Source organism: Rhinopithecus roxellana, chromosome 5 (genome assembly GCF_007565055.1).
Source record: "Rhinopithecus roxellana isolate Shanxi Qingling chromosome 5, ASM756505v1, whole genome shotgun sequence".
Classification (NCBI taxonomy): Eukaryota; Metazoa; Chordata; class Mammalia; order Primates; family Cercopithecidae; genus Rhinopithecus; species Rhinopithecus roxellana.
The window spans coordinates 18,537,942-18,655,787 of NC_044553.1; the positions used below are offsets into that span (position 1 = coordinate 18,537,942).

Consider the following 117,846-nt stretch of genomic DNA (forward strand, 5'->3'; position numbering starts at 1 on the left):
CATGTGTGGCGCCTTAACACTGCCGAGATCACAGTCCCCTTGGACATGGTGACAACGCCACAGACCTGCTTCCTGGGAAAGGTCACGTGTTTCCCCTCAGAGGGGCTTCCCAGCCCTGAATTCGGAGCCCTGAGGAACACACACATACACACAGCAGGACAGTGGGACACGTGTCACAAAACAGGCCTGTGGGTACCCAGGAGGGTGAGCTACACCAGCTCAGGAGCCTGGGGAAACCATCCCAGTGAGAGGCCCTGCGGAAGTGGGCAGAGAAGGGAAGACACCCCTCCACCTCTTCACCTGTGGAAATGACTGGAATACCCACTGTGGGGCGGGGTGGGGGGCGGTGGTGAGGGCGCATGGGAAGGGCTGTAGATTAGGAGTGGGTACACGAACAAATCACTGATTCCTTTCCAGTTCTCTCACCTGGTACCAGGGTTACGACCAGAGGCCTGCCTGTTTCCTCACTCACCCAACATCTGCCAGCCAGGGACCACACACAGCGCCGTTCTCTTTGCCGGGCCGCAAGCCTAAGGCCAGATCCCTGCCTTCCCAGGGCTTCCGACGTGGCAGACAAACCAGTTTCCCCATTACAAAGAGGAATTGTGGGGCAACCCTTCCAACCTGGAGTTTCCCAAGGACACAGACAGACCCAAGGGCAAGGAAGGTGGAGGGAAAGGGCAGGAACTGGAACAGGAATGCCCAAAGAAGCTGGTCTTAGAGGCTGCTGCTGTCCTGGGTACAGATTGGGTGTGCAGCAGGATGGAAATCAGTCCTTTGCTCGCCCCAGCCCACCGACTAGTAGACCACACTTCTGCATAGGCACCAGCCTCTCTGCCATCTCTGGTGGGATGAAAGGGATGGAAAGTCTAGAAAATTTGAGCGTAGGTTACTCTAAATTCACAGGCCATGAACAATGAAACCCACCTTGGCCTGCACAATTGTAGCTGACCTCTCTGAAGAGGAGCTATAGGCCCAGCCTTCCCTCCATGGATGTGGATGAGACAGAGGTATAGTTTCCTCCCCAGCACGGTTTTTGTTTTGTTTTTTTTGTTTTGTTTTTGAGACAGAGTCTTGCTCTGTTGCCCAGGCTGGAGTGCAGTGGCACCATCTCCACTCACTGCAACCTCCACCTTCTGGGTTTAAGCGATTCTTGCAGCCTCAGCCTCCCTAGTAGCTGGGATTACAGGCACGAGCCACCACCCCCGGCTACTTTTTATATTTTTAGTAGAGATGGGGTTTCACCATGTTGGTCAGGCTGGTCTCAAACTCCTGACCTCAAGCGATCTGCCCGCCTCAGCCTCCCAAAATGCTGGGATTACAGGTGTGAGCCACCGCGCCCGGCACCAGCATGCCTTGTATCAGAACCTCATCCCCGTTCATCTAAGGCTTTAATGTAAACGCACACACCCCTTGGAGTGGGTGGTAAACTTACGTCATTTTCACATTAGAGGACAAATGTGTCCTGAGAACAGACTTAATACGAAGCAGGACTAAAGGTGAGTGTTCTGAACAGGCTGTAGCAAAGCAGCAGTTGCCTTCTAGGCCCCCAGTGCAGGCAGGGAACGGTGGCAGAGCTCTCCTGGCCCCAGACAAGATGTTATGCCCTAGTCTTTGAGGGGCTCCTAGGTAAGGATGCTACTGCTGTCAGTGCTGCCTGTCTCCATCCCAGGCACCAGGTCTACCTTAGAAATTGTCATTAGGCTGCCGCTGTGTGTCCTGCTCCATGCCTCTCAGGGAAGGCTCTCCTGACAAGAAGAGGTAGGAGGCAAGGGCCTTCATCTCTGCTCTACTGGTAGAGTAGAGTGAAGGGCTGAGCCATTACACTTCATGTCCTAAAAACACCTGCCAGGGATGGGGCTGGGAGGCTGGAGTGGTAGGGGTGATGACTTTCAAATCTACCTGGTATTAGGTTTGACAGGAAGTTGCAAGAGACACGATCACCTTGTCATTGACATGTGCACTGTGATTTTAAACACAGAACCTCAAGATGCTCCATAGATAGTATATTTGAGTTCACAGTTCTGGGATAAAGCATCACTATCTTAGTCTCAAAGGCTGATAAATTAGGACAAACTCTAATGGTATGACAGTCTTGAAATCAGCACACTGAAACAGGCAATGTTACTTTTTACTTGCCTAATGGTCTAACAAACTAATAGATTAATTTATCAACTTCTTATAGAAACTTCAGGAGAAGACTCCACGTAAGTAAATGTCAACGTAAAATATATACAATCACCCAACAAGTGCTATCGGATACAAGGATATTTATTTCAACTTTATTTCTAAGACAAAATATCCACGTTCTTCTCCCTACTCCTCCCCAAGTCTCTCTTAACAAGTCTCTTTTTCTCTTTTCAGTGGAAGTGTATGTTATAAATGTGAGGGATCATAAAAAATGATGAAAGGATGGCAGTATACCAATCTCTTAGCTGCCTGCAATGAAAGCTAAAAGAAAAAGCAAGCCAAGTATGCATGCCACTGGCCTCTGTGTGCAGGCTCATATGTTCAGTTATCCTGCTCATCTTGTAAACAGTGGACAGGCAGAGCTGAGAGCGGTAGCATCCTTGCCTAGGAAGTAATTCTTACTGCCACACTCCCGAGGCCAGCAAAGGGCACACGGAGTTCCTAAGGGAGTCCTAGAACCCAAGCTGTTTCCTTTTCGTCAAGATTATCTGAAAGGCAGTCAGGTGCGGTGGCTCACGCCTGTAATCCCAGCACTTTGCAGGGGCTCAGGCAGGCAGATCACCTGAGGTCGGGAGTTCGAGACCAGCCTGGCCAACATGGCTAAACCCTGTCTCTACTAAAATTACAAAAAATTTAGCCAGGCATGGTGGTGTGCACCTGCGGTCCCAGCTACTCAGGAAGCTGAGGCACAAGAATCGCTCGAACGCGGGCGGCAGAGGTTGCAGTGAGTCAAGATCACACCACTGCACTCCAGCCTGGGTGACAGAGACTCCGTCTCAATTAAAAAAAAAAAAAAAAAAAAAAAAAGGCAGGCATGGTGGAGGCTAAGGCTGAACTCTTGGGCCACATTTAATAGGAAATTACAGGCATTTTATAGATGTGTGGGCTTTAAATCCAGGAAGTATAACATGTGAAATCTTAAGCCTTGCCAACTTTTGGCAAGATGGGTCTCACTCTATTATTGCTGTCCTCATAATGGGGTGATTTCCATTCCGTGGAAAACAACTGATGCCAGCAGGAGAGGAGTGACACCAATTCAGGGATGGTGAGGACCAGCTAAGAGCATAAGAAGGCCTGGCTTTCCCACCTGCCCAAGGAAGGGTTTGGACTAGATTCACTTGAAATCTGTGGGAGCATCCATAGTGTGAAGTGTGAAAGGCACTGTGTCAGCCAGGCACTAAAGAGGGCAGAAATGGTCAAACAAGGACCGAGTCGGCCAGGGCTTTCCTATGTAAGAATACCACCCATGCGGTGTATGAAACACTGGAGAAAAAGGAACACGGCGTAGAGATGGGGCGGGGGATCCACCTCAGTCTCCATCCAGCTTCACCCACAGCTGCAGCCTGCATACATACTCCAGCGAGGCAGGTGCCTGGGGGCAGCTCTGAGTCAGCCATCTAGACTGTGCCTTGCCCTGCCTCCTTCGGGGCCTCACAGCACTGTGGGGGCTCGGAGGGAGAATCCTGAGACTGATACAATTCCTGGCAACCAAAATCCAGTGGTCTCTGCTGAAGGTCTCAGTGCCCACACGAGACCAGTAGCTAGGCTCCACTGCCAGGTGACGCTGGCAGCAGGGAGGCTGAAGGGAGGAGGCGGAGGGAAGAAGGAAGAGCCAAAGGCAATACTGGTGGGAATTAGGAGGGCCATACTTACCTGAGACTTAAAGCTATGAACGACCTGGCCCTCTTTTCCTTGGAGCCCTGAAGGAACAAAGTTAACATGCTAGGGACCAAATGCCACATGCCACTAAGGCCCTGGAAAATGGATTCTGTTGGCAAATACTGTTTGAGGGTCAGGCAAATAAGACCCAGTGTTTGTCTTCAAGGAACTCTCTGCCCAGTGGACTCATAGCAAATGAATTCTTAAGAGCACCAGTGGTAAACCAGCAGGAAATGCAATTTGTGCTCTGGTGCTACCCAAGATGGAAAATGGCTGTAGCCAACTAATGAGGCATTCTTCCAAAAGGATAAGCTATATTTCTACTCAGGTAAGGTGGAGAAAATAAGCCATTTGGGAACTCTAAAATCAGCACACTAAAACAACCTGATGAGGCTGAGTCTACACCTTGTACACAGGCGTGTACCTCACTAAAGGGTTAAGTGACCAGAATGAAGAGGGAAAATCTAGAAACTCTCTAGAGAAATCTAAAATGGTCATGTACTGTAAGTCCATGCCCCACAACTGTTCTTTTTTCTGGTAAAGAAAAAGAAAACTAAGAAGTGACCTGACCTGAAACTATTAGAGGAAGAAAAGCAACATTAGCTCAAAACTGAGCAGCAAGAAAAATATGACTACATTTGCCAGATAAAATAGGAAATCTCTGCAGCTGGAGTACTTCTGTGTCAGTCTACTCATCACATAACCAAATTTCTCAACTTAAACTGAATGTCATTGTCCAAATTCAGCCATCTCTGTTCTGATTCATAAACTACTGTTTCACAAAAAAGTGAATCACTTCATTACTTCTTAATGTAACGTAACATTACACTTTTAATTTAAAACAGTGTTCTAATAAAAAGGAAACATAAATGTTCCAAGTGAGATTTTCAAGATACTGGAATCAAGATTGAAAATATATTTACAGGCCGGGCGTGGTGGCTCACGCCTGTAATGCCAACACTTTGGGAGGCTAAGGCAGGTCAATCACTTGAAGTCAGGAATTCAAGACCAGCCTGGCCAACATGGCGAAACCCCGTCTCTACTAAAAATACAAAAACTAGCCAGGTTTAGTGGAGCACACCTATAATCCCAGTTACTTGGGAGGCTGAGGCAGGAGAATCACTTGAACCCGGGAGGCAGAGGTTGCAGTGAGCCAAGGCTGTGCCAACTGCACTCCAGCCTGTGCGACAGAGTGAGACTCTGTCTCTAAAATAAAATAAAATAAACTTATAATAACTACCAATGATGACATGTTTTTAAAAGGTCACATCTGTGAAAGAGAAATACTGTGCTTGAATGTGATCCTTCACTTCCAACGGTTTAAGGGTCAGAATGAATCAAACCCTTGCCTTGCAGATACACAACTGAGGTGCTCTAGGCATAGCCGGATGAATGAGACTTAAAGATCACATCTAATCATTTAGTGTAAGATACTCGCTCAGGACAGTGAGACCAAGCACTGGGGCAACAGGGCTAGTTCAGGGTTTTACTCCCACACTGATGATCTTTTATAGTCCATACACAAATCACCTCAGTCTTTTCAAATGTGATTCAGAATGTTGACTGTCACTCAGGAATCACAGAGTTCTTCTGGAAGATAAGGAAATATCCATCAAATGAGCCATGGTCTTCAGGAAATATATTACAAAGAGTGGAACCCTATTTGTCAGGGGCATACAAGAGAAGTTATGAGATCCAGTTGGCCATATGCTGTCTGAACCTTTGTTTCATTTAGTAGGTAATAACAAAATAACTAAAGATAGAATAAAGAAAAATTATCTTTGTATCTTAGTATGTTGAGTTCTATCATCAAAACTTGTAAAACTTCACTCTTACTCCTTCAGTTAAGCACACACAGTTACATTAAGTTACATAAATACAGGCAGAGGATACAAATCCATGTTCTTTCATCTCAGATATCCAAATATGTGAGATTTGGAACTATTTTTTTTATCAAGTAGATAATGTTTTATCAATAGCTGTAAACTATTTTTGTAAACTGTCTTTCAGCTGAGAAAACAATACACTACTTCTATCATATTGGAAAAGGAATGATCTCAAGGTTTCCAAGCAACACAGCAATTTTTCAAAGCTGAACTCCCCTGCTGATCATTAGAAATAGTTTCAAATGTCCTATTCTTGGCCTTCATTCGTGCCAAACCCTGGACAAGGCTGCAACAAGATTATAATTCCAAAACATCCCACTCCTGCATGGGGTGCTACGCAGTCCCTCTTCCCTTTCTCTCAGCACACCATCATTCATATTCACTTTGGGTCTCTCCTGAATCAAGCTGTGCTTATGTTTTATAGAGGAAATATGAAATCAAAGTTGTTTTGCTTCATCTCCTGCAGGGTAACTCCGTCAGATTCATTGCTTTGACTGCATACTGTCCTACGTTTAGAAACGCTGTGGTCTAAATCCTGTCCTCAGTCAAGGTGTGACACGCGTGAGGTAGGTGGCGATTACAGCCCAAGAAAGCCCGGTGCTGGATCGATACACTCAACACTGTGATAATCTTTAGTTGGCTGGTATTTGCAGAATGCATTAAACAAATTAAAGGAGGGTAAGAAATGGCTTATCTGGTGACAATGTAGATTGGTATTGTTTTCCGCATCATCATATTCTTAAACAATTCCCAGTGATCTAAAATGCTGATGAAGTAAGGACAGAGTTTTATTTATTTTCAGCAAATAGCTGGACTTATTAAAAAGTTAAGGTAGACTGGAAATAAAATACAACTCCAACATGTTTTAAATCAGATTTGATTTTTTTTTAATTCAAATTGACCCAAAGCAAAACTTACATTAAAAAGGAAGAACAAAATACATTATGATATAACACACTAGGAGTTACATGAAAGCTAAATTTGTGGGCAAATGGCCTTACCCCAATCACATTCTGGGCTAATGAGCACTTCTGCAGGAAAGTTAGAATCTCGATTTCATATGGTCCACGCTGGTCATTAAACTACACATTCTTGTCTCTTAGGGTGTGCATCTGACAAATCATGCTCGACTCCCTCATGCTCCAGATGTGCACTCTTGCTACTGCCAGAACACTGAATTCTCTAGTGGAAATGTTGTTCCAAGCATGACTGATAATGAATTAAAAAACGAAACAGTCAAGTCTTCCAAACTAACAGGCATGGATTACTGTGTAGTAAATAGTTTAGAAATATGGGAATTAAATAATCTAAAAAAAACTCTTACTCTGCTGTACATTTATAAACACAAATATTTACAAAAAAAAAAAAAACACAAAACCTTGTTTTCGAAAGATGAGGTTTACAGTTCATTAATGATCATAATCTTTTATGAGCTGGTTTCTTTGGTGTATTTGCCAAATATATTTTTATAAAGGTTTAGTAATAGGCTTAAATAATAAATTTCAAAGGAAACATAAAAGAATCTGACAAATTTGAAAATATTCTGAACATTTTCTGTCTTCTGGAAAAAACAATCAGTTGATTTTTCTGAAAATATCTGTTCTCCCTATTCATTATGTGACCACGGAATGCTTCTCTGTCAATCCAATTCAAATGCAGACCTGCAGGTTTCACCACTATAATCTACCAGTAACCCACTTGGAGACATTTTAGTTATTGTGAAATGTGATTGGGATTTTATTAACAACAAAAATAAAACATTCTTTTTAAGCTTCCAGATAAATCAAACCTCAAATAATAAATAATGGAATTATACACTTCTTCATTAAATAGAAATTTCAAAATTCCAGGAAGAGCTCTCATAATTTTTTTCTGAAGTCACAGCAGCAATACAGAACAAAGAATTTACCTTAATCTGATCTTTTTTTACTTGGAATTCCCTGACTCAAACTCAGTGGCTTAGTTTGGAAACCTCTGAATGGCTGGGGAGAGAAAATCATTTTAAACTAGGTGAATAAATTAACACACACATACGTGGAAATAAGCCCTGTGCAAGTGTAACATTAACATCACTGCTCAGAGTGCAGAAACTCCAGGCACCCCTCTGCCTCCTCACATCCCTGGGCCTGGGGTTTTAGGGAGAAGTCACACTCAATTCATTTCTAGCCACACCATGTCCCTAAGACTGCTAGTGTGTCCTAGCCCTGACCTGGGTATTGGTTTAAAGAATGAGAATATAGCTTGGCAACTGTCTTCACAGGGGACTCTCTCTGGAGATAACTTTCTGGAATATTTTTATGGCGAAAAGGACAGACTACTCGTTCCTATCCATCAGGCTCCAGCTAGTTTGGGGATGGTTATAGAACTGGCCACACTCAGACTGGCTGCCTGCGAAAGAGTCTATGCCAAAGAGTCTATGGGTCACCCCAGTAATCTCCCGAATAATCCTTTTTTCTGAAGCTGCCTGTCTTTGGAAACCTGTGCAATGCCTAGGCACAAGCAGATCAGAGTGTAAGATGCCACAACTACTCTGCACCCAAGAGAACAAACACTGTGCTTGAGAAAATAGCACTGCTGGCTCTGAAAAAGGTAAACCAGAGACAACCCCTAATTCTGCTTAGTTACACTTCTGGGTGAAACAGTTTACGCTTCATGACTTAAATCTAGAAATTCAGATGAGAGAAGCCCTTCATCTTGTAAACTTCTGATAACAAATTTATTAACAGTGTGTGAATATTTTTTCCCAAAGCACTAAAAACAATACTGGGACATCTGAAAAGATTCTTCTGAAGCTAATAACACAAATCAAGCACAGAATACATTTCTGAGGGCATCATCTTAGATGCCTAATGCCTCTGGGACTTTTTCCATTGTTACTGACACTTATCAGATCCGTGTTTACACAGCAAACATATGCCCAATCAACCCAGAAAAGAATTGTCCTGAAGAGCCTCACTGTATATAACCTTAAAATAGGAAATGTTTAATTAGCATATTAGAAATTAGCCAGACTTATAAATGTGTACCCCTTAAAGATTTTACCCTTAAAAAGTTTTTTTTTTTAACTGGGAGAAAAAGAAACACCATGAAGCCACCCCAAATTATTGAACCATTAAAGCCAAATGATTTAACAATTTTTAAGGGAAGACTCTACCACCAGGATACAAAATTTTCTGCTTAAAGTGAAGTAAAATACATAGCTTAAAATGGAAATTGCAACTGACATAGTATGGTTCTGCAATGAAAATTAAAGTGGCGGCTCCTGTTCTCACGGGCATGTCAAAGCTGGCTGTGAAATGATGACCAGCAAGTGAAATAATGGATAAAATACACCAGAAAGAGTATTGCACTGCAGGCACAGTTTTAAAAACAGAATACACTGGTTTCAATAAAGTTAGTTTCTTTCTCGTTAATTTTTTTAAAAGCACAACTCTAACTAGAGATAGAAATCGAGACACAATGTCTCAGGGTAGTGTACTACAGTTGTTAAAAAAAAAAAAAAGTTAAAAACAAGAGCACACCAAAAGAAAAGCAGAGGTACTGAATTTATGTCATCCGAAAGCTACATCAATTAGGAAAAAGAACAGTTTGAAACGGCCAATTTGTACTCATTAAAAATGAATGAGGTGACAGCATTACTTTAAACATTTCTTAGGGCATTTTCCAGAAGAACCCAGGGACCCCCTGGGTGAAACTGTGCCTCCAAACGTTAACAAGTGCTCTGCTGGTTTAGAATACCACGCTTACCAAGGAAACCATAAATTTGGAAAGGGTAAATTCTCCACTCCAAACCTGCTTGTGTCATTTAAGAAAAGACAATTTTTCTAAATGCAGTATTGTATACAAACAAAGCTTGGACCTCTTAAACTTGGACCAAGAAACCAAATTAAGACCTTCAAGCATGTGGTGTGTGTTTTTATATATATATAAAAAATCCCTCCCCTACAATGAAAACCAACCAAACAAACAGAAAACCCAAAAGTGTATACCTGCTTTCTGATTTCACAGCAAATCAGAAATTGCATAGGATATACTTTGTGCAAGGCAAAAAGCCTTTTAAGTATCTGGAATATAACTCCTAATCCTGCTCACAGTTCTGTATATCAGATATCATCAAATTTGTGTTTTAAGTAGTCTTTCATGACCTTGGCAATTGGTAGTTCATCAAGTAGCTTTAGGTTTTGAAGGCCTATACATTGTCGAATTTTAATTCGGCACAGGTCCTGCAAGTTTCTGGGCTGTCCTAAAAAGACAGAAAAAAGAGAATGTTACAAAGCCACAAAGCACAATATTTAAGGCACTTTTGAAAAGAACTGTTCATTTCACTGAGAAGTTCTCTCTACGGACTTTACATGCAAAGGCCCGGAAAAATACCAACTCAAACAAGTGTCCTAGGACCTTCATGCAATGCCTTATTTGATCTTTTTCACAATCCTGGGATGGTGGATATTTTCACCTCCATTTTACAAATAAGAATATTGAGTATCAGATGTAAACAAGCTGCTTAATATCAGACAACCAATTAAGGCTTTAGACTGAGACTAAAAACAGTTCTGATTCTAAGCCTCATATCCTTTCTGTTACAAATCAGGAAAACTCTGGTTCTCGTTCTGATTAGGTCTCTCTCAGGCTGGTGAGCCACTGTGAGCCAATCATTGCTCTGAGTCTTGGGTTCTCAATCTGAAAAGTGTGGGGACTGAATGAGATGTCCCCTATTGTGAGCCTCCCTTTCGGCTCTGGGTCTAGGACACTGGAGCCCCGAAGCCCACCACCGTCTCTGTGGAAATTTCCAAATGAGCTTTCCAGATCTGCCCACCTGTTTTCCGTGATTCTGAACATAGCAGAACCTTGGTTGTAAGGCTGAGAGTTGAGGAGTGCAGCAGGAATGGGGTGTGAAAAAGCACCTCAAGGTATTCTGAATCTACATCGCTTCAAGCTTCCACACCCTGATCATTTGCCAATAAAAACTCCTGTTATATCTCAATTCAAAAGAAAAATCACAAAATCCTATTTCTTTCCCTTTGGAATATTTTGTTTTACAAAAACAATACAGATGGCTCCAAAAACAAGCAAGAATTCTTCAACTGTGCTTCAGTAGTGTTTGGAGTCAAGGGAGTTTTGCTTTCATATTAAACATGATAATAAAGCTAATATGTATTGAATACTTACTCTGTGCCTGTATTGTTAAGAGCTCATGACATATATTAACTCCTTTCATCCTTTTATGAGGGAAGTACTTTGATCATCACCCCCATTTTATAGAGTCTCAGAGAGATTAAGTAACATGCTTAAAGTCAAGTTGAATGCCATATTTGTCATTCTCAAACTTTTTGGTTTCAAAACTCCTTTACATTTAAAAAAAATTATTCCAAACCCCCAAAAAACTTTTATGTGGGCTATCCCTATAGATAAACGCCATATTTTAAGTTAAAACAGAAATTTTAGAAATACTTTTAAATTCATTCTAATAAACCCTTTACATGTTAACATAAATAACACATCATTATGAAAATTAACTATATTTTCCAAAACCAAAAAAAAATTTAACAAGAAGAATGTTATTCTTTCACATTTTTGCAAAGCTTTTAATGTCTGGCTTAATAGATGATAGCTGAATTTTCATATATGCTTCTGAATTCAATCTGTTGAAATAAATCACATCAATCACACCACCTAGTCTCTGGAAAACAATGACACTCGTGTCAAAAGGAATGAGAAAAAGGCAAATCATATCTCAGTGTTATTATGAAAATCAGGAGCAGACCTATGGAGAGAAAGCAAAGTCCGGGATTAGACTGCAGCTTCTCGCTTACCTGTGCAGTGTAATTTTGAGCTGTCTCTTTGTAGTCCTAAGATACAGGGGCTCCCGTTCTCAGCCTACTAGCCCATATGTTTCTGTGGCCAAGTCTTGTGTGCACTCCCTGCCATTGCCCAGCTGCAAACACACTTCTACACTGATCACAAGAAATAGGCCATTGATGATGTTCCCTTCTCAATCACTGCTGTCTCTGAAAGTGATGACCTCACTAACACCATCAATAAATTACTAAAGGACAGAAATGAGTTCCACAAATATATGGAGTTGATTTCCTTTTTAAGGATCAGTTTCTGCGAATGCTCTTGGTCAAACACATGGAACGGGAGAACATCTCATTAGAAGAAGTTGTGGAAATAGAATATGCGGAGAAGTATACTGCACCCCAACCAGAATGATGTGTCCATGATGACTGGACCAGTTCAATTTAAGGGACAGAGGTATGGATCTTGACTGGTTCGGATCTGGTCCTTGGAAGGAAAGTCAACATTGATAATTGTGGGACATATGGATGTTGTAAAAGATATGGCCTGGGTGATAAAACACAGTTTGTGTCATTACTGAGTGCCTCTATGGATCAGACTATTCTCTCATGGGAGTGGAATGTTGAGAGAAACAAAGTGAAAACGCTACACTGCGGCACAAGTATAGATTCTACAGCTATTGATAGCTCAGCAACTAAATTTTGCAGTGGCTCCTGGGATAAGATGCTAAGGATCTGGTCTACAGTCCCTACAGAAGAAGATGAAATGGAGGAATCCACAAATTGACCAAGAAAGAAACAGAAAACAGAGCAGTTGGGACTAACAAGGACTCCCACAGTGACCTTCTCTGGCCACAAGGAAGCAATTTCCTCAGTGGTGTGGTCAGATGCTGAGGAAATCTGCAGTGTACCTTGGGAGCATACAATTAGTGTGTGGGATGTCATGTTTGGCAATCTTAAGTCAACTTTACAGGAAATAAAGTGTTTAATTGTATTTCCTATTCTCCACTTTGTAAATGTTTAGCATCTAGAAGCACAGATAGGTATATCAGACTGTGGGATCCCCAAACTAAAGACGGTTCTTTCGTGTTGCGTCCCTAACCTCACATGCAGGTTGGGAGACATCAGTACAATGGTCTCCTACCCATAAACCACAGCTGATTTCACGATCCTTATATAACACTGTCAAGCTGTGGGATTCAAGAAGTTGTAAGGCTTCTCTCTATGATGTGGCTGCTCATGAAGACAAAGTTCTGAGAGTAGACTAGACAGACACAGGGCTCCTTCAAGTGGAGGAGCAGACAATAAACTGTATTCCTACAGATATGGGGGACACGAACACGAATAATAATTTGATTACAAAGATTCTTTCTATAAATGCAACTGGTAGAGAATCATGAAATTCCATTGATGCAGATGCAGAAAGCAGCCTTTTGAAGTTTATATAAAGTTTTCACCCTTCCTAACAGCTAACATATCAACTATCTTTTCTTATTTTGTATTTGTAATACAAAAGTTTGTGTTTATAAAACAGAAACTGTGGCTTGCATTCCCTAGTAAAAAAAAAAAAAAGGAAAGAAATCATTTTGACCTCACAGATACCCCAAAAGGGTCTTGGGACTCCAGGGTCCACCAGACCATACTTGGAAAACTATTCTTGTATTTTATCCCTTATATCCATTGTACTTGCTTACCGTGATCACCATTATTCAAAATGAAGTACTTCTTCATAAATGACAAAGGCTGACTTAGACCTCTGCTCTGTAAGGCCTGTATGAACATATGCTTTTCGAGAGGTTACCTGCTATGTGGTCTCTTAACAGAATGGCAGAAGTGACTGCTTTCTTAGGAATGTCTGTAAACTAGGAGTATGTGTATCCACAGATGTCTGTACATGGATCTGTGCAGGGATGTGACACACACTCTCATGTGTCTCTTGGGAGGATTATGTCTCCTCCACCTTTCAGATCTCTGCCAAAATAGCACTTCATCACAGGAGACTATGTCAGGATTCACCATCAGATACTCCCAGAGTTCCTTTCCTTTATAACATTTAATAAGGTTGTGAGTTCGCATTTATTTGGTGATTACGTGTTAATTAATGCCCATCTTCCTCAGTATATGACATGTTCCATGAGGGGAGGGCCATGTCTGGCTCCATTTGCCAATGTAAACCTGACAGCTGACACAGTATTCAGCGAATGTTAGTTGAATGAATGCTTAATAGGGTTGTCCTTAAAGTATAAAACAGTCAACGCAAAATACACCCAGGTCAACAGCAAATCATTTCCAAGCCTGTTTTGAATTATTTTTCAACACTATTCATGGGCTACTTTAGGAAAAGAATAAATTATCATTGTCATTTTTCAGGAAATGCTTACAGTATTTGATCTGCAAATGCAAACTGGAATGTGAATTAGATGTGAATCTTCTTTCTTTAAAGAATCTGATTTTCCTAATAGATGATGGGTTCTTTTTAAGTATTATTTATTTATTTATTGCGAAGCAGTCTCACTCTGTTGCTCAGGCTGGAGTGCAGTGGTGCAATCTCACCGCACTGCAACCTCCATCTCCCAAGTTCAAGCTATTCTCATGCCTCAGCCTCCTGAGTAGCTGGGATTACAGGCATGTGCCACCATGCCCAGCTAATTTTTGTATTTTTAGTAGAGATGGGGTCTCATCATGTTGGCCAGGCTGGTCTCGAACTCCTGGCCTCAAGTGATCCAGCTGCCTCAGCCTCCCAAAGTGCTCGGATTACAAGGCATGAGCTGCCATGCCAGGCCCTTTTTAATATTAATAAAAAGAACCACCACAACATATTCAGGCAAAAAACCGATGAGGAACGAGTTTACATATGTGTATACAGGCATACTTCAATGAAAACATCATTCAAAAAAATGGTAAAAACTAAATTACTAGAATTTGCTTAGCTAAGGTAAAAAAGAAGGGGCTGGCCGGGCGCGGTGGCTCACGCCTGTAATCCCAGCACTTTGGGAGGCTGAAGTGGGCAGATCACAAGGTCAGGAGATTGAGACCATTCTGGCCAACATGGTGAAACTCCGTCTCTACTAAACAAATACAAAAAAAAAAAAAAAATTAGCCAAGCATGGTGGTGGCACCTGTAGTCCCAGCTATTCAGAAGGCTGAGGCAGGAGAATCACTTAAACCCGGGAGGCAGAGGTTGCAGTGAGCCAAGATCATGCCACTGCACTCCAGCCTGGGCAAAAGAGTGAGACTCTGTATCAAGAAATAAAAAAAAGAAGGGACTGAGACAAAAGGTTACGGAATGGGGGATCTGTTGACATGGCTTTGTTTTGTGACAGACTTCTCTCCAAAGATGACCACATTACCTCCTATCTCTCATGCCTTTCCACAATGAGGCTGGACACTGCTATCATTAAGAGATGAGGTCTATGTTCCCTCTTCTTGGAACTGGGTGGGTCTGTGATAATGGTGATAGTGTTGTTAAGTAACTTCCAAGGCTAAGTCACAAAAGGTGATGCAGCTTTTGCCAGACTCTTGGGACATTTACTACTGCAGCACACCCACCATTCCACGAAGATGCCCTGGCAGCCTACACAAGGGAACTGAGGTCACTGACCAATAATCCTGGCTGAGCTCCCAGTCAACTGCCAGCACCAACTAGCCAGCCACCTGAGCCAGCCTTTTGTGTGTTTGTTTTTTAGCCAGTCTTACTCCTTCACCCAGCCTGGAGTGCAGTGGCAAAATCTCTGCTCACTGCAACCTCCATCTCCAGGATTTAAGCAATTCTCCTGCCTCAGCCTCCCGGGCAGCTGGGACTACAGGCACGCATCACCACGCCTGGCTAATTTTTGTATTTTTAATAGAGACAGGGTTTCACCATGTTGGTCAGGCTGGTCTCAAACTCCTGCCTGACCTCAGGTGATCTGCCTGCCTCGGCCTCCCAAGGTGCTGGGATTACAGACGTCGCCTGGCCGCAAGAGTGAGCCATTTTCAAAAGAGAGATGCCCCAGTCAAATTGCTCCAGAAAATAATGTGTGGAGCAGGGAAGTAAAACAAATGACTCTTGTTGTTTTAAGCCACTAAAGTTCTACAGCATTAGATGAGACTCTGGCACCTGAAAGTGGGGCTTTGCCCTTGGCACCAGGCAGTGGGAGGGCTTTGAGGTGAGTGTTACAAGGAAGCCAGAAGGGCTTTAAGAAGCCGGTTGGTTGGGGCTGTATAAAAAAGTTTTTTGAATGTTACTAGAAGCTGGAAGACAGGGAAGCCTTGTATGTATGTAATGGTGCAAAGTCTGGCAACACTGTCACCTGGGGTAATGGGGTAAACAGGAAATGTCCTAATGACCTAATGGTCTATTTAAGTAGATTCCTCAGGCAGAATACTGTAAGTATCACTGGCTTTTCTTCATTATCTATGATAAGATGCAAGAGGGCAAAAATGAGACAACTTTAATTCAAGGGAAGCACTGACAGAAATGCTACCATCTTCACAAGTTATTTATCTCTGCGTAAGCCTTTTCCAGGGAAAAATGCACATTCTTAGGCCTAAATATGTTGAAATGCTCTAGTCAATATGTTGAAATGCTCTAGACTAATTTTTCTTCTCCTTAAAACGTGTGTTGTTGGAAGAATCTGACCTTTTAAAGGTTTCTTGACCATGTGTAACTCCTGTCTGCAGAATTTCCTTTAATGATAGAGGCATATCATAGTGGTTAAAAGCATCAACTTTGGAGCCAGGCTGCCTGGATTTGGCTCCTGGCCCCACCACCACTTGCAATCTGTGTGATCTTGGGCTCCTTAGCTTCCTGCTTGTTTTCTCATAATCATCACACTCACCTCAAAGGTTTTACAAGCATTAAAAAAGTTAATTTTGGTAAAGTGCTTACAAAGTGCCAAGCACACAGTAAGTACCAAGTAAATACATTTTTAAATATTTGTAAGGATGTCTGCTTCTGGTTACCAAAAACGTAGAGGGCCCTCTTTGGAAGCTGCAGTCTCCATCTTCCTGGTGTCAGGACAGTAAGAAAACTAGGTGACAGTTTAACAGTAAAGGAGCAACTGGAAACCCATTTGTGGGAAACAGTCCTGGGCAAATTGATATAAATCATATTCTAGAAATCCCTGCCTGACTTGAATCAGGCAGAGATGTGAGGGCTTTTACCTGTATAAAAAGATGTGCAGAGACGAAGTGAGGGATATCATTACACTGTTTCTCTACGAGTGTACAGGTATGAACTCATCTTGCCATGTACCAGTATTGCTGAGTGAAAAGTGAGCTAAATTTTAGGCATAATAAGGACTGCTCATGGTAAGTACTGTCATTTCTAAGACTGTCTAAGGAGTTATTTTTTTCAGAAATGGCATTTTAGGAATAGAAGATTATGACTGAAAGAGAAGTACTTATTTTTTTGTCAACTGATCGCTTAAAAGTATTTACTGAGCATCTATTAATGCTATATGTATTCAACAATGCACTATCCCAGAGATTAAAGGGCCAAGGGAAGAGAAGGGCAGTGGCAGAAGAAGAGAAGGCAGAGAAAGAGAATAAAGAGAATGAAAGAAGAAAAACCAACACAAATGTGCACACCATTTACTAGGCATCTTAGAAAATTAATTCCTCCCGTTAAAGAACAACTTCCCTGTCCATGGGATGATAACAGGGGAAAACTGGAAGACATCTCACAAAAGAGCATAATTTAAAGAACTAGAAACCCTTTAGGGGATGCAGAAAAAACTACCAGGTATTCATACTAATGAACTACAATGGAATTACATAATAGTTCAAAGAGTTATTAGTCTTTCCATTTTATAAAGAAGCCCATCATTAGTAATAATTGGGCTGGTATAAAATAGGAAATCAGCTTTTGAAGGGTCTAGTATAAATTACAAAACCAGGGCCAGCGGCATAATTTAGAAAATTAAATATCCTAAATCATCTCCCTGTGACATCGCCATTACCGTTTTTATGATAGGATCAACTTATTTGTTTAAAAATATCTAGATTCATAAAGGTAGAGAGGAAAAATATTTTTAAATACCCAAACTAAGCAAAACGAAGGCAAAACAAAGTTCCAAAGTTGTTCTTTCGGGTGGAGAGGGGTAGAAATTGGAGGTGGAGGGGAGGCACAAAGGAATAAGTGAAAGATTTGCGTCCTCTGGATTGCTCTACACACCTGACCTGGTCCTTCCGGACTCTCTCCATCTTAGGTCAACATCTGGGATGGTCGTCCAGTATCTCTTTGTTTTATTTCAGCTTCCCATTTTAAACTCCTACCATAGGCTGGGCATGGTGGCTCACGCTACCTGTAATCACAGCACTTTGAGAGGCTAAGGCGGGCAGATCACCTGAGGTCAGGAGTTTGAGATCAGCCTGACGAACATGGCGAAACTCCATCTCTACTAAAAATGCAAAAATTAGCTGGGTATGGTGGCACGTGCCTGTAGTCCCAACTACTCAGGAGGCTGAGGCAGGAGAATTGCATGAGCCTTGTAGGTGGAGGGTGCAGTCAGTTGAGATCACACCATTGTACTCCAGCATGGGCGACAAGTGAGACTCTGTCTCAAAAAAAAAAAAAAAAAAAAAGAAAAAGAAAAAGAGAAAAAAAATCCTACCATAAATACATTTTATTCCTTTGCTCTTGCATCTGAATTCCCTTCACAGGGACCTAGTATGAAATGTGCTAAACAAATCTTACTTTATAGGACAAAGGCAGTTTCCAGCTCTCCTTAAAATAACAATTATGGTATTCTCTTCGATAGAATCCTAATGTATACAACATCAGGCTTATGATATTTTTCTATTGGTAGATTTTTTCCATAGGTAAATGAGCTCTGAATTATATTTTCCATTTGGACTAAGTCAAATGACAAGAAATCTCTAGATGTCTATATTAAAAATATAAAGTAATACAAATACTATAAAGAGCAGGATATTTTCTGTATCAAAGAACCTTAAAATGTGATGCAATTTGACTAAAAATTGTGTTACTATTTATTTCTAAAAGTGATTCTTAATAACTGGGACTGAAAAACCTGGTAAGACTATGATATAATTATAAATCAATAATCAAAAATGCCCCTGGTTAAAATGTATTACACAAATTACTTCTCCAAAGAGTTGTACTACACAACACTGCTTTGGATAAACCATCCTACAAAAATATCAAAGTAGCATTCAAAAGGAACACAGGAGGGGAAGGCCCTTGTTTTAGAGGCATTTTGTGTGATCAGCTGCTCATATACTTATTGCTGTACGGGGTTTAACCTGAGAAAGCCCAAGCTTAAATTTTGCTTTCTTAAAATTAAAAAAAAAGGAGGAGTTGTGATTTTTATTATGCCTTATGTAGGTTATTTTAAAGTTGGAAATGCTGTCTTTAAAGTTTTACTTCTACAGCTAGAACACAGTACTTGACTATTGCTAAAATTTAAACAAAAATATTTCAGGTTACCGTGATATTTATAAAATAGTATTTTCAAGTATCTGTGTTTAATGTTCCAAAAAGCAACTAGTTTAAGTACCCGACAGACTGTCTTCTGCAAAACCGTTTATACAACTCAATTCCCATCTACCTGATCTTTTTCTTGTAGAAATACATACCAGTTAACTCCTTAAAACGTACAAATCAAACTACAGCCCAGCCTTACCTGTTATACACCACCCAAAGCATACTGGTGGTGGCTTCCAGTCTGTGAACAGTGTCTACTACAAACAGCTCACTTACTCAGCTCAGCCTCCTATGGATAGTAAATACCAAACTAGCATATTCTCTGACTTAAGAATCACCTAGACCAGAGCCTGCCACAGGAATAGAAGATGCTCTGTTCTCACTCATACGTGAGAGTTTAACAACGAGACCATATGGACACAGGGAGGGAACATCATACACCAGGGCCTGTCGGAGGGTGAGGGGCAAGGGGAGGGAGAGCATTAGGACAAACACCTAACGCATGCGGGTCTTAAAACCTAGATGACGGGTTGATAGGTGCAGTAAACCACCATGGCACATGTATACCCATGTAACAAACCTGCACGTTCTACACGTGTATCCCAGAACTTAAAACAATAATAATTAAAAAGATGCTACAGTGTAAAAGTAAGATGTGAAAGTAAGTTGTTCACACGAGTGAACCAATAAATGCTTTATTTATTCAAGGACTTCCTGGCCCCTTTGATATGTTACTGTGCACGGTGAACCTCTGAAACCTGGACCTAGGATCCAAGGTACTTGTCTTCCAAACTGATTTGAATCATGAATCCACTTGACTCCACAGTATCTGGTAGACAATTTTTCTTTTTCTTTAAGACTAGTCAAGTGCAGTCTTGAGAAGGGAGGAAAGAGTAGAACGAGGGATCTGACCCGTAACTGACTGTGGACACTACCTTTGAACTAGCCAGCCAGTTTTATAAACAAATTTCAGGAAATCACTGATCTCTGCAGAGCCTACATAGTAAATATGATAGTAAACGGCAAGCAATAATGTACTACATCTCGTATTATCCACAGATTTTAACTTTAAATAGAAATATATCAGAGATTCATCAAATTCTGAAACACTAGGCTAACAGGACATCCTAAAAATCTGATTGTAGGGAATGTGTATCACTAGGTCTCAGTCTTTTAGTTTTAGGACCCCCTTGCACTTTTAAAATTGGAGAAGTGCAAGGAATCTTTATGTCAGTTATACTTATCTACATTTACCATTTTAGAAATTGAGAAATTTTTTAAATATCTAATTCACTTAAAAATCCATTATCAATTGAAATACACTTTTATGTAAAAAAAAGAGTTGCTTTCCAAAACAAAAGGGATTTTTGTGAGAACAGCACTTCTTACAATTTTCTACAAATCTCTTTTAATGTCTGGCTTCACAGAAGGCAGCCACAGTCAGAGATCTGCTTCTGCATTTCATCTGCTACAACATGCTGTCTTGACTGGAGCACCTGAAGAAAATCCAGCCTCACTCAGACACGTAGTTGGAAAAGGAAGGAATTTTTAAATAATTTTTTTCAAGTAACTGTGGATCTTCTCTGATACTCCATCAAAACTAGACAAGTGGGCGTTTCTTAATGGTTAGTTACAATATGAAATCCACTGGTTCAACTTGCATTTGAAATGGATCGTTTATCCACGTGTGATTGTTGTGACATTATGCATTAGTCATTTGGAAAACAAGGTTCATTGGGTTATGTGGATCTTCCAAATGTTAACCTGTTCCATTATAGAAGATCAAAAAATCACTTTGTTAATATCTTCACTGATTGAAGAAGTCTCTAGATACTAGGAATCTCACAGCAGCAAATAAAAGTTTTCTAAAATCCTCATTTGCAAAGTTCAAATTTTATGACTGGTCATAAGTCCTGTCAGTTGTTTTCCTTAAAGTGACAAGTGAATTTTACTCATTTTCAAGAAAATGTCTGCCAAATACCCAAGACTAACTGGCTAGAGTTTAGCCGTTACTCTTTCAAGTAAAAATGGTGTTCCATGAAAAAGCTGCCAGTTCAGCTCAAACAAATTGAAGTTGCTTTTCCTCAATCAAATCACTGCACTTTGGTATGCAGTAAGAATACTTGTCACTTCCATCCCACAGAAAGTTTAAAAAGTATTCGCAGGGACAAGATTTAATAAAATTAATTTTACCGCTTCATCACAGACCTTAAGTGGAATTGGAATCTTTTTTCCTGAGAGTGTCTAGCAGTGAACAATGACCAGTACTGGCTGGGGCCACTGTCTCGATTCATGCTAACATGCCAGCAGTTTCACCTACCACTGCTTGTACACCATCAACACAAATGTCATCACAGTGAAAAAGGCAAATCACATCTTAGTACTGTTAGGAAATTAGTTTTGATCTCATAGGCTACCTAAAACAATCTTGAGGAGCCCCGGCTATAAAGTCCACACTGAAAAACATTCTAACATAAATTTAAAAAAGAAAAACCATTTTTGTTTTGTTTTCAATCATAAGCAGCAGAAAATCATAGCATTTAAGAGTAGTTAGTGGCAAGAAATTTTAAAAGGGAGGGACTCGGGGACTATGTTCCAATTCCTCTGTTTTTCAGAGAAGGAAACTGATGCCAGTGGGGTGGGGGGAGTATTAAACATCTTGTCCAAGTTTCCAAGGCAAGTCAGACGCTAGATCAGAAGCCCATTAGCTGCTCTACCATCCCATCCTACTGATTCAACAGTGCCTCTGGCACAGGCACGGCGGGGAGATCTTTGGGATGATGTACGGGAGACACCTGATCCCAGTGGGCAAAACATTAACCAGCTCAAAGGACAATGGACAGAGTATGTTTTTCCTATTTTAAATAAAAACGATAAAACTAAATAGACTTCCAGTTTTAGTTCCAACATGTAAAGAGCTTGGAAATCATCATGCCCATCCTTACAAGACAAAAAACTTGAATAAACTCGAAGTCAATGACTTTTCATGGATCTATCAGAAAACTGAAGCTGTGGGGCAAACCTCCACCACAAAATCTGGAGAGGAAACAAATTCAGAGCCATGGCTGAGATCTGTGCACCTGCAGCCGAAGTCACTGAAGCCATAAACTGGTAGGAACACTGAAATGGTAATTTTGACGAATGGCCAGACTGTGAATTGACTAGTCTGAGAGTGGCAGCCGGTCTTATGAAGCCTCCCACTTGGTTGTGAGTTCTAATCCCAGGAACTCCACCAAGTCCTCAAGGTAAAGAGCCAGTAAAGACCCTCTCATGGCTCCAGCATGAGGAGGTGAAGAGTAACCCTTGTGAAATGCACCCAGAACCTTCTCCATGATAAAGGCCCGCACCCCGGAGGTGGGAAAGACTTTCTCAGAGCCTTGTCTCAGAGCCAAGAGGAAAGGGCATTCCTGAGTCCAGTCCCCTCTGGCCTCCTGTCTCACTTATGGGGCTGGAAAAGCTACACAAGAAGAAACATGTGTGAAGACGCAGCCTAGAGACACAGGTCCACTGAAAGACTGAGAGTGAATCAGAAGACTGCAGACCACTGGCCCTTCCCACACCTTACAAACTGCACCAATGGGGCTCCAATGTGTGACATAGGATGAAAGCCAAGAAAGCTGCAGGATGTACCCTCTCTCCAATGAGGGTGCTTAGGGAAGCCCAAAGCCAAGACACAGGACAAAAACAAGGGCACTGCAGGGACCGGAACCCTCTGGCACCCACAGCTGCAATAAACATGACGCACAGCCCAATTCACAGTCAGATTAACAAAAAGCCTCACATCAAAGGACTGTTTACCTCAGTTTCTGTTACCCACCATGTCTAGCTTCAGTAAAAAAATCATAAAACATGCTAAGAGGCACGAAAAAAAAACACAGTCTGGAGAGACAAAATAAGCATCAGAACCAGACTTAAATATGACACAGGTGTTGGAATTACCAGTCAGGGAATTTAAAATAACCATAATTATTAAGATTAATGAAATTATTAAATGGTCATTGTCAAATCTTGACTGTCTTCATGCCTTAATAAGCAGTAGCTCTGAGGAGGTGAAATTCTCAACACAGTAGAGATGTGGATGTCACCGGCAGAGGGGAAAAGGAGTGACAAGGTGACCCCTCCAACAGCACTGTACCTTGTCTGCTGGGGCAAACAAACCTTTGACTCCGCTTTGCCTTTCGAACCTTTCTCCCGTATATAAAGGGTAAAAAGCCTCACAGTGAAAGGAATTCCTAGGTAGAAAGCACAGTATGGCATCTTTTCTGCAAATAATCTAGCCAATCAGACACCGCCTCCTTTCCAGTGGCCTTCTCCAGGAGGGAGCCATCCTGTTTACTGCTGTCTCAACTTTCACTGGACTGTGTTACTGAAAAGTTTCCTCCAATTTCCATACCATTTGCACAAGGAACTGCAGCTACTACTATTTCTTTTCTTTTCTTTTTTTTTTTTTTGAGATGGAGTCTCACTCTGTCACCCAGGCTGGAGTGCAATGGCATGACTGCAGCTCACTGCAACTGCAGCCTCCCGGGTTCAGATTCTCCTGCCTCAGCCTCATGAGTAGCTGGGACAATAGGTGCATGCCACCACACCCAGCCAATTTTTGTGTTTTTAGTGGAGATGGGGTTTCACCATGTTGGACAGGCTGGTCTCTAACTCCTGGCCTCAAGTGATCCACCTGCTTTGGCCTCCCAAAGTGCTGGGATTACAGGTGTCAGCCACTGCACCTGGTCCTTTCTCTTTTCTTTTGAATCCTTTCCTTTCATCTAAAGAAGTGGCTTTAGAGTGAGAACAGTACTTACCTTGCCAGGTCTATAATTTGTGCTTAAGCATTCTGAGGTGGGGTTTTCCCCAAAAACATACGTTCTCTCCTACTTCTCTTTGAACAAAATTCCAGTTGTGCCAATCATTAAAGCCTCGTTTTTATATGCATGTATATGTGAATATGTATATGATTAAATGTTCTTGCTAGTCACTGCCTCAGGTTCAGCTTTCTCATGGAATCTCTTTCTAAAAGATTTCATATTCTGAAAAACTCCTTGGTCCATACATTGACTACGGGAGTTTACATTGTGAGCAAGAAGAAAAAAATCACTAACTCACTATCTGATTCTTCAGGGTGGGTGGTATTATTATTTACTCCTCAAGCTTTACTGAGGAACGATCTTTTCACGAGGTTATAGTACTGTACCTGTTTAACAACATTTTCTCGTGTCACCCTTTTCTTGTGCATAACCACTAAGTTTCTCTTTTGAATGAGGCAAACATTCCCACAACCTTCTGCTCTTCACCTGAGGCTGGAGAACTGTAACCAATGCCCATACGCCAGAGCCTCCAGGATCGTCTTAGTTCTGGAGTGGTGTGTGTGCAAACATTATGTACACATTATTCCACTTTGTGTGCACGAGCCTGAGAATGAGGGCCTCCTAAGTTTTGTGCCCCGGCCACCTCACTTGCCTCAACCTAGTCCTGGCCCAGGCACAAGGGGCTATTTACCTCCAGAACGGCCACTGCTGTCTGTCCTCACCACCATTTATTTCTCTTTCTTTTCTTTTTTTTCTTCCTTTCTTTCTTCTTCCTTTCCTTTTCCTTTTCCCTCCCTCCCTCCCTCCCACTTTCCTTCCTTCCTTCCTTCCTCTCTCTGTCTCTCTGTCTCTTTCTCTTTTTTTTTTCTTGAGAGAGTTTCGCTCTTGTTACCCAGGCTGGAATGCAGTAACACAATCTCGGCTCACTGCAACCTCCACCTCCTGGGTTCAAGTGATTCTCCTGCGTCAGCCTCCCAAGTAGCTGGGATTACAGGTATGTGCCACCATGCCCAGCTAATTTTTGTATTTTTAGTAGAGATGGGGTTTCACCATGTTGGCCAGGCTGGTCTCAAACTCCTGACCTCAGGTGCCCCGCCTGCTTTGGCCTCCCAAAGTGCTAGGATTACTGCGCCTGGCTGTCACTACCATTTCTACTTGACACTGGTCACACCTTCACTGTTCTCTCTTTAATTTATTCATTTCTTTTTTTCTTTTTTTTTGACTACAAGTAAAAAACTAAAAACTGGCTTCTTATAAACACTGCCAACTAAGCAGGACACAACTTTCCTTCCATAAGTGATGTTCATTATTCAGGCAGGTGCTTTGGCTCCTCTTAACTGTGTTTATCGTTCCTGGGCACACAGAAGTGGCTCCTCCAAGGATGGGCCCTGCTGTGCTCCTGCCATCCTGGAAGGGGGAGGTTCTGAGGTCTGAATGCTAGACAGCGGGCTGGCTGAAGGGAACAGCAACAGCAGCTCTTCCTGGCCTGTCCCCCTACTCAGTGTCAACAAGTCACCAGCAGATGCTACTTTATTACCAAGCCACGAGTGCACTCTGTTTTGTTTTTGTTTGCACTACATATTAGAGTTTTTATAGCAATTTTTCCAAAAGGCCAGAGTAGTTTTTAAATTCTGGTATCATAATTTTTTTGGTCTCTTCCAATGTAAAAAATCTGTTTTTAGTCAAAACAGTGTGATGAAGAGTAAAATGTCCCTGAATGAAGACCACCATGTGGCCCCTCTGCTGTCCTTATGCCTTGGCAGTCTGCGATCTCCAATCATAAGCCAACAGCATGATGCCTGGAGCTGCAGTGCTTAGAGCACACAGGCTAGAAGAAGCTCTCAGCTTTGATTTAGTGCTCCCTGAACTAACCAACCTTCTTTCGAGCTGCTTTTCATAAGAAAGCTCAGTCCAGAGCATCAGCCACAGTTGCTCCTTCTTGGCCCATATTGTTCACCAGGAAAAGAAAACCTGTTTAGAGCCAAAGAACACACAGGTGAAGCAGAAACACCAATTTGCTTTTGGCAGGAAACACCACTGGAGAGTCAAGAAATATTAAATTATGTTGAGGCACCTGAAGACAAAGGACAACTGCAGCCTTAACAGACAGAGGGCCCTGCACTCAGGAAAGCAGTCTGTGCTTCCTCAGTCCCCACCCCTCGTTGTACAGAGTCAGCCAGACTGCCTGGACTTACTGAGGACCTCCTAGGCGCATAGCTCTGCTCCTCGTGCAGTGGAGAACCTAAGCACAGACAGAGGCAGTCCCCACTGATGTTTCTATCTGCTCAAATTTTAAAGTGCATGTGAGCCTTTAACTCAACATTCCTGCTGTGCAACAGCACTGCTGGGGGCAGCTCTAAGGGCTCAGGGACACAGGGCGGCTGCCCACATGCTTTTCCTGCCCAGCGGCTCCTCTCAGCCACCTGGCTGCGTGCCTCCATGTACAGACTCTAAACAGTCGTATATAGGGTTGAAACTGGGAGGCTTGAGTTGAATATTAATCTAAAGATTTGCTCTGTTGGTAGTAAGCCAGTTCTTGCTGTTAATCCACCCTCACTTTATTAGTTACACACTTTATCTTGAAAAACAATTACAAAGAACAGCGCCTGGAACATGTTAAGTGTTAAGTGCATTATAAATATTAACTCATTTAATTCTCATAACAAGCCTATATTATCTTAATTTGAAGGTGAGGACACTAAGGCACAGAGAGATTAGGTGATCTGCTCAAGGTCACAGCTAACACATGATAGAGTTAGGGCTCAAACTCTTGCAGTCTAGCTCTAGTCTATGCCATTAACCGCTGAACAAAGTATTTTAAAAAAAAGGAGGCTGAGGCATTTAGGTGAGTATATAACATGCCTTCCTAAGGGCAGCCACACTCATGATAACTAAGTCTCTAATGTAGAAGTTAAAAGAACAACAACAACAAGGCAACCAGGAACTGCAGCACTGCAGATATCGTATCTCCCATCTTTGGCTACTTGTGTGTGTCTCAGAAGCTTTCTGCAATGGAACGCCCACCAGCCAGCCCCAAATACCTCTCCCAAGGCAGGCAGATCTGTGTGGATCAACAAAGGAGTCACCAGGCACTTGTGGCCATTTAAACTTAAATCGCAATTAAATAAAATTTCAATTCCTCAGTGGCAATGGTCATATTAATAGGTGCTCAACAGCCACATGGGACCAGTGGCTACTATACTGGACAGCAATGAGAGACCATTTCCAACATTACAGAAACTGGTACTAGCCAGCACTGAGTAGACAAAGTAGTGTGATTTCTTCTTATGCTTTAGTCTGAATACATTAGTGATAACAATTTCATCTTTTCTTCCATGAATCTGTAAAATTCAAGTTACATTTTGTTTCTTCATAAAGCAAGTTTGTACTCCAAAGGTCAGTTCTAAGGGGTAGAGTAGGTTATTTACAAGCAACTCAAGTAAAGCCTTTGTCCTCTAGTAGCTGGTACCCAGGATATTAATATGTCTTCTTCTATCATAATGATCAAAAGTTCAAAACCAGTGAGGAAAAAGGAATTCATTAAAAAGTTCAGCAGACAGCAAAATCAATTTTGTTTACAGATTTTAGCTTCATGTTGGACATTAAGCATGAGACACACAATCAACTGGTCACATGGAAGCTTGACAAGAGAGGATGGCTAAGTCCACACAAACTGATACCCCATCACAGAAACAACTAGGACGCATGTATTACTACAGAAAGTGGGTCAGACACTTCAAGGCTTTAAAAAAAAGCATCCACATAAAAATTGTTCAAATACAATGGAAGCCATGTGGTCCAGGGACAGTGGTGCCAAACTTCCCACTGCTAGCAAATATTTTCTTACAACAATTTCTAGCATCCTTAACTTCCACTAGCAGTATCCCTAAATAAACAGTACCACTGTTCCATTTCATGTGGGTTCTCATGAAGCAGAAAAGCCACAACTAAAACGTGAACAACTTAGCAATAAAGCACAAATTCTAGGATATTTTCACAGCTAAGGAATCTAAAATCCAAAATTCTCCCTCTAACTCCTCAACTTGAAGTCCATGGAAGCCAGGTAAGATTATCCTTATGACCAACAGGAATTGCCTTGTTCTAACACAGATCTTTATTTAAAGAAATTCTCCTCTGTGTCCTTCTCTCTATTCCTTCCCTCACTCTTACTGTCTACCCCTATTACATTTAGAAACACAATTGAATTTTTATGAAATCTTGTGATTCAAAGTTTTTTTTTATTTCAGAAGAATGAGGCATCGCTTACCAAGCAGTGGTTATAGGAATGATTAATATCTAATCATCTTAGGTTGCAAAAACACATTAAGCTCCTCAGAAGATGCAAATTTTTAAAAAATGCAATAAAGTAATAATTATATTACATACTTGTGACTTCTTGTAAGAAATCCAAACATGGTCGACTACTTCCAGAAATACTTATTGAAACAGCCAGTGGGGTCTGTCCTTCATAGTTCCGTGTGTTCGTGTCTGCTCCATAATTATATAACATCCGTGCACAGAGCACATCATCCCTAAGGGCAGATAAGTGTAAAGGAGTCTGTCCATCTTCTAAGCGACCCAAGTTTGTGTCTGCCCCTCTCTGAAGGAACATTCGGCAATAAGAGTGATTGCTTTTGATCACGGCGTATCGCAACAGGAAACCATTCTGAATGTCGATGTTGGCATTGTGGTCCAGGAGGATTTTCACACAGCTTGACCTCTCTCGGATAATGGCGAGCTGAAGCGGTGTGGTACCTTTATCACTAAGTGGGTCAACCTCAGCCTTGAACTCCAGGAGAAGCCGGACAAATGAGTCCCTGCCATAGTGGGCAGCCACATGGAGGGGAGTCCAGCCGTCATTGCTTTTTGCATTAATGATGTCGCTCCTGTATTCAGATTCTAACATCAAGCGTGCAATACGGGCCCGGCCATGCATGGCTGCATAATGAAGAGCCGTGAAGCCTCCGATTAAGTCTTTAACTGTGGGATCAGCTGGAGTTAAAACCAAAATGAAAGTATTAGCAGACTCTAAGACAAAATAACAAACATTACCATGGCACAGCAAACTGTGGCCAATTCTTATATAAAATGTGAAGCAACCAACCACTGTAATGAATATCAAGTACTTTTTTCCTCAGTTTAATTCAAGTCTAGTTTTAATGGAAAATAAATTTTGTAGAATGTTATCACGTCTGGGTTAATGAAAGGAGAAAGACAAAGTGTTTAAAATGATACACACAAAAAACATGGAGTACAGGTCACCACATCCCCTGTCTTTGCTAATTTAACCAACTGCCTTTGGCTACTCAACTCCTTCATCTCTGCACTGTTTCATGTTGCTCTTCTGTTTTGAACTTTTTGTTTTATTTTCTCTTGTGCTTCTTCTTGGTCTTAAAGAGAAGCATGTGTAGCAACATCTGCTGCTCTAAATTACGGAGGTACTATGGTCTGGCACACTGTGTTGTTCTAGGGTATATTAAGTAATAAGAAAAAAGTTTTTCTGTGGTCTATAAAAATTCCAAAGCATTTCAGATATATGTCAAGTAATCTTGATAAATTGTTTTTTCAAAAGATAGAAGTCTATTCTGAATTCCCAGTTTTACATAACTTTAGAGTTTATAAGAATTAAGCAGGCCGGGCGCGGTGGCTCAAGCCTGTAATCCCAGCACTCTGGGAGGCCGAGATGGGCGGATCACGAGGTCAGGAGATCGAGACCATCCTGGCTAACACGGTGAAACCCCGTCTCTACTAAAAAAATACAAAAAAATTAGCTGGGCGAGGTGGCGGGCGCCTGTAGTCCCAGCTACTCGGGAGGCTGAGGCAGGAGAATGGCGTGAACCCGGGAGGCGGAGCTTGCAGTGAGCTGAGATCTGGCCACAGCACTCCAGCCTGGGCGGCAGAGCGAGACTCCGTCTCAAAAAAAAAAAAAAAAAAAAAAGAATTAAGCAATGCATTATGTGAATAACCTCAGCATTGTGTAAATATTATTTTCTAAAACAGTTCCAAAAACCTCTCCTAACTGATCTCTGGGGAAGAAAAAACAACTATAATAATTTATCTGCTATGTGACTCAAGTCACAGACTTCTGTCACTGGCCTCAGATATTTCATTAAGCCAAAGGCTGGTTCTTGACGGTGTTCACCCCATGGCATCTCTGGCTGGGGGCAGAAGACGGACAAGGACTGGTTATGCAGGGCACTTCCTGGAAGCCAGCAATTCCGTGCAAAAGACAAATTGATCAGACCTAACTACCCAGGATGAAAATGCTCTCTTCTTGTAAAAGTCACCTTTAATTTTTGGCTTGTTAACAAAAGAAAAAAAAATCATTAATGTTTCACACACACACATACATACACACACACAACACACACAGCCTCCACAGGTGAGTAAAAACTCATGTATTATTTAATAAATGTTATTTAGGTCTAGAACATATTATGACAAACGGTTCTCTTAGAAAAATCTATGAGGCAGAAAACTGTATGTAAAATAACACTGTGGAGAGTACTTCAGTGAAGGAGTTGCTAACAAAACCTGTACAAAATAAGATTTTTTTAGGTAAGCCATATCATGTAGATTTCTAAAAATATTTATTGTAAAGTGACAGTACACAATGGTAGTATTAGTTGTATCTATTTAGAGGAAATAAGGGCATCATATCTACCTTGGTCTTAACTGAAAGAAAAATATACAGCACCTGTTTACTATGTGACTTAAGTAAATAGGGCAAGAACATTTTAACACAGCATTTTGCTGCCATCTGCTGGTAAGGCATGAGCATGAGCTACTAATGTTTCCGTTGGGCAGATACTGCTGAGCCCTCAAGTCACTCAAGCCTGTTTCAGGTGCATCGCTCACCAAAAGTTTGAAATCAGGCGTGAAATCTACAAGATGCTCTCCCGTTCAAATGAAACAAAAAATCCTGCCAAAGGTCATTTCTAATCTGTACTTGGCCACTCAACTGCTTGCAGACATTCCCTCTTAATCTGCAAGTGAAATTTAAGAATACCTTCTTTAACTTCTCCCACCTTTCAGCCCCCAGGGGTGCTTTTAAAGGAGCCAGCCAACATCCTTATTTGCATCCTATACTCGTTCTATTTGATGGTAAAATTAAAATTATGTTACAAAACACTGCACTTGCATCTCTGCTTTCCATTTCAGGTCTCTTTTTAGGTTCTATGTACGTTTTGATGCTACACTGAGCTAAGGAAAAACAGAGATTAACACACACAACAATGACCTGCTTAGTCTCTGTTAAAACCAAATGGGAGATTAGAAAGCAAATGAAAATGCAAACAAAATGTAATTTAAAGATTATTAGCCATGAAATAAGGTAAGAAAAATATGTCATTTGTAATAGCAACAAAAACTACAAAACACCTAGACAGAAATTCAGTAAGAAATGTATAAGACGTGAAAAGAAAACGTTAATTCAACTCATATCATCTGTATCCATTCAAATGTCCTTTTATCAAAAAAAGAAAAGCCTCCCCTAAACATTTCATCTAAAGCAGCAACCCCACCAAACTAATTACTTTGTCCCCTCATCGAACATTTTCTCCCCAGGTAGAACTTATTCTAAATAAGCTGTAGCAAAATCTCAACAGGTTCATTTAAATTTACTGGGAAAAAAATTTAATGTATATAAACAGAAGCAAAGAAACATTCCCTATGAATATGAGGGGATTTTTTTTTTTCTAACAGCTTTATTGAGGTAAAATGCATTCACTTTAAGTGTACAGACTGATGAGCTCTGATAATTGTATACAGGTATATAACCCACCACCCCATTTAAAATATAGAACATTCCATCATCTCAAAAAGTTCCTTCATCTCTCTTTAGCCCTTCCCAGACTCTGGGTCCCATGCAAATCACTGGTCAACAAAAAGTTTTCTCTTTTCTGGAAATTCATATTAATAGAATCATATGTAGACTTTTGTGTTTAACTTACTTCACTTTGCATTATGTTTCCAAAATATTTCCATGTTGTATCAACAGTTCATTCTTTTGTATTGCTGGATAGTACTGTATACTATATAGTTTTCTAAATCCATTTATGAGAAGATGGACATTTGAGTTATTACCAATTTGAGGCTATTTGAATAATGCTACCATGAATTAATATATGAGAGAGAAGGAGAAAGGGACAGAGTGTGTGTTTTCATTTCACTTGGGTTTCATATCTACGAGAGACTTGCTGGGTCATATGTCAAATGCACATTAAACTTTTATAAGTGGCTTTTTAAATGGCTATACCATTTTACATTCTCACCAGCAATGGATGAGTTCAAATTGTTCTACATCTTGGTATCATTAGTAGACAGGTAAAATCGTGGCTTTTCCATTTCCCAAATAACTAGCTATACTGAACTTATTCATATACTTTGTTTTGTGAATTGTCTGTTCACATCCTTTATCCACTTTTATTGGTTGTCTCCTCATTAATGAGTTGTACAAATTCCGTGTATATTCTGGATACAAGCCTTTTGTCAGGTGTGTTTTGTAAATATTTTCTCCTAGTTTGTTGCTTGCCTTTTCATTTTCTGTATTATGTTTTGAAGAGCAAGACTCTTGATTTTGATGAAGCCCATTATTTATTTTACAGTTTGTGGTTTTGTATCTTATTTTAAAAATCTTTGCCCAATGCAATGTCACAAAGATTTTCTTTTTTCTTCTAGGAATTTTGCACTTTTAACTCTCACATTTAGATCAATGGCCCATAATTAATTTGTGTGTGTGGTATATCGTAAGTTTGAGGTTGAGTACTTTCCACAAAGATATCTACTTGTTCCAGCACAATTTGTTAAAACGACTCTTCTCTTAATGATTTACCCTAGTGTCACTGCTGAAAATCAATTTACCATAAAAGTGTAGGTCTATTTCTGAACTGTTTTGTTCCATTGGTCTAAAAGTCTCTCCATACACCAAACCTACACTGTCTTGACTACTGTAGCTTACAGTAAGTTTTAATAGCAGGTAGCTTAAGTTCTCTAGCCTTCTTTAAAATTATTAATATTTGGGATAATAAATTTTAGAATCAGTTTGTCAATTCTTCAAACAAGTCTGCTGGAATTTTGATTAGAACTCCACTGACTCTAAGGACAGCAACCTCTCTAAAATGATCTAAACAATATTGATTCTTCCAAACCATAAACATGGGATAATTCTCTATTTAGGTCTTAATTCTCTTCAGCAATGTTTTATAGCTTATATACATCATACATACATTTTGTTAAATTCTTAAATATTTTAAACTTTGTTGCTATTATAATGAACTAAAATTCCATTTTCCAAATGATGACTGTTGATAGAAATAAAATTGATTTTTGTACACTGACTTGTGTATTCTATAATCTACCCAAAATCACTTTTAGTTCTAGTACACATTTGTAGGTTTCTTTTTTTTTTGAGACAGAGTCTTGCTCTGCTACCCAGGCTGGAGTGCAGTGGCACGATCTCAGCTCACTGTAAGCTCCACCTCCCAGGTTCACACCATTCTCCTGCCTCAGCCTCTCGAGTAGCTAGGACTCCAGGCGCCTGCCACCACGCCCGGCCTTTTTTTTTTTTTTTTTTGTAGTTTTAGTAGAGACAGGGTTTCACTGTGTTAGCCAGGATGGTCTTGATCTCCTGACATCTTGATCCGCCCACCTCGGCCTCCCAAAGTGCTGTGATTACAGATGTGAGCTACCGCGCCCGGCCTGTAGTTTTCTTGCCAGTGTCTACATGTACAATTATTTTCTCTGCAAATAAAGACAGTTTGACTTCTTTCTTTCCAATTCATGACCCTTGATTACTGGTCTGCTCTCATTCCACTGGTTAGAACCTACAGTAGAGTGCTGAATAAAGTGGCAAAAGCAGAGACCCTTCCCTTGGTTCCTGATCTTAAAAGGAAAGAAATCAGTAGTTCACCACCCGGGAAGCTGTAGCTTTTCATTGCTTTGGAAATCACCTTCTTGCTTCTGGTTACCTGTCTTTCTCATGAAGGTATTTAAGACTGTCCCATTTTCTGAATCTACTGAAATGACTGTTTGGTATTTATGTTTTATTCTAATGTGACAAATTACTTAGCCTATTGATTTTCAGATGTCAAACAAATATTGCATTCCTGGAATAAATACTACTTGGGCAGAATATCCTTTTTTTATACACCAACAGACTGAATTTGCCAATATTTTGTTAAGAATTTTTGTATCTATTGTCATGAAAAATACTGGCCTATAGTTTTCTTCCAAGGTCTTTGTTTGGCCTGTATCAGGGCTACACAAGTCTCATACAACAAGCTTGGAGGTGTTCCCTCCTCTGTCAAAACTATTGTGTAGAATTCTTATTTATGTCCTTTAATATTTGAAATAATTCAATGAGAAGCCAGGTGGGCCTAAAGTGTTCTCAGTGAAAAGTTTCAGTGATTAGCTAGATTTCTTAAATTGGTATAAGGCTATTAATCTATTTTTTCCTTGGGTCAGTTTTAGCAACGTGCATCAGGAAATCTGTCCATTTTTCCTAATGGCACACAGGTGCCCATTATACTCCTTATTATCTTTTTGATGTCTAGAGGATCTGTACAAACATACCCCTTTCCATTCTTTTTAAATTTTTTTTATTGGTATGTAATATTTTACATGTTTATTGGGTATTTATTTATTACATGAACAGAATGTATAATGATCAAGTCAGGGTATTTGTATTATTCATCATCACCTTAAGCATTTATCATTTCTATGAGCTGGGAACATTTCAAGTCTTCTCTTGCAGCTACTCTGAGATACATAATACATTGTTGCTAACTATAGTCACCCTATTCTGCTATTGAAAGTCAGAGCTTATTTCTTCTAACAAATAGTACCCATTAACCAACCTGTCTTCATCTCCTCCTACCACCAACATACCCTTCCCAGCCTCTTGTTATCTATCATTCTATTCTTTGCTCCCGAGAGGCCAACTTTTTTAGCTTCCACATGAGTGAGAACGTAATGTGCTTATTTCACCTCGCATAATGACCTCCAGTCATCTATGTGGCTGCAAATGATCTCATTTTTTATGGCCCAATTTTATTCTGTTGTGTGTATATATAACACGATGGACACTTAGGTTGATTCCAAATCTTTGCTATTGTGAATAGTGCTGTAATAAACACACAAGTGCAGGTATTCCTTTGACATACTGATTTCTTTTCGTTTGGATACTCAGTAGTGGGACTGCTGGATTATATGGTATTTCTATTTTTAGTTTCTTTGAGAAATGTCCAGTTTTCCACAGTGGATGTACTAATTTACAGTCCCACCAACATCATATTAAGAGTTTTCTTTTCTCTGCCTCTTCGCCGTCATCTGTTATTTTTTGTCTTTTTAATAGTAGCCATTATAACTGGGATAAGACATCTCATTGTGGTTTTGATTTGCATTTCCCTAATGATTAATGATGTTGAGCAATTTTTCACACACCCGCTGGACACGTGCATGCCTTCTTTCGAGAAATGACTATTTGTGTCCTTTGCTAACTTTTTTGTTTTTTTGAGATGGAATTTCGCTCGTCACCCAGGCTGCAGTGCAGTGGCGCCATTTCCGCTCACTGCAACCTCTGCCTCCCGGGTTCAAGCAATTCTCCTGCCCCAGCCTCCCGAGTAGCTGGGATTACAGGCACCCACCACCACGTGAGCCCAGCTAATTTTCATATTTTTAGTAGAGATGGGGTTTCACCATGTTGGCCAGGCTGGTCTTGAACTCCTGGCCTCAGGTGACCCACCCGCCTCAGCCTCCCAAAGTGCTGGGATTACAGGTGTGGGCCACCACGCCTGACCTGCCCACTTTTTAATCGGATTATTTGTTGTTTTTACTGTTGACTTCCTTGCATATTCTGGATATTACAATTTCCCTTGTCAGATGAATAGTTTGCAAATATTTTCTCCCATTCAACAGGTTGTCTCTTCATTCTATCAATTGTTCCTTTTGCTGTATAGAGGTTTTTCAGTTTCTAAAATATAGTCCCGTTTGCCTATGTTTTAGGTGTCTGTGTTTCTGAGGTCTTAGCCATAAAATCTCTGCCTAAACCAATGTCCTGAAGCATTTTCTGTTTTCTCCCAGTAGATTTGTGGTTCCAGGTCTTATGCTTATGTTTTTCATCCATTTTGTGTTGTTTTGCATATGGTGAGAGACAGGAGTCTGGTTTTATTCTTCCGCATATGGATATCCAGTTTTCCCAGCAACATTTACCTGAAAAGGGTGTCCTTCCCCCAATGTACGTTCTTGTTATCTTTGTTGAAAATCAGTTTGCTATAAATACACAGATTTCTGGATTCTCTGTTCCATTGGTCTGTGCCTGTTTTTAGGTCAATACCATGCTGTTTTGGTTACTAGAGCCTTGTAGTATATTCTGAAGTCAGATAGTGTGATGTCTCCAGCTTTGTCCCTTTTGCTCAGGATTGCTTCAGCTATTTGGGATCTTTTTTGGTTCCTTATGAATTTTAGGATTGTTGTTTCTAATTTCACAAAAAGTGATGCTGGTATTTTGATAGAAATTGCCTTGGACAGAAGAGTCATTTTAACAATATTAATTCTTCCAATCCCTGAGCATGGGATGTCTTTCCATTTGTTTGTGTCCTCTTCAATTTGTTTCATCATCAGTGCTTTGTACTTTTCCTTGTAGAGATCTCTCATCTTCTTGGTTAAATTTATGCCTAGGTTTTTTTTGTTTTTGTTTTTTTTGGTTTTTTTTTTTTTTTTTTTTGGTAGCTATTATAAGTGAGAATACCTTCATGATTTCTTTTTTTGCCTGTTTCATTACTGGTATACAGAAATGCTACTGACTTTTGTATGTTGATTTTGTATCCTACAACTTTACTGATTTATCAGATCTAAGAGTTTTTTAGGTAAAGTCTTTAGGTTTTTCTAGACATAGATCATATCATCAGCAAAGAGGGACAATTTAACTTCCTCTTTTCCAATTTGAATGCCTTTTATTCCTTTCTCTTGCTTGACTGCTCTGGCTAGGATTTCCAGTACTACAGGGAATCTCTCTTCCACTCTTGATATTGGTTATGTATCTTTTCTCTTGTTTTTTTTCCCCCACCATTCTAGACAAAGATTCATCAATAAAATTGATCTTTTCAAAGAATCCTTTTTTGCTTTTCAGTTCCATCTATCTTCTCTGTCATTTACCCATTTTCAATTCCACTGATTTCAATTATTCTCTTTTATTACTTCATTCCTGTTTTTACTTTGGGATTAACTGGATTCTAGAAGTATACAGAAACTGTTTCAATATAGCTCCTTTCTTTGTGCAATTACTGTCATATATTTCATCTTTATATGTTATAAGCCCAACAATAATTTAATTTCATAATTATTGTCTATTTTCGTTTAAAAGATGAAATGATGACAAAAATATACTGTCTGTGGCAAAACTCCTCAAAGGTAAAAGAACAGCATTTCCTAAAAACTACTGTCAACTTTGATGATAGACTTTCAGCTTTTCTTCTACACATTTTTAAAAAGTTATACGTAGCTGTAACCATACTCTAATTACTTAATTGCTTCTCTATATGCATTGAGAATGCCTACATTTGAAAAATTATATACAATGAAAGGTAGGCTTTTTTTCAATACATCATGACATTTGGTAAGGTGAAACTTTTATATAGAATATATTTCCTGCTTTTAAGACTGATTCCTCTGGCCACGTTAAAAGAATTTATTTAATCTAATTATTAAATAAACTTAATTTAAATGAATAGAGTTAATATAAATTCTATACTGGCAAGAGAAGCTACTGTTTTTAAGACTTCAATACATACTACTAAACTGCTATCCAAATGTACTCTTGTAAATTCCCATCAATGTGCCTGTTTCACCACATTTGGAATTATCATTTGCAAAATCTTTCATTTTTGAAACGCTAAAAGTATTTTTCACCATTCTTCTGTGGATTTCTTTGATTACCCCCTTATCTCTCACTTTTTTCCCTGTTTCACCAAAAGGATTTTATCTACTTTATCGAGAGGTTTTCTCAGGTTCCTCTGGGGATCTGCTTTACAGACTTAACTTCTAGATCTTTAGCCAACTTCCCTCAGGCCAATTTGTATAAACACTGAATCTGAAGATGAATAAATGCACTAAGACATTGTCTCTTCAACGTTATTTTCTTGAAACGTCCAGCATGGTCTTGGAGTTTTTAGAAGACTCAAAATTGGGAAATGAAGACAATCAGGAGTTTGTTACAATTTCCACCGTTAAAATAGAGACTCTTCCATTATGATTCTAACAGTACACTAACCTGGTCAGAAAGACTACCAGGATTTGTACAGATGTGCTATTATATGCATCCCATTTGTGTTTAAAAACTCAAATATTTTTGGACCATTGTAAAACCCTAAGTTTTCATCATTTTGAAGCAGGATGCTTGAAAGTAAAGCAGGAAAATATCACTTATATGCACAGGCCAATGTTCCACTGTCAGTCCTTCATATCCATGTGTTCCCTAGCACAGCATCAACAAACCACAGATGAAAAATAATTTGATTAAAAAATTAGAAATAACAACAATAAAAATACATTTTTAAAAAACAATACAGTAGAACAACTACTTACACAGCATTTACGGTGTGTTAGGTATTATAAGTAGTTTAAAGATGATTTTAAAGTATACAGGAAGATACATGTAGGTTATATGCAAATACTATGCCATTTTCTCCCAGGGATTCGAGTATCTGTGGTTTTGTTACACTGAGGGGGTAGTTCTGGAACCAATCCTCTGTAGATACCAAAGGACAACTGTGCTCTCCAATATGGCAGCCACTTGTCACATATAACATTTAAAACATGGCTAGCGTGCCTGAGGAACTGAACTTTTTAATTAACTTGGCTGAAATTTAAATAACCACACCTGCTATGGACAGCACAGGCTTACATTAAACTAGAAAGAGAGCCACACTGTCTTTTCCTTTTGGAATATAGGTAGTGTCAGTTACCCTACTCAAACTTGCTCATGTTCTCAACAAAACTGGATTTCCCCAGAAGCATCAGCAAGTGTGGCTTCATGTGGTCGCTCCCCACCAGACTGTCTGTGGTCACAATGCTCTCCCCAAACTATGGTCACAGGCAACCTCTTTCTCTGATTTTGGCTAGCTCTGTGTGATCACTGGTCGATGGTTTCACCAGGCAGGTATCTGAATTTAATACAAGTAAAATCTGACCCATCAATATATTTGAGTAATTTCTAGTTGGGTGAGTGACTGGTATTAGATACCTATGTCCCATTTATTAAACTGCATCTGGCTAGCTTCACTCCTGTTCCTTTGCTAACCTTCATTTCAATTAACGACAATCTTCCTAATCCTCAGGCCAAAACCTCAGTCATTCTTGATTTATTTCACTCTCACCTCACATCCCAGCTAATTTTCTTGCCTTAGGGCTTACGCCCTTCTGATATGTCCACATACTATAACCAGCTAGATTACTAAAGCACGAATCTGTTCTCCCATTCCTCTGTCAAATGTTTTGACACCTCACCAATGTCCCTACAATTACTGGATATGCTCCAATCCTACTGAACATTTTTCAGCTCCTAAAACCAAAAGTGTTCCTTCTTTCCTTCAGCCCGTCACATGTAGTGTACCCTGAGTTGTAATAATTCCACACCTCCATCCTTCCAGTCTCCATCCTTGCCTCACCTTTCCAAATTTCCACTCCAACCCTGCTTTATCTAGGAAGCCTTCCTTGCACTCATCCACCCACCCCAGCAGACAGTGAGGACCTTATTACACAGGGCACTTAAATTCACTCTTTTGGAACTGCCTTGTTTTCTTAGGGGCAATACAGAATTATAGGTAAGACAACGGTTTGAATCCCAGCTCCACTGCTTATGAAGTAATGACCTTGGGTGAATTACTTACTCCTCTGCAGCTTAGAATTTTTAATGTAAAAACTGATAATACTTACTATCCTAAAAGAGCTGTGAGGAATTTGGCATATACTAAACCCTCAATAAATATTGGCTATAACTCTATCCCCCAGCAGATGATGAAGTACTAGAAGGAGAGCCCTGTATTTGCTCATTTCTGCAACTTGGGGCCCAGCCCTGGGCCTGGCATCTATTAGGTGCTCAATTAATATTTGCTGAATACATAGTTTATAAGGGATCAACTGGCCACCTTGTCTATCTATATATATGAATTCTTGTTCTTTCTTTCTGTCTCTACACACACACACACACACACACACACACACACACACACACACAGCAGGGTGAGAAAGTGAGGGAGAGTGAAAAGTCAAGTCTTGTTTCTTATGAGCTTTTCCACTCACTGTTGCCTATTGAGATCTTTGACTTCCTGTTGGTTTACTATCCACCACAAAATAAGCTACTAACAGGAAGAGCCAATCTGACTGGAGTTCACAAAGTTTTAAAGAAATTACATTGTTTTGAGGCTGGGTGCGGTAGCTCATGCCTGTAATTCCAGCACTTTGGGGGGCTGAGGTGGGCGGATCACCTGGGATCAGGAGTTCGGGACTAGCCTAGCCAACATGGTGAAACCCCATCTCTACTAAAAAAAAAAAAAAAAAAATTAGCCAGGTGTGGTGGCACACGCCCGTAGTCCCAGCTACTCAGAAGGCTAAGGCAGGAGAATCACTTGAACTTGGGAGGTGGAGGTTGCAGTGAGCCAAGATCACGCCACTGCACTCCAGCCTGGGTGACAGACGGAGACTCCATCTCAAAAGGAAAGGAAAGGGAAAGGGAAAGGAAAGATAAACTACCTTGTTTTGCAAGTAACAGGTATAGCTGAGGTGGGAGGACTGCTTGAGCCCAGGAGGTAGAGGCTGCGGTGAGCTATGATTATGCCACTGCACTCCTGGGTGTGCCACTGCACAGCCTGGGTGACACAGGGAGAGCCTGTGGGAGGTGGGGGATGTATGATGTATTCAAGCGACTTCCTAATCCCACCAAAAGGCAGCCCATTTCCAATCTTTTTTGATAAAAGCAAAGATTAGTCTTGTCTCTGTAAAACTGAGGAATAATAATAAAACTTTAGATAATTGGTGTTAGTTTTCGCTCTCTTTCTTGATGGAAGCAAAACAGATATGGGTTCTACCCTCAAGAAGCTTTAGACTAATTGGAGATACAGACAGTAAATAAAGATCTATAAAACAATTCATTGTGCTCATGACAGCTGTAATAATAAAAAGTACAGGGAACAATAATATCACATAACAGAAGGATAACGTTACACAGGGAACAATAGTATCACATAGCAAGGATATATATAAGGATTCTAGGTGACCTGGTCTGGCTGGTGAGAGAAGGTTTTCCTGAGAAAATGATCAGCGAGAGCTGAGAGAGAAGCAGGCAGAGCAACATGATGGGGCAGGGGTGGAGAGTGAGCAGAAGAGTGATCCAAGAGGGTCTCAGGCCAAAACCTTTGCACTCAGTGACTCTGAAAGAACGCAGAGGGACTGTGGCTCAAAGCTGCAGCTGGAAAGGTAAGAGGAGCCAGGCACTGCAGGACCATGTGGATCACATTATAAACTTTCAATATCATCGTAAGAGAAATGGGAAACCAATTGTGGAATTTTTTTTTTTTTTTGAGACGGAGTCTCGCTCGGTCGCCCAGGCTGGAGTGCAGTGGCCGGATCTCAGCTCACTGCAAGCTCCGCCTCCTGGGTTTACGCCATTCTCCTGCCTCAGCCTCCCGAGTAGCTGGGACTACAGGCACCCGCCACCTCGCCCGACTATTTTTTTGTATTTTTTAGTAGAGATGGGGTTTCACGGTGTTAGCCAGGATGGTCTCGATCTCCTGACCTCGTGATCCGCCTGTCTTGGCCTCCCAAAGTGCTGGGACTACAGGCTTGAGCCACCGCGCCTGGCCCAATTATGGATTTTTAAAAGAAAATATTTTTATTTCCATTTTAACAGGTCACATTATTTGGAGACAGATTGGGAGGGGGCAAGACTGGAAGCAGGGATGGAAGAGACCACTGTAACAGTCCTGGTGAGGAATGTTTCCTGGCCCAAGAATGGGTAGCATCTCCAGGGAAAGGAAGTGAAAAGATCTGACAACTTTTTAGGAGGCAGAATCAATAACACTTAGCCATCAGTCATATTGGAGGTAAAGAAAAGGTACCAAGGATGGTTTCTAGATTTCTGGCATGGCAATCAGAGGCTGTGGTGTCGTTTGCTAGAATGAACACCGTAGTGAGAATATGAACACAGCTTGTGCTATGCTGATGATGTCTATGAGCCATGGGAGTGCAGAGGTTAAACACACTTGGCTACACTGGTCTAGAGGTCACAAGCCAGGACTAGACTAAATACAGAGCACACCTAAGCACCACAAGTGGCCATAAGCAAGTGGGGCAGTAGGTGTTTTCTTCTACTAATTTTTCTAAGTCAGTTCATAATACACTAGGTGAAACACTCTCTAAATCTCTTATTCTACTAGGAAAAGGGTATCAGGTAAGAGGTGCTATATAAAAACAAATATAGGGCTTATCCAAAATATTTGTTGTTTTAAATAAAAACTCAGAAATGGAACCACACATATATGAAACTCTTATATCTGACCTAGCAGTGCACGGTAATGAAGAAAGAAGGCATGATTTAGGCTATCTTTATGGGAAAAAAGTGAAACTTTACCAGGCTACCTCATATACACCAAATCCAATTCTGAACAGATTAAAAACCTAAATGTCAGAAAACATTTTAGAAGAAAATAAAGGCAAATAATGACCCTGCAGTACATTTCCTAAACAAGACACAAAGGGCACAAACTATAAGGCGAAAGAAAACCATAATTCACCTACATTAAAATGTAGACTTTTGCCCAACAACAAAAACAAGAATGTGAAAAACAAACTACAAAAACAGAGAAAATATTGCAACATATTAACAAAGGAGAATATATAAACAATCCCAACAAATCAATAAGACAAAAAGCCCAGTCTTTCAATGTTTGTTACTCATGTCATTTTTTCAAAGAAAAAAAAAAAAAAAAGAGAGAGAGAGGCAGGCATATCACACCAGGAAGGAGAAAACCATCTGGTAGTACATCACTAACAAAGGCAGGTGAATAGGCACTATCCTGCCCTGTCAGTAAGAACATAAAATGATGACAATCTCTTTGGAGGACAACTTGCCAATATCCATAAAAAATGTTTTGACTTGGCAAATGCACTTCTAGCACTTAGTCAAGAAATAAATTCTCATATAATGTAATATGATCAGTCAAGGACATTCTCTGTGATGTTTCCAGTAGCAGAAAAATGAAAACGTAAAATGTCCGACAATAGAAAGTAAGTGTAAATAAATTACATCTATACGATGGAATCTGAGACAGAGTCCTATGCAGATAAGGAACTATCATTAAATTAACTGTCATGTGAAAAAATCAAGAGGTGGAACAGAACGTTTAAAAAAGGGAGTTGGCTACAAGGTAGAAAATGGAAAAATATTTCTGCCTACATGCATAGACTATCTCTGGATGGTACAAAAGAAACCAGCGAAAGATATGGCCTCCAGGAAGAAGAGTAAGGGACTGGGGCTAAAAGTTAAGAGATTTGCCCCTCATTGATCAGTCTATAGCAGCTTTAATTTGCTTTTTAACCATGTATGTATGCACTACCTTTTAAAAAACAAAATCTCCTGCTATGAACATTTCAGCCATTCTCAAAAAATAAAAGAGAATAAACAACGATAGTATATCCATACTTATCAATAGCTGAAAAGAAGAGTGAATCAATATGTATTAATAGAACCGACAGAAAGTTTCTTTGGGGATAATGAAAATGTTTTAAAATGGACTGTGGTGATGAATATCCAACTCTACGAATATGCCAAAAGCCATTAACTGTACACTTTAAATGAGCGAATTCTATGGCATTTGAATTATATCTCAATAAAGCTATTAAAATATATATAGATATACAGTCATATACTGCTTAACAACAGGGATACATTCTGAGGACTAGGTTGTTAGGTGATTTCGCTCTTGTGTGAACATCATAAAATGCACTCACACAAACCTAGATGGCACAGCGTACTACACACCCAGGTTATATCATACAGCCTACTATTCCTAGGCCACAAGCCTGTACAACATGTTACTGTACTGAATACTGTAGGCAACTGTAATACAATGGTATTTGTGTACCTAACCATAGAAAAGGTATAGTAAAACATGGTATTATAATTTTATGGGACCACCACTGTAAATGGGGTCCATGACTGAGCAAAATGTCCTTATGCTGCATGTAACCAGATACATGCACATATACAGAGAGAGAGATTCAGAAACTTTAGCCCAAGCTGGTCAACCTGCAGCCCAGGACAGCTTTGAATGCAGCCTAACACAAATTCATAAACTTTCTTGAAACATTATGAGAATGTTTTGCTTTTTTTTTTTAGCTCATCAGCTATTGTTAGTGTTAGTACATTTTATTCGTGGCTCAAGACAATTCTTCTTCCAATGTGGCCCAGGGAAGCCAAAAGATTGGACACCCCTGCTACAGCCTCTAAGCCCCTCACTGGTTTTTTTCTTTTTTTCACCCCACATAGGTTTTGATAGTTTTATTGGAACACTGCCACACCCATTAATTTACATACTATCTGTGGCTGCCTCCATGCTATGACAGCAGAGCTGGGTAGTTACAAAAGCCAGTATGGCATACAAAGTCTAACATGTTTACTATCTGGCCTTTTACAGAACAAGTTTGCAGACCCCTGTTATTAAAAAAGTCTTTAAGTCACACAGTTGTATAAAAAACAACAGTTGTAGAATTACACAGTCAGTATATTATTGATGTTCAAAAACCACACACAACATAATACCATAGAATTTTTCTTTCTTTTTTTTTTTTTTTTGAGACAGAGTTTTGCAGTTTTGCCCAGACAGGAGTGCAGTGGCATGATCTCGGCTCACTGCAACCTCCACCCACCAGGTTCAAGCGATTCGCCTGCCTCGGTCTCCTGAGTAACTGGGATCACAGGCGCCCGCCACCATGCCCAGCTAAATTTTTATTTTTAGTAGAGATGGGGTTTCGCCACTTTGGCCAGGCTGGTCTCGAACTCCTGACCTCAGGCAATCCACTCACCTTGGCCTCCCAAAGTGCTAGGATTACAGGCGTGAGCTACTGTGCCTGGCCATATGACTGAATTTCTATGAGTTCATGTAATAGTGTTAGGAAATACTCTAGAAGGGTAAGCACTAAACCAAATGTATACCCAGTTACATCCACACAGAGGCAGACGGACAAGGATCAGGGTTAGTCAAAGGGGACTTTGGCTTTATTTGTAATTTAACTGAAGATTTGCTTTGTTTGAAAGAGACAATATTCATGTATTACTTGAATAACAGAATATTTTTTATTAACTTTTTTTAAAGTGAGGCTGGCAGAAGTGAAAAGCAACAGGACTAGGTGGAATAAACATTGTGAGCCCTGATCTTGGTCTTAAATGTCATGAAACCCTGCATAAAATTTTAACCGTTCTGACTTTACACCCACCTTTTACTTTTTACATATCTTTTTCCTGGCATTCCACTTCTATTTCCCTTTCATCAACTTCAGAACTGAGGTTTTTGTGTTATAAGGTGAAATTATATGGAAGACAAGCTACAAAGTAGGCACAGGCCAGAGAATTTCTGGGTTTTGACAATGGTCAACTATTTCAGGCATATAGTTCCCATTTCAGGGCCCCTGGGCCATGCAGCTACTCCTAGTCTCAGTGTTAGCACGCCTTGCAATCAGTCCATCCTGTTAGCCTTTGTATTCATATTATTCACATGACCCTCATAAGAATTCTAGAACTTCCAACATTTTTCTGCACCTCAAAATGCAAGTAAGTTTGGCTAGTTTTGTAACAAAGTGCACCTTAGCAAGGAAACTAAATCACTTCTAATGAGCAATTAAAGCCCTAGAATGGCACGTATGTAATTTGAGTCCCCAACCAAGCTGCTTTCAACCATAATTTACAGAGATAATATGGGTATACATGATCAAATATATATAAAATCCATCTCTAGGAAAATAAAGTAGGTTGAAATTCAACTGGAGAAATTAGTTTTGGACAATTATTGGTTTAAAAACCGTGGGAATGGACAGTTTTTTGAAGCAAAAACATTAATATGTCAAATATAGTTTCCAATTGCATATATTTATACAAAATTAGATCTCAGATAAGCAATCTTCTTACAGTATACCTACAAACTATGTACAGTTTCTTGAAAAAACAAGTGCTCTAAAATAACAAAGGAAAGCATCTAAAACAAAAAGATAAGGATAGGGTATCATTAGGCCATGATGTTTAAAGGACTGGTGCTCGGTCTATATGCTTGAGCAATAATCAACAGGGGAAACTTGTGTAATTCTCTAATTATGAGTATACCACAGCCACTTCTGCTTCTGAAACAAAAGCAACTGGACAACCTGAAGAAAGGCTGCTTAGCTGAAATAACCTGGGCAAACCTGGCTGTACAGAAACGACAGTTTCAGGAAAAAGAATCCATTCATAAAACTGATCTTTTAAACAATCTGGTTTTAAACAAAAAGGCACACTTATAGCAAATCTTCACAAAGGAGAGAGAATAAAATGTTGAGTATTAACAGAAGAGAAGCATTAGAAATTACACATAGACACATTTTAAACTAAAAATAATTTATGCTTCTCCTTGGGGAAAAAGATTTGCTTCTACAAAACTCACCTCCGTGTTCTAGAAAAACCCGAACACATCTTTCCTTTCCTCTTGCTGCAGAGAAATGAAGCAGAGTCCAGCCATTAGCATCTCGGCCATTTGGAGAATAGCCTTGTTCTAACATCTTTCGCACTGTGTGGACATCTCCAGCAGCCACCGCAGCCTGAATCTGCAACTCTTCCTGGAGTTCAGGGTTCCTTCGACAATGATGGTGTAACATCCTAGCTGAGTCCACTTTTTACAAAGGATTCATTAGGTCACAGGGATCAGCCTTTAAGAAGAGAAGGTAGAAAACGTAAAATTTAGAATAGCTGGTTCCTGATACTGTGTCCATTAAATATCACAGAACATTCCATTTGCTAAATCAGTAAACCTTACTAATGACAGTGTATACTACTAGCGGGGTGTGGTGGTGCACACCTATAGTCCCAGCAACTCAAGAAGCTGAGGTGGGAGGATTACCTGAACCCAGGAGATCAAAGCTGCAGTGAGCCATGACAGCACCACTGCACTCCAGTCTGGACCATAGAGCAAGACCCTATCTCAAAAAAAAAACACAAACAAACAAACTAGCAAAATGATACAATATATTTTAAAACCTTAAGAATCTAAACAATCAGGCCAGGCACAGTGGCTCACGCCTATAATCCTAGCACTCTGGAAGGCCAAGGCAGGCGGCTCACTTGAGGCCAGGAGTTCGAGACCAGCCTGGCCAACACGGTGAAACCCCGTCTCTACCAAAAACACAAAAATTAGCTGGGTGTGGTGGCACATGCCTGTAATCTCAGCTATTTGGGTGGCTGAGGCACAAGAATTGCTTGAACCCGGGAGGTGGAGGTTTCAGCGAGCTGAGATTGTACCACTGCACTCCAGACTGGTAACAGAGTGAAATTCTGTCACAAAAAAAAAAAAAAAAAAAGAATCTAAACAATCTGGTGATTAACCACATGATAAAATTACTGAAAGGAAAAGTAGTACAGTGAATTCTCATACTCTCTAATAGGTCAGAAAAGAGGACTGTACTAAAACCCAATATAGAATGAAATATCTGGCCAGGCACAGTGGCTCATGTCTGTAATCCCAGCACCTTGGGAGGCCAAGGCAGAAGGGATTACTTGAACCCAGGAGTTCGAGACCAACCTGGACAACACAGTGAGACCCTGTTTCTACAAAAAGATACAAAATAAAAAAATTAGCCAGGCATAGTAGTGTGCACCTGTAGTCCCAGCTACTCGGCGGGTAGAAGCAGGAGGATCACTTGAGCCTGGATCGAGGCTGCAGTGAGCTGTGATTGTGCCACTGCACTCCAGCCTGGGATACAGAGCAAGACCCTGTCTCAAAAATTAAAGAAAGTAAAATGAGACCTCCTTTATGGAAACAGGAACAGTCCAAAGTGAAATGGTAAAAAGTTGCATCTTACGCATGCATACAAAAACATTTTTAGTGTGTTTTTAAGTTTTTAACTACATACAGCAAACTAAACTAACACGCTTCTGGAAAGCAACTCTAGGTGTGCTAACTGGAAGGAATAGATTAGACTCATCTCTTAACTAGCAGCCTCTGTTTCTAACAATTTTTTCAAGTGTGATAAAGCCCTTTAAAGACATTTCTGTTCTCATATGTAGGTTAGACATCTCAGGATAATCTTGCTACCAACAATCATTTATCTTGCAAAACTTATTATAGACTGTATAAAGGCAAACTTAGGCCTAACAAGTCAAATCGTTACAACTTAAGAATACAAATATCCTATGTTGTTTTATACATAGGAAATGGTGTCATTACCTACTCATAAGTATCATGACTAAGTGCTCAACTTTAAAAATATCAAGCTACTTCTACAAATAGCTATTTCCTCATAGAAGATTGCCTTTTTTTTTTTTTTTTTTTGAGACAGAGTCTTGCTCTGTCCCCCAGGCTGGAGTGCAGTGGCACAATCTCGGCTCACTGCAAGCTCCGCCTCCCGGGTTCACGCCATTCTCCTGCCTCAGCCTCCCAAGTAGCTGGGACTACAGGTGCCCGCCATCACACCCGGCTAATTTTTTTGTATTTTTAGTAGAGATGGGGTTTCACCGTGTTAGCCAGGATGGTCTTGATCTCCTGACCTCGTGATGTGCACTCCCAAAGTGCTGGGATTACAGGCTTGAGCCACCGCGCCCGGCCACAAGATTGCCTCTTATTTCTTCTCTCAATTCCTTCACAAAAATTGTCCCTCTCAGAAATGTTAAAATGAGAATCCTTTCAGAATAGGTTTTTGCTTATTCTCAGTTACAACAGAAAATGCTGAAGACCATTCGAAGGAACTAATGGAAATTTACTATGTTCACAATCATCCTTAACAGATTTTCTTTTTAACGAAGTGATTATGTTGGCACTTAAAATGAGGTCTACCATGCAAGAAAAAGACTGAAACAATATCCAAGCAAACCTGGGTTTTCTTTAGTGAGTGGTGTAGTTAGTACACATTAACCGATTTGAGAGAGAAGTAAAAAAGTTAAATGAGTTTCCCCCAGAACAACACAGATGACCAATAACCCTGAGTCAACTCACCTTATGGAAGAGTGTCCCTTCTCCTGATGTATAGATTGCCTAATAACCATTGTGCACACACAGCATCGTGGGGAGGGGCTTCAAAGTATGTCCAGCCTGCAGAGCAAAATAGCCTTCTTGACCTAAAAACAAATAAAAATAACAATCATAGGAAAATTCCTTAAAATAATAATCATAGCTGTCTGCACAGTCTATCTTTTGATGAATTTAAACTTCAGGGCTTTACAATAAATCTGTAGAGCAGAGAACTCAGATCAACTCTTACAGAAAATAACGATTTAGTTTCAGGATTTTTCCCCCAAAATGCTATTTGAAAAAGAGCAAATAAAAAAAATAATAAACCATGTATTTGGAATTTGGATGCAAGCATAGATTCTTCATTTTCCTCTATTGAGAATACAGTTTCAGACTTGCTTTATCTGAATTACTTTTTAACTGACACCATTAGTCACCTGCACTTTCTAAACAGGACTTAAATGAGAATATGTGTGCATTAAATATAGTAGGTGGCCTGGGTTAAAATAAAATCTATGACAACTAAAAGGAGACTGCGTCTTTAAATGCTTTTTCTTCACATGCCCTAAAGGCATCAAGTCAATCACTTTGAAATTGTTATTCCTTTATGCATACACCAAACTAGATAAAACATTAACAACAGCCTTGCCAGGTTCCCCACTTGAATTCTGAATAAACTCTCTCTACAACTAAAAGAAAAGGGATCATTCTTCTTTGTCAATTAAATTCCAGCTCTGTTAATCCATCAAGGTTAAGGACACAAAGTGACTTCCACACAAAACTCTAGGAATTACGTATTGGGAGAACTACTACCCCATCCCCTGATGGTGGGTGAGCATCACTTAAACCTTCAGACAAGAAAAGGTCAGACAACTTAGCAACCTGGCATGTGGCAGTTGTGTGTCCTGCCAGCTGCACACCAGAATTTTCAACCAATCCAAATTGGTATCGTCACTTCTCTCTTTTCCTCTATTCTCATCTACTTTTACTTGTCAAACTTCTTCAAGGAAGGTAAAGAGTTTGCCAACTTGCTCTTGGAAATAAAGTTTGTTTTAAAATTCTATTATTATTTCTAAATAAATGAGGCAGACAAGATCAGAACAAATCCTACGAAACAAGCTGTGCAACATGCAAAAAGATTCTTATACAAATGGCTGATTCCAAGACTGGAACATTGCACGGTGCCAGAAAGCAAGGAGGTGCTCAAAGAAAGACATCACGATGGAGGAAGTCAAAGGGACACAGGAGCCAACTGAAAGATCCCTCAATAGCCAAAGAGGGAACAACTGGAGCAATACTTAAAATAGTACCAAATGACAAAGTACGAAGCAGATACCAAGAGTTCACACTGATACAAATAACTGACTGGATAAATAAAGAGGGGGAGAAACACATCTGTTGTTCAGAATTCCAAATAATTTGTATAGATAGTCCCTCCTCAAGATGGTGACAAACATATATGTTAATACAAGACGTTAATAGGAGGAACTGAGTGTCGAGCATCTAGGAACTCTGTACTGCCTTTGTAATTTTTCTGTAAATCCAAAGCTTTCCTATAATAAATTTTATTTTAAAATGCAAATCAACATCTCCAATGATGAGCCTCACACATTGCCACCAATGAATACACCACCACTTTTCACATGAGCTACGTCTACATTTCAAGAATGAACATTACTGGACATCTCACTTCTAAGTGTGTCCTCAGCACCCCCTGCTTCCCAGAAGAAGTAAAAATGACCCAATATAGCTTCAAGCCTGTAAGAATTCCTGTGGTTGTTGCTGGCTTCCAACTACCCATCTCCACATCCACGGAGGCAGCTGGAAGTGACAGGGAAGAGGGCATGAGAGCTGAGCAGAATACGAAATGGTGTTAATTTATTAATAATACCAAGAGAAGGCCTGGTGGTAGAAGATGAAGTAGCAAAACTATTTCTCCCCACAAGAAAGATGCACAGGCGGTAGCAACTTGTGATAATTCCATATGAGCTCCTTCAGTCAAACAAACAAATGTCTATGGAATGCTTCACACCTACTTGGCACAGTGATAGGATCTGGCCATAGGCAGCACCTCCAGGTTACTATTACAATAGAGTTCTGCATATTTAAAATGAATTTTTTAAAATCCCAGACATTTTAAGATTATTTTTCTCTTTTCTGAAAATACCAAGTGCTATAAACAATAACCACAGGTTTAAACCAAAAAAGTACTCCCTGCATGTACTAGTGCATCAGTGTTTACCAGAAAAAAACATAACACACAAGTCATGCACACATGATCCCTGTCAGTGCACTGCTTTGAATTATGACAGACAATAACTTATTATAAAAGACCCCCAAATAGTCAAAAGCATGAACAAGTAATTTCCTCTTGGTGTTACTTTATGAGAGCTGCACCTGACAGAGTAGGGCTAGTCACATGTGTATAAATGAAGAAAAGACCATGGAGCTGAAAAGCAAACACAATATCCAGCGGGAAAGAGGTCTATTAAAAAACAACAGAGGAAGTCCAGAGATGAGAATGGAAGAAAGCCTATTTTCCCTCAGGGAGTTTACTAAAAAACTGATAGCTCACAGAAGTCACCTATAAAATAAAAAATGAATATAGCAAAGGAAGTAATTTTCTGGGTTTTTTTTGAGACAGAGGCTCGCTTTATTGCCAGGCTGGAATGCAGTGGTGTGATCCTGGCTCACTGCAACCTCTGCCTTCAGGGTTCAAGCAATTCTCCTGCCTCAGCCTCCGGAGTAGCTGGGACTACAGTCGCGAGCCACCACGCCCGGCTAATTCTTGTGTTTTTACTAGAGACAAGGTTTCACCAGGTTGGCCAGGATGATCTCAATCTCTTGACCTCGTGATCCACCCGCCTTAGCCTCCCAAAGTGCTGGGATTACAGGTGTGAGCCATTGTGCCCGGCCAGGAGGTAATTTTCTAAGTATGTTCAGTTAAGCTTTTGTGGACTCAGGAGCTACTGATACTCTGAGGGTATGATCTTGAGAAATTCCATTCTAGGTTTCAGTCAGAAGGAAAAAAAAAACATACAAACAAGGAAGACTTTCTTTTCCACTCGGGGTCAAAATAAAACAATCTAGGCTCCAAGCTTTAGTACTACTGACCATATTAAAAACTACTAATTTAGAAATTCAAATACATTACTATCTAATTTCCATATAGATGCCAAGTGAAGTTCATTTAAACCCAAAACTTCTTGCTTCACACAGTTAAAAGTCTATACTGATAGAACAGAGTGAAGAACAAAATAAACATAAAACAAAATATGCTTAAGACCCGTCCAAAGTTACAAAACCTTCACCAAATTTAACCATATTTCCCAAATTTCCTTCGGCATAAATGATTAGACATTAATGACTTTTTGCATATTATTATCATTAAAAGTCCACACAGTTTTGATTAAGTGATGTAAACTGAACTGTGCTTTCCAATGTCACATAAACTTAGAAACAAGATATTGGCTTGCTACTCAAAGAAAGAAATAAGCATTTCTTTGCAAAGTAAACAAAAATACGTGTTGCTAAGAAAATAAATGCAATCAGCAACTCCAATGACACTGGGTCTGAGGAAAAAAAAAATCCTTCAATGGTTCACATTCACAAGATCTAAGAGGGAAGATGGATGCAAAAACACTACACGGCCCTACCAAAATGGAGAACATGGCTGAGACGCCTGTTCACAAGCTCTACTGATAGGATCAGGAGCCTGGAACCCAAAATAAAGTAGAAGTGTTATTTTAATAACACTCAACAAAATATAGCATAGTAGTTATGTTCCAAAACAAATAAAGGCATTAGTATTTCCTCCAAACTACTGGGCCTCCATATAACATAAGGGTTTATTACCATGCACAACTTATCCATGACTCACATAAATTCCAGCAGAGAAACCAGTAACTTTCATGAAGTGTGGATGAAACAACAGAAGAAATTTTAGAATTCACTTATCCAGACCCAACTCAAAGCTTAAATCACAAGTATTATAACGATGAGGTCCTGTCAATATTATCCCATTAACCCAGGTCTGCCAACACCATCTTTGTAGCCTCATGTGTCAGTTCCTAGAAAGTCTGCAAGAAAGGAGACAATCATCCTACATAAGAAGTGCATTCAGTTGATTATGAAATGGAAGGCTGCAAGTCAGGTAACAGATATGCCAATATAAATGATATCTGGCTTTAGACCTTTTAGGAATGGGGTGTATCTCTGTGTCACCAAAGTTAAACATGAATTAAAGAGATATTGTATGTGTCACAGTATTAAATAATTGCAAATGACATCACTTTATGTGTAAAGAATGTAAGTACTGGCCACAGTATACTAAAGATGCATCATTGTATAACTTCAATTAAAATCAATTATTCGCCCTACATGATTATAAATCTATTATTTGGTGACCAGATAAACTGGACTTTTTTTAAGCCACATGATTAGCAATAGAATTAATACAAAGCTAACTGCCAGGTTAAAAAATTTAAGCTACCTAACTAGCCATGTTGGTAAATAAATACCCAAATTAAATATTCTAAATGTCTGGTATAATCTAGACAAAACACTCTCAATCATTCTGATATCAGAAACATGACAGATGTTGACAATTTATATATATATTCCTTAATCTTAGAAAAACCATTAAAAGATGAGATGATCCATGAAATACTATTTAAGCAATGAGAATGAACTGGCTGAGAGTCAGAGTAAAGCCTTCTCCTCTCTTACCTTATATGCTGGACTAGCCACAGACTCTCTCCCTTACCATCTCAGGTGAAACTACTTCTTAGAAATGAAAGCATCCTAGAGTTAAATCTAAAGCTGAAAAAATATGTAACTGAGAGGCTTGAATACAAAACACAGTACTTCACTTTGATCTTTAAAACATGCTTCAAATATTTTAGCATGTTTTAAAAGTTCTGAAGCAATCATTAGACCATCTCCCTGGCAACTTCCATATTTACAGAATAAAAATTAGCCTTTAAAGATTTCTGCTTAGCTTTTACTGAAATGATGTAGTCAAGTACTCCTGATTCCCCACATATACATACAAAAGCTGCCCTAAGTATTCATCAGGGAACAGTCATTGGTAGATACTGATTCTAAATCCTATTCCCTAGAATCTCTTCTTTTGGCATACAGTTCCATGTCTCAAAAATATGTATACCTCAGATATCCTTAAAAACATCTTTAGCTATGTCTTGAGAATTAACAGAATCAGTAGAGACGCTAATTTCTTTTTGTGGAAGGCAGAAAGTCCAGTGGAACATAGGAAATCAAAAATATTAACTTCTGCTATTTTAAGTACTTCCTTGTAACAAAAATTCCCTAAACAATCTGGGATATTAAAATAACTCAGATTAACAAGTCACTTTATACTTTTGCTACTGGATGTTAGAAAAGTCATTCATTTGGCTAATTTTGGAATTAAACCTTGTATAATTTTCATGCTTATATCCCCTTTTTAGGAATTACACTAATGTCCTAAGTTTACTTTCAGTGCATTTTCAGAAGCAACAACAAAATATGGCAGCAGAAATGTGATCACATGAATTAGATGCCTAAATTTCAATCTAGCAAACTCTATGTAAAGGTTTTAGAAAGAGAAATCTTTTTTATAGAGTGCTAAAATTAAGACCCAGATATGTAACCACACCAAAAGGTTCCTTTGTTTTTAAATTCCTGAGTCAAACGATTAATAAGATATTGTGTAAATTTTTAAAAGCTCTTCTAGAAAATCTGAGGTGTAACAAACATTGTTTGTATCTTTATAAGTTTCAAAGCCCATCCACATTTGTCACACACAAACACACAGAAAGCCCAAAGAGTTAATTACACCTAAGTGCTTCAGGGTAATAATGTTGCCTTCATATCATTCACACTCTTAAGGTACACAGGTTGGCTTTCTAGTAGGAAATAAAATCAAATTATTTTCTGAAACTCATAAATCTCAGGCCAATAATTTACCTTTCTCTACCAAATCGATGTCAGTTCGATAACTCAAAAGGTTTTTCTGATGCTGGTAGAAGAAAGGTGATAGGAAAGAATAAGGGGGAAAACAGTAAATTGTGGTTTAATTAAAAAGGAAAGTCGTTCAGAATTAACAAGCAATTAACAAGGAACTGAGGCATTCCTATGAGAGTAAGGAAGGGAGGAGGGTAGCTACAAAAAGGTCTCAAAGCCTCAGAGCAGAGTAAAAGGCACAGTATACCAACAGATAATGAAAAACACAGAAAGACACTGTACAGAGAGAAAGTGGGAAAATACGTTCCTGGGTAGAGAAGTTATAAAATGTTAAGGATCAGGCACGGGTAATGTTTTTATTTTTCCTGGGAAACTGGGGGTGGGGGGATTAGGAAAGGTTGCATTCCCAGGCAACCACCCTGAAAATAAACCACTGCTTAATGAGGTAGGGGCCAGGAATAAACAGTGGGGGAGGGGAGGGCTGGCTCATTACCTTTATAGACGATGCTGGTCAGATCAGAGGCGCTGTGCCTTCTGCTTCTCTGATAGGTGGGCAGACCCCTTCCTGCTTTCGCGTCTTCTTCAGCCAGCTCAAACCTAGAAAAACAGAAACCAGTGAGTGGTGTAGTGCCTCAGGGGTGAGGAGGAGGGGGTTCTGAAGGGGGAGCTTAGGAAAGGGGCTGGAGAGTGGCAAGAACAGGCAAGAAAAAGCAGAGATTTTCCACCCTCCTTCCTCAGCCAGCCCTCTTCCCCTCGGGAGAGGTAAAGGACTTTACCTGTCTCCTCAGCTGCTGCTTCTCTTCCTCCTTTCAGCCTCCTCTACACTCACCAACTTCTCCATTGAAGAAATACCCCAGGCAGGGCCGGACCCTGGCGTTCCTGAACCTCCTCGGTGCCTCACGGCCCCAGCCCGGCGAGCATCCGAACAGACGAGCAGGCAGGAGGTGGCGATCCCGGCCGCCGGGCAGCCTTGGGGCAGGGGTGCAGGGAGGCAGGGAGGAAGTCCCGGCTCGGGTGGGGGGGCAGTCCCGGTCCAGGGCTCGGAGTAGGGGGCTGCCGCGCTCCGGGCCGGAGGCTTCCAGCTACGGAGGGACCCAGGAGGTCTCGGGACGGCGAGGTCCCAGGTCATACGGGGCCCGAAGTGCCAGTCGTGGGGTCTCCGGACAGGGGGCTTTCGGGATGCACTTTGCACTGGGCCACCCCCGCCCCCTCCCTCCAGCACTTTGGGGTCACTGGGATGGGACCAAGCCTTCAGCAACCAATCAGCGGCTGCAGTGGAGCCTGAGCCTGGAGCCGTAAACCAAGTCCGGGATGGGTGGGGGTGGGGGGAGTGGGGGCGACTTGGTTGGTTGGTTGCTTCCTTCTCTCCTCCTTATCCCCAGCAGCCCCCACCCTCTACCTGCCGTAAAGTTGCCTCTGCATTCGCGACAGTTAAGGGAGGAGTGCCGAACGAGGCAGAGATTCGTCTCCCATTGGTCTCACTCACTTTCCCCTACAGCTTCCCCGTGGTGGCTTCCGAGGCTCCGCCCCTGGCGGAGGGACTCAAAGCCGTTGCTAAGAGACACTATACTCCGAACGCGGGCTCTGCGCATGCGGAGGGAGGGGACAGCTTGTACTGTCTGTGAACTACGGTGGCCCAGAGGGAGCATTTGTGTTCCCTCGAATGGCGGTGTGAAGAGTGTTCGCCTGAGCCAGATCCCAGGCAGGTAACAGGGAGCGGCCGCTGAGCTGGCAGCAGGGGAGGCACGAGTGCGGCCAAATGAGGGACTGGTTCAGGGCTTAAGGTTGGGAGGGCGGCAGGCTCCACGAAGCAAGGAAAGGGGTGCCCTGTCTCTCCGCCCCTGTTCAACGCTTCTCAGACGCAAATGCCCGGTCTTGGCGCGGCTGTTGGTCCCTGAGACCCCGGTAGCTTCCAAGCTAGCAATGCCTCCCCTAGAATGGGAGAAGGGCCTCTCTTTGGGATGGCGATGCCGGTCCAAGGACTTGAAAGGATAGCAACGTTGGCGGGTTCCTGTGAATGAATGGAGAGGGGGCGTGGAGAGAATGCGAGATAAACTGATCAAGGCATGTTTATTAAGCACTTTATATTCATCTAGCAAGTGTTTACTGGCCACAGTTCTAGTCCTTGGGGAGACAACAGTGAACAAGATAGTGATTTCGGGGAGACATACACAAAATTATCAGATAGGGATGGATTATATGAGGAAAATCAAGCAGAATGGTGGGATCGATTTTGACCAGGACATGATGGTAGTGCTATGGTGTGAATATCTGTCCCCTCCAAAACTCATGCTGAAATTTAATCCCCAATGTGGCAGTACTGAGAGGTAGAGTCTTTAAGAGGTGGTTGGATCATGAGGGTTCTGTCTTCATGAGTGGATTAATCTATTCATGGGTTAATGGGTTATCATGGAGGTAGAACTAGTGGCTTTTTAAGGAGAGACTTGACAACACGTGAGCCTGCTCAGCCCCCTGACCACGTGATACTTTGCAGCGCTGCCTCCTGACACCAGATGTAGTCCGTCAGTCTTAGACTTCCCAGCCTCCAAAACTGTAGACAATAAATTACTTTTCTTTATAAATTACCGAGTTTTAGAAATTATTTTGTAAGCAAAAGGAAACGAACTAAGAAAGATAGGAAAGGTCTCTGAGGAAGTGACATTTGAGCAGCGATCTGAATGACAAATAGCCAGCCATGCCAAGGTCTAGGGAAAGGATTTTGCCAGCAGAGAGAATTAGAAATGCAAAGCCTCTGATGCCAGAATATGCTTTGCTCTTTACAGGAACTGCCAGAAAGAAGGCTAGGGTAGCTGAAGCAGAGTGGTGGGAAAATGACTGGTAATGAGACTGGGGGTGGGGCATAGAGGTAAGAATGACTGGTAATGAGACTGGGGCGTGGGGCATAAAGGTGAGAAGATGCCAAGAGTCAGATCTTGAAGGGCCTTTGTAAGCCTTGTTTAGGAGTTTGGACTCTATCCTAAGGAAAGTGGATTGGTTTTTCAGAAGGAAGTGGGTGTAGGGTGGGCCAGGATACAACCACTTTGGAAGGGATCGGTTGCAGTTATCCAGGGTAGAAGTGCAGTAGTGGCAGTGAATATTCAGCTTTTTTTTTTTTTTCCCTTGGTACCTCCCAGCAATCATATTTCATAGTTTCAACTTTATAAATTTCCATTTCTCCTTGAAATTGGTAGCTGAATTATAATTAGAAACAACTTATTCAGGACTATTAAATGGTATCAATTTTTAGTAGCTTTCGGTCTTTCAGTTCTACCATGATTTCTCCCTGTTTTTTTTTTCTTAACAGCAGGACTCCAATGTAAAAAATAAAAGCGGTATTTTATTAGTATTGTTAAATGAAATGTATAGGAAGCCATTGTTTTAGATTAAACTCCTGCACTAGGCCCAACAGACCAGGCCAAATCAGAATGGAGTTGCTGGTGCTAGCTGCCACATAATCAAACAACTTAGAAATGGGCCAGTTGTCAAAAAATCTGGAAGGTACACAGCAAGGAGTCAAGGGGGCCTGGCTTACCTGAGCCAGTGTGATAAAAAAGTCTCTCTTCCATTTTGTCTCTATAAGGAAAGTAACTTTGAAATGACCAGTCTGTCTTTTATTCTCTTTTTGCTTCTTCAACCCTCTTCAGCCCACCTCTGCTCAGCTAATCAGAACACCTTTTCTAAATTTTCAGTTGAGATGCTGCCAGATTCATGAATTGCTAATAAAAGCCAATTACATCTTTAAATTTGTTCAAATTTTGTTTTCGTTTTTGAGACAGAGTGTCACTCTATCGCCTAGGCTGGAGTACAGTGGTGCGATCTTGGCTCACTGCAACCTCCACCTCACAAGTTCAACCAGTTCTCCTGCCCCAGCCTCCCCAGTACCTGGGACTACAGGTGTGCTCTACCACACCCAGCTAATTTTTGTATTTTTAGTGGAGGTGGGGTTTTACCATGTTGGCCAGGCTGGTCTCAAACCTCTGACCTCAGGTGATCCACCCACCTTGGCCTCCCAGAGTGCTGGGATTACAGGTGTGAGCCACTGTGCCCAGCCTCAAATTTTGTTTTTTAACAGTTCACATATAATATACACATTCAGTTTTATAACATTTACTAATTATAGACTCAAGAAGTTTTGAACTCCACAAAGAAGGAAAAAGAGGCAGAGAGAGGTGAATAAATATGTAAATTGTTGTGGAGAATATATTCATTCTTATAGCAGACTCAGCACCCGTGGAATTCATATGGTGTGTTTGCTAAATGATGGTTAAGTAGAGAGATGGGGGCCTAAGAACTTGTTGGTGAAGAGCCTAGAAACAGAGTTGTCTCCTAATTCCTAGTTCTTTGTATTTCTGGCCATTTGTTTTTCGTTTAAAATCCTGCCTTCGAGTTAAACAACCATTTTTCAAATGATTGAAGTACATGATTATATCATAACCAAGTAACATCATGTTGTCAAAGTTTCACAGAATGTGCTACTAGATAATTTTAAATTGCTTTATTGAATTGGTGTTATCAGATTTGCTAATTTTTGTAACTTTTTGTTGATTTGTTTTTTATCCTCTGGTGTTGAAACAAACTTTTCATTGATGTAAAAACAGTTTAGATTGTGGAGTATTTTTAACAAGTTAATATTGATTAGGTTTTAACAGATATACTTCATTTCCCATTCACTTAGTTAACCATACAAAACTCACAAAAATGGGAACATCTTACAACATATAAGTGAAATAATTTGGGGTAAGTAGGAAGCTTAATTCATGAAACCCTGACTCAATCAGAATTGAGTTTATTTCTTGAGTAGAAAAAGACTTTATCACTGGAAAAATGCCCCAGCCCCACTGCAGCAATTCTGATTTAGCTGGTCTCCAGGGAGTCAAAGGCTCATGGATTTTTCCTAATGATCCAGTGATGTCAGTGTCAAGGTCAGATTCCAAGGTCAAGGACCACTGCCCAGGAGGCTGTGTCCTGGCCCATAAAGCACTTGGTGGTGGAGAGAACGAGCAGTTTATGCTCTAGTTGGCAGTAGACACTGTTCTGGGCAGTAGGCACTGTTCTGGGCCTGCAGGTAGTGTCTGGGGATCTTGGTGTAATAAAGAGGGCCACCAGAAAGACAGATGCAGCACAGTTTGGAGCCCATCTTCTGCCTTGTTAGCCCAACTTAGTTCAGCTGTACCTGGCAGAAAAGGAGATGGGGCTGGGTAGACAAACTGTATTTCAGACCTTAGTCATCAGAGCAAAAAGAATGCTGAAAGAAAGGAAGCTAACTGAAGGCTTTTGAGTTCCTTATAGTTCTTGCCCTGATAATTTAAGGGATTTTGGTCTTCCAGGGTAGTTTTAATTTGTACTCTACCACAACCATTTTAAGATGGTACTTCAATGTGTGTTGCTTCTGTCAAGTACGTTGTCAGATGTATAATATGGTAAAGACTGAATGAGCTCAGAACTTAATCACTCCTATGGATACTACTGTTTATAGTTTTTTGATACTACATTTTTATTATAATTTAAAATTCAGAACTTAAAATATTACATGGTATTTTTAAAGTTTTTTGAGATCAAAACGCTACTAAAATATACTTTGGTACTGATTTTAGGATTGAGACATATACACTACTAAATTAATCTTCAGCTAGGAATGTATCCCACAAATACAAGTACCTACTGTGTATCAGATGCTGTGCTAGGAGCTGGGGAAGAACCAAGCAGACAAGTCTTAACAGAATTTACAGTCTAGTAAATCATACAAATCATTGCACAGATTGTTAAAGTGTAATTGTGACACATTCTGTAAGACAAGGCACCAGAACTGGAAGACAGAATATCACCAGAGGACCTACCCCTGCCAAAGAAAGTCGTATTTAAGTCTAAAACAAAAGGGAAAGTGGGCGGAAGGAGAAACATTGTGTCAAGGCCCAGAGGCTGGAAGGAACCTTTCAAGGTTAATAAAGAAAGACATACCGACGTCCTCCTACTTGGGTTCTATAGGTGTTTTCACATATAAGCCAGTTAATTTTTGCAAATTTTTGAGTATGCTACTATCTGAGGTAGAGAGATAATCTCATTTTATCTATTGAAAAATCACATCTTGTCTGCGTACAGAATTTAGGAGTTCAGTAAAATCTGGACAGTATCCCATCTATAGACAGTTCCTAAAGGCTGCCCTGCCACTGGTGGTGGGTTTGTGGGGGCAGATGGAAAAGGGACAAGACAGAGACTGGAAAAGGGGAAGACTAAGGAAAACCTTTCTGTGAAATATTTCATTCTGAAGTACCACTTAAAACATACAGTCATAATTTAGCAACTAAGTGTAGAAAAGTATCATTCATATTGATACATTAGAGAGTTTCCGTTTATTTAAAAAAATGCTTAGCATTAGCATAATATGATAAAAACCTAAGGAGCTCAGATTCCTCATCAATAAATCAAGTAGATTGCACAGTGGTTCTCAAAGTATAGTCCCTGGTTCAATTCTTGGGCCCTCCCCAGACCCACTAAATCAGAATCTCTGGAAGTGGGCCCAGCCATTTGTGTTCTAATAAGCCTTCCAGGGAATTCTGATGCTGCAGTTTGAGAATTATCTCTAAATTATCTCCGAGATTTTTTTCTAGTATGAACACGTTATGATTCTAATGTCCAGCATTAATCTGTGCTATGTTTAAAAAAAAAAAAAAAGGGTTTTCTTTGGAGTGGTCACATAATAGAGCTCCTTGAGAAAGATACTGTTGCCAGTAGGCCAGGTCAGGTTCTTCTCTGCACAAAAGAATTTGAAAGGGAGACCACAGTGAAAATGTAGGTTTGTTGCAGAGTGCAAGTACACACTCAAAAGAGGAGCATGGATATGCTCAAAAGAGGCATGTAATGTGGTCCAGGCTCACTACACAGATAGGCATGATGAAGGCACAAAGTATTCTATAATAAAAGGAGAAGGTTTACAGGAAATGGGCGGGCAGTTCCCCGAATAAGGGTGCCACCCTTTTCTTGACTAAATGTGGTTAATCTGGAAGTGTCATGGCTTCAGGTACGTGGCAGGGAGTGGGAGGTTTCCCCAGGGAAGTTTTATGGTAATAGGGGCATAGTGCAGCCAAGAGTATGCATTCGGTCAAGTTTTTGGCCATCTTGAATTTAATCAATTGCAGCAGGCTTCCTCGTTGTTACATTCTTATCTGTGTCTGGTCCCCAGGTAGCCCTTTCCTATTGGCATAGCTGCCGGCATTCACCTATGCAGGCTTTTAGCTTGCATATCTATGCTTGCAGCTTGATTTTTCAGCCCGCTTTTTGTTAGAAAAGAAATGATTTGGGGGCTGCTTTTTATTAAAAGGGAAGGCTTTGCTGAGGACTCTCTTACCCTCACTATCTGTCTAAATAATTTCTAGCTCCTGTATCATCAGGCTGTTACCAGTATATCACTTTGACAGAAAAATGCTTTTAAGCATTAAGTCTTTTATCTATAAGTTGATTGCCAGGGTTTTCCTTCATGCCAAAAAAAGTCTGGCCTGTTTCAGAGTCCTAAGACAAGAGTTTAATAGGAAGACAATTTACAAACATGTGACAGAATTTGTGTTCTCACTGTCTCAGAAGTAACCTGGAAACTTGTTAGAAATACAAATTATTGGGCCCCACCCCAGAACTATGTTATAGGAAACTCCTAGGGTAGGGCCCTGCAGTCTGCTTTCATAAACCTGTCAAGTGCATAGCACCGTTTGAGCACCATTGTTTTGAGGACAGGGCCAGTAACCACCAGCACCCGCTTTAGCCCTGAAGGTAAGGAGAGCTGGCAGTTGCTGGAGCTTGAAAGTCCAGCCTGCCTTCCGCCTCTCCTACTCCAAATCTCCTGGAGCCTGTTGGGGCACTGAGGAGGGTGAAGAATGGAACTAAAGGGAAGATACTGGCACACGGCATGCTGTTGGAAGATATCTGCCCCCCTTCTTTCAATAGGGGAGGGAGGTGCTCTTGTCTAACCAGACCCATTTTATTTTTTTCTGTCAAAATTCATGCAGTTTTGATTGGTGGAGGGAACCAGAATCTTGGAAGACAGCCTTGGTTTGGAGTGCCTCAACGTCTGCTTCAAGTGTCATTGCATCTTCATTAATGGAGCAAAATAGATTAAGTATCCTCTTGGGCTATGGTCAAATTTGAACCTATTGTTGAATTAGGGGAAGGCCCACTATTGACTTTCCAGTCTATTAGTCTATATAGTAGCCACATCATATTAAGAAAACTAGTAATTTTTTTACTTTTAATATTGACCATGAAAATAGATTTTTTTTGTATTCTGAATTTAAACATAGACTTTATCTAAAGAAAACGTCCTAAAAAGTAGTGGCATTTTTTGTCACATAAAAACAAAGATTAAATTACTAGAAGCTTGTTCTTTGATAATTTCAAAATTAAGTGATGGGAGAGTGTTTTCTAATGAGTAGACAGTGTACTTAGACGTTCTTCATATTTCAGCTGAGTGCAGTGGCATGTGCCTGTGGTTCAGCTACTGGAGAGACTGAGGCAGGAGGATCATTTGAGTTCAGGAATTTGAAGCTATAGTGTGCTATGCTTGCACTTTTGTGAATAGCCACCGCTCTCCAGCCCGGGCAACATAGTGAGACCCTGTCTCTAAATATTCTGTAAGAAAATACTCTTAACATTTTTAGATACCGTTCTGTTCAGTTTTAGGTCTAGAGACCTTTAAAATCAAAATTCAAGTATATTTTATTTATATTTTAATTGATACTAATGAAATCCTATACATATTAATGCTAGGAATCAAAAGACTGATATCTGAAATTTTTTTATTAAACTATTTTGAGATGACTATGGATTCATAAGCAGTGAATAATAATAGAATTAATACAGAGAGATACTATATAGTCTTTACCCACTTTGCCCTAATGGTAGCATCTTACAAAACAATCGTGTAATATCACAGCCAGGATACTGACACCAACACAATTCACCAGCTTATTCAGATTTCCCGTTTTACTTTTATTCATTTATATGTGTGTATAGTTAATTCTGTGCAACTTTATCATGTATGTAGGGTAGCGTGTCCTCCACCAGTTCCATCATCATAAGTATCCCTTACGTCACCCCTTATAGTCCTTCCCACCAAGTGAGAGTGGCCTCCCTAACAGCTGGCAAGCACTACTCTCTTCTCCATTCTTTAATGTCATCATTTCAAGAGTGGAATCATACAGTATGCAGCCTTCTGAGATTGGCTTTTTTCCCCTCAATATACTTTTCTTGAGAACCATCCAAGTTGTTGCGTGTATCAATCGTGCTTTCATTTTTTATTGCTGAGTAGTATTTCATGGTATGGATGGACCACAGGTTGTTTAACCATTCATTTACTGAAGGACATCAGGTACAGGTTTTTATGTGAATAAGTCTCCATTTTTCTGGAGTAAATGCCCAGGTGCACAGTTGCTGGGTCATATGACAGTTGCATATTTAGTTTTTAAAGATAGCCACAAATTGTTTTCTAAAGAGGATGTGCAATTTTACATTCTCACCAGCAGTGTAAGAGAGGTCTAGTTTCTCAGCATCCTTCCCAGCATTTGGAATCATTTTTAGCTCTTCTTGTAGTGGTAGTTCACTGTAGTTTTAATTCTTATTTTTGTAATGTCTAATATGGTTCAGCATCTTTCTGTGTGATTATTTGCCATCTTTATATCCTCTTCGGTGAAATGTCTGTGATCCATTTTGTAATTCAATTTTTTGTTTTTAATGTTGAGTTTTGGGAGTCCTTTGTATATTCTAGGTACTAGTCATGTGCTTTGCAAATGTTTTTCTTTAGGTCTGTAGCTTGTCTTCTCATCTTCTTAGGGTTTTTTGCAGAGCAAGTTTTAAATTTTGCTGAGTTCCGGTTTATCAGTTTTTACATTTGTGGATCATGCTTTTATGGTCAAGTCTGAGAATGTTTTGACTAGCCTCAGATCCCTAAGATTTTTCCTACACTTTTTTTCTAAAAGCTTAAATTTTACAGCCGTGACCCATTTAGGGTTAATTTTTGTAAAAGGTTAGAATTATTTTAGAGAAAGCAAAATCAAGGTCATAGTCACCTTTATTCACAGTGCCTTTAATGTTGATGAACTGTTGATGCCTGAGGAGGAACAGTGGATAGTTGATTTTTCATGAGGAGCTTGCTGGGTTTGGTACAGCCACTAAAAGTACAGTCAGCCCTCCATATCCACGGATTCCATTCCCTGGATTCTGCTCCCCTGGATTCAACCAACCCCAGATCGAAAGTATTTAGGGAATTGGGGAAAATTTTTGGCTACAGGATGGTGTGCTGACTGCCAGGGGAACCAGCCCTGTGCTCAGAGTTGGCACTGAACATGTATGGATTTTTTCTTCTTGTCATTATTTCCTAAACTATACAGTGTAACAAATATTTACATAGTGTTTACAATGTACAGTGTCAAATATTTTAAGTAATCTTGAGATCATTTAAAATACCTACGAGGATGTGTATAGATTATATGCAAATACTACACCATTTTATATATGGGACTTGAGCATCTGTAGATTTTGGTATGCTTAGAGGGTCCTGGAACAAATCTCCCATGGATCCTGAGGGACAACTGCTCTTTGTTTTGTTCAGAAACTCACAATTCCAGAAAACCATGTCACTGACAGTAGCACTACCAACAACATTTGATCCCGCAAGATTCATGATCATTAACCAAAATCAGAGACCCCCTGAAGGTCTGATTACCATGCTGGCCTATTGATTCTGGGGCTTAAATGGAACTATAGTTGGCCCTCTGGATCCGCGGGTTCCACATCCACAGATTCAACCAACCTCAGATAAAAAAAAAATTAAGAAAAAATAAAAAATAACAATATGATAATAAAAATAGTACAAATCAAAACAATATGGTGTAACAACTATTTACACATTACTTACATTGTGTTAGATATTAGAAGTAATATAGAGATGATTTAAAGTATATGGCAGGATGTGCACAGGTTATATGCAAATATTATGCCATTTTTTGCCAGGGAGTTGAGCATCCATGGATTTTGGTATCCTTGGTGGGTCTTGGAGCCAATCCCCCACAGGTACCGAGGGGTGACTATATAATTTTAAAAATTCAGTCAAATGGTTCCCTGATTCACCTTTCAACCTGTAGTTGCTGAGTATCTTTTGAAACAAATAATCTTAGTTTATATTGGGAAATTGCATAGTAATTGACCTTGATTTTAGATCTTGCGTAGCATGTGAAAATGATTCAGAGCACTGATATTGTTTTACAGTGTGAACAGTTAAGCTGTATAAGTTACTACTTAATTTGAGGTCCAATGTTGAACTCTTGTCCTGGGCTTTTGGAGCACCAGTGGAAGTTTGAAGAGTGCTGTGGTGGAGTGGTGAAGGGCACAGGCTCTGATATTTGATTTTCTGGCTTCATATCCTGACTCTGCCCCTTAAGCTCTGTGACATAACATCTCTCTGTCTTAGTTTTCTTATCTGTAAAATGGGTACGATAATTAAGTACCCCCCCCCCCCATAAAGTTGTTGTGAAACTCAGAGCAGTATCTGGTACATAGTAGGTACTCAATAAAGTTTAACGATTCGTATTCCTAACACAGCAATTTTGGTGAAGATGGGTAGAAAGTACATTATTTTATATTAATAAACACATGGTTTTATTAGGCATATATGCAAAATTCAAATAGTTTACAGAACTGAATTAATAGAGGCTTCAGACAAATTTTGTACTTAATATGGGTCACCCTCAGGCCACGTGGTGTGGGATTTCAGCTCCTCTGCCAAGAGAAAACACTTAAGAGAAGCATTGCCCCTTCACTTACCTAGTAAGACTGCCCCAATTGTTTGTTTCCTCTCCAGGCTAGAAAAATCTCTCATTTATCATATATAGATGGCCTCAAAGCCTGTCAGCATCCTGTGCACCCTTCCTCAGACACTTGGGTTTGTTTGTGTCTCTTAAAAGCTTGTTGTCTGAAGAGTACACATTCCCCCAGGCCAGCATGATAATGCAGAATGAGATGTGCAAACCTCAGAGCATCCACTTCAGAAGAAATTGTGGTCAGTTAAATCCCCTAGTTTGTAAGGATTTATCCTTTAATACCACAATTGATTTAAAAAACACACACAAACTGCAATTTTCAATTCCAGTGGGCTACCCACAGACATTTATTTTAAAGACAGTGTAATTAAGAGGAGTTTATGCTTGATCACAATAGAAAACAGCCTAGCACCTATTGTCATCATTCATTCATTAGCTGCCTGGCCCCTTGGCATTTGTGACCTGTATTACTAAGATGAATATATTTTTATTTCCATCTAAGATTCCAGGCTCATCTCCTTTAAGCCTATTATTTCCTATGGGACTATATATATGGCCTTTTGTCCTTGGTTCCTGAAGCAGCTCAAGAACAGCTTCAGAGCACTAAAGGTCAAAGGCAGTCTTTTGTTATTTATAATAAACACCTTTCACACACCCCACCTTATGTTAATGAGGTGATTTTTTTGGACCATCTAGATGGCCACAGGATGGAGTGCTGGCTGTGGGGAGGGAGCCAGCCCTTTGTTCAGAGTTGGAACTTTCAGCCCTACCCCCAGTCTCAGGAAGAGGAGAGGGACTTGAGGTTGAGTTTATCACCAAGGGCCAGTGATTTAATCAACCATGCCTAAGTAAGGAAGCCTCGGTAAAAATCCAGAAGTGTTATCAGTTGATGGGTCTCCAGGTTCTTGGCTTCTTAAACAAAGAAAGCACAAACAAAGCAAGGAAAGACACATAAAACACATAAACAAAGCAAAGAAAGAATGAAGCAACAAACGCAGAGATTTATTGAAAACGAAAGTACACCCCACAGGGTGGGAGTGGGCCAAGCTTAAGAGCCCCGTTACAGAATTTTCTGGCATTTACATACCCTCTAGAGGTTTCCGTTGATTACTTGGTGTACCCCTTATGTAAATGAAGAGGGTAAAGTCAAGTCACTTGCTTACTGTACGTGCTATGTAAATGGAGAGGATACTTCATAGGTGAAGTGTTTCCATTTGATTTAGTTCTCAGAAGTCAGCGTGAATTGGCCTTATGTCCCTGCCTCCAGACCCTATTTTGCTTCATTCCCCCCCCCCAGAAAGATGTGATCCCCATAAATCTTTATGGAGGCAGAGAGACCGATGATCTGTCTTCTGTAACTGCTTCATGCTGGCTTGGGGCATAGTCCCTACCTACTGGGAATCACGGAACTCTCGCCCCCCTCTGTCTAGTGGAGGCAGGGTAGCTTCTTGATGACCAGGATTAGTGTCTAGAACTGACTGGAACCTTTGTTGCATGATCATCTGAAGCTTGATGGTTTCTAGGCGAGAGGAAATGAATTTAGTTAAAAGATTTGATGGTAACTTCAGGGAGTGGATACCTATGCTGCCAGGAATGTTTTTTAGAGATTTGTAGGAGAAAAACAAAACCTAGTCTGTTCTAGGATCTATGTGTTTCCTTAATGTCTTAATGCAAGCGACTCCATTTTGGTTTGATTTGATTTGGTTTGGTTTGTTGGGGCCTAGTGCATGAGTTCAGTCCAAAACAATGGCCTCCCATAATTTTGTTTTAAAAAATTCCCCCTTTTGGTCACATTCTCACTTAGGTGTGACCAAAACTTAGGGCCTTAGCACCTCTCTCGGTTACCTTCATTTTGGGTTTCTGGTCTCAGAGTGTGATTCATAGGATATGGTGTCCTCATGTTCACACATTTCTTTCAGCTCTTGTCATTCCAGTTGAAGACAGACCATTTGACATTCTAGAGATGGCTGTGTGCAAGCATTTAAAACCTTTAAGAGAATACAGTGCACAAGGGAAACTATTGTTGTTGTTGTTGTTGTTGTTGTTGTTGTTATTATTATTATTATTATTATTATTTTGAGACAGAGTTTTGCTCTTTTCGCCCAGGCTAGAGTGCAGTGGTGCGATCTTGGCTGACTGCAACCTCCACCTCCCGGGTTCAAGTGATTCTGCCATCTCAGCCTCCTGAGCAGCTGGGATTACAGGTGTGTGCCACCACGCCTGGCTAATTTTGTATTTTTAGTAGAGACAGGGTTTAATCATGTTGGCCAGGCTGGTCTCAAACTCCTGACTTCAGGTGATCTGCCTGCCTTGGCCTCCCCAAGTGCTGGGATTACAGGTATGAGCCACTACGCCTGACCAAGACCATTATTACGACTATCGGGAGGATAATACCAAGAGTTTGGAGTATGCTTCTTACCCGGGGTTCCCATAAACCAAACCACCTAGAATCAAATAGATCAAAGAATGAGCTAAAGAGCCTACTCATTTAACCAAGCAGTCTTTTTGTTAATGCCCTACAATGAATCTCTATACTTTTCATTTGATGTATTTCTCCATAGGCCACAAATGCCAGCAGCTCCTCTGTTCAGCCATTTCTATCATAAGTTTAACAAGGGAATTTAAAGTCTGTTGTGTAACTGTAGCCTTTACAGAAGAATCTGTTATATAGCCTATCATGAGGGAAGCATTTCTAATTATTGCTTCTTTTGCAATGGAAAAAGGCCATGGAAAAAGGACCTAACAAATGATGCCCTTCTAGAAGATTGAATGCCTCCTAGCAATGTTCTCTTTAACTCGTGATATGGGTTAAGAGGAGTGAACCAATGTTCTGTTTCTGACTGATTATGAGGCAGTGTGTGTACCATTAAAGTTTCTCACCTGCATTGGACCTTCATATTTTATCTGTCAAAGTATAAGGTTATTCATATATGAGACTGGCAGCAAAATCCTTCACAAATAAAAGTATACCCCATAAGTGCATATAACAAACCCCCTTTTCATTTCTGTTGTTCTTAGAGGCATAAACAAAAATATTCAAAGATAAGAGTTTCATAATAGTAGAAGTCTTGATCTGTGATCTTGGGAAAAGCTGTTCACATCAAGGATGCCATGTTCTTCTGGGGAGAGACTTCCTTGGTTAGCTTTATCTTAAGGGTTCCTGTGGGTGTACAGCTCCAAGAGTGTGGAGGGACCCTCCTCAGCTGTGAGATTATGAACCCAAAGTTCAGGGTTCCAAAATTTTGCTGCAATGCGGATGGCAAGGGCAATCTTTCTCTGATGTTCTCAGAAGATCTAATCTTTAGGTTCTAGATTGTGAAGGGGTTGATTGTCCTCAGTGAACCATGAAAAACTTTCTCTACCTGGTGAAACTACACCGTGGTATAATGACTTAGTTTTATAACATGAGCCTTCTTGCATAGGAGAGCTTTTATACAACCAGAAAACATGCATCGAAAATAACAATTGAATGAAATCCCTTTATAGAATGTTTAGATGGCCCATCAGGTGACCAAATGTACCTGAAGCTTTGATTGTTTTCCTAGGAATATGGGCCCAAACATTGGTTATAAACTATTTCAGTAATTTGTAAGTCACCACACCAGTATATTCAGTTTGGATCATTTTAGCTTTTCTGTGATGAGTCATCGAATGCAGAACTTTTAATAATAAAAGCTTTAAGGACTTGGAAAGGACAAGGTGACCATCCTGGTTCTCACTGAGTCCATGCTTAATTAATATTAGACTTATATCCTCTTGAATGCCAGTTGTTTCTCCAAATTAGCTGCATAGCACTAGTAACTGATGGGTTATCATAAGGTAATTTGACTTAGATCGTGGAGTTCATTCAAAATGTATATCTAAACAATTTCAGTATTAGCTGGTTTAACAGGAAAATCTGACAAAAAGTATTTTCTTATTTAGTTCATTCTTGTTCTACTTGTGTTAGCTGCTTTATACAAGGAAATTTGGTTATTTCTGTTTTTTAACCCTTTAGGCAAAAATGTACATTCCCATACTTTCTTACAGTCTTTTACGAACAACACCTTTCACTTTTCTTACACACCTTGCATGTAAAACTGTTTCTTCAGTAGTCTCAGTTACATGTTACAATGTTAACTCTTAGTGACTTTTACTTTTGGTGAAAACCTTGATAAGTCTGGGTTTTAATTAAGTACTAGGTGTGGAGGAGCCTAGAACCCAGAAAGAAATGCAGATAAAGTCTGACTCTTTCTAGCATCTAACTCCATGTGTCCCAGGCCCTACCTAGCTGTAAAACAGGCAAATTGTACAGTTAAGAGTCATAGTGGCATTTACAAAGCATTTAGGAGGCCTAATCACCGTTAAATTGTACAACATTTCTTGCATAAATTCTTTTTCATAAATTCTTTCATGACTCACACAGACCATCTATTACATGCTTGGACTTTCTGACTTGTCCTAAACATCCCTCTTTTAAACTAGCAGTTATTTTACTTTAGGACAAGAATTTATCATACAAGATCCTTTCTTATATAAAACCTTCTTTGCATAGCTAGAGGGCATGGCTAATTTCACATGTCCCCAAGATTTATCTAGAATCTAATGCTCCAGAGTAAATTAAGAAATTTTTAAAAGTCAAAGAAGCAGTTTGTGACCTTAAAGCATTTAGCAAACCTAATATCTGACCTGCATAATTTAGACCAAATGTTTACATTTGTGAAGATACTTTTATTTTACCAATACTCTTTAAAACTGTCTTTATTTCCCAGAGATTACTTAAGTCACATGAACTAAATGAAAGGCATTACACTTTTTACTTTTCTGACAAAATATTTGATTTAAGCTCTTAATTAACCAGTTAATTCAAGCTCTTTTATATTATACACACAACACATATAAATACACAGGTGGAACATAAAGGATTCATTCCCTGAGCCAGGAATTGAACCCTACACTGGGCCACCATTGTGAAAAGAGAAAGTACAGCCACATAGTTACAAGGTCAAGCTCTCAAGGGCATGACTGACCAGTTTGCTGGGCCATCTTGAATAGTGGGCTTTTGGGGCCCTACACACGCAGTTTATCCTAAGGTACCCCTCTTTATGACAGAACAACACAGGAAGACACACAAAGCACACCAGATTCACTACAGCTTACAACCAGCCTCAGAATTCCTTTTGTATTAATTAAAACTTTATAAAGGAGATAAACAGTGACATTTACCTTTCATTTAACCAGTTTGCACAGAGAGAGAGAGAGAGAGAGGCCAGAGTCTAACTACTAATAAATTCTTACCCTTTTGATGGCATGCCAGATTTCTGGGCTCTTTCTCCCTAAGCAACCCTAGTGACCCTAGTCAACTGTAATGCAAACAAACACATTCCCATGAGTTAAGAATATTCACAAATGGTTTACAAATTTTGGAGAAATTAGGCAGAGTGAGAAATATGACTCAAATTCTATTTACAAAAGTATAATCAAGACACTTAAAGTATCAGGAAGCCTAAACTCCAAAAAAGTTAGTTTAAGATTAAAAAGCTGGTGTGCTCCATTAATTACTGTAGGCCCAACAAAGGTAGCCTAGGAATTCCAGATGAATGGGACAAATGATGACTTTCTAGAAACCCATAGGAAACAAAATACCCACAGAACCAAATAAAAGCCTTCCACTTAGGAACTTTAAAAAATCCTGGTTTTATATATATGCATACACGAGCAAAGCTCAGAGGAGAATAAACAGCAAACAAATGAAAACTAGAAGCACAAAGAAACAGAAAACCAACCATAAATTTTCCTACTGAGTCTATCCTGGAGGCTACAGTGTTACCCAGGGCCCCAAAAAACCCACATAATGAATATTTGGTTACTATTACACAATTCAGTTTCCTTAAGTTCACTAATATCATTATACATCCTGTGCAATCAAGAAATTCACTCTAGGCACATGACCAATAAGTACTTCAGTGCCAGCACTATCCATGCAAAACAGTAAACATAATGTGAAGCAATGCATGTATGTATGTGAAATTTGGCTCCACACTAAATCCAGCTTCAGACTTAACTATATTAAAGAATTGCCAAACTGCTAATGCTTTTTAAAAAAATTTTTTTATTTTTTTAATTTTTGAGGCACTGTCTCCCTCTATTGCCAGGCTGGAGTGCAGTGGCGTGATCTTGGCTCACTGCAACCTCTGCCTCCTGGGCTCAAGCAATTCTCCTGCCTCAGCCTCCCGAGTAGCTGGGACTACAGGTGCGGGCCACCACGCCCAGCTAATTTTTGTATTTTCAGTAGAGACAGGGTTTTACCATTTTGGCCAGGATGGTCTCAATCTCCTGACCTCGTGATCTGCCCACCTCGGCCTTCAAAGGTTCTGGGATTACAGGCGTGAGCCATTGAACCTGGCTGCATTTCTTTACAATACTTACTTTATTTTAATCAAGACTAAGAGCTTTAACTGAAAACATTAATTAGCCAAATGTCTCCAATTCTCTATCAGGTTTTAAAGAATATTTTATTATCTGAACCTTTTCCACATCTTTCTCCACTACTTACTGGTTTCTTACTACAGTATTTCATGAATAACCTTTTCAAATCTGTAATCTGAACTAACTTTTAGATAACTTCTGAATTAGACAAAATTATTATTTTTCTCACTAGTAATATAAACTTTTCGGCACATATTATCTACAAAATTATGTGTTAACTAGAATTCTTATCCTTAGTAACCTAAAACTTGTGTGAAACCCCAAAAAGCAAGAAATCCTGAACCATCAGATGTGGGCATTTATAGATAAGAACAGTTCCGGCCGGGCGCGGTGGCTCAAGCCTGTAATCCCAGCACTTTGGGAGGCCGAGGCGGGCGGATCACAAGGTCAGGAGATCGAGACCATCCTGGCTAACACGGTGAAACCCCGTCTCTACTAAAAAATATACAAAAAACTAGGCGGGCGAGGCGGCGGGCGCCTGTAGTCCTAGCTACTCGGGAGGCTGAGGCAGGAGAATGGCGTGAACCCAGGAGGCGGAGCTTGCAGTGAGCTGAGATCTGGCCAGTGCACTCCAGCCTGGGCGACAGAGCGAGACTCCGTCTCAAAAAAAAAAAAAAAAAAAAAAAAAAAAAGAACAGTTCCACAATTTAGAAACATACTTCCCCATATCACAACCCTTTCTTTATTGGAAATGACCCAGATATTAAATGAGCATCAGAAATAACTCAAAGCATTTAATTTACACACAAAGTTTACCTAAAACATTTATCCCATTCACTGTACTCAGTTCTTTCAGTTTTCACAAGGGTGACATCAGACATCAATCATGGTATGTAAAATGAACATTGGTTCAGTCCAGAAAGGTAGGACAACTCTAAGCGGGGTAGGGAGGGGGGGCTTCCAGGTCACAGGTAGGTGAGAGACAAACAGTTACATTCTCTTGAGTTTCTGATTAGCCTTTCTAAAGGAGGCAATCAGATATGCATTTATCTCAATGAGCAGAGGGATGACTGAGTAAAATGGGACGCACATTTGCCCTAAGCAATTCCCAGCTTGAATGTTCCCTTTAGCTTAGTGATTTTGGGGGCCCAAGATATTTTCCTTTCACAGATTTCTCTGATTTGTCAAAAAAAAAAAAAAAAAAGTCACTCAAACCAAGATCATTTTGTTTTGGCTGGGTTTATAGTTTTATAATCTTATATGCCAAACGCTGACATCTCAAAATATCTAGCAAAGACAAACATAAAACCAGACAAAAAATGTATGCTGACAGTTCTGAAGGCATTTGTTTTTATTTTACCAGTAATTTTAAAGCCAGCTTGTTTAGTAAAATTATACTTAAGTCACATGAACTTAAAAATTGCTTAGACTTAGTTAATTTATGAGCACTCTTACAAGTCAGTTCGGTAAACACAGCATATAACAACAAATGTACATACCAATAAACACATCTAGACATGTATACACATGCATGAACCAAGATCCAATAGCTTGGAACCCTAGCCATGAGATAGCAATACAAGCTCACCGGTTTACTTCGTTTGCCGCAATAAATAATCCCATGAAGGCTGTGAACCAAAATTTTGAGTAAAGCATTTTCCATGGCAGTTTGATTTTTAAACGCCAAACCTCCCCAGACCCCAAAGGACACTGGGGCCAAACAGTTCCAAACAAGAGCACCACACATTAACCAGGCCCCCTGCTTAGAACGGCAGCACAAAAGCCTGAATACATGCAACACCATCCCACTTTCCCATTCAACAGCAAACTCCAGATTCCAAACAATATTGGGGCCAAACAGTATTGCAACTGCGAGAGAAAGTTCTAAGGAGAGTTTAGTACTAGACCTCAGAACCTCTGCCAAGGGCATGCCCTTTGTAGAGATTGAGGTCCAGAGGATCCCCGTAGGGTGTTCCCCTTTGGAGTCCAATCTTAGAGTATCAGACATCTCTGACCTTAGGTGGGCACTGGTGCTGCTTTGTATACTTTTCCTCCAGAGGCGATGGCTTGCTGTGAGCTTTCCTTTGCTACCTGCGTGTAATCCCCAACTTTCAGCATCTGTATAATTTGATAAGACCATGCTTTCCCATGCTTCTCATTCCACTAGAGTGACAGCCATGAACTGTAATGATACGATGTGGAGCCTGAGTGGGCTTCTTTTGTCCTTAGCCAGTCGAGTAGGGGAGGGAAGAATTTATGGTTATGTTTTCCTGATTTCTATGAGCTGCCGTAACATATTAATCAAACCCAAAGGAGAAGTCAGGGGAACTCCCGATTTAGAGCCAGTTGATCAGAAGCACAGGTGAAACATCCTGGGGCTTGCAATTGGCATTAGAATTGTGGCTCAGTCTTCAATCTGTGTGATCTGATGGTATCCCCAGGTAGATAATGTAGAATTGAATTGGAGGATGCCCAGGTAGTGGTCTGTGCAGAGTTGCTTTGCTTGCTTACTGGCTGGTGGGGAGAAATCTTCACACATCTGAGGTCAGAAGCATGTTGTAAGAGAATAGTGGAAGAAACTGAGTTTATTTCTTCCTCTCATAACCCCAATGCTTTTTTTTTCCCCCTCTGTCTCTAAAGGCTCATTTTGAATCTGCATTTCTTAAAGTTTACAACCTTTCAGTCTAATTTCTCACAATCACTCTTACCAAAGAACCTGGGTCCCACCATGAGAGAAAATAGCCCATAAACCCCCTGGAATATTTATTTACTGGCATTCACTTTGTTTGGTGTGCTAAAATGATTGAGCCATAAGAAATTGCCCTTTGTGTGGGTTGAAACTGGGTCAGATAGCAATTTCATTCTCATTTTGGTAAAATTTAAGGACTTAGTGACCCATAGGAATATTATTGGAAGTATTTTTATTGCTATAGCATTTAAATAAAAATAATTCCATTCGTTGCTGAAATTTTTACTGAAAGAGTTGAGCATGTGATAGTAATTAAAACAAAATATTCTGTTTTATAGTATCAGTAGTTTGAAAAGAAATGTTATAACTAAAATATAAAGTAAGTGCAATGGAATTAGACTTTGAGGTGGAACATGAAGACCTAATTTCTGATGTGTGACAGATGATATATCAGGCAATTAAGGAGATTATTTTGTTCAGGCAGTTGCAATAGGGAGAATGTTCACTAATGGGAAACCTCTTGAAGAGGAAGGAGAAAAGGTAGGGATTAATAAAACAAGGGAGTCATCAAGGGAGGGTAGAAGTAGGTCCTATTTGGGAATTGTATTTGAGTTGGTCCTTTCTGGTTAACCGTTTCTTGGTTTAAAACAGGGTGTGGTGCTTATCCATTCTGGCCTTCTGAGAGCACTCAGGGCTGAGATAAAGTGTAACACTGTCAGACGGAACAACATTACGAACATTTGTATTAATAAATCATATGGGATGCATACCACAGGTTGAAAGTGTGATTCAGAGAAAACTTAAGTTTCATTCATAACTTTAAAATCTATAGGTTTCTTAATATTTATTTCTCCATGAAAGGACTAAAACAGGGCAGCTTTGTGTTGTGGAGTAATCAACAATTGAAATTCAGGCTAAATCGGGAAGAAGCCAGCCGTTAAAGACCAAGACTAGGCCAGTGGGCCATATTGTGGTATGTATAAGTGGTAGTAAGACCCAGTATAAGACCCAGTATAAGTGGTAGCCTTCCGAAGTCTTTTGGAAGTTGAAGATGGGAAGGGTGTCTATAAATGGGTCAGGGCAGAGAAGTCTGTAATTTTGTTAAAGGGTAGATTTCAAGAGTGCAAAATCACAACCCATATAAAATGACTACGTATCAAAGATTTTATTTACCTTTTTAGTAAGGGAACCAGGCACAACCTGTTTAAAGGAGCAGTAAGAAAACCATGAAATCTATGTAGGGTGAAGGAATGTTAAAATGAGTTTACAAATGGAAGCAAAACTGATTTTTCCCGCTGGGGAGAGGGTTGCCTCTTTATCAGACAGTTATTCACATATCTCTGGACAAGAATTATTTGAGGTGTGAAATAGCTCAAAGGCAATGAAAGGAGCAAAACCCGCTTCCTCCCCAGGGTCAGATTGTTCCCAGAGGCTCCAGCATTCCATTGTTGTGATACTCAGTAATCTCTTTTGCTTATGCCAAAGTCCTAAGTTTCTCCTTGCCATACTCCCTCTATAGTAACTACTTGCTGCTTCTGATATTGATGCATTTTAAGTTGGAATTTCATTGGCAATAGCCATAATCTAGTTTGACCATATAGCAGTCTAACTTTAAAATTTTATCTATAAATTGGAGGTGAAGGTTAGTGAATTTGAATTAGCTCAGTGGTTCTCAGCTGGTGTGATTTTGTCCCCCAGGGAACATTTGACAGTGTCTGCAGACATTTTTTTGGTTGTCAAAATCTAGCAGGTCAGGTGGGAAGTGCTTTGGGCGTGTAGAAGGTAGAGGTCAGGAATGCTGCCAAACTTCTTATAATACACAAAACAGCTCCCCACCACAAAGTTATCTGGCTCCAAATATTAATAGTGCCAAGATTAAGAAACCCTGATAGCCATTGAAAACTGTTAGAGGGAAGCTCAAGTTTCTGCTGTGTTAAAATTAAACATAATTTTATGCTCTCAAATCTGTGTGGAAAGCATACATTTCATTGTTAAGGTCTTGAAATAATGTTCCTGTTACAATTTTCCATTTTAAAAATTAAGCAGTCAGCATTCCCTTTAACTTGAGAGAGTTGGTGATTAAGTGGAAACAGTTGCTTTCTCTTGTAGTAAGTGTATAGCACTTAGAATTTTTTTATTACTTTTTCTATTTTAGGTTTCACTGAAGAAACATCTTAGAGATTCATAGCACTTCTGAGATTTAATGTTTACAACTTGGAGTTGTTGACCTTCTTAAACATTTTGGAAGTCAAAATGAAAGTTTTCTGTGAAGTTTTAGAACAGTTATACAAGAAGGTACTTCTTGGAGTCACACTTGAAAATGACAGCCATGATTACATCTTTTATCTCAACCCAGGAGTTTCAGATCAAGATTGCTCTACAGCCACCTCCTTAGAATGGGCAAACACCTATGGTATCCAGGGCAGGCATCAGCCTATCTCTGTCGGTGTGGCTCCCATTGCTGTAGCACCTGCATGTTTGAAGACCAACTCTCGGATGAGCAGTTCCAGAGAAGTAATGCTCCTTCAGTTAACAGTGATCAAAGTGATGACAACCCGGATATTGTCTGTCAAAACTGAGTTCCATGCAAAGGAGAAATACAGAGATATAATTAAAATTCTCTTAGAATCAGCCAAAGTTGATTCTAAATTAGTAAGCCATTTGTTTTTTTAAAGATCTAGATATTTAAAATAAAAATTTTAGGAACATTCAGCAATAGTGGTTAATTGTATTTGTTTTCCTCTAGATCTATATGTTCCAAAATTCAGATAAATTGTTATGTCACATGGCCGCACAGTGCCTTGCATTGCTTCTCTATTTCCAATTGAGAGAAAAGGTAAGATAAGTAATCAAAGTATGTTATTATTTCTCTTTCTTAATTTTTTTTTTTCTTAATTTAAATGTTTCGTGGAGACAAGGTCTCACTGTGTTGCCCAGTCTGGTCTCAAACTTCTGAGCTCAAGCAATCCTCCTGCCTCAACCTCCCAAAGTGCTGGGATTAAAGACAAGAGCCGTGGCACCCAACCTGTTTCTCTTATAGTTTCTTTAAAATTGCTCTTTGACATTTGATTTTTACCCTTCAAATGTTTGTATTAATAAGACGTTTGCTCACATACTAACGTATGTAAAACCATAAAAATTTAATAATAGAATATGATGATTTGTGTCTAGGATTAGAGTCTTAAATATGTTGTCAATCTTAATGAGATTCTTAACCTGAGAGGTGAGTTTCACCTAAGAGTCCATAACTTTCTGCATATTCTCAAACTACTAGGTGGACCCCTTACCCCTAAAAAGATTTAGGAACCACCTCTTGAGAACAAGCCTGTTTTCACAGGTTTAATGTAAATTCTAACAACAATCCTCAGCATAATGTAAAACAATATAAACAAATTCAGAGTTGAGTTTTTCTCTTATCTCTGAATTAAACAAATGAAGTATCTACTGACTTTTCAACCATAATCTCTTGCTTCTTTCAATAACTTTTTTCTGAATATAAAAAGTGATATTATAGTAGAAAATTTGGAAAATAGACAAAGTGTAAAGAGCAAATTAAAATTAAAAATTCACCACTTACAGATAACACTGCTAACATTTTCATCTTCCTTTTTTATTTTATTTCTATGGCATATTCACATTTTTTACTTATATTAGGATATTTCTGTTCCTTCCAAGTTTACCACATATTATCATACTTCTTTTGACCAAATGCGTAAACAATGTGGTATACAGTTGTATTATGTAAAGAAAATACTGTATTTTAACTACTTTCTTTATTTTCTGACTTGCAGATAACCTTAAGTAATTCCTGGATTGCTTTTTGCCAGAAAAATCTTTCTGAATACTCTGAGAGTAATAAAGCAATATACTGCCTCTGGACTCTTACAGCAATAATAAAAGAAATCTTTAAAGATTCATGTTCACAAAAAACAGGTATGGATTACATGGCCCCATAAACAATCGTCTTCTGGCTCCTGGGAGTATTGTATTTATAATGAGAAACAAAACTTACTTTGGAACATCTGATCTGTCTTAAAGTAATGAAAAACTCAGTCTCTTCCAATATATTTTGATTGAGGATAACCTGTTTTAAAAGAAAAAAGCATAAGGAAAAAAGTAAAGCTTTTCATGGTCGTAAATTCCTTGCATTGTTTGATGCTACTGATCTTCGTACAATGAATTTTTTTTTGTTTTTTTTTTTTTTTTTTTTTTTTTTTTTTTTGAGACAAGTCTTGCTTTGTTGCCCAGGCTGGAGTGCAATGGCATGATCTTGGCTCACTGCAACCCCTGCCTTGCGAGTTCAAGTGATTCTTCTGCCTCAGCCTTCCGAGTAGCTGAAACTATGGGTGCTCACCACCACACCCAACTGATTTCTGTATTTTTAGTGGACACAGGGTTTTACCATGTTGACCAGACTGGTCTCAAACGCCTGACCTCAAGTGATCCGCCAGCATCGGCCTCCCAAAGTGCTGGGATTACAGCTGTGAGCCACCACACCTGACCATAAAATAAATTTTAACTGTGGTTCTTAGCCATTATTCTGTGTAACTTCATTTGTTAATGTTAGAGGTAAACATTCCAAATCTGTTTTTTCATCTTATAAAGTGATATTTATAAAAACCGAATTGTAAAATTATTTGTAGAAGACTGCGTTTTCCCTGTTTATAATTCCTATTTTTATAATTGCAGAGATTCTAAAGCAGTTCCTGACTCATTTCGACACTATTTTTGAAGTGTTTTACAATTCCTTGTTCTCTCAGCATTTTGAAAACTGCCAGGATACTTCTAAAATAGTAAATATCCTGATGTGTTTCCTGGAGTTGCTTGAGCTTCTCATAGCCTCCAGAATCTACCTGAAGTTACATTTCACTTGCCAGAGGATTTTATTTTTGAAACCATCTTGCATGCTAGAAGTTATTACCTGGCCTATTCAGGCTTTTGTCAAAAGGAAGGTCATCATATTCCTCAAAAAATGCCTTCTCTTTAAAGTGGGTGAAGACCTTTGTCGTGGATCTGTGCCTCCCCTAATGCCGCCAGACCGTCATGTAGCGATGGACATGCTGGCTTTAGCTAATGCTGTTTTGCAAGCTGTGAATTCGGGGTTGTTGAAGACACTGTCTGTTTATGGAAAACATTCCTTTTTTGGAGGTGATGAAGTTCAACCTGGATGTGAACATATCGCTAGTCCAGATCATGTGATCCTTAGAGCAGCAAGCTTAGTTATAATGAAATCCTTGGAAATCAAGTTTCAGAATTGTTCTTCAGCAAGTGAAATGAAAGGTAATTCTCCGAACTCCTTTTGTATGCAGTGTTTAATTATTTACTTAAGTATAGTAATTCATAATTATCAAATCTCAGGACTAGTATAAATTCCACTAATTTAGGCTGTATGTTATCCTATTTGTAACTTGCTACATTTTCCCAAAAAAAGAGAACTGGATTTACCTTTAAGAAACATGTCAGCTTTTTGTGGCTGCAATGAATTTGTAAAGTATAAGGAATGATTTAGGTTTAAAAAACTTGCTGTTGAGTCATCTCAAAGTAAGTGATGGAAATTCATATTCAAGTATTTATAGCATTTTATTTATATTAATCCTTCTTTTTTAAAAAAAAATCTAAAGTGCAGTTGCGTGACCATGGCCCACTGCAGCCCTGACCCGCCTTTGGCCCATGCTATTCCTCCCGTCCCAACCTGGGAGGTCCCAGCCTGGGACATCAAGGCTACAGTGAGCTGTGATCCATCGCACACCTGTACTCCAGTCCTGGTGCAACAGATGGAGATCCTGTCAGAGAGAGAGAGGAGAGTGAGGAGACAGAGAGATTAAAGAAAAATGTGTTCACTCCCACTTAAGTGTTGTTACTATTGTTTGTTATTGTTTCTTTGTTATTGTTATGTTTACTGTTTGTTTGTTTATTTTGAGGCAGGGTCTTGCTCTGTCGCCCAGGCTCACTGCAGCCTCAACCTCTTGATCTCAAGCGATCCTCCCGCCTCCATTTCCCCACCCCATTTATATTAATCCTTCATGCAATTATTATTTCTACTAATGTAGATTATTGAAAATTAGATATTGAATTGAAGCTAATATATGAGAAGTTATATTGATAAAGAAATTGTTACATATATAATTTCCAGGATAGTAACACAGGAGTTCAAAGTCTTCCATTTTACTTGAGAAAAATGAATAGTAAATGTCTCTAAACAAGCAGCATACAGATTTCAGTGAAAAGTTTGAATGTGAGCAGTGACATCACTGAATTGCTTTGGATATAATTTAGCTTTTAATAACTACACATTAGTTATAATTCTGTGCAGTTATAATTTATAACACTAGATGGCACCTGTCATATAATTCAGTTTTAAATTGTAGTTAAAGCTACCTAAAACGTTTTTTATTTTTGTGCTTAATAGTAGTACTTCTATGCTCTAAACAAACAAAAATGTTTTTCTGTTATTTTGAAGACAAAATTATTTTTGCTTGGTCGCATTCTTGCCTCTAGTAACAGACAGCTCTGGCATCCGATGAAGTGATCTTTGTGGTCTGCTCATTTATTTATCTGCTTTTAGCAAGAAATCACATAGCTTTTATTTCTAAGAGACAGTTATTTGGCAGTTGTTGCGAATAGATGATCTAGCTATACATTTTAAAGGTATGCTCTGGAATGAGTCACTTTTTTTCCCTAAGCCTCAGTGTCCTCATTTGCCAAATAAAGATGATTCCTAACTGATTCCTGATGACTTTTTGAAAGTGAATTAGGATAATTGCATCTTAAGGTACTTTAGGCACTATGAGTTTATATATAGGCAAGATATTATTAATTCATTCATAAACTATTGCCTACAGTTTGAAATTTGCATTTTTTGAAGTTGACTTACAGAGGTTCATGTCTGAGTTATTGACCTTCTTAAAGCCTCACCTTCAGCCCTCTCTGCAATTACGCAATCCGTGCAAATGGCTGTCTAGGGTTTTCATAGAACAAGACGATGACATGCTGGAGGCTGCCAAGGCATCACTGGGCATCTACTTAACACTGACCAGGTTAGTGTATTTTAAAGTATTTATTGAATGGCCTACAAGTCAGGAAAGCAGAAAACATTTCTGAGAATGTGCTGGGCGTGTTGCTTCCTTTGCATCATTTGGGGTAAAACATCCTGTGGTTTCCTGGTAAGTTGCAGTTCCTTTCTTTAACCCTGACTTACATGAAAAGGAGACTGCATTTGCATCACTGTGAAAACTTGGCTGGCTGGGCAGATCTCAGGTAGTATAAGTAGATTGGTATCTAAAACCATGGCTTCTGATTGAGTCTTCAGTAAGTCAGTACACTTCTCTGAATCCTAATTGTTGTTCATTTAAGACCTCTTTTCACCCCTAAGACTTACTTTTTTGTGTTAAGCTTCAGTAAGATGATCTTTGCTTTTGTAAAGGTGAATACAAACTTAGAAATAGTCAAAAGGAGCTGTTCTGAATTTTCATTTCAATATTCAGTTGAATTTGGGCTGATACCTTCTTGAGGCAAATATCTGAAATTGGTTACGTTACTGATGATTTATACTGATTGTCTCTGCTTTATTAAAATAGCTGTACTTGGGGTAATATCTTCTTGTGGCAAATATCTATAATTGGTTATGAAACTAATAACTGATGACCTTTTCCACTGTTTCTGCTTCTGCTTTATTAAAACACTCACATACTTGCTTTATTTCCATTTCTTTCTTGGCCTGGGAGAAAGGGATTTCTTGCTAATGATCTGTGGTGCAGTGTTGTGCTGCCAGTACTTACTTGTATTATGACACTGCTGGCAGTGGCTGCTCTTAGACTCTTAAGTGTTTGGGGCCAATTTTCAAAAGATTCTAATCAAGAACACAAAATTCCTGCATGTGATTTGAATTAGGTTCAAAACGGTCAAATACAAATTCAGTCTGAAAATGCACACGCCTGTAAGAGTATATCTTAATTGTACTCAAAGTTAGCTCCTTACTCCTCAGGAAGTGGAAACCCCTGAATTAAACTTACTTTGTATGTGAATTTCTGACTTCCTTAATTCCAGTTCGGTGTGTCCAGAGAGGCATGTGCTTACAACATAGATACTTTTTTCAGATGTAGTTGTATTTGTTAAGATATTTTTGATTATAAATGATGGAAACCAACTCTAATTTGAGCGAAAACCAAAGTTTATTGGCTCATAACTGGGAATTCTAAAGGATCAAGTTGGAGTCAGGTATGTACAGGGACTATAATCATGTCATCAGTCACTTCTCTTTTTCTGTCTCACAGTTTTGAATTCATTCTCAAGGCATGGCCACCAGCAGTTCAAGGCTTACCTCAGCCCTACAGTTATAATCTTCCATAGCTCCAGCAAAAGTCCCAGTAGAGATCTGATTTAACCCACTTGGGTGACAGAGCCTTGTCAGAACCAGTCATTGTGGCCAGGAGCATGGAGTGTTCTGATTGATCAGCCTGGGTCACCATGCCCACCCTTGTTGAGGAGGATAAGGAAGGAGGTTTAGGAATTATCTTACCACATGGAATTGGTTACCTGTAAGAATGAGGAATTCTGATGTCAAGAGAAAGGACGACAGAGAACTTTTATTGGGCAGACAAAAACTAGAACTGCCAAAGTCAGTGGATTTAGCTTTACTGAGTCAGACTTATTTAGAGCTTATGGGGAAAGGAATAGGTTTTGAAATTTTTTCTTTTAAGAAGTGATGCATAGATTTAAAAGTAATCTAATAGGTTAATTTATGGTATGTGAATTATATCTGTTAAAACTGTTTATTTTTGTAAGGTCGTTAATCTGGATTCTCCATTATCTTCGTTTTCAGAGGATGTGAAGCCACTGAAAGCTTGACCCAAGGAAAAGAAATGTGGGACCATCACACACATGAAAATGGCTATAATCCTCACTGTATTTTCCTGTTCTTCTTAAAAAATATAGGATTTGATTCTACAGTTCTTCTTGACTTTTTGATTTCATCAGAAACCTGTTTTCTTGAATATTTTGTTAGATATTTAAAATTACTACAAAAGGACTGGGATAATTTTTTCACCATTTGCAATAACTTTGATGCAACTGAATCTAAATATGACATAAGTATTTGTGACTGTGTCCCCTCACTTGTCCAAGACCAAAGCACCAACCGAACAATACCCCATCATTTGACTGCTCCTCATAGTCACATAGATGTGTGTGCTCAGCACTCCTGGGCTTCTGATGCTCCCTCTGAACCACTGAAAGCTGTGATGTCCAAGGGGACTGACACCATGTGTACTTCTAGTCTGTCTTCCCCCTGGGCCTCTCAAAGTCTGGTAGATTACGACAGCTCTGATGATTCTGAAGTGGAATCTACAGACCAGTGTTTAGCTAACAGTAAACAGACATGTTTACACCAACAAGCAACTAAGGAGATTCAGGATGCAGCTAGGACAAGCAGAGATAAAGAAGAATTTAGCCTTGAGCCTCCATCAAGGCCTCTGTTTCTGAAAGAATTTGATACTGCCTTCTCCTTTGATTGTGAAGTAGCCCCAAATGATGTCATCTCTGAAGTGGGAATATTTTACAGAATAGTAAAATGCTTCCAGGAACTACAAGATGCCATCTGCCGTTTGCAAAAGAAAAATCTTTTCCCATATAATCCAACTGCACTTTTGAAGTTGTTAAAATACATAGAGGTGATAAGTAATAAAACTATGAACACTTTGTAAAACATTGGCATTTTATTTTCCAGGAGTTGTTTTTCCTTAATATAAATTATGTCTCAATGAAATAATAGTATAAAATAATCACCACAAAAGGGTTTTCCTTTTTTTTTTGAGACAGAGTCTGACTCTGTCGCCCAGGCTGGAGTGCAGTGGTGCGATCTTAGCTCACTGCAACCTCCACCTCCCTGGTTCAAGTGATTCTCCTGCCTCAGCCTCCCGAGTAGCTGGAATTACAGGTGCCTGCCACCACACCCACCTAATTTTTGTATTTTTAGTAGGGACGGGGGTTTCACCATGTTGCCAGGCTGGTCTTGAACTCCTGACCTCAAGTGATCCACCCGCCTTGGCCTTCCAAAGTGCTGGGATTGCAGGCATGAGCCTCTGTGCCTGGCTGGGTTTTCTAAACAAGTTCTTACTTTTTGCCTTATTGGAAGCAACCTAGTGACTGAAAAAGAGATATCAAGTGACAAGTCACTCAATATACCTATATACCACTGGATATTTATGACAGTTCAAACTGATACAAAATCAGGGGTGGTGATTGCGCTCCTTAACTAGGGCTGCCGTAACAACTTGCCACGTGCCACAGCTTCAGACACCTGAAATTATTCTCATAGTTCCGGAGGCCAGAATCCAAACTCAAGGTTCAGCAGGGCAGTGCTCTTAGGGTCTGGAGAAGAATCCCTCCCTGCCCCTTTCTGGCTTCTGGTGGCAGCCAGCCATCCATGGTGTCCCTTGTCTTGTAGCGGCATCACTCCAGTTCCTGCCTCACATAGCATTTTCCTGTGTCGGTGTCCAGTTTCCCTCCTACAAGGACATTGGTCATTGGATTAGAACCCACCCGCATCCAATATGATCTCAACTTGATTACAGCTGCAAAGACCCTAATTCCAGACAAGGTCACTTTCACGTGTTCTTAATGGACTTGAATCCAGGAGGGTCACTAACCAAATACAGTTACTATTTCCTTCTGGGGTATTTACACAGAAAGCGATATATTAAAAATGTAAAACCTTAGCCATTTCTTTGAGAAGTGATTATACCTGGCCTAGTGTATGAACATGATTCTTTCTAAAAAAATTTTTAATCACTACGTAATTTTCCTATTTAAAATTGTGACATGAATAATTGTGTTCCATACTCTTGAGGGGAAGCAGTAAATTCAATTTTAATATGTTTGTGTAATAGGAGCAATAGCAACATTGTGCTGCTAAGTCTTGCATTAAGGCAGTCTAAAGTATTGCCTGTAAATTTTTTTTTAAATGATCTTTTTGCAGAGAAACAGAATAAAGACTAAACCTACCAGACATTAAAATTTATATTAAGGCTATGGTATTTGAAACAGTTTAGTACTTAATTCAGGTAGAAATGGAAAAAACAGTGGAGCTAAATAGAAGGTTGTTGATTAAAATAACAGTGAAGTACCAGTGTTAGCCAAATAGCAATGCAAAGGTCAAAAGGTTTGCATTTAACATGATGTTGATGAGGCTGTTGAGAAACTGCATCGAGGCAGTTTCTACCATAATTGAAAAAGCACGTCAAAGAATGTGTATTCAAGGATGCCACATTATTTGCAAAATATTTTAAGGTTTTAGAGTTTTACTAGAAATATCTGGTTAAGTAAGTCAGGATTTGTTCAGTGGAATACTATATGCCTGTGAAAATAATGCATTTTATGCATGTTTGTGGATGTGAAACATCTCCAGTAAAAAACAAGTAAATACATGGGGCTTGCAATTATTTAGGGAAAGAAGCAGGGCAGGAGTAATACACATTAATATATGTGCTTTTGTGCATGTATAAAATACGTATGTAAGACTATATAAGAAAGTCATAATAGTGGTTGCCTTGAGAGACAGGTCTGATGTGGAAGACAAATTCTCATCTTTTTGTACTATTTTTAGCTGGATACATGCAGCACTGCGTTAGGATATTTCAGTAACAGACCACATAGTACAGTGGTCCCATAAGACTATGAAGCCATTATTTTTACTGTAGCTCTCCTCTGTTTAGGCATGTTTAGATACACAGATACTTATTATTGTGTTACAGTTGCCCACAGTATTCAGTACAGTAACATGCTGTGTACAGGTTTGTAGCCTAGGAGCAATGGGCAATACCATACAGCCTAGGTGTGTAGTAGGCTATGCCATCTAGGTTTGTTGAATATACTCTGTAACATATATGACATGACAACAAAATTGCCTTACAACTCATTTCTCAGAACATGTCCCTGTCAAGTGACACATGGGTAACTGTGTTTTAATGGAAATAACTGGGAAAAGAAAAGAAAAAAACGACTATTGTTCCGAAGGGTACATAAATGTTGAATGCATTATAACTCATGCTTATGCAGGTGTGGTTTTGACCTGTGTTTCTCTATAGGATTAGCAAAGAACTGTCAGCCCCTCGTTAACATGTAAAATGAGGGAAAAGCAATCTTACAGGTATGCTAAGTTGGTGTTTCAGAATCTCTACATTTATAACTAACTAGAGTGTAAGTCAATTCACACACTCGCTAAGCCCTGTTTTTGCTAAAGGTGACCCTTGGCTGGTGTGATCACTATCCTTGGCTTTTCTGAGCATCTAAGCGCTATTCCCAGAGTTACGTCATAAAGGAACACAAAACTATTGATACATGTCTGCACAGTGAGTTCCCAGAGTACAACATAAGAGCAGTCTGTAACCTCGCCCCTTCCAGTAAAAGCATATGGAAATGCCAGTGAGTACACGGTGCCATGCACCTAACTTATTGTTTTAAAGCAGAAGAGATATAGAAAAGTACACTATAAGTATACAGTTTGTTGAATTTTCAGAAACAGCACATCTATGGAGCCAGTCCCCAGACAAAGAAATAGCATGAGGCACCCAGAAGTCCCTCTTGAGTCCTCTCCCTGTCACTGTCCACCCCTGAAGGTAACTGTGTCATGAACTGAGACAACAGAAATGATCTTTGCCTGGTTTTCTCTTTCTTTTACTCTTATAAATGGAGTCATAGATTACGTATTCTTCTGTTCAACATCATTTGGGAGTGTGTCCTCATTTATTTTTAAAATGTCAAGTACCTGGCCACGTGTGGTGACTCACACCTGTAATCCCAGCACTTTGGGAGGCCGAGGTGGGTGGATCACCTGAGGTCAGGAGTTCGAGACCAGTCTGGCCAACGTAGTGAAACCCCATCTCTTCTAAAAATACAAAAAATTAGCCGGGCGTGTGGCACACACCTGTAATCCCAGCTACACAGGAGGCTGAGGCAGGAGAATCACTTGAACCCCAGAGGCAGAGGCTGCAATGAGCTGAGATCGCGCCATTGTACTCCAGCTTGGGCAACAAGAGAAAAACTCCATCTTGGGGAAAAAAAAAAAAAAGTCAAGTCCCCACATTTCAGCTATTGTTAGTAACAAAATACTTTGACTCCTCATAATTCTCTGACACACCCTATATGCTAGCACACTGAGATTAACAAACACTGGTCAAACAATAAAGTGTATAGTAAACAGGTTATGCAGGGCCTTGTGCAATTGGCCCCAATCTGCTTCTCCAGCCTGTCTGTGCTTTTCTCCCCATCCACTGTTCCTTGCACAACTCTTGGCCCTTACATACTCATTCATCAAGCCCCATCTTCAGTGTTAGATCTGTGAAGCCTTTCACCATCTGTTCCGCACCGTTCAATTTTGCATGCTCTATTCTCTGCACTTTGCTCTTTCCTGTGTTGTATCATTTGTCACATTATATTTGAACCATAAGTCAACAGTCTTTCCATTTGCTAAGCTCTTTTTATATCATCATATCATAGGCACAGCACAAATGTTGAATAAATGAGAAGTGATCCTTCTCCAGGGACTTGATAATCTACTGGAGGAGACAGATGTGCAGAGAATTATAATCATTATCCTTACCTTGCACTTCCTACTTGCCACTGTTTTAAGTGCTCTTCTAATCCTTGTAACAATGTTAGAAAGTAGGTCCTATTATTGTTACTATTATGGTTTTGCAGACATGGAGATTAAGTAGCTTGCCCAAGATCATAAAGTGGCAGAGCTGAAGTAATGGATTCAAGTAGTTGGGTTCCAACCTCTTCTCAGACTCCTTGCATAATTTATTCCCTGCCTTCAAGACAGAAGATGAGGAATGTACACTATTAAAACGAAAATTGTTGCAGCTTTGGATATGTGTGGTGGGTGGTATAAGTCACACCATAAAAGTATATTGGAGTCAGGTCATCCAAGACCTAGGGTGATGTGCTAAGGAGTATTGACTTTTCTATACACAGTAGACAGCTGATGAGGTTTTTGAGTAAATGACTGGTGTTATGTTTGAAGAAAGTGACTTTAGTGGCAATATAGTGGCTAGATTGACAAGCACAAAGATTGGGAAGAGTTTGTTGCAGAAATCCCACTGAAGGCAAGGGCAATGGGAATGGGATCCAGGCCTGGCTGAATGCTCACATCAGCTTCTCTGCCTTCAGACACCCACTGACAACAATAAAGATGCCACATCACAAGCAACAAGACACATGAGGACAAAATGGAAAAGGAGAAAACAATTTTGGAAGCTCAAAGGTAGGTAGATTGGAAATTCATAACCACCCAGTGGGTTCATCTTGCCTGCTCCCTAAAGAGAGCCGATTTATCAAGACAGGGGAATTTCAATAAAGAAAGTAATTCACTCAGAGCCGGCTGTGGGGGAGACTGGAGTTTTATTATTACTCAAATAGGTCTTTCCGAGCATTCAGGGATCAGAGTTTTTAAGGATAATTTGGTGGGTAGGGGATGTTGAGTCAAGAGTGCTGATTGGTTGGGTCAGAGATGAAATCAGGGAATTAAAGCTGTCTTCTTGTGCTGAATCAGTTCCTGGGTGGGGGCCACAAGAGCCAAGATCAGATGAGCCAGTTTATCAATCTGGGTGATGCCAGCTGATCCATCAAGTGCAGACTCTGCAAAATAGTTACTGACTTAGGAGCAGTTTAGGGAGGGTCAGTATCTTGCAGCCTCCAGCTGCATGACTCCTAAACCATAATTTATAATCTTGTGACTAATTTGTTAATCCTATAAAGGCAGTCTAGTCCCCAGTCAAGAAGGGAATTTGCCTCTTATCTTTGTTTTAAACTATAAGCTAAATTCCTCCCAAACTTAGTTCAGCCTATGCCCAGGGATGAACAAGGACAGCTTGGAGGTTAGAAGCAAGATGGAGTTGGTTAGGTCAGATCTCTTTCACTGTCTCAGTTTCAGTTTTGCAGTGGCGGGTTCAAACTAACTTAGTCGACCCAGGAACATTGCATTCCTATCTGGAATGGGGAAAACTGAAAAAGCCTGACTTATGAGCTGGATTCCTCTGAAGGCTCAGGAGCTTGTAGTCTTGAGTACCATGCTGTACCATGGGGTGGTGGGTGGAAAAGCAATTGGAAACAATTACTTCTAGATCCTCTGCCCCATTCCATGTAGTTAGCGATTGCTCCCTCCACCACCTAGCAGATTAGAGGTTTATTCCCAGAGAGTGTGAAACAACGGGCCTTTGGACTAGGGAACACCAGACACAGCTGGAGACAGGAATAAAACACTGAAAACAGGATTAATTAAACATTTACATACTAAATATAACCACCATCCTCCCCGGCCTTCTCCCCAACTCTACTGCCAGAACACTTCTAACTCTAGGTAGGAGGCTAGAAGAGACTTTTCTGGGGAATTTAACAAACCCAAGAAAAAAGATCTAAAGACAGATATCAGGGTTCCCCAAGTAAATTACTCAGCCGAATCACCCTACTATGAAGCCCATAGTGGCAAATATCACCATGTACATAGAGCTAATTGGCATTTAAGTGGCTCACTCTTACATATGAGTGAATAGTCAAGGATCATCAGGAATTAGGGGAAAGCCTCTAACCCAAAAGGTGGAGATCAAAACAAACACGAAACAGATTAAACAACGAGGAAGTTAATTTATCAATACCCTCAAAGAAATTATAAAGTATACTACATAAAAATGTTCAGTGAGGGGCTGGGCATGGCAGCTCACACCTGTAATTCCAGCACTTTGGTAGGCCAAGGCAAGAGGATCACTTGAGCCCAGGAGTCTAAGACCAGCCTAGGCAACATCATGAGACTCTGTCCCTCAAAACAAAAACAAAAACAAAAACAAAAAAAACTAAATAGCTGAGTAGAGTAGTCCCAGCTACTTGGGAGGCTTGGCAGAAGGATGGTTTGAACCCAGGAGTTTGAGGTTACAGTGAACTATAATCGTATAATCACACCACTGCACTCCAGCCTGGGTGACAGAGCAGGGCAAGACCCTGTCTCGAAAAAGAAAAAATTATTCAGTGGGGAAACAAATACCTTTTATAAATTAATAATGTGATAGCAAAAATGAAAAACTCAGAAATGTAGTAAAAATAAGTTGAGGAAATCTAGATGTTACAGCAACAGGACAAAGAAATTAGAAAACAAGAGAAAGAGATGATACAATGTGAGAACTGGTCACCAAGGTCCAATAATTGAATAATAGAAGTACCAAAAAAAGTAAAAAGGACTGGAAAAGAGAAAGTACCAAAGAAATTCAAGAAAAGTTTTTAGAACTGCAAGACTTAGTCTTTAAATAATGTGTGCAAGTATAACCGGAAAAAAAATTTAAAAAGGAGGAACAGGATCAACCTGAAATAAAGAGCCATCGTTTCACTGGCATGCTGAGATGCTGCTCTGTTTACTCAGTAAGGAAGTAGGAAGCCCTAGGAGGAAGAAAAGTTCAGTTCTCACCTAAGTGACTTCTGATACTGTTATCAGCACAGAGTGGTATCCAGCAGAGAGTTAGAAATGCTCTGTTGAAAATTAGAAGGACAGAGCCAAATATGAGTCATTTGTGTACAGGTATTATGAAAATAATGAAAGAAAGTGTGATTGCCCTGAGAGTGGAGAGAGACAAGGTGGGGTGGGTCGGGGGAGGACTGGATAGAAGAAGGAAAGTGAGGGAAGTTTGAGGCAGGAGAACAAAAAATACTATGAGGAAACTAAGAAAGGTTTTATAGAGCTTTGAGAAGGAAAATGTATGTGGGGTTTAGTATCTCTGAGAGCAACAGTGGGATGAGATCTGAGAAACCACCAGATGATTTGACCATTAGGAAGTAGTTGATGATATTTAAGAGAGAAATTTTAGTTAGACCCAAGTGTGCACGGGAGCAGAAGAGGTAGAAACCAAGGATGGTGGTTTTCAATTTATTTGTATTCTCTGCACACAAATAATACTGGCATTCTGGGTTGCACCTTTGAAATGACAGGCTGAAAATAATACCATTCAAGTCAAAAATAGTTTTAACACAATCACCAAAGGCAATGTTCCAGACATCCAAACCATCTCCCTGGGCACCAACTGGACTTACTGCTGTATCTCCCACCTTTTCCTTAATACAACCCACCAGGGCTGCACTTGGCAGGCATGGACTGCCCAGATGTTTGGACACTTGACCTAAATGTTAAACTTTAATTGGTCTTGATTGTCACTTGTGACAGTATAAAACGTGTCTTGCTTTATCAAAATGCACATTTGAAAATTGTGGTTGATAAAATGCCTTTTCTAATAGTAGGATCATAGATCAGACTAGCAAACCATTCTGAGTTTTTCTGGTTATTTTAAAGAGGGTAGAGCTGAACTCACATCAAAGCCTTTACAGTAAATGCCATGTATCCCCTCTTAATTGCAAAGCTGGCCTATGTTTTTTTTAAGTTAAAGGAAAAGCAAACAGTGATCCCTTTCTAAGTTTACAGTTCACAGTGAATCTTACCAAGTAGTTGGAATGAACTGTAGTCCAGTTACTTACTGCATTGGGCATAATACATGTTTGTGTACACCCTGGATTGCTTGTGTTTTTCCTTTTCAGGATTTTTGCTTTGTTTTTAAAGTACGCTTCTCTGATATTTATTTTAAATTTACTTTACATACTGTTTTTTTGCAATGGAATCTTGCTATGTTGCCCAGACTAGTCTCAAACTCGTGGGTTCAAAGGATTCTCCTGCCTCAGCCTCCCAAGTAGCCGAGATTACAGGCACACACCACTGTACCAGCAGTTCTCTGATATTTAGAAGCATTAAGATATGGAATGTGATCTGCCTGTGATTTTCTTTCCAGTGAGAATGGCTCAGGTGTTTGCTGTTTGGTAGAGCCTACCTAATCATCGAAGGCAGTAGAGTTGATGCATGGTTTTACCTGAAAAATGTGCAATGGCGCAATCGGCTTACTGCAAGCTCCACCTCCCAGGTTCAAGCGATTCTCCTGCCTCTGCCTCCCAAGTAGCTGGTATTACAGGCATGTGCCACCAGGCCTGACTAATTTTGTATTTTTAGTAGAGACGGGGTTTCTCAATGTTGGTCATGCTGGTCTCTAACGCCTGACCTCAGGTGATCCATCCACCTAGTCCTCCCAAAGTGCTGGGATTACAGGCATGAGCCACCATGCCTGGCCATCTAAAAAACACTCTGTGCTTATATTGGCAGCACATATACTAAAATTGGAATGATACAGAGAAGATTAGCATGGCCCCTGCTCAAGGATGACATGTAAATTTATGAAGCATTTCATATTTTTTAACTTTTAAAAAAAGCGCTTTCTAGGGGTGGCAATCAGAATGTCTGTGTGTTTTTTAAGTGCCTCAAGCCTCCTGTCAGACTCATTTCTCCCTCTGAGGCCTGTGAAGTTAGCACCCCAGAAGCACATTTATAATTGCTGATGACATCTTTTTAAGCTATTCAATAAACTACGAGGAAGGGCAGGTTTCCCCACAGCTAAACTTCTTTCATTTGCTAAGGACCATATCTTGTCCATCTCTAAATCACCAGATATTTGTTTTTCTGCAAAACACAAAAGAGTAATATATCCTACTTTTGTAAGACAACATTGGATTTTTACCTGTCAGTTTTCCTGAAAATTATCTTTTAATTTTTCTTCTGATTGTGCTATTTTTCTCCACAATGGAGAGAAAGGGTTCCCCTGACTCACTGGACTATTGACAAGTACATAATTTTTTTTATCGCATAGCATTTTTTTTTTTTTTTTGAGATGGCATCTTATTCTGTTGCCCAGACTGGAGTGCAGTGGTGCAATCTTGGCTCACTGCAACCTCCACCTCCTGGGTTCAAGCAGTTCTCCTGCCTCAGCCTCCCAAGTAGCTAGGATTACAAGTGTGCGCCACCATGCCCAGCTATTTTTTTTTTTTTTTTTTTGTATTTTTAGTAGAAATGGGGTTTCACCGTGTTGGCCAGACTGGTCTCAAACTCCTGACCTCAAGTGTTCCACCCACCCTTGGCATCCCAAAGTGCTGGGATTACAGGTGTGAGCCACCATGCCTGGCTCACATAGCATTCTTTGCTTGAATATAGTATATGCCCTCTTGATTGTGTGTTATTTTTAATATGTACAACAAACAGTTTGACGATTACATGGAAGGGAGGATAGGTGACAAACGAAAATAAAATTAATTGGCAACAGCCTTTCCACCATACAAGTGAGTTTTATTACAAGTTAATAATAGAATCAGGGCAACATTTGAGGGTGATCACAAATAGCTGAGTCTTGGAAAGGGCTGTAGGGACAGAAGGCATGTCAGCACAGCTTCACCTGAGGATTTGGAAACAGGGCTCAACAGCTCTCTACTCTTCCTGGATTGGTAAGAAGAGAGAAGAAGCCACCAGGATTTCATCAGAGGCTAAAAAAAAAAAAAAAAAACAGCATAGTAAGAAGTAAATAAATAGTATTGCTTATTTTGTTACTTAATAGTCTGCTGTGGGGGATGGCCAAGGCCCGCCTCTAGTGAAAATGTGTCATTCCAATTGTTATAGGTCAGTGATGACATACCCACCGTGGGAGGCTGGATCCACAAACACAGCAGCATGCCATTTGGAATAGTGATATGTAGAACAGACGATGCTGGGATGCTTGGGCAGTCCGTATTGTCCACCCTCACTGTGCTACTTGAGTTGTGAATCAGCTGGTAAACAAACAAACAAACAAAAGCAAAACACCGCGCTCGCGGCTACTGAACTGGAGGCGGCGGCAGGCGCCAGGCGAGACCGGGAATGTGCAGGGCCCCCTCCCTGCCCCGGCAGCCCTGGCCGCGGTTCCCGTCTTCGCCGCCACCGCGCAGCGCTCGGTGCCAGACCCCCGAGGTCGGCGGCTGCTCCCACCCGGGGGCTTAGTCAGCCGCGCCGGGCCGAGCACCGGGAGGCGAGGGCGCGCACCGGTAGCCTCCGTTGATGCCGCCGCCGCTCCGCCCTCAGAGGTTGCGTCCCGGGAAGCCCGGCTCCCAGAGCGCTCCGGCCTGGCCCGGTGCCCCGGACCTGAGTGGAGAGCCTGGGCCAGCTCTCCGCCGTGACTGGCCCAGGCAGCCGCGGCGGAGAGCGACCCAGAGAGGTGGCGGAGGAGACCCCCAGCTGGGGGCCCGCGCTCTGCCCCAGCCGAGCCGCCTACCGCCTGCAGGACTTCAACACGCTGGCCACCGTGGGCACTGGGATGTTCGGGCGGGTGTACCCGGTGAAGAAGAAGACAGCCAAGCATTTCTTCGCCCTCAAGGTGATGAGCATTCACGACGTCATCCGCCTGAAGCAGGAGCAGCACGTGCACATTGAGAGGTCGGTCCTAAAGGAAGTCATCCACCCGTTCCTCATCAGGTTGTTCTGGAAGTGGCATGACTAGCGCTTCCTCTACAGGCTCATGGAGTACGTGCCGGGCGGCGAGCTCTTCAGCTACCCGCGCAACCGGGGGCGCTTTTCCAGCGCCAAGGGTCTCTTTTACTCTGCGGAGATCACCTGTGCCATCGAGTACCTTCACTCCAAGGAGACTTAAGCCACTACAGGAACTTAAGCCGGAGAACATCCTGCTGGATAGGGACAGCCACATCAAGCTCATGGACTTTGGGTTCGCCAAGAAGCTGGTAGACAGGACTTGAACCCTCTGTGGAACACCCGAGTACCTGGCCCCCGAAGTCATTCAAAGCGAGGGCCACGGAAGGGCCGTGGACTGGTGGGTCCTCGGCATCCTGATATTCGACATGCTCTCAGGGTTTCCTCCTTTGTGTGTGTGTGTGTGTGTGTGTGTGTGTGTGTGTGTGTGTGATAACACATTTGGCATTTATCAGAAAATTCTTGCAGGCAAAATAGATTTCCCCAGACATTTGGATTTCTGTGTAAAAGACCTCATTAAGAAACTGCTCGTGGTTGACAGAACAAGGCGGTTAGGAAACATGAAGAACAGGGCTAAGGATGTGAAACGCCATCGGTGGTTCAGCTCCGTGGACTGGGAAGCTGTTCCGCAGAGAAAACTGAAGCCTCCCATTGTGCCCAAGATAGCTCGCGATGGAGACACCTCCAACTTCGAAACTTACCCAGAGAATGACTAGGACACAGCCGCGGCCATGCCGCAGAAGGATTTAGAAATCTTCAAGAATTTCTGAGGACAGGAGCTCACATCTGGAAGAAACAGGAAGACTGGAATCTGCCTGGAACAAAAAACTGCACCTAAGCAGACCAGAAGCAATGTCTTCTTCACGTGATAAGGACACTTCCACTTTTCTGTGTGCCTGTATGTACAGAAACAGATCAGAGCACAGATGAAAATAATGTAACTGGCATTATTTAAGTAACTGGAATTCCACACTGTAGAAAGATTTTGAAAATTGTTTGGTTGTAGATTTTGTCTTATCCTTTAGTGTTGTGTTTCTATTGTGATGTCTTGGTTTTTCTCATAGACTTAAGTTTATAAGTTTGAACTGGACTTGTTCGATTATAACCACAAATTTGTGTGTGTGTGTGTGTGTGTGTGTGTGTGTGCCTGTGTGTATATATAGAAGTCATTATGGCAGATCCACAGAAATTGTGCAGTGATGTAAATGTTCGTGCTTCACAGAGCCTATAATTTTTATTTTTCAATTTGTTTTTTCAAAAATCTCTTCTCTTGGGGACAACATCTGAAGGGTGTGTTGCATGGATTTAAAAAAATCACCTCACATGCGTTTTTTAGTTTGGGTGAAAAAAATGTCATGGGGAGGTCCACCTTCAGTAGCTTTAGTGCTTCCTACCTGGTAACTTGAGACTTTAAAAGAAGAAACAAAGAGAAGAAGATATGGGAACGAATTTATTCCAAGAATCTACAATGACATTGAAGTTGTTAGAGGAATGTACTGTATTTAAAAACACCTTTTGTGTCACTTTCAAAAATTTCATCTCAAGCACTGTGGGAGGCTGAGGTGGGCACATTGCTTGAGCTCAGCAGTTGGAGACCAGCCTGGGCAACATGGTGAGACCTCATCTCTACAAAATACAAAAAAGTTAGCCGGGCATGGTGGCGCATGCCTGTAGTCTCAGCTACTTGGGAGGCTGAGATGAGAGGACTGCTTGAGCCCGGGAAGGTCCAGGCCGCAGTGATCCAAGATCACACCACTACACTCCAGCCTGGGTGACAGAGTGAGACCCTGTCTAAAAACAAAAACAAAAACAAAAAGCAACAACAAAAAAACAGGCAATGGCTTTGAAGGTGGAATGAAGAGAACGTTGACCTTAAGACTTTAAAGGACAGTGAAGCTGGGTGCAGTGGCTTACTCCTATAATCCCAGGATTTGAGGAAGCCAAGGCAGGAGGATTGCTTAAGCCTAGGAGTTTGAGACTAGGCTGGGCAGCATAGCAAGACCCCATCTCTGTAAAAAGAAAAAAATGTTAAAACACAGTGAAATTGCAGAAACAGAACATAGCCACCCTTTTTCATCAATGACCTTTTCTTCACGTTGAGGTCAACTCAGTAGGTGAGAATAATTAGTGGGTTGAGTAGAATAAACTCTTTACAATTAATAACTTAGTGGGAAATGATGTTCAGATGGTGAAATGTGGAAGTGTTTTAGACAACTGTATTTTCAGCCTGTGCACCTCAGTCACCATCCTGTTGGGATTAACAGTTGAGGGCCATCATTGTCTAAACATTTCACATTCAGTTTCCCACCAGTTTTGCTATGAATGTGAAAAGGTGAAACTGGTGCTGACTTCGGCAGCAGGTATACTAAAATTAGAATGGCACAGAGGAGGTTAGCATGGCCCCGTGTGCAAGGAAGATCACAGATTCATGCAGCATTCCATATTTTTTTTAAAAAATGTTACACTGTGCACTGATATGTGGAGCTAGAAGGAAAAGTATTAAGTCTCATGTTTGCTGACTATAAAAATGAATCATAGTAATAATATTATTGAACATTCTACTTTAAAAAGCATTAATAAAACCGTAAATGAAACACTTTTCTTGAGCACGTTTTAAAAAGTACATAGACCCATGAGTCCATATGCCTATTTTTAGGTTGCCTGTTTTGTTATCCAGGATTTCATACTGATGAAAGTTTGCATCAGGAAAGCCTGAAATGCCTTGCCTTAATTATGAACAGATATGCAGGAAAATGAAATATGCAAGCACATTGATGACCTTGTTCTTTACAGACATTGTAATAAGCCTCCAGCCATACAGAACAAATGAGAAATTAGAAGCACTTCCAAGAACGTGTGATGGTGTGAAAGCCACTTTTGACTGTCACACACACTTCAACATTTGAAGTGATACAGGCTACCTGGTAACTGCCCCATGGCAGGGTCATAGTTTAAATGGCCCAATGTCATGTAGAGGTTAATTTAAACAAAATGAGCTATAAACATGGAAAAATCATGATGTATAATTTTTAAATAATGTACCTGGCCGGACAGGCTCACCCCTGTGATCCCAGCACTTTGGGAGGCTGAGGCAGGCGGATCAACCGAGGTTGGGAGTTCGAGAGCAGCCTGGCCAGCATGGCAAAACCCCCGTCTCTACTAAAACTACAAAAATTAGGCGTGCTGGCTGGTGGGCACTTGTAGTCCCAGCTGCTCAGGAGGCTGAGGCAGGAGAATCACTTGGACCCGGGAAGCAGAGGCTGCAGTGAGCCGGGATTGTGCCACTACACTCCAGCCTGGGCGACAGGGTGAGACTCCATCTCCAAAAATAAAAAATAAAATAAATAAAAACAGTTTATCTGGATGGCATTCCAAAATTTTCGCGTAGATGATCACATGAAGCAATCACTGTGCTAAATGTGGAGGAAAAGTCATTACAATAATCACAAAATTTGTATCAGAAAAAATTACAAATTTACTTTGCTTCATGTAATTTTATGAGTTGGCAGTATTTTCTTAAATTGGAACTGTATAAGAGAGTATCTTCAGGAAATGGATATGCCACAACAGGAAGTATAGTGGGGCAAGTCTTGTTTTCCTCAAGGGAAATGCCACCAGTCCTGCTTTCATAGGCATTGATAAAGCCAGGAAGAAAATAAAGTCACAATCGAATAGTATACACTGTATCTACTGAATTATTCTAATTCCTTCCCAACACAAGTCTAAATCCTGCTTAGCCTAAACTATCTATAGCCAGTGATGGGCAAATTATATTTGCTGTCAGCATGATAGAATAAGAAGCAGAAACCCCCAGCAATGGGGTAAGATTGCACGCTTCATCCCCTCAACATGCTGTTCAACCCCACTGCCTCTCCATGCCCATGAAACAACTGTACAGTCACTTGTTAGTGAATTTCTCGTTCAGCGTGTTGTTTCTTTCTGTCCATACTTAAAGACCAAATCATTTGTTTGCTTTGAAGAAAAACAAAACTAAACTAAAAAAAGACCAAATCATTTGAAATCACTACCCGTTAAAAAAAATCTCCAGTGGAACCAAAGAGTTGAGTGCTTTGGGATGTGTTCACCATTTCTTTGTTTGACCTACGTGGCCTCTAGTTCTTTGAACCATTATAACTGTGAAACTATGGCTTAATACTGTTAAAGACCCCACCGCTCAACTCTGTGCCCAGGGTGTACCTCAGGCTACACAAATATCACACCAGAATGTCACAATCATTCATTGCTCCAGCTACTGAGTGAACAGAGTGCAACACAGCACTGGCTTGGGTTTTATTTTGCAGCCAGTTAACTTTGCATCAGGTCTACACAGTCCTTGCAGCCTTTGATTTCTCCAGTTGCAGAGATTTGAAATGGGGTGCCGGGGTTCCTCTCATTTTTTCTTCAATCTAACTAGCATGAATTTTACACACATTGGAGGAGTCCTTTGCACCATTTTTCTCTGTTGCCGACGGAGGCAAGAAGGCCTTCTAATTAGTCTAACTTAAACTGATGGGATTCGCTTAACAAAAGCAAGAAGAAAAGCACAAGAACAGGTGTCTTAATGTATTTGGATAGTTTCTTTGGGGTGTGTGCGTGTGTGTGTGTGTGTGTGTGTGTGTCTTGGTGAAGGTGGGGGCTGTATTTTCACCAAGCCTTTTCATAATCAAGTTTGCTTTGCAAACCTTATGGCCTTGCACCCAGCAGAACAGTCCTGCCTAATAAAAGGTGGATGCCCTGTCACGGTTCTCTGTAAATTATCATGTGTTGGGAAGTTCTGTTGAGGCTTAGTTTGATCTACCATGGTGGACACGTCTGTTCTGTACGTAAAAGGCTTTACATGTGTGTTTTAGCAGATGGGATTTGAAGGCTTTCCACAGTTCTTGTCCTCTGAGATGGCTGTTGAGCTCTGCTCAGCTGTCACAGCCGAATTCTTTCTTTTTGCGCTGAACGCTGAGCAGCCTCACCATGTTGCCAATGTGCTTCTGGGGCCCCTGTTACTGCTGGCGGATGCCATGCACACAGGTGGAGTGCCTTTGCAGGTTTGTGCACCCCTTGGTGAGCCAGAACTGAGAGCCCTGTGGGGTGATCTCCTTTTCATGGGGGACGGGGAGGGGACTGCCTATTTTTAATCCTGTCTGTTTGTTGCACAATGGAAATCACTGTAATTTGTACATATGCCCTAGGAAAATCTTACTGCTGTCTAATTTATGTAATAATACTGTTGATTCCAGGTTTGTTTAATAAAACTTTGTATCTTTTAAGAAAAAAAAAAAAAAAACACTGTAGTATGTCCAGGAAAGTGCGTTGGGATAATCCAAGGCCAGGCTTTGAGGTTCCACCACTCCATTATGTGACTACAAGTCTAAACCTTTTGGTATAATTTATTTGGCCTGATTGTTTATAAGTAGTAGATAATAAATGAATTTTATATTATAAACACAATTGACAAACTTTTGCCTCTTTTCCCTTTTTATTAAAGTAAAACATACCTAGGTGTAACCTCTTAAATAATTTTTCTTGTCATAAATTACATATTTGCCATTTTATTTTAGTCTTAGTGTTTCTTTTGTTTTCTTTTGGGTTGCATGTGAATTGTTAGTGATTTGTATTTCTCTCTTATAGTTATTTGGAAAATATATCTGTTTTAAATCATTGCCTTTCTTTTTTTTGAGACCAAGTCTCACTCTGTCGCCCGGGCTGGAGTACAGTGGCACAATCTCAGCTCACTGCAACCTTTGCCTCCTGGGTTCAAGCATTCTGTCTCAGCCACCTGAGTAGCTATGATTACAGACATGTACCACCACACATAACTGACTTTTGTATCTTTAGTAGAGACAGGGTTTCACCATGTTGGCCAGGTTGGTCTCCAACTCCTGACCAAGAGATCTGTCCACCTCAGCCTCCCAAAGTGCTGATATTGTAGGTGTGAGCCACCACGCCCAGCCAAATCATTGCCTTTCTATGCTTTTTATTTTTTAGTTTTTTGGAGACAGGGTCTAACTCTGTCACCCAGGCTGGGGTGCAGTGACACAATCATGGTAACCCACTGCACCCTTGAAACTCTTGCGTGCAAGTGATCCTCCCCTATCAGCCCCCTGAGTAGCTGAGACTATGGGTGTGTGCCACAATGCCCAGCCTTTTAAATTTGTTTGTAGAGATTGGGTCCCACTATGTTGCCCAGGTTGGTCTCAAGCTCAGCCTCAAGTGATCCTCCCACATCAGCCTCCCAAAGCACTAGGATTACAGGCATGAGCCTCTGTACCCAGGCACCTTTCTCCTCTTTTCAAAAAATATGCTTGAAAATTCCTTTTTTCAGTAATCAAAGCCAAGACTGAAGTAAATTCTGCATGCAATGTGTTTCCTGCCCCCTCCAGCTTTCTGGCCATTGTTAATTTCACTTGAATTTATAAACCAAATTGCTATTCCCAATGACTTTTTACATTATGTATCTTCTCAAATTTTATTCGTGAATTTATACTACATTTGTTATCACCATTATATTTATTATTTAGTCTTTATTTCATGATGTGTCTAATGAGAAAATCTTAATTTGGGTTCGTTTCTTTGGTAATGTTTCCAGGAAAAATGACTGGGTTATGTTTGCATCCCAATAATTTCCTAAGAAGAAAGATATATTTTCTCAGACTGTGTATCAGAGTATGTCTTTTGGTTGCCATTCTTTTTGTTAATGGCAATATGATGTCTTTTAGAGACCCATCACACATATTTTTTTCTCCAAGTTATTTTGCCGTCCTTCAATATTACATTTCACTGTCTTAAGGAATTATTTGTAAATTGAGTTTCTGCTTTCCAATCTCTATGTTTAATTACCACTTTCATCTTCTCCTGAGTGTTCTGGGAGAATATCTGAACTCTTCTTTTTTTTTTTTTTTTTTTTGAGATGCAGTTGCTCTTGTTACCCAGGCTAGAGTGCAATGGCACAATCTCGGCTCAATGCAAACTCCGCCTCCCGGGTCTCAGCCTCCCAGGTAGCTGGGATTACAGGCATGCCCCACCATGCCCAGCTAATTTTGTTTTTTTAGTAGAGACGGGGTTTCACCATGTTGGTCAGGCTGGTCTCAAACTCCTGACCTCAGGTGATCCACCCGCCTCGGCCTCCCAAATTGCTGGGATTACAGGCGTAAGCCACTGCGCCCGGCCCTCTTTACTTCTTCATACCTGATTTGATCTTCTTCCATGTCAATTCAATTCATTACAGTCAAAGCAGGTTTTACTCATGAGGGAATTCGTGTGTCAAAAGGCTACTAAAAAGCACTAACAAGGCTGGGTGTGGAGGCTCACATCTGTAATCCTAGCACTTTGGGAGGCCAAGGTGGGCAGATTGCTTGAACCCAGGAGTTGGAGACCAGTCTGGGTAATATGGTGAAACCCTGTCTCTACAAAAAAATACAAAAATTAGTCTGGTATGGTGGCTCACGCCTATGGTTACTCAGGAGGCTGGGGCGAAAGGATCACCTGAACTCAGCAAGTTAAGGCTGCGGTAAGCTGTGATTGTGCCACTGCACTCTAGCCTGGGTGAGAGTGAGACTCTGTCTCAAAAAAAAAAAAAAAGAAGAGGTCAGGCATGGTGGCTCACTCCTGTAATCCCAGCACTTTGGGAGGCGGAAACAGGCGGATCACGAGGTCGAGAGATTGAGACCATCCTGGCCAACATGGTGAAACCCTGTCTGTACTAAAAATACAAAAATTAGCTGGGCGTGGTGGCGCGTGGCTGTAGTCCCAGCTACTCCGGAGGCTGAGGCAGGAGAATCGCTTGAACCCAGGAGGCAGAGGTTGCAGTGAGCCAAGATCGTGCCACGGTACCCCAGCCTGGTGACCGTGTGAGACTCTGTCTTAAAAAAAATAATAATAAATAAAATTAAATTTAAAAAAAAGAAAGAAAAAGAAAAAAAGCACTAAAAAGCCTGAAGTCACACATCCCAAAGTTAGTGAATCAGTCGGAGTTTAAACCCAGGGCTGTATGGCTATGATGCCTGTTTTCCCGTACTCTGCTATACTGTCTCCTCTGTAAATGTTTTTTTTGTTTTGTTTTGTCTTTTGGAGACAGGGCCTCGCTCTGTCACCCATGCTGAAGTGCAGTGGTGCCATCACAGCTTACTGCATGTAAATGGTTTTCCTAGATTTGTATTTTAATCAAATATTCAGAGAAAGAGTGCTCCCTGTTCTTTCTTGCTGCGGATGTTTTCATTGCCTCATCTTATCTATTTTCTATTTTTCGGTCTCTGTTAATTCAACCTTACAATGGGAAATGACTGCAGACCTGGGCTTGCCGGCTGAGATACTCCATGGGCGCTTATGAAATTATTCTAGAACGGCTTCCCCTTCCTGTCAACAGCCTGTAGACCATTCGTGTTTTCACCTTCTGAAGAGGTTGTGTAAGGCACTGGGTTTGGAATCATGAAAGGCCCAGGTGCAAACCTCAGCAGTGCCCGGCACCAGCTGTGCAGCTCGGGTGAGCTGCTTAGCCCCTCTGACCCAGTCACGAGTGATGCCGGTCTCGCGAGGCCAGTGTAGGACCAGTGTCGTCCAGGGGCAGTACCTGAAAAGGGCACCCAGGAAAGGAGCCGGTGGTCGGTTGGGCGCTCTCTTGGCCCCCACCCAGGCATCCCTCGCCCCCGGGCTTGAGGGGCGGTGTCCCAGGATGCACCGCTGCGGGGGCCTCTCTCCCGCCCTTGCAGACCCGCCTCGGCCCAGGACAGAGGAGGAGGCAGGTGGGGGGCCCGGGGCGGATATGGGGAAGGGAAGTGGAGGGAGGAGGGCCCTCAGGCCCTGCCCGCTGCGGTGTGTGGGGCTGCCCGACCTCGCCCCCAGCAGGTGCCGCCCAGACCCCGGCCGAGGGTCCCTGTCCCCGTGCAGGCCCTGGCCGAGAGAGCGTCCTCGTCCCCGCGCAGGCCCAGGCCCAAAGTCACCGTCCCTGTGCAGGCCCAGGCCGAGGCCGAGAGAGGGCCCGTGTCCCCGCGCAGGTCAAGGCCGAGAGAGCGCCAGTGTCCCCGCGCAGGCCTAGGCCTAAAGTCCTCGTCTCTGTCCAGGCCCAGGCCGAGGCCGAAAGGGGGCCCGTGTCCCCGCGGAGGTCAAGGCCGACAGAGGGCGCCTGTTCCCTCGCAGGCCAAGGCCCAGAGTCCCTGTCCCCGCACAGGCGGTGTCCTAGGGCCCAGTCGCCGCCCCCTCGCTGCAGCCTCTGTGTACTGGGCCTTGCAAAGTCCGTTAAGAGTGCTCCAGGGCTACAGTGCCCAGCGGTTAACAAGTTTGTGATTACTTTCGTGGGTTTATATGTCGCAAATTGAGAAGAGGGTTGCTGGATTGGGCCCCCTCCTCTGGACACTAACCCCACCCAGGTAAACAGGGACCCGGCCCAGGTTCCTGCTGGGTGCCGAGGCAGGGGATTCAGCGGGGAGCTCTGGAAACTGCCCGGAAACGTGCTGGAGGCCTGGATGTGATTCCACTGCTACCATCCCCTTTACCCCGGCTACAAAGCCTCCTGGAGTGCGCTTTGTTTTTCCCAGGTGTAAGTTATTAGCCCTGTATCATGACTAAACGAACACTAAAGATACCCTTTAACTTATTCTGAAATTCAAAACATGTATCAAGGGTCCAGAATATACCTAGAACTTACAATTCTAGATGCTAGGACCTCAAAGGTAAGAAAGGCATCCACCCACGGCCAGGCGCAGTGGCAGACACCTGTAATCCCAGCATTTTGGGAGGCCAAGACGGGCTGATCACCTGAGGTCAAGAGTTTGAGACTAGCCTGGCCAACATGGTGAAACCCCGTCTCTACTCAAAATACAAAAATAAACCGGGTGTGGTGGTAGGCACCTGTGATCCCAGCTACTCGGGAGGTTGAGGCAGGAGAATCACTTGAACCCAGGAGGCGGAGGTGACAGTGAGCCGAGATCGCGCCATTGCACTGCAGCCTGGGCAACAAGAGCAAAACTTCTTTTAAAAAAAAGGAAGGAAGGAAGAAAGGAAGGAAGGAAGGAGGGAGGAAGGGAGGAAGGAATGGAAGGAAGGAGGAAAGCCTTCACTTGTGGTCATAGTTCAGAGGACTGAATCACTCTGATATTTGAGCTTACCCCCAATTTCAAAACTCTCATTAGAAAATGTTTTTAAATCACCTGAAATGAGAACAAAATCTAAGTAGTATGTGGAGTGTAGAAATGGTACAGCAGCTCAGTTAGGTTGGTTTGGGCAGTGTAAGTGTGCATCATCATGCATTAACCGTCAGAAAACCAGTACCAGGGTCCACACCAACAGTTTTCAAAATAAAGAGTCTCAATTAGACCTGAATATGACAGGCATGGTGGCTCACGCATGTAATCCCAGCACTTTGGGAGGTCGAGGCAGGTGGATCACCTGAGGTCGGGAGTTCAAGACCAACCTAGCCAACATAGTGAAACCCAGCCTGTCCTAAAAATACAAAAACTAGCCAGGTGTGGTGGTGGGCACCTATAATCCCAGCTACTCAGGAGACTGAGGCAGGAGAATCACTTTAACCCAGGAGGTGGAGGGTGTAGTGAACTGAGATCCTACTACTGTACTCCGGCCTGGGTGACAGAGCAAGACTCCATCTCAAAAAAAAAAAAAAAAAACCTGAATAGGCAATAGAGTGTATCATAAATAAACAGCATAGATAAGTATTATTTTGTGAAAATGTAGTTTCAGTTATATATATGTGTGTGTATATATATATGTATATATTCATACATATATATTTGTAGGTATATTTGTATTAGATCATGATATAACATGTATTTATTGTGAATGACATTCTTAAAATTGTTACTGGGTTTGAACCAGGATAAATTTGTTACATATACAGAAAGTGCCCTATGGTAGTAATAATTATTGCATACTAATTATTTACATGATTGGAACTATAGAAGAGTTCAATGGTATTTTATGCACTAATTAGCTCCATGTTTTACATTTACTTTACATAGTATTAGCATGGCATGCATTTGAGTATCTGATCTATCACACTAAGAATAGATCATTTCTGACTTGTAAGGAATGCAATGGAAGAATTGTTCCAATATGTGAGAACAGTCACTGTGGCGGTTGCCGATTATGGAAGCCATGAGCCATTATTGTTACCATGAAAATATGCATGATTTATACATTACTTCTACTGTTGCATGTGTGACCAAATAAGGGTCTTTTGCTTTACATTGTTTCTGCTGAAACAAAGTAAAGAAGTTCAACAGTCCAAGAGTTTTCTTGTCTGTTTCAGTTATTATGTTACTTTCTCAGAAAGCTTAGGACCTTGGTCATAATTCATTCCTGAGGCTGAAGGGGTTTCATTATTAACAAGTCTGATAATTTTCATTTCAGCTTTCATAAAAGATTTCTTTTTTAATTTTGAGCAAAGGTTGAAGCACTTAATGCTTATTGTAATAATTAGTTTTATATTTTCTATTTTGATTGATTCATTGGTTGATTTTGATTTTAAGGATTTAAATAGCTGAAAGTATGGACTATATTTCTAGGAAATAATTTCCTGGTGTACCATTTATCCTCTAATGGTTAGTCCAGACATTTAATTGTAAATGACTAGTATCCCATTTTGTAAATAGGCCTTGCAGAGAGTTTAACAGGATCAAGCAAATTATTTTTATTTTAACCATACTCACTGGTGTCATAACTGCTTTGATGAGAGCTCCATAAATGAATGAATGAATGTTATAATTTATTTATCTAAACATTGTGATATGTTACTACTTTTTAGTAAACTTAATTTTTACTCCTTTTATTAATGAGAGACTAATTTTTGGCAAGTTTATTTCAGGGAAGCAATAAGTCATCTGTCTGAACAGAGATGAGTGAATAGAAATCATCCTGTCCTACAGAACATGTTCAAACAGCATCCAACAAAGAAACAGGGTAGTTCACATCTGAATTTCTAATTCAAAACCGGTCCAGTACAACAGAGGTTAAAAAAACAAAGATTCCAGTTTCTGGCCGGGCGCAGTGGCTCAAGCCTGTAATCCCAGCACTTTGGGAGGCCGAGACGGGCGGATCACGAGGTCAGGAGATCGAGACCATCCTGGCTAACACGGTGAAACCCCATCTCTACTAAAAACTACAAAAAACTAGCCGGGCGAGGTGGCAGCGCCTGTAGTCCCAGCTACTCGGGAGGCTGAGGCAGGAGAATGGCATGAACCCGGGAGGTGGAGCTTGCAGTGAGCTGAGATCCGGCCACAGCACTCCAGCCTGGGTGACACAGCGAGACTCTGTCTCAAAAAAAAAAAAAAAAAAAAAAAAAAAAAAAAAAAGATTCCAGTTTCTTTCTAGTTTTTTTTTTTTTCCTTATTAAGGTCTTAGTAAAAGCCAGTGATGGACACTTTTTTTTTTTTTTTTTTTTTTTTTAAGACAGAGTCTCGCTCTGTGGCCCAGGCTGGAGTGCAGTGGCACAATCTCGGCTCACTGCAACCTCCACTTCCTGGGTTCAAGGAATTCCTTGTCTCAGCCTCCGGAGTAGCTGGGATTACAGGCATGCGTCATCATGCCCTGCTAATTTTTGTGTTTTTAGTAGAGACAGAGTTTTGCCATGTTGGTCAGGCTGGTCTCGAACTCCCAACCTCAGGTGATCCGCCCACCTGAGGGACACTTTTTAACCAACTTAGTATGTTATGGTTTTCTTCATATCTCTTAAGTGCCTTCCAAAATACTGGACCCCAGCACTTGCTGCTTGCCACATAGCTCAGTTGATCTGTTGATAGACCCCCACAGAGGGAGAGTGAATGTCTGCTGGCATTCAGGGATGTCCTAGCTTTTTCCAACCAAAGCTACAGACTCTCAGTAGCTGGAAAGCAGGGATGGTATCTGCCTTGTTCACTGTGATTTCTCTATTTTTAGACACATAGAAAGTGCATAATCATTGTTGAATACATGAAAACACCAAAGAAAGAAGAACAGCAGGAGAAAGTATACATAGCTTGAAACAAAGGGGTAGAGACTGTTATAATCTGCTAAGAGTTTGATGTCATCCTCAGATAACAGTGTGTTATCCACTCTTAATTAATACATTTGAGGGTGTCTTGTCAACCCAACAGTGTTTCTGGGGTGAGATCTGGGCTCATAGGGTGAAGAGCATACCTGTGTGCACACATATACACACATGCACTACACGCACACTGTGATCAAGTTGTATTGCAGAAGCAGTTTGTGTGGTACTGTTAAACAATAAGGCTGCATATAAAATGGGGCTAATGGTGTAATTTGGATAATTAGCATAAAGAGTTCAGGAAGAGAAAGGTTAATTTTTTTTTTTTTTTTTTTTGAGACAGTGTCTCGCTCTGTCACCCGGGCTGGAGTGCAATGGCGCAATCTCAGCTCGCTGCAACCTCTGCCTCCCCGGTTCAAGCAATTCTCCTGCCTCAGCCTCCCAAGTAGCTGGGATAGGCACCTGCCACCACACCCAGCTAATTTTTTGTATTTTTAGTCGAGACAGAGTTTTGCCATGTTGGCCAGGCTGGACTCGAACTCCTGACCTCCAGTGATTCACCCACCTTGGCTTCCCAAAGTGCTGGGATTACAGGCATGAGCCACTGTACCTGGCCAAGAAAGGTTAATATGAGAAGCAGTTTCACGGAGGAAAGGGATGGGACTTGGATAATGAGGGATCACAGATGGGGCCTGAGCCAAGGTCAGAGTGATCATAGCCAGTGGACTCAACTGAAGGAGAGAACAGTACTGGGTTTGGTGGACAGTAAGGTGGGACAGGTGGGGTGGGGATTGAACTTCAGAGGGTGGTTTAGGAAATAGATAATCCTAGAAGTTTAGATTTAACGTAATCAGCATAAAGAAGCCATAAATTCTGGAGCAAGAAAGTAATTTGATGGGGGCTGTGTTTTGAGATTACTTCGAATAGCAAGCAGGAGGACAGCTCTGCCTCAGGACCAGAAAGGGAAGGGAAACAGCCTCCCAGGACTGGAATCTCAGCACCATTTTCAGTCACACTGTTGGCCAGCTCTCCTGGGATGGTTTGGTGGCACAGAAGCAACTGATAAGGGGAAATGCATTCGGTTTTGATCTTCCCCTTGAGAGGGTCTGGAAACGATCAAAGAGTGACCAAGCTTACCTGATATGGTTAATCTTTGTGTCCCCACCCAAATCTCTTCTTAAATTATAATCCCCATAATCCACATGTGTCAAGTGAGAGACCAGGTAGAAGTAACTGAATCATGGGGGCAGTTTCCCACATGCTGTTCTCATGATAGTGAGCAAGATCTCCTGAGATTTGATGGTTTTATAAGGGACTCTTCTCCACTTCACTCAGCACTTTTCTTCCCTGCTGCCTTGTGAAGAAGGTGCCTTGCTTCCACTTCACCTTCTGCCATGATTGTAAGTTTCCTGAGGCCTTCCCGGCCATGCCAAACTGTGAGTCAGTTAAACCACTTTCCTTTATAAATTACCCAGTCTTGAGCAGTTCTTTATAACAGTATGAAAATGGACTAATGGGTACATTGGTACTGCAGAGAGTGGGGTGCTGCTATAAAAATACCCAAAAATGTGGAAGCAACTTCAGAACTAGGTAGCAGACAGGGGTTGGAACACTTTGGAGGGCTCAGAAGACAGGAAGATGTGGGAAAGTGTGGAACATTTTAGAGACTTGTTGAATGGCTTTAATCAAAATGCTAATAGTGATGTGGACAATGAAGTCCAGGCTGAGATGGTCTCAGATGGAGATAAGGAACTTGTTGGGAACTGGAATACAGTTGACTCTTGCTATCTATGGAACTTTGAACTTGAGAGAGATGATTTAGGGTACCTAGTGGAAGAAATTTCTCAAAAGTAAAGTGTTCAAGAGGTGACTTGGGTGCTCTTAAAAGCATTCAGTTTTATACAGTCACAAAGAGATGATTTGGAATTGGAGCTTATGTTTAAAAGAATTACAGAGCATACATGTTCAGAAAATTTGTGGCTTGATGATTCAATGGAAAATAAAACCTATTTTCTGAGGCGATATTCAAGCTGGCTGCAGAAATTTGCATAAGTAACAAGGAACCAAATGTTCATCACCATGACAATGGGGAAAATGTCTCCAGGGCATGTCAGGGGTCTTAACAGCAGTTTCTCCGATTACAAGCCCAGAGGCCTAGGAGGAAAAAGTGATTTTGTGTGCTCAGCCCAGGGCCTCGATGCTTCATGCAGTCTCAGGACTTGGTGCCCTGCATGCCAGCCATGGTTAAAAGGGACCAATATAGAGCCCAGGCCATTGCTTCAGAGGGTGCAAGCCCAAAGCCTTGTCAGTTTACACATGGTGTTGGGGCTGCAGGTGCACAGAAGTCAAGAATCAAGGTTTGGGAACCTCTGCCTAGATTTTAGAGGATGTACAGAAATGCCTGGATGTCTAGGCAGAAATTTGCTGCAGGAGCAGACCCTTCATGAAGTAACTTTGCTAGGGCAGTGCAGAAGGGAAATGTGGGGTCAGAGTCCCCACACGGAATCCTCACTGGGGCATTGCCTAGTGGAGCTGTGAGAAGAGGACCACAATCCTCCAGACGCCATAATGGCAGATCCATTGGCAGCTTGCACTGTGCTGCTGGAAAAGCCACAAACCCTCAACACCAGCCTGTGAAAGCAGCTGGGAGTGGGGCTGTAACCTGCAAAATCACAGCGACAGAGCTGCCCAAAACGACAGGAACCCACCTCTTGCATCAGTGTGACCTGGATATGAGACATGGAGTCAAAGGAGGTCATTTTGGAACTTTAAGATTTAACTGCCCTGCTGGATGTCTGACTTGCATGGGGTCTGTAGTCCCTTTGTTTTGGCCAATTTCACCCACTTTGAATGGGTGTGTTTACCCAATGCCTGTACCTACTGTATCTAGGAAGTAACTAACTTGCTTTTGATTTTACAGGCTCATAGATGGAAGGGACTTGCCTTGTCTCAGATGAAACTTTGGACTTGGACTTTCGGGTTAATGCTGGAATGAATTAAGGCTTTGGGGGACCGTTGAGAAGATGTGATTGGTTTTGAAATGTGAAGGCACATGAGATTTGGGAGGGACCGGGACAGATGATATGGTTTGGTTGTCCCACCCAAATCTCATCTTGAATTGTAATTTCCATAATCCGCACATGTCAGTGGAGAGACCAGATGAAAGTAATTGAATCATGGGGGCAATTTCCCCCATGTTGTTCTTGTGATCGTGAGGGAGTTCTCATGAGATCTGATGGTTTTATAAGGAGCTCTTCCCCACTTCGCTCAGCACTTCTCCTTTCTGCTGCCTTGCTTCCTCTTCGCCTTTTGCCATGATTGTAAGTTTCCTGAGGCCTCCCCAGTCATGCTGAACTGTGAGTCAGTTAAACCTCTTTGCTTTATAAATTACGCAGTCTCAAGCAGTTCTTCATAGCGGTATGAAAATGGACCAATACATTGCCAAACAGCCACAATGCTACACATGCTCACTTCAACCTCAAGCTTGGTCTACATTTCTCTAATGCCCTCTGGAACAACCAATTCTTTTGTTAATGAGAAGGCAGAGAGTGTGAGTGTCTTTTTCTTGGTAATGGGTCATAGTTGGCTGATATTATGAAACTTAGCCTAGCTTATGTTTTCATAGGGCACCCCATTGTGCTTTTTAAAAAATTCCACTAGAGAATTCACAGGCTGAAGAGAGGGTACCCTTTCTTGAGTGTCCTAGGTTTCCCAAGTAGTTCTCCCAGTTCTGTGTTAGCAAGTGGCAAGGTGGGATATGGGATAGGTGGTAGAACAGCAGGAAGAGGGAAAAGCTAGATCATAATCTCCTTGAGATCAGGGATATTGCCTTCATCTTTGTATTTCGAGTACCTTGTGCAATACATGTGTCAGATGAATGATGGCTGGATGAATAAGAAGCATTTTGTTTCTTCACTGTCTTGTTCAGATATTACATGGTATCGACAGCCCAGATATCATTCAGACACTCATTGCCCTCTTACCTACTTAGTCCTCCTATCTGTTTAGTGGTGGCACAACTCATATAAATCTATTCAAAGCACGTGGAACATTGACTGAGATGCCCAGCACAGTGTTCAGTAAAGGAATTGTGGATATTGGAGCTACTAAGTTCTATCTTCCAGACTAAGACAGTCATGGGATTGGTTATTTGGGGAGGTGGATACTTTATCTGCCTACTTCTATTTTCTAATTTCATATTATGTGGTCTTAGCTCGTCATTTAAAATCCACAGCTTAGGCCAGGCATGGTGGCTCATGCCTGTAATCTCAGCACTTTGGGAGGCCAAGGTGAGCAGTTCATCTGAGCTCAGGAATTCGAGATCAGTCTGGGCAACATGGTGCAACCTTGTCTCTACAAAAAATACAAAAACTAGCCAGGCACGGTGGCATGTGCCTGTGGTCCCAGCTACTTGGGAGGCTAAAGTAGGAGGATCCCTGAGCCCAGGAGGTTGAGGCTGCAGCGAGCCATGATCACACTGATGCACTCCAGCCTGGGCAACAAAGCAAAACCCTGTCTCAAAAACAAGAATAAAAAATAAAATGCACAGCTTATTCTTTCATGGATGTGGGATATGAAGTAGTAAATCTTGAGAGTCAATCTTCTCTGTGGTCTTAATTCGTACTTACATATGAGCATATGAATATACCCACATCACATACACATATGGATACTTCTTTCTGCACTTCTGTATAATAGGTCTGTGAGTGTGTGCTTGTGTCTGTTTTGGCAGTCATGCTACATTTTTATTCTTGACATCCTTAGGTCCTTCAAAAGATGTGATGAGCCTGGTGCATAGTATGAACCCAGTAAATACTGGCTGAATGAGTTAATGACTGAATGCTATGTTCAGAGAACAGTAATGCCTGCAACTTGGAAAATGTACACAATCCTTGTACTCAAAATTTAAGTGGAGAAACTAAGTCTATGCGTATAAAATAAAGGCTGTTACAAAGTAACATAAGGATAAAATAATTAAATATACTATGGACCCCAAAATCTGAGACAGGTCTCAGTTAATTTAGAAAGTTTATTTTGCCAAGGCTGAGGACACATTTGCATAACACAGCCTCAGGAGGTCCTGAAGACATGTGCCCAGCGTGGTCGGGACAGCTTGGTTTTATACAATTTAGGGAGACATGAGACATCAATCAATACGTGTAAGATGTACATTGGTTCAGTCCAGAAAGGTGGAACAACTTGAGGTGAAGGTGGGACAATTTGAAGTGGGGAGGGGACTTCCAATTCATAGGTTGGTAAGAGACAAATTACAGAGTTGTAAAAACATTGAATGAGTTAATATATTGAAAAGCACTTAGAACAATACCTGGGTCATAGCAAGCACAGAGTGAATGTTAGCTATGATTATGATTATGATGACTATAATTATTATTAGTATTGTGAAAGGCAAATAAATCTTGGGGCCCCAAAATCACTAAGCTAAAGGGAAAAAGAAACTGGAAATTGCTTAGGGTTTGCTTGGGGTTTGCCTTAAGCAATTTGAGTTGCATTCTTTTGAGTTTCTGATTAGCCTCTCCAAATGAGGCAATCAGATGTGTATTTATCTCTGTGAGCAGAGAGGTGACTTTGAATAGAATGGGAGGCAGGTTTGCCCTGAGCAATTTCCAGTTTCTTTTCCCCTTAGCTTAGTGATTTTGGGGTCCCAAGATTTATTTTCCTTTTACAATACTACTAATAATTATAGTCATCATAACCATAATCTTAGCTAATATTCACATTGTGCTTGCTATGAGCCAGGTATTGTTCTAAGTGCTTTTCAGTATATTAACTCATTCAATGTTTTTACAGCTCTGTAAGTATCACTATTATTTTCCTCATTTTGCAGTTGAGAAACCTGAGGACTGAGAGGTTAAGTAACTTGTCTGGAGTCACACAGCTAATAAGAATAAGGTCACATAGTGAGCACAAAGGGGGTTAGCAATGAACATTTTCTGGAGGAGGCAAGTTGAGCCATGTCCTGTCCCATCACTGACAGCCACACCTATAGCCAGGGGCTATAGGCATAAGTGGCCATTACCCATCTGGCAAGCCCTCAGAGGAGGTGGTGAGCTGAGAGAGACAGTTGTGTTGAGAGCCTGCTCACATGGTGATGTGGTCTGGCCTGCATATAGCACTGTAGCCTTCCCAGAGTACATGCTAATTAATTCTAAGACTCCTTTGCATGAAGTTCTCAGTACTGACTAAACTCTTCAAGGGAAAAATCCCCCTGTTTCCCAGCAAACTCAGAGTAGAACTGACCTCCTTCATGACACAGCATACTGACTTCAAGTTTTGAAAGAACACAATGGGCTGGGCACGGTGGCTTACACCTGTAATCCCAGCACTTTGGGAGGCTGAGGCAGGTGAATCACAAGGTCAGGAGACTGAGACCATACTGGCTAACATGGTGAAATGCTGTCTCTACTAAAAATACAAAAAAATTAGCTGGGCATGGTGACACGTGCCTGTAATTCCAGCTACTTGGGGGACGGAGGCAGGAGAATTGCTTGAACCCGGGAGGCGGAGGTTGCAGTGAGCTGAGATCACGCGATTGCACTCCAGCCTGGGCAACAGAGCAAGACTCCATCTCAAAAAAGGATGGAAGGAAGGAAGGAAGGAAGGAAGGAAGGAAGGAAGGAAGGAGGGAGGGAGGGAGGGAGGGAGGGAGGGAGGGAGGGAGGGAGGGAGGAAGGAAGGAAACGAGGAAGGAGCCCAGTGAATTGGCTTTCAAAAAGTAACTACCTACTGTGGTAGAGAGGAAGAGACACAATGGCAAATATATAGGTACATAAATGTATGCTGTCAGCATCAAGTGTCAACTCTGTGCCAGAAACTGTTCTAACCCCTGGGGATTTAGCACTGAACACAGCAGATGAAAATTCCAGTCCTCCTTGATTTGTTTTTCTAAGACCACCAGAGCGGGCACAAAAGAACCAGCGAGTAGGCAAGTGTAGGAGCAAAACTGCAAGTTTATTTTGGTCACCTAGCTTCAAGGGAAGAAGGTGGGTAGGGAGAGGTCTGTCAGCCTCTGGCAAATGAGGCCCACAGAGTCGCCCATGGAGCTCTCGGACGGAGTTCCGACAGTCCCGACCGCAGTGGGGAAGCTGGGAAGTCTGTGCGTGGCATTCGTCCGGAGCGGCTTTTCTAGGAGTGGGAGGGCGATAGGCGGGGCACGGGCGTGTCGGGGGGCGTTCTGCAGGTGCGACCAGGTAAATCTTGGTCTCTTCGGATTGACATCACCTGGCACATGCCTAGTTGGTCTGCACCTTCCCGGGTCGCCGGCTGCATTTTCGCACGCGCGGGAAAAGTTGGGGGGATGAAGAACCCGGAAGTGCACCATCTTGCCTCCGTTCATCCAAACAGTCCAACCTTTTATTGATAATAGTGATAAAGGGGCGCCATGGTCTGTCTGGCTACTTCCTGCTGTTAAGGGGCGCTGTTAAGGTCGGGGCCCATGGCTGGCATTTGGACATACGGATGAAGAATAAAATAAGGCACAGTATTAGTATAGGAACGAGGTATGGAAGCATTTGTTGGAATATGGGCAAAACCCAGAAGGAAGGTCCCGGCAAGGTTGGGGTATTAAGGTTCTGTATCTCAGTTTTTTATTTTATTGAGGGTTTGAATGTTAGTGTCTACTAGGCCTGACTTGCTAACATAATAGCAGCACTCTTCTCCAAGGAAGAGACAAGTGCCTCCTTTTTCAGCTGTAAACAAGCCTAGGGCTAGCCTGTTTTGGGCAGCTACTTGGGCTATTGAGGTAGTTCGGCGCTGCAGGGAGGCCAGGCTTTCAGCTGATTCCAATAACTAGAGGGAGGAAAACAGCCCGTTTTTGACAGAAGTGGCGTAGTGGCATGGAAAGTTGCTGGAAAAGCTCTGCTACTTCTGCCTGGCTGTATAAAGTTAGACTGGGGACCAAGGACATGGGGACATAGAGGGATCAGTTAATGGCTGTATGGTTAAGAGTTTTAGAGAGAGAGACCAGTTGCACCAGAAATAGCCTCCAATGGGGGCTGTTTAGCCTCCATTGGGTGCCTGAGTATGATTACCTCAGGATGAATTTGGAGTTGAATAATGGAAAGGAAGGATTGGGCTATTTGGATTTTGGTATAGTGGCGCCTGGAGTGTGAGTGAATTGTGGGATGTTTGACCAGTTGTGTTGAAGGCCCTGGGCAGGGGGCTGCCACTAGGCAGGGGCCTTCTAAAGCCTCACAGAGGAAGCAGTGGGAGAGATTGGTTATATTCACAGTGCAGGTTAAGTTTAGCCTTTGGCGGATAAGTGTGAGCCATGAGAAAGGGGTCTCTATTGTGCGGAGAGAAGTTTGATAGCCTTAAGGAAGGCAGAACAACTGGCAGAACTATGTGCTACTGAGTGTGTTCGGCTGTCTTGTGGCCAAGTTTCAGTGATGAGAAAAAAATTGCCATACAGTAGGCGGACTAGCAAAGGTCTGAGTGTATGAGTGAAACAGCAATGTAAGTATAAAATGAGACTTCATTTTCAGTGTAGTCACGGAGTGTCCCTTGCCACTGGAGATGTTCGATGAAGGTTAGGAGACGGGAGAACCACTGCTCTGGACTATTGTCTGGAGGTAGATTTGGGTCTGGGGTTATGTATTGAAAGTCTGATAGGTTTATGTAGAGGATGGTGAGAAAG

At 40.9% G+C, this 117,846-nt stretch overlaps 2 protein-coding genes, 2 non-coding genes and 2 pseudogenes across 7 annotated transcripts; 5 read left to right on the forward strand and 1 right to left on the reverse strand.

The window, feature by feature from the left end:
- Positions 1-6,596: 6,596 nt before the first annotated feature.
- ASB7 (ankyrin repeat and SOCS box containing 7) lies at positions 6,597-56,162 on the reverse strand. The gene is made up of 6 exons (XM_010381687.2): positions 55,746-56,162; positions 55,463-55,566; positions 48,991-49,112; positions 46,450-46,711; positions 28,151-28,756; positions 6,597-9,978 (listed from the first exon to the last, which is right to left on the reverse strand). Exons 4-6 carry the CDS (start codon positions 46,658-46,660, stop codon positions 9,839-9,841), a joined length of 957 nt encoding a protein of 318 aa, XP_010379989.1. The 5' UTR covers positions 46,661-46,711; positions 48,991-49,112; positions 55,463-55,566; positions 55,746-56,162; the 3' UTR covers positions 6,597-9,838.
- LOC104676810 lies at positions 11,956-12,881 on the forward strand (annotated as a pseudogene).
- A 394-nt stretch (positions 56,163-56,556) lies between the features above and the next one.
- LINS1 (lines homolog 1) lies at positions 56,557-85,578 on the forward strand. Of its 4 annotated transcripts, none has more exons than XM_010381688.2 (7): positions 56,557-56,671; positions 78,023-78,519; positions 78,614-78,703; positions 79,659-79,800; positions 80,557-81,147; positions 82,733-82,904; positions 84,689-85,578. In XM_010381688.2, exons 2-7 carry the CDS (start codon positions 78,121-78,123, stop codon positions 85,566-85,568), a joined length of 2,274 nt encoding a protein of 757 aa, XP_010379990.2. In that variant the 5' UTR covers positions 56,557-56,671; positions 78,023-78,120; the 3' UTR covers positions 85,569-85,578. The 4 variants fall into 4 exon arrangements, with proteins under 4 accessions (XP_010379990.2, XP_030786049.1, XP_030786047.1 ...); XM_030930189.1 differs by having other exon boundaries at positions 81,016-81,147; XM_030930187.1 differs by lacking the exon at positions 56,557-56,671 and adding an exon at positions 68,923-68,974 and having other exon boundaries at positions 84,689-85,569.
- Positions 85,579-94,032: 8,454 nt separating this feature from the next.
- LOC115897764 lies at positions 94,033-94,139 on the forward strand. The gene has a single exon (XR_004057560.1). It is a non-coding gene; the product is annotated as a U6 spliceosomal RNA (small nuclear RNA).
- A 1,011-nt stretch (positions 94,140-95,150) lies between these two features.
- On the forward strand, positions 95,151-96,969 carry LOC104676812 (annotated as a pseudogene).
- A 1,602-nt stretch (positions 96,970-98,571) lies between these two features.
- LOC115897832 lies at positions 98,572-98,677 on the forward strand. Its single transcript, XR_004057616.1, has one exon. It is a non-coding gene; the product is annotated as a U6 spliceosomal RNA (small nuclear RNA).
- The last annotated feature ends 19,169 nt before the right edge of the window (positions 98,678-117,846 follow it).

What these genes read in the sequence shown, in the direction of transcription:
- ASB7 (XM_010381687.2), bottom strand. Translation starts at nt 46,660, where the DNA reads ATGTTACACCATCATTGTCGAAGGAACCCTGAACTCCAGGAAGAGTTG. An exon ending in GGTTTTTCTAGAACACGGAG is followed by an intron (nt 28,757 to 46,449) that starts GTGAGTTTTGTA and finishes TTTTAACTCCAG; the next exon opens with CTGATCCCACAGTTAAAGAC. An exon ending in TTTCTTACAAGAAGTCACAA is followed by an intron (nt 9,979 to 28,150) that starts GTATGTAATATA and finishes CTGTCTTTTTAG; the next exon opens with GACAGCCCAGAAACTTGCAG.
- LINS1 (XM_010381688.2), top strand. Translation starts at nt 78,121, where the DNA reads ATGAAAGTTTTCTGTGAAGTTTTAGAACAGTTATACAAGAAGGTACTT. An exon ending in ATTTCCAATTGAGAGAAAAG is followed by an intron (nt 78,704 to 79,658) that starts GTAAGATAAGTA and finishes TCTGACTTGCAG; the next exon opens with ATAACCTTAAGTAATTCCTG. An exon ending in ATCTACTTAACACTGACCAG is followed by an intron (nt 82,905 to 84,688) that starts GTTAGTGTATTT and finishes CTTCGTTTTCAG; the next exon opens with AGGATGTGAAGCCACTGAAA.